Below are 138,633 nucleotides of genomic sequence, written 5' to 3'. Positions count from 1 at the left end.
ATACTGAGTTTTGGGGTTTTGTATCTAAGAAGTTTCTTGCATTAGGCAAGGCATGTTGACAAAGTTCCAGCATGGACCCCCTTCCTCCCTCCCTCCCTGGTCTGGGGATCTTCTTCCCCCAAAGAGTCTGCATGTTGGAACTCTCACTTTTTCACAGTAACTTTCTTCTTTCTAATTTGAGCTAATGGAGATATGGCAGCAAAGTTTATCCAAAGCCTAGCACGTTCCATGACTATTATTACCACTTATGCCTTTTCTGAATAAGACAGCTGCACAGCTCCCTGTGTAGGAACAGTTCAAACTGAAACGGGGGCGCTTTGCAGGGGGCTGGGGGGCGGTAGGCTACTATCTGAATTGCCTTTGTAACATGCCAACACAGGCCTTGGTTAAGCAGGTAAGTTATGTTACCCACAAGAAAAACAAAAGGACTACTAGTTCTCTGTAAGAATGGAGGGAAGGGAGTTTTGCCAATGAAGTGTTAAAAATAGAATCTGCCGAGTCTGCATAGCAGCTCTCACATTACTGCTGACCAGATCCAGTGTTGTATGTAGACATTTGTGTTTTGTAAAGCCTAACGTTTATGTCAGAGCCTTGGAATGTAGCAGTTTTGTACATATGTGAATGTCAACTGTGCAATTCTTCTCCACAGAGACAGGTCAGACAGCACAGGATCAGAAGGAAACCAGCCCATTCTGCTTCTGGTCTTCCAGTGCATACTGGCCTGGACAGACTTCTTCCTTCACTCAATCCCATTTTTTTGGCAATTTCCGTCACTGAAATCAAGAACAAGGGCTCCTAACACAGGTGTCAACCTTGCTACAGGAGTTTGTACTGAAGAGCTGCAAATCTAGTAGTAAAACTCAGGCCCTCCCCTCTTCTCAGAGGGATAAGCCAGGTAAGGGTTTTTTTTGGTTTTTTTTAATCCAGAAATTATTTCTATTCCTATGCAATTTACAGACTGCTTTCTACTTGCAAGCCTCTTAACTTCTTCAGGTTCGGAATCCAGCTTCTCGTGTATGGAGCCTCTCCCAGGACAGTATTTTTCCCACTCCTTCTTTTGACTGTGGCAAGCCATAATTTGTTTCCTCCCCAAGCTTTTCCTTGGAATTCAAAGCCCTTTGCCATCCATTTGAGGTAATTCAGTCATGTTTCACTTAAACTGTGTTAGTCACTGGGTGCTCCTTCAACAGAACCAGACATCCTGATCCCTACCCTCGTGGTCTAATGCAGGCCTTGCTTCAACTTGCTTGATGTGTGGGGAAAGTGGGGTGGCAAGCATCCCCCCCTACGGGGTTACTCAGCGGCACAGCACAGAGCTGCAGTCATAGCTTTCTGTGCTCGAATCTGGGCTTAGCTGTAAATGGCAAAGGCGTGGCTGGGAATGCTGATTCACAGGGCTGGGTGCGCCTGGCCAAGAGAAGGTTGAAAGCAGGGTTATAAGTGCTCTTTTTTCCTGTACCATTGGTGCAGGTAAAGCCCAGTGCTCCTGAGGGACACAGGCCAGTGCTGAGCCAAATGTATCCCTGACAGCTGAAAGCAGCACCAAGTGCAGTTCGGAAGTCTCACTACTTAGAGCCAGCAGTTGGTTAGCAGGCGCTTTATCTCAGTGTCCTGCGGTCCTTTGTGGAAATTCTAACTTCATGCGGTGCTCTTTAGCAGTGATCCCTTTGCTGTGATGTAGAGCTCTTAGATATTTGAGTTATTGAAGATTCACGTGGAAGGCTCAGGCTTAGTTATGGTTTCTTTCATTTGGATTCTGCCTAGTCAAAATTCTTAAGTTCCAAAAAGTCGGTCCCCTGTTGGGTGGAACCTGTAAAACCTGCCACTGGTTCGCAGGCGAACAGAAGCTCTGAGGGGTCCTGAAATAGGGGAGCCCCTGGGCTTCCTCCAGCGCCCACTGCGTCCTAGGGTTCTCACTAGACCCCAGGAAGACAGAGGAGTGGGAAGCCTGTTAGGGAGAGGAAACACGGGTTGGAACTGAGAGTCGGGAGGTCTGCCAGGCAGTGGGCCGCAGACTTCTGCCTTGTGAGGAATGAAAGACAGGAAGTGGGTGTCCAGAGGACAAAGGCGGAGGGCAGCAAGGTGGCCGCCTGCCAGCATTCCAGCCTCAGGATTCTGGGGGCCAGTCCTCTGCCTTGCCACAGACTTGCTCCTGCAGGCAGGTTGCACGTCAGCTTTCTAACGAGAGTTCACTCAGCCTGCTGGATCTTCCGGGGTGCGGCAAGCTCGTGCACCTAGTTGAACCTTTTCCATTGGAGACAGTGGATTTCTTCCCACTTTCGGTCAGTGTTGTAGCTTGTTTATTTTAGGTTTTTTCCCCGGGTATACAGTAGCCGTGCCCAGCTATGCAGGCTTACAAGGGGAGGGCAGAATCCTGGCTTCAAAGAGGAGATTGAGGACTTGGTAGTTCAGGGAGGAGCAGCCCAGCCTTGGCCTCTGAGATGACGAAGCGCTCTGCAGATGAGTCATGGTCTTGCCAGCTGGACAGTGGTGGAAACAGTGCTGCGCTCCCCAACGCTGTCAGCAGGTCGGACCCCGGCCCCGGCCAGAGCTCTGTGAATGGAGAAACACCCTAAAGCACCCTGCTACCACCTCCCATTGCCCTGGCCCGTTCAGCAGCCACTGGTGTTTTCGGGGCCTGCGCCATTGGATGTCACCTACTACTGGGTCTCCCTGCCTCCATCTGGCCTTCACCTTGGTCTTCACTGAGCTGTTTTGCCAACAGGCCTTCCCGTGAGAGCTGCCCCGGGCTAGGGTAGGGTGGGAAGAACAGACAGAACTTGGTGCCACATTGGATGCAGAATGTGGCGATTAGAAGATGAGTCTGGCTTCTGACCTGAACAATTAATTGCCAAAACTGAGATAAGGAAAAGAGAGTGAGTCCTGTTCTAGCCAGTAGAGTAACTAAAGCTAAAAAGTTGGGATGAAAGCATAGTAATGGTATTTAAAGCCTTAGGGAATATACAAGCTGTTCTCAACAGTGAGAGGTAGGAGAATGGCTCCCACGAGGTGCTGTGCGTCGAGGCACCCGCCAGCACACATCCCTCACAGCCACATGGGGCCTTGCTTCGGTGACAGAGTCCCTCTGAGCCTTAGTTTCCCGATCTGGAATGGGAATAAAGGTGCGCCTTAAAGAATTAAGTGAATGTTAGGCACTGTTCAGGTTTACTGAGTTTTCGTGTACTCCACAATTTACCAGTCTTCATGGAGTTAAAATACAATTAAAAACATCAGACTTAAACAGATACACACACTTTCTTTATTCAAATGACCACAGCTTCTGTAATACTTTCAGTTCATCACTGAGGAAACCGGTTATCCTTCCACTGTTGAGGGGTGAAGGCTCTTCAGTCCTAGTCTAGGCTTTCAAAATTGAGTGGCTGCTGGATAGATAACAGGGTCTCTACCATCATCCTAGGCCAGTCCAGGATCTTGACATTTTTCTAGACACGCTGAAGGACTTGGCACAAGGGGGGGGGGGGGGATGAGTGAGCCTGAGTAGAGGTGGTCCAGGTCTGCATGTCCTAGGATGTCTGGGCAGTCCCTCTGCTGCCACGGCTCCTCTGGGGAAGGGCCCAGCCTGTCACCCTGGTCAGGTTTCAGGAGTGACCCTTAGGAGCCATTCCTTAGGAGGTCAGCTTAGGCCCTAATCATTTTGCAGCCCAGTCCGAGCAGAAGGCTCGCAACAGAAGCATGAAGTGTCCTGGCTACAGAACACAGAGGGGGCCTGCAAAGGGTCCTGGACTTGTTCTTGCAGTAACTCAGCTGGGACAGAGTCTGCCTAACGGATCCTTAACATTTTGGCTGCTTAAAGCCAAGAGTATCAACCTCTAACCAGATTCTGCAAACAAACCAACGTTGACCTTTCATTGGTCCAATGTTGACAATTTTAGTTTTCTATACTTTTGATTTTCTTTTTCATAATAAACACTTCCTATGCCCTCTTTTACTTTATTGTACTTTACAGCTCTGCTGCTTGTTTTGAGGGAAAAGGTAACTGCTACACTGTAAAGCTACCCGGTCAGTCACTGTGGGCCTGTATTCTCAAATCTCAAGGCTTGTCTTGAACACACTTGGAACAAAAGACTCAATGGGCCAAACTCCCAGCCTGTTTTCACATAAAGAGCAGCATCTTTCTAAGCCTCTTGGCTCTAGTCAGCCCACAAGACAGGAGAGGAACAGGAGCCAGACTAGGTAGAGGGTGAAGGCTACTCTTTGTTTTCCTTTTCTTAATTTTTATTGGCGTATAGTTGCTTTACAGTGTTGTATTAGTTTCTACTGTACAGCAAAGTGAATCAGTTAAATATATATCCACTCTTTTTTAGATTTCCTTCCCATCTTTAGGTCACCATGGAGCACTGAGTAGAGGTCCCTGTGCTGTACAGTAGGTCCTTATTAGTTACCTATTTTATGCGTAGTACTGTGTATATGTCAGTCCCAATCTCCCAGTTCATCCCACCCACCCCCTTCCCCCCTTGGTAAGTTTGTTTTCTACATCTGTGACTCTGTTTCTGCTCTGCAAATAAGTTCATCTGTACCATTTTTCTAGATTCCACATATAAGCGATATTATATGATATTTGTCTTTCTCTTTCTGACTTACTTCACTCTGTATGACAATCTCTAGGTCCATCCGTGTCGCTGCAAATAGCATTATTTCGTTCCTTTTTATGGCTGAGTTATATTCCATTTATATACGCATCACATCTTCATCCATTCCTCCGTCGATGGACATTTAGGTTGCCTCCGTGACTTGGCCATTGTAAATAGTGGTGCAGTGAACAGCAGGGTGCATGCATCTTTTTGAATTATGGTTTTCTCCAGATACATGCCCAGGAGCGGGATTGCTGGGTCATACGGTAGCTCTATTTTTAGTTTTTTAAGGAACCTCCATACTGTTCTCCATAGTGGCTGTATCAATTTACATTCCCACCAACCGTGCAAGAGGGTTCCCTTTTCTGCACACCCTCTCCAGATTATTGTTTGTAGATTTTTTGATGATGGCCATTCTGACTGGTGTGAATACCTCATTATAGTTTTGATTTGCATTTCTCTAATAATTAGTGATGTTGAGCATCTTTTCATGTGTTTTTTTGGCCCATCTGTATGTCGTCTTTGGAGAAATGTATATTTAGGTCTACCACCCATTTTTTATTGTGGTTTTTTTTTTTTTGATAGTGAGCTGCATGAGCTGTTTGTATATTTTGGAGATTAATCCCATGTCAGTTGCTTCGTTTACAAATATTTCTCCAAGTCTGACGGTTGTCTTTTCATTTTGTTTATGGTTTCCTTTGCTGTGCAAAAGATTTTAAGTTTAATTAGGCCCCATTTTGTTTATTTTTGTTTTTATTTTTATTACTCTAGGCAGTGGATCGAAAAAGATCTTGCTGTGATTTATGTCAAAGAGTGTTCTGCCTGTTTTCCTCTTAAGAGTTTTATAGTATCTGGCCTTACATTTAGGTCTTCAATCCATTTTGAGTTTATTTATATTGAGGTATAGTTGTTTTACAATGTTGTGTCATCCTGAGTGTATTTTTGTGTATGGTGCTAGGGAGTGTTCTCATTTCATTCTTTTACTTGTAGCTGTCCAGTTTTCCCAGCACCACTAATTGAACAGACTATCTTTTCTCCTGAAGTCTACTCTTAAAAGACTTCAACAAAGCATTTGGGAGATTTTCTGGGTCAAGGTGGGGAAATTGGGGCATCAAAATACCATTGAGGAAGTAGATTAATAACTAGTTGAATGACCCTATTATCCTGAAGGCCCTTGCCTTTGTCCTCAGCCCTGCCCTGCCCAACATTTCTCTTGATAATTTGTCTGAGGACACAACTTCCAGGCTTAGCAAATTTGAGGAGGATGTGAAGCAAGGAGAGGGAACCTAACCATGATCCAAAGAGAGCCCTGAGGCCTAGGACAGGGGGTCAAACCAAACACGGGGAAGTCTGATGGAGACAGCTACTGCAAATGATAGCCACGCACCGGACATCAGTGACAGCCCACAAGAATCCCCTGAGGTAGGTGCTACTATCACCAGTTTTACAGAGGAACGCACCCAGCCCCCGAGATCACCACCTGGTAAGTGGCAGAATAAGCCCTAAACACTGGCCTGTGACCTTAACCAGTGTATTTCTCCCCATCACAGAATTGCTGATAGCCCCTACCCTCAGAATATACAGCTGGGTCATTAAATACTGCTGGCTCAGTGGCCTATGCCTCACTCAGAAACGCCTTCAATCTAGCCACTACCCAGAGGAGACGAGGACTGTTACAGCCACTTCTGCCCTGTTCTTCCCAAGGCCAGTGTATGTTCCACATTGTGGGCCAGAATGGTGGGCAGTCATCTCAGACTTGTAAAATCTCATGATACAATATAGGCAGGGCAGATTTTATTACCAGTGTTACAGACCAGGAGTTTCAAGCTCAGCTAATTTTGCCCCAGGTCTTCCTGCCTCCAGAGCCTGAGTTCATTCTCAAAAAGTAATTTCAGAAGGTTTTTTTTTTTTTTGGCTTAAACAAAAGCAGGGAAGCTTCCTTAAACAGAGGAGGACTGTGCAAACAGCTTCCTATTGGAAGTGGGGGACCACTGACCCTATTAGGAAGCAGGGAAGAGCTGGAGTTTGGTTGCCTGAGCCCTACGTGACCCAGCTGCTGCCCAGAGGGGTGTGCAGACCTCCCTCCCAGTAATGCTGTAGCAACATGGACTACTACTCACTAAAATAGGGTTACTGCCTCACACAGGGACGAGGACGCATGCCTCCTAGCAAGCCACAACCAAACAGACTTCAGTGTTAAAAGGATGAGTCTCCCATCGCTGTCATTAAAACAAAACAACAAACCATGAAAACAACTGTCAACTGCTGTTCTGATCTCCAATAATGGTGGACTGTAATTCAAACCAATCCTCCTACTAAAAATAACTTTAAAATATAGATGAAATACAGACAATATCTTTTGAAAAGCAATGGAGAAGGTTCTGCTTCTGCTAATGATGGAAGAACTCCTATTCCACCCAACCCTCCCACAAATGACAGCTATAAATTCTCAACAAAATGTAGAAAGCAACCTTAAGGCAGTGTAGAGCAACCACACTGAGGAGAAACCAGAGGGGAGCTGACAGTTGGAAATGAACGGCACTGGGTAAGTTCCCACTTTTATGGCTTTTTGCCTGATAACAGGCCCCAAGTGGCACTCTGTGGGGTAGTTAAAACTTATATAGAAACCTGGCTTCAATAACCAGCCAAAGGAAAGGGTTCGAAATGATCCCAGCACTGTGAGGGAGTAAATCCCAGAAACAAGAGAGGGAGTCCCACATGCCCAACTCTATGATCCCTAACTGTATAGACTCCAGGCAGCCACAGCTAAAAGAACTAAGGAGACACACCAGCTGCTGCTCACCAAAGAGGGACCCGAGTGTGGGTTCAGCCAAGTTAACTGCCTACTTGAAAGACAGTCATCAGCGGAATTTCTACAGTGTATTATTAGCAATATCCAGGATGTAGTTCAAAATTACTGTACATACGAAAAAGCAAGAGAATGATTGATACACGAGAGAAAAAGCAGTTAATGAAAACTGACTTTGAGATGATCCAGATGTTAACATTAACAAATTTTTTTTTAGTTGGCCGCGTTGGGTCTTTGTCGCTGTGTGCGGGCTTTCTCTAGTTGCGGTGAGCAGGGGGCTACTCTTCGTTGTGGTGCGCGGGCTTCTCATTGCAGTGGCTTCTCTTGTTGCGGAGCACGGGCTCTAGGTGTGTGGGCTTCAGTAGTTGTGGCTCGCAGGCTCTAGAGTGCAGGCTCGGTAGTTGTGGCACACGGGCTTAGTTGCTCTGTGGCATGTGGGATCTTCCTGGACCAGGGCTTGAAGCCGTGTCCCCTGTGTTGGCAGGCAGATTCTTAACCACTGCACAACCAGGAAAGCCCAACACTCAAGATTTTTAAATCAACTGTTATCCATTTGCAGCAACATGGATGGACCTAGAGATTGTCATACTGAGTGAAGTAAGACAGAGACATGTGATACCAGTTATATGTGGAACCTGAAAAATGGTACAAATGAACCTATTTACACAACAGAAATAGAGTCATAGATGTAGAGAACAAACTTATGGTTACCAAGTGGGGGAGGGATAAACTGGGAGATTGGGATTGACATACACACACGACAATATATAAAATAGATAACTAATAAGAACCTACTATATAGTACAGGGAACTCAATACTCTAATGGGAAAAGAACCTAAAAAAGAGTGGATATATGTATAACTGATTCACTTTGCTGTACAGCAGAAACCAACACAACATTGTAAATCAACTATTATAAACATGCCTGAGAATTATAAATGCACAAATAGGAATTGTGAACAGGGAAACAGTAACAAAACCAAATAAAAATTGTAGAACTGAAAAATACAATACCTGAAGTAAATTTAATACGTGGGATTAACAGCACATTGAAGATGACAGGTTAAAGAATCATTAAGCTTGAAAAAGAGAAAGGGGGCTTCCCTGGTGGCACAGTGGTTGGGAGTCTGCCTGCCAATGCAGGGGACGTGGGTTCGTGCCCTGGTCTGGGAAGATCCCACACGCTGCAGAGCAACTGGGCCCGTGAGCCACAATTACTGAGCCTGCGCGTCTGGAGCCTGTGCTCTGCAACAAGAAAGGCCGCGATAGTGAGAGGCCTGCGCACCGCGATTAAGAGTGGCCCCCGCTTGCCACAACTAGAGAAAGCCCTCGCACAGAAACAAAGACCCAACACAGCCATAAATAAATTAATTAAAAAGAAAAGGATTAGTAAACCTTTTCTGTGAAGGATCAATAGTAAATACTTCGGGCTTTAAAGGTCAAAGATCCATTACAAATACCCATCTCTGCCATTCTAGTGTGAAAGCAGTTATAGTAAATGAATGAGGATAAACAGATTCAACCTGGGGTGGTCCATAGTTACAGATAGAGCAAACAGGCATCCAAAATGAGGAAGACAGAATAAAGAAATGGGACCTAATGAAACTTAAAAGTTTTTGTACAGCAAAGGAAGTGATAAACAAAAGGAAAAGACAACCCACAGAATGGGAGAAAATATTTGCAAACAGAGCAACGACAAGGGATTAATCTCCAAAATATACAAACAGCTCATGCAGCTCAGTATCCAAAAAAAAAAAAAAAAACCCAATCAAAAAATGGGTGGAAGATCTAAATATACATTTCTCCAAAGACGACATACAGATGGCCAAGAGGCACATGAAAAGATGCTCAACATCACTAATTATTAGAGAAATGCAAATCAAAACTACAGCAAGGTATCACCTCACACCAGTCAGAATGGCCATCATTAAAGAATCTACAAACAATAAATGCTGGAGAGGGTGTGGAAAAGGGAACCCTCCCACACTGTTGGTGGGAATATAAATTGGTGCGGCCGCTATGGAGGTTCCTTAAAAAAAACTAAAAATAGAGCTACCATATGAGCCAGCAATCCCACTCCTGGGCATATATCTGGAGAAAACCATAATTCAAAAAGATACATGTACCTCAGTGTTCATTGCAACACTATTTACAATAGCCAGGACATGGAAGCAACCTAAATGTCTATCGATGGAGGAATGGATAAAGAAGATGTGATACATATATACAATGGAATATTACTCAGCCATAAAAAAGAATGAAATAAGCTATTTGCAGTGACCTGGATAGACCTAGAGGTTGTCATACTGAGTGAAGACAGGAAGACAAATGTGATACCACTTACGTGTAGAATCTAAAAAAATGGTACAAATGAACCGATTTATTTCTGTTTTGTAGAGAACAAACTTACGGTTACCAAGGGGGAAAGTGGGGAGAGGGATAAATTGGGAGACTGGGATTGACATATACACACTACTATATATAAAACAGGTAACTAGTAAGAACCGACTGTACAGCACAGGGAACTCTACTCAGTACTCTGTGATGGCCTATGTGGGAAAGAATAAAAAAGAGTGGATACATGTATATGTATAACTGATTCACTTTGCTGTACAGCAAAAACTAACACAACATTGTAAATCAACTATATTCCAATAAAAATTAATTTTAAAAAAGTTTGAATGTGGCAAAAAAGATAAAAGATAGAAATATAATCAGTCTTGTTGATCTGTGGGACAGCATCAGTCTAACATACACATAACTGCAGTCCCAGAATGAGAGGAGAGGGAGAATTAGGGCAGAAAAAATTTTTTTGAAAAGACAAATGGCTGAATATTTCCAAATTAGGGGAAAGTTCAAGAATCACAGCAAACCACAAGTAGAATAAATGTAAAGAAACCCCTACCCAGGGACTTCATAATCAAACTGCTAGGAACTAAAAAGTGAAAATACTGAAAGCAACAAGATAGAAATGGAGCATTATATAGGGAAACATTTCAATCATATGAAATATCCCACAACTTTGTGAGTATACCTAAAAAAACTACTAAACTGTATACTTTTAAAAGGGTGAATTTTATGGTATGAGAATTACATCTGAACTTACCCAAAAAAAGGCCACTTCCATCTTACTCTCCTGGATCACTCACAATGGGGGAAGTCAGGTGCCATGTCATGAGGACACTCAAGCAGCTGCATGACGAGGTCCACATGTAAGAAACTGAGGTAGGTCTCTTGCCAACAGCCAATATCAATGTGCTGTGATGTGAAATTCTGGAAGCAGATCCTCCAACCTGAGTCAAGCCTTCAAATGACTGCAGCCCTGGCCAATATTCTGACTGTAATCTCACAAGAAACCACAAGCCAGGATCACCCAACTAAGCCGATTCTGAATCCCTGACTCACAGAAACTGTGGAAGATAAATGTTTACTGTGTTCAGTCACTAAGGTACGGGGTGATTTGTTATACAGCAATAGATAACTAATAAAACTGACAATGGTAAATACGTGGATTAAATATAAAAGGCTTTTAATTTCTTTAATACATATAGCTGAGCAAAAATTTTAACATTGTATGGTGTACGTTGTATGTATTATATAGTGTATGAAGATGAAATACCTGTAACAACTATTGCATAAAATGCGTACCCTTCCCCCATACCTCGCCCTATGCGTCTCTTCCATCTGGCTGTTCCTGAGTTAATCTGCCTGTAACAACCTGTGTCCATCGATGGGTGAATGAATTAAAAAATGCGACACACACACACACACACACACACAATGGAATACTACTCAGCCATAAGAAAAGAATGGCATTCTGCCATCTGTGACAAGATGGATGGACCTTGAAGGGAATACACAATACAATCACCTATGAACACTAAACCAAATCTCCCTGGACTGCTGAGATTCATTAGAAGGACAGCTCCCTGTGGTGCTAGCTAATCTTGAACCTCAGGCAAATGGGTAACGTGCATTTGAACATTCACAGGAGCTTGTGTCCGATTATAATGTAAGTCTTTGGGGATGAGCATTTCTTCCCAATGCCAGTAGGTCACACTGACCTTATAAAGTATAATATTAAACGAGAGTGCTAGAGAAATTAGCCTTTAAAGATCTTGAAATGCTCCCCTTATCATCTTCCACAATTAACTTGTTTTATTTCCCTTTGTCCTAACTACTGAAGTAGAAATACAGTTATTTTTATGGAATATAGATAGATAATTGACGCTTCAAGCAAAAGTAGTAAGATGTGAGGTTCATAATATATAGAAGTAAAGTGTATGACAGTATCACACAAAGGTTGGAAGAGAGGAAACGCAAATATACTGTTTTAACATTCTTGTATTACGTATGAAGTGGTACAATATTATTCGAAAATAAACTGGTAAGTTAAAGAGGTATACTGTAAATCCTAGAGTAACCAATAAAATAAGAAAATAAGCCAATGAAGAGATAAAATGGAATCATAAAAATAATCCAAAAGAAGGAAGGAAAAAAAAAGGAAACAAGAGATGAGGCGAATAGAAAACAAACTGCAAGATGCTAGGTATAAAACCAAACATATAAATATTCGCATTATATGTAAATGGTCTAAACACCCCAATTAAAAGGCAGAAATTCTCATGGGATTTTGAAAGCACGGTCCAATTATATACTACCTTTGAGAAACCAACTTTAAGCATAAAGACACATAGATTAAAAGGATGGAAAGGGGCTTCCCTGGTGGTGCAGTGGTTGAGAGTCCGCCTGCTGATGCAGGGGAGACGGGTTCGTGCCCTGGTCTGGGAAGATCCCACATGCCGCGGAGCGGCTGGGCCCGTGAGCCATGGCCGCTGAGCCTGCGCGTCCGGAGCCTGTGCTCCGCAACAGGAGAGGCCACAACAGTGAGAGGCCCGCGTACCGCGGAAAAAAAAAAAAAAAAAAAAAGCATGGAAAATATATATAATGCTAACACCAACCATTAGAAAGATGGAGTGGCTACATTAATATAAAAACATTTCAGAACAAGGAACATTATTAAAGCAGATCATTCCATAATAATAAAGTGGTTAATTTATCTGAAGTACATAATAATCCTAAATGTTTATGCAGCTAATCGTAGAACTTCAAAACACATGAAGCAAAAACTGACAGAAATAAGAGGAAAAATAGTCTAATCCACAAGTATAGTTGAGGCTTCTATATCCCTCCCTAATTTATAGACCAAGTAAATAGAAAATGAGAAAGGACATAGAAAATTTAACACAATCAAACTCCTTAACCTAATTAACATTTATAGAAGACTCCACCCAACGATAACAGAATACATATTCCTTCCAAGTGCACAAAGAACATTTACCAAGAGAGACCATATTCTGAGCTGTAAGATAATAAAGAGAAAGGACTGAAACAATACAAAATATGTCCTCCACCACAACAAAAGTAATTAATAAAAATCTAGAAAATCCTCAAATATTTGAAAGCTGAATAATGCACTTCTAAATAACCCATGGATCAAAGGAGGGGTGCAGATCACAGGAAAAGTTAGAAAAAACACTTTGGAAAGAAATGGAAACATGACATGTCAAACTTGTGGGGTACTGCAAAAGCAATGCTTAGAATTTGTGTGTGTGTGTGTGTGTGTGTGTGTGGAGATGTATATATATCTATATATATAGATTTTTTTTTTTCGCCATGCCACGCAGCTTGGGCGAGTCTTACTTCCCTGACCAGGAGTTGAACCCGGGCCCCAGCAGTGAATGTTCCAAGTCCTAACCATTGGACTGCCAGGGAATTCCCAAGAATTTATACTTTAAATGCTCATATTTAAATGAAGAAAAATCTCAAATTACCTAAGCTTCCATCTTAAGAAAACAGAATATGAAGACCAAAGTAAGCACAGAGGAAATAATAAAGGCACAAAAATCAAATCATATACAGAAAAATAACAGAGAAATCAGTTAAACCAAAAGCTGATTCTTCGAGAAGCTCAATAAAATTCATAAAAAATTTAACCAAATGGATGGGGCAGTGGGGAGACACAAATTACCAACATCAAGAATGAGAATGGGAACATCCCTCCCCAGAGATTCTGTAGACATTAAAAGGATATTAATAGAATGTTATGGATAACCTTATGGCAATAAATTCAAGCATTTAATTGAAATGGACAAATTTCTTTTTTTTTTTTTCCTCCTCATCCTCCTCCTCTGGCCCCATCCTGAAATGGCTGAATTTCTTGAAAGATAAAAACTACCAAAGCTCGGGCTTCCCCGGTGGCACAGTGGTTGAGAGTACGCCTGCCGATGCAGGGGACACGGGTTCGTGCCCCAGTCCAGGAAGATCCCACATGCCGCGGAGCCTGCGCGTCCGGAGCCTGTGCTCTGCAACGGGAGAGGCCACAGCAGTGAGAGGCCCACGCACCGCAAAACAAACAAACAAAAAAAAAACTACCAAAGCTCAATGAAGAGGTAATAGATAACCTTAATAGCCCTAATCTATTAAATTGAATTTATAGTTAAAAACCTTCCCACAAAGGAAACTCCAGGCCCAGATCTCTTCAATGGTGAATTCTAACAAATATTTAAGAAAGAAATATTACCAATTCTACACAAATTCTTCCAGAAAATTGAAGAGAAGGAAATGCTTCCTCTATTGGGGAAGCATTTCCCTGATACCAAAACCAGAAAAACACTGCAAGATAAGAAAACTACAGACTAGGGACTTGCCTGGTGGTCCAGTGGGTAAGACTCCACGCTCCTAAATGCAAAGGGCCCGGGTTCAATCCCTGGTCAGGGAACTAGAGCCCACAGGCGGCAACTAAGACCCGGCGCAGCCTAAATAAATAAATATATATATATATATATTTTAAAAAGGGCTTCCCTGGTGGCGCAGTGGTTGAGAGTCCGCCTGCCCATGCAGGGGACACGGGTTCGTGCCCCGATCCGGGAAGATCCCACATGCCGCGGAGCCTGCGCGTCCAGAGCCTGTGCTCCGCAACGGGAGAGGCCACAACGGTGAGAGGCCCGCGTACCGCAAAAACAAAACAAAACAAAAAGCTACAGACCATTATCCCCCATGAACACAGACATAAAAATTCCTAACAAAATTTTAGTAAATTGAATCCAAAAACATACAAAAAGGATAATATATCATGATCAAGTGGAGTTTATTCCACGAATGCAAGTTTAGTTTAACATTCAAAGATCGATCATTCATATCAACAGACTAAAAAAGAAAAAAAGCAGATGCACAAAAGGCATTTAACAAAATACAATATCCATTCATTATAAAAAACTTTCAGCATACTAGCAATAGAAAGGAATGTCGTTGTTTGATAAAGGGCACCTACAAAAAATAAAACAAGCATCATACTTAATATTGAAAGAAATCAGCAGAAAATAGGAATCTGAGGGGGGAAAAAGGTTATTCAGAAATTCGTGTTTGGGGATGTGCAAGGATAAATTTTGCTCATGATTTCCCTAATCATTGCTTTAATCAACTATATAATTGACATTGTCAGATTTTTTAATCTTGTATATGCTTGTGCTTGTAATTATCCTTAAAATCTTTTAGATATAAAAATAAACTTACAAGGGGACTTCCCTGGCAGTCCAGTGGTTAAGACTCCATGCTTCCACTGCAGGGGACGTGGATTCAATCCCTGGTCCGGGAACTAAGATCCCACATGCCGCGTGTTACGGCCAAGAATAAACAAGCAAACAAACTTACAAATTCTAAAACAACCACAAAAGAAGATTTTAATAGATGGACGGGATAAATGGGAGACTGAATTACTTAAAGCTGAAGATGGCTGAGGGAATTACCCAGAATGTAGCACAGAGACAGAGACAGAAATGCGAAAAAGAGGTGAAGAAACATAGAAGATAGATGCCACTCAGACCTTCTCACTCTATTAGGAATTCCAGATGGAAATAACACTGCCTGCCACCCGGGTTTGTTCTGAGAGTTAGAAGGGAAAGATGATCATAAAAGCTAGCACGTATAATGTTTACATGTGCCAGGGATGTTCTGTGCAGTCATCACTGAAATAAAGAAGAGCTAACGAAAATGTCGTCTCATCAGTGAATTTACATCATGGTACCTCCATAGAAGTGGATGCCATGGAGCTGTTAAAGAAGCACAGGCAGATCTACAAGTACTAATATCAAGGTGATCTTCAAGATACATTGTTAACTGGAAAAAGCAAGGTGCAGAACAATACATAGTGTGGCCAGTTCACAATCGTCCAGGCATAGACAGCTCTAGGAAGTTACAAGGAAGTAACTTAGAAGGTAACAGTCACTGCGCTGCAGGGAGGGGGGACAGGAAGAAGGCTGGCTTCACTCTGGGCATTTTTGTACCGTTTTGAGTTTTTTAATTCGTGCCTGTATTAAGTAATAATAAAAATTCTATTAGAAGAAAATTGGGGGAAGTTCCCTGGTTGCCTAGGGGTTAGGATTCCAGGCTTTCACTGCTGTGACCCGGGTTCAGTCCCTGGTCGGAAAACTGAGATCTGCAAGCCACGCAGTGCGGCCAGAGGAAAAAAAGAAAAGAAAATTTTGCCAGGTGGTGGGGACAGCCAGTGCAAGGGCTGGCGGCAGGGAGGAGCCAGTGGTCACCGAGTGTATGCTGACTGTGGTCTGTGTCCCCAGGAAAGCCCTGCTGTTGACCACAGACTCCAGGCCACAGGCCAGGCTGTTGGCCTGTGTTTCCCGGGACTGGATGAGGCTGCCCAAGCTGTCCTTGTCCCAGACCCCCTCCCCATGGGGCGAAGGTGCCTCAGGCCAGTCCCACTCCTAGAGGTGCAGAGAAGCAAGACATCCACCTCCTCCTCCTTCTCACGGAAGGGAATTAGTCATAAAATGATATCACTTGTCATCATTCTTGAAGTAGAAGATACATGATGCAGTAATAAAAAGTGCAGTTTAAAAAATGATAAAAAATGGAGGGAGGCACCAACAAAAGTGCGAGGTGAAAGGCAGAGAAGGAAGCAGAAATGCATGGTGATTTCTTGTGTCTGGGAGAAATGAATATCCTGTTCCAGTTCTGAAGATGAGAAACTGGAAATATAGACCCAAGTATATTAAAGATAATGGGGGGGTATAAATTGTAAGTTTGGGATTAACATATACACACTACTATATATAAAATAAACAAGGACCTATGTGTAGCACAGAAAACTATGTTCAATATTTTGTAATAACCTATAATGAAAAAGAATCGGAAGAATATGTACATATACATATGTATGTATAAGTGAATCACTTTGCTGTACATCTGAAACACTGTAAATCAACTATACTTCAATTAAAAATAATTAATTAAAAAAATAAAGACAGCAACGAGAAAAACTAAAAATGCCTTAATTTTCCAAATTACCCAGGGGAAAACATTATGGCAAAAGATGAAGAGCAAAGAAAGCAATATGGAAGCCTTAATAAAGGGGATATATGAAAAAGGGGAAAGTTAAGATCAAGAATCTGGTACTAATGTAGGTGGGATAAAGTCATTTATTAGAAGCAAAAGTTCATATTTGACCAAAAAGATAAATCCAACCACTTGTGACTCAGTTCCAAAGTAAAAGTTTGAGCAAAATACACCAAGCAAATAAATACACAAGAAAAGAAAACAAGGACGTGATAGTCATATCCAGCAATGCTGAATTTTGTTAAAAAGTATGAAGCACAACAAAAGTTTCCTTAAGGTAAGGACCATAATCCACACAATATTTCATTATTCAACTCAAGCTGTGAACCAGCATTACTTTCAGAGGGGAATGGGGCTGGGGGTCATAAAGATGGACCGTCCACAATTTCAAATCTTTAATGATAACATTTTCAGTTATTACTACAATAATTAAAAATAGAAATCTTAAAATCTGACATTGTTATGAAACTTTACTGTCAAACATATCAAACTGTAAGAGAAATGCAAGACAAGAAATTGATAGACATTAAAATGTGGTTGAACATCACCTTGATACCAAAACCAGACAAGGATGTCACAAAGAAAGAAAACTACAGGCCAATATCACTGATGAACATAGATGCAAAAATCCTCAACAAAATACTAGCAAACAGAATCCAACAGCACATTAAAAGGATCATACACCACGATCAAGTGGGGTTTATTCCAGGAATGCAAGGATTCTTCAATATACGCAAATCTATCAATGTGATAAACCATATTAACAAATTGAAGGAGAAAAACCATATGATCATCTCAATAGATGCAGAGAAAGCTTTCGACAAAATTCAACACCCATTTATGATAAAAACCCTGCAGAAAGTAGGCATAGAGGGAACTTTCCTCAACATAATAAAGGCCATATATGACAAGCCCACAGCAAACATCATCCTCAATGGTGAAAAACTGAAAGCATTTCCACTAAGATCAGGAACAAGACAAGGTTGCCCACTCTCACCACTCTTATTCAACATAGTTTTGGAAGTTTTAGCCACAGCAATCAGAGAAGAAAAGGAAATAAAAGGAATCCAAATCGGAAAAGAAGAAGTAAAGCTGTCACTGTTTGCAGATGACATGATACTATACATAGAGAATCCTGAAGATGCTACCAGAAAACTACTAGAGCTAATCAATGAATTTGGTAAAGTAGCAGGATACAAAGTTAATGCACAGAAATCTCTGGCATTCCTATATACTAATGATGAAAAATCTGAAAGTGAAATCAAGAAAACACTCCCATTTACCATTGCAACAAAAAGAATAAAATATCTAGGAATAAACCTACCTAAGGAGACGAAAGGCCTGTATGCAGAAAATTATAAGACACTGATGAAAGAAATTAAAGATGATACAAATAGATGGAGAGATATACCATGTTCTTGGATGGGAAGAATCAACATTGTGAAAATGACTCTACTACCCAAAGCAATCTACAGATTCAATGCAATCCCTATCAAACTACCACTGGCGTTTTTCACAGAACTAGAACAAAAAATTTCGCAATTTGTATGGAAACACAAAAGACCCCAAATAGCCAAAGCAATCTTGAGAACGAAAAAAGGAGCTGGAGGAATCGGGCTCCCTGACTTCAGACTATACTACAAAGCTACAGTAATCAAGACAGTATGGTACTGGCACAAAAACAGAAAGATAGATCAATGGAACAGGATAGAAAGCCCAGAGATAAACCCACGCACATATGGACACCTTATCTATGATAAAGGTGGCAGGAATGTACAGTGGAGAAAGGACAGCCTCTTCAATAAATGGTGCTGGGAAAACTGGACAGGTACATGTAAAAGTATGAGGTTAGATCACTCCCTAACACCATACACAAAAATAAGCTCAAAATGGATTAAAGACCTAAATGTAAGGCCAGAAACTATCAAACTTTTAGAGGAAAACATAGGCAGAACACTCTATGACATAAATCACAGCAAGATCCTTTCTGACCCACCTCCTAGAGTAATGGAAATAAAAACAAAAATAAACAAATGGGACCTAATGAAACTTCAAAGCTTTTGCACAGCAAAGGAAACCATAATCAAGACCAAAAGACAACCCTCAGAATGGGAGAAAATATTTGCAAATGAAGCAAATGACAAAGGGTTAATCTCCAAAATTTACAAGCAGCTCATGCAGCTCAATAACAAAAACACAAACAACCCAATCCAAAAATGGGCAGAAGACCTAAATAGACATTTCTCCAAAGAAGATATACAGAATGCCAACAAACACATGAAAGAATGCTCAACATCATTAATCATTAGAGAAATGCAAATCAAAACTACAATGAGATATCATCTCACACCAGTCAGAATGGCCATCATCAAAAAATCTAGAAACAATAAATGCTGGAGAGGGTGTGGAGAAAAGGGAACACTCTTGCACTGCTGGTGGGAATGTGAGTTGGTTCAGCCACTATGGAGAACAGTATGGAGGTTCCTTAAAAAACTACAAATAGAATTACCATATGACCCAGCAATCCCACTACTGGGCATATACCCTGAGAAGACCATAATTCAAAAAGAGTTATGTACCAAAATGTTCATTGCAGCTCTATTTACAATAGCCCGGAGATGGAAACAACCTAAGCGCCCATCATAGGATGAATGGATAAAGAAGATGTGGCACATATATACAATGGAATATTACTCAGCCTTAAAAAGAAATGAAATTGAGCTATTTGTAATGAGATGGATAGACCTAGAGTCTGTCATACAGAGTGAAGTAAGTCAGAAAGAAAAAGACAAATACCGTATGCTAACACATATATATGGAATTTAAGGGGAAAAAAAATGTCATGAAGAACCTAGGGGTAAGACAGGAATAAAGACGCAGACCTACTGGAGAACGGACTTGAGGATATGGGGAGGGGGAAGGGTGAGCTTTGACAGGGCGAGAGAGAGTCATGGACATATACACACTAACAAACGTAGTAAGGTAGATAGCTAGGGGGAAGCAGCCGCAAGGCACAGGGATATTAGCTCGGTGCTTTGTGACAGCCTGGAGGGGTGGGATAGGGAGAGTGGGAGGGAGGGAGACGCAAGAGGGAAGACATATGGGAACATATGTATATGTATAACTAATTCACTTTGTTATAAAGCAGAAACTAACACACCATTGTAAAGAAATTATACCCCAATAAAGATGTTTAAAAAAAAAATAAAAAAAGAAAAATAAATAAAATGTGGTTGAAGGGACTTCCCTGGTGGCACAGTGGTTCCGCCTGCCAATGCAGGGGACACGGGTTTGAGCCCTGGTCTGGGAAGATCCCACATGCCGCGGAGCAACTGAGCCCGTGCGCCACAACTACTGAGCCCACGAGCCACAACCACTGAAGCCCACGCGCCTAGAGCCCGGGCTCCACAAGAGAAGCCACCGCAATGAGAAGCCCACTCAATGTAACAAAGAGTAGCCCCCGCTCGCCGCAACTAGAGAAAGCCCGCGCGCAGCAACGAAGACCCAACGCAGCCAAAAATAAATAAATTTAAATAAATAATTTTCTTTAAATGTGGTTGAAGAATTGCAATAATGTCTTTCAGTCCTGGACAACACACGTCGGCGGGGGCAGGGGGGAGGAGAATGGGTGTAGAAAGAAAAAAGGTCATGATGCCTAAGCCAGGTCTTGTGCTCTCCCCAGCACCACCTCCGACAATGGTGTCCCTCTTCTGCACAAATGACACCACCATCCATGCAGCTGGACAAGACCCTGTATCCTCATGACCAGTCAATCGATCGCTGACTCCTGTCCATTTAACCTCCTGAATGCCCTTGGAATCTGTCCATTTCTCTCCATCACCTCTGTCTCCACCCTGATCCAAGATACTAGCATCCTGCCCCTAGATTATGACAGGAGCCTCCTAACTCACCCTGACAAACCTTCCCTTCCACTCCCATCACCTGCTCTGCACATCACAGCCAGAGTGATCTTTTCAAAATGGAAACATTCTCGTACCACTCCTCTGGGTCCATGAGCCAAGGGCTTCCTGTTGCTCTCAGGATATGGCAGAAATCCGTTACGTGACCCTCAGGGCCATGCCCACCATGGCACTCCCTGCCTCTCCAGCTCCTCTCACACCAAGCTCCGTCACTCTGTCCTCCAGACGTCCTTCCATTCATTAAAGACCATGTTTCTCTCCCACCACAGGGCATTTATCTGCCCAAGCCATCTCCTAGACCTGGACTGCTCCCCTCTGGGCTCTTTGTCTCACTAAGGCCAACTCATCCTTCAGATCTCAGCTCAACTGTCACCTTGTCAGGGTAGCCTTCCGGTTCAGATGCCGCTATTTCTTATGCTCTCAGAGAACTCTGTTCCTTCCCTGCATAGTACTTATCCCATTTAGGCTATTACTTGATTAATGTCTGCCCCACCACCACCACCACCACTAGCCTATAAAGGACTCTGAGAAAAGGAATCCTGTTTTTGCTCACCCACTATCTCCCCCAATGGCTTGCACGGTATCTCAAATATAGTAGGTGCTGCAATAAACATGAGAACCATGAATGAATCTGAATCAAAGTATCAATATTAGTAGATCAGTCTTATTAATCTCTATTTACTGTCATAGAAAACACAACCTTTTTAGTTTCTCATGGAATATCGGTGGAAACTGACCATAAATTTCACCCTCACAAAGTCTCATATTCTGAAAAGTGGAAACAACTGATTGCTTTCTCTGACCAAAGCACAATATGACTAGAAATACACATGAAAACTAGAAACTAAAAACAGCAAGGGCAGTATCTTATTCACTGCTGTATCTCCAGCACTTTAAATAGGTGTTTGATACATATTTGTCAAATGAACAAATAATAGGAAGATGAAATTGACGACCCCCAAAGAGTAGGACAGAGAGACAAAATAGGAGAGAAAAAAATCAAGAAGGAATAAGGAATTTTAGAAAGAAAACAAAAGAGACTAAAATGATCAAAGAAATAATATAATTTTCCAAGAAATTGAGAACATGGATCCCCAGATTGAGAGAGCCCACCAAATACCCAGCTAAATGGATGAAAAAAAAGATGGTGTGTGTGTACACACACACACACACACACACACACACAGGAATACTACTCAGCCATAAAGAATGAAATAATGCTATTTGCAGCAACATCAATGGACCTACAGATTATCATATTGTACTAAGTCAGAGAAAAATATCGTATGATATCACTTATACGTGGAATCTAAAATATGACAAATGAACTTATTTACAAAACAGAAACAGACTCACAGACACAGAAAACAAACTTACGGTTACCAAAGAAGAGGGGCAGATAAATTAGGAGTTTGGAATTAACAGATACACACTATATAAAACAAATAAACAACAAGGACCTATTGTACAGCACAGAGAACTATATTCAATATTTCGTAATTACCTAGAATGGAAAAGAATCTGAAAAAGAATATAAACACACATACATATACGTATAACTGAATCAATGTGTTGTACACCAGAAACTAACACAATCAAATATACATCAACTTAAAAAAAAAAAAGAAAAATCACCCACACCCAAAATGACCACACATCACCTTAACGTTTCAGAACACCGGAAACAAAGAAAAGATGCTACAAGCTTTCATAGAGAAAATACAGGTTGCCTATAAAGATTCAAGAATCAGGATGGCTCTGGACTTCTAAATGGTAGCACTGGAAGCTAAAAAACAATTGATGCCTTCAAAATTCTGAAGAAATATAATTCCAAACTAGAGTTCTACACCCAGCCAAACTATTAAGGGTTTAATAAAGGATAGAATAAAAATATTTAAGATACACAAGGTTTTTGGTTTTTTTTTTTGGCCAGGCCACATGGCTTGTGGTATCTTAGTTCCCCGACCAGGGATTGAACCCAGGCCCCTGGCAGTGAGAGGGCTGAATCCTAACCACTGGACCACCAAGGACTTTCTGCAAGGTCTTTTTAAAAATGCCTGTCGTTCCCCTTTTCTCAGGAAATTATGGGAGGAAATACTCTGCCAAAACTAGGTAATAAAACAAAAAAAGCTAGAATCTAAGAAACAAGGAATCTAACCCAGGAAAGATGTTAAGTTCCAGAACGACACTGTGGGAAGTAAGTACAGATAGACATGAAGATGGTGTGGAGCCGTGAAAATGCACCTCTCAGACCGCCACACCCAGGAACACGACTGACCAAGGCCTCAACAGCTCTCCCTGAAAATCCATGGTAGGGTTTGCACCAAGACCTCACCTCCCACACATTATTCCTAGTCAATGACCAAGTGCGACAGGGACACTAAAGCAGGCCTATTCCTGGGAAACATGGGACTCTCCTGATGGCTGGAGACCCTGGAAGCTTTGCTGAAGTTTCCTTAGACTGCACAGAGGTCTAGGATGCTTCCACCCAACCTCCTCTCCTTCACTTGTGGTCCAATGACTCTCACGGCCTTTGCCGGCTCCCTCCCTATTTCCCATCACTGACGTGTTGCTCTTAACGAATTCTCGCATGTTTAATCCCATCTTGTTTTCTGCTTCTCAGAGGACCCAGAGGAACAAGAGTGGAACCAGGAGCGATCTGTGAAAACAGGGCATTGGAACTGTCTTGCCCACCACCAGCATGGGAAAAGGATACAGTCCTGGCTGGCAGGTGGCATGGATAGATCCTGGCACACTCAGGGCTCCATTACTAAAGATCTCACCAGTTGTGACCTGGGGAATATCACGGTGGAGGGAAATGCTGTGGTGGGTGTAACGGTGCAGGCATTTGAAAAAATCAGGGGTGGAACCTGAGGGGACAATGCCTACAAAAAATAGGGCTGACTATTAATATTATTAAGAATTGTATAATTGTACCGATGCCCTGCAGAAAACTGAGCTGTTAACATGCAGTCAATGGCTAAGTGGGGGCACCTGAGGGCCTTGGTGTAGAGTAGAAATAAAAGGATCTTTTTTTAAAAATTGAGATATAACTGACATACAACACTGTGTAAGTTTAAGGTGGACAATGTGTTGATTTGATCTATTTACGTATTGCAATTTGAGTCACTGACAAAGAGGCCCTTAACACCTGCAGCAAAAGGGCAGACACAGTTGAATGACAAGCTAAAGCCCTAATTGAAGGAATCAGAGGTCCAGAGACTGAATGCTCAGCCAAGGCACATCTGTTATGCAAACGAGGGGCATGGGGAGGAGAAGGTCCTCAAAACTGAGACATCTGGATGGATGCCCTCAGGAATGTGGATTCCACACCCTCCACCCCCAGACTCTGGGCATGCAGAGGGGGCTCAGCCCCGCAGGGGAGCTGGCACTGCTGCTGTGTTGGAAGATGCTTCGGAAGCCTCTTCCCCACAAGGCAACAGGTTCCCCCTCAGAAGCTGCCCTCGCCTCTCCAGGCTGCCCGGCCACTAATTACGACTAAATCCCAGCATAATGGGGCCTGCTAAGGGAAGAGACTATATCCTGTATTAGTCTTCTACTGCCATGTAACAAATTACCACGGACTCAATGGCTTCAGAAAAGAACCCACTGATCATGTCATGTTCCCACAGTTCAGGAGTCTGGGTACAGCTTAGCTGGACCCTCCGCTCAGGGTCTCACAAAGCTGCAGAGAAGATGTAGCTGTGGCCACGGTCTCATCGGAGACTCCGAGCTCTCTCCCGAGCTCCTGGGGTTGTGGCAGAATTCAGTTTCTTGCGCTTATACGATTGAGGTCCCTGCTTCCTTGCTGGCTGACAGCTGGGGTCCCTCTCAGATCCTAGGGGCCCCTGCAGTTCCCCGACATATCACCCTTTCACAAGCTCTCCTCCCTCAGCATGGCAGCAGAGGCGCACCCGTGAACTCTAGAACAGCTTTTATAGGGCTCGCCTGATTAGATGAGGCCCACCCAGGAGGAACTCCCTTTTGATCAATCCAAAATAAACTGATTTGGGACCGTAATTACATCTGCAGAAACCCTTCACCTTCGTCCACTGACTGGAGTGCCATCCCACAGTTATTCACAGGTCCTGCTCACACTCAAGGGGGCTATTCAGAGCCCATGCACTGGGGGCAGGAACCTTGGGGACCATTTCAGAATTATGCCCACCCCCATAGCCAGAGAACTAGTGGGCATGCACCAGCGGGAGCTGGGAGAGGGGTCCTAGGGTAGACTTGGAAGGCACTTGATCAAGGAGGCTGGACGGTGAGGTTGGATGTAGGGGCCCTTTCCTGGGACACGGGGTTTAACATCCAAGGAGGAGATGGAAAATGGAGCGAACTGGTTGCTTGGTAGCTCTTAACATCCTGGGAAAGATTAGAGGTGACTAAGTAGAAGACTACAAAGGCTAAGTGAAGCAGGTGTGCTGGAAGGGATATTTCATATTGGCCAGAAGACCCACCGGAGGATCACGTTCTTCCGGGGACCCAGAGGACACGCCACTCTCCAAGGCCATCGGGAATCACTGGAGAGAGAGGCAAGGACTGCTGAGCGGCTCACTGGTGGCTCTCTTCTGTGGGCTGGTGTTGACAGGGGCAGAAGTGGCCACAGAGCTGGACTTGTCACCTGTCCTGTAGTCCAGGGCTGGCCCCTGACTGCACAAAGTTGGGAAAACACAATTGCTGTAAGACCAGTAAGGTCGGAGAGCTGGTCAGGGGAGCTCGGAGGTGTGAGATGGTTAAGGGAATGTGATGCCTCTATATTTTTTATTTATTGGCTGCGTTGGGTCTTTGTTGCTGCGCGCGGGCTTTCTCTAGTTGCAGCGAGCGGGGGCTACTCTTCACTGCGGTGCACAGGCTCTAGGCGCACAGGCTTCAGAAATTGTGGCACACAGGCTCAGTAGTTGTGGCTCACGGGCTCTAGAACGCAGGCTCAGTAGTTGTGGCGCACGGGCTTAGTTGCTCCATGGCATGTGGGATCTTCCCGGACCAGGGCTCGAAACTGTGTCCCCATATTGGCAGGCGGATTCTTAACCACTGCGCCAGCAGGGAAGTCCCCATGCCTCTATTATTTTTCTATTTCTGCTCCAACAATCTTAGTGGCTTAAGACACTACAAATATATTGGGTTGACCAAAAAGTTCACTCAGGTTTTTCCATAACAGCTTATGAAAAAACCTGAACAAACTCTGTGGCCAACCCAATATCATCCTACAGTTCTGGAGGTCAGAGTGCGACACTAGTCTCACTGGGCTAAAATCATGGCATCAGTAGAGCTGTGTTCCTTTCTGGAGGCTCTAGGGGACAATCCATTTCCTTGCCTTTTCTAACTTCTAGAGGCTGCCCACGTTCCTTGGCTACTGGCCCCCTTCCCCCGTCTTCAAAGCCGGTGATGCTGCAACTCTCTGACTGTTCTTCCATAGTCACACCTCCCTCCTCTGCCTGCAGCCTGGAAAGGTGCTCTGCCTTTAAGGATTTATGTGGTTAGATTTGGCCCACCTGGACAAGGGGAGGTATGGACTCTCCCCTTCTCAAGGTCCATACCCTTAATCACACCTGCAAAATCCCTTTTTTCAGGTAAGGTATCATATTCCAGGAATTAGGGTGTGGGCATCTTTGGGAGGCCATTATTCTGCCTGCCACAGTCATCCCTCCGGCCCCAAAAGATTCACTTCCATCCACATGCAAAATCCATCCATCCCATCCAAAAGTCCCCAAAAGTTTCAACCCATTACAGCACGAAAAGAACAGGCTCAAGCAGTTAATGATTAGGACAATAGAGTCACAGAATCGTTAGTTCCTCCCTGAAGTACATAGATAACATGAACGTTCCTGAGTGGTCTTGCAGATACTAAAACCGCCACGAGAGGGAAAAAGCTAACTGCATGATGACCAGACTGTAGCCAAGACATAAGTTGCTCCATCTTGCACAATTCCAGGAGCTGGTCTCAAGGAAATGGGAACAAACAAACCCTGGAGTTGAAGATGAAGTGATCTTAAAACAATCAAGATGGGGCTTCCCTGGTGGCACAGTGGTTAAGAATCCACCTGCCAATGCAGGGGACACGGGTTCAAGGCCTGGTCTGGGAATATCCCACATGCCACGGAGCAACAACGCCCGTGCGCCACAACTGCTGAGCCTGCGCTCTAGAGCCCGCGAGACACAACTACTGAAGCCCATGCACCTAGAGCCTGTGCTCCGCAACAAGAGAAGCCACCGCAATGAGAAGCCTGTGCACCGCAACGAAGAGTAGCCCCCGCTCGCTGCAACTAGAGAAAGCCCGCGCACAGCAACAAAGACCCAATGCAGCCAAAAATAAATTTTAAAATAAATAAATAATTCTATTAAAACAAAGAAACAATCAAGATGGCCCTGACCAGACCTCCGCATGACCAATTTCAAGATGATCGTCAGAGCTGACAGTGCTGTTCTGAACGCAGTCCCCACCCGCACACCCTGGAAGCTTTCCTTTAAAAGCTCTCGCTCCGGGCTTCCCTGGTGGCCTAGTGGTTGAGAGTCCGCCTGCCGATGCAGGGGACACGGGTTTGTGCCCCAGTCCGGGAAGATCCCACATGCTGCGGAGCGGCTGGGCCCGTGAGCCATGGCTGCTGAGCCTGCGCGTCCGGAGCCTGTGCTCCGCAACGGGAGAGGCCACAGCAGTGAGAGTCCCGCGTACCGAGAGAAAAAAAAAAAAAAAAAGCTCTTGCTCCCGATTTGCAATGGGGAGATGGTTCTGGGGGACACTAGTTCCCCATCTCCCCAGGTTGCCGGCTTCCTGAATAAAGCATCTTTTCCCACCAACCCTGTCTCTCGAACATTGACTTTTGAGCAACAGGCAGCCGAACCTGAGTTGGGTTCTGGCTCTGGCCAGTTACAGGCCTGGAGTCCCACACAGCACAGCACAGCACGTGGCCATGAAGGAGGTGCACTGTGTGAGGGCATCCACCATCATGGGAAACGCTGGCTGTGTCACATCCTGCGCCAGGAAGGACACGTGACTCTTGATTGAAACAGAGAGTGGCAACAGGGTGGCCCCACTTGCCATTTTGGGGGAACTAGCCATTCGATGGGGAAAAGGCAGTCTTTTCAACAGTGGTGCTGGGAAAACTAAATAACCACAGGTGAAAGAATGAAGTTGGACCCTTAACCTTATACCAGATACAAAAATTAACCCCAAATGGATCAAAGTCCTAAGTGTAATAAGAGTCAACACCATAAAACTCTTAGAAGAAAACATAGGGGAAAAATCTTCATGACATTGGATTTGGCAACAACTTCATGGATATGACACCAAAAGCACAGGCAACAAAAGAATACACAAATTGGACTTCATCAAAATTAAAAACTTTTGTACATCAAAAGACACCATCAACAGAGTAAGAAGGCAACCCACAGAAAGGGAGAAAACATTTGCAAATCACATATCTAATAAGAGATTAATATAAAGAACTCCTACAATTCAACTACAGAAAACCCAACTGGAAAATAGGCAAAGGAACTGAAATAGACATTTCTCCAAAGAAGATATACAAAAAAGCAATAAGCACATGAAAAGATGATCAACATCCTTAGTCATTAAGGAAATGCAAATCAAAACCACAGTGACAGACCACTCCACACCCATCTTGATGGCTATTATCAAACAAACGAACAAGAAACAGAAAATACCAAGCGTGGACAAGGATGTAGAGAAATTGGAGCTCTTGTGCATCGTTGGTAGGAATGTAAAATGGTGTAGTCACTATGGAAAACAGTATTCCTCAAAAAAGTAAAAACAAACAACAAAAAAAGTAAAAACAGAATTACTATATGATCCAGCAGTTCCACTTCTGGGTATACAACCAAAAGAACTGAAAGCAGGGAGTCAAACAGATATTTATACAATCCATGTTCATAGCAGTATTATTCACAACAGCTAGAAGGTAGAAACAATCCAAAAGTCCATCAATGAATGAATGAACAAAATGTGGTCTACCCATACGATGAAATATTATTTAGTCCCAAAAAGGAAGGCAATTCTGACACACACTACAACATGAGTGAACACTGAAGACATTACGCTAAGTGAAATAAAGCAGTCACAAAAGGACAAATATTGTATGATCTGATTACATGAGGTCCCCAAAGTAGTCAAGTTAATAGAGACAGAGAGTAGAACAGTGATTGCCAGGGGCTGGAAGAGGGAGAAACGGGGACTTATTGTTAAACAGGTACAAAGTTTCCGTTTGGGAAGAAGAGAGCTCTGCAGGTGGATAGTGGTGATGGTTGCCCAACAAGGTGAATATGAAACCACACAACCCAGATCTCATACCCAGCCAAAACCCAGATTGGGATTTGAACCCACTGCCCTTTTAAAATTTTAATTAATTTATTTATGGCTGCGTTGGGTCTTCGTTGCCGCGCATGGGCTTTCTCTAGTTGCAGTGAGCGGGGGCTACTCTTCTTTGCTGTGGCGGGCTTCTCATTGCGGTGGCTTCTCTTGTTGCAGAGTACAGGCTCTAGGCGTGCAGGCTCCAGTAGCTGTGGCACACAGGCTTAGTTGCCCCGCGGCATGTGAACCCACTGTCTTTTAATTAAGATCGCACACCTGGAGCTTCCCTGGTGGCGCAGTGGTTGAGATCCGCCTGCCGATGCAGGGCACACGGGTTCGTGCCCCGGTCCAGGAAGATCCCACATGCAGCGGAGCGGCTGGGCCCGTGAGCCATGGCTGCTGAGCCTGCGCGTCCGGAGCTTGGGCTCCGCAGCGGGAGAGGCCACAACAGTGAGAGGCCCACGTACAGCAAAAAAAAAAAAAAAAAAAAAAATCACACACCTGGTCTCAGGACTTAATGAAGCTCAGGTTCTTCATGTCTCAGCATAGAAGGAATTCAGCAAGAGGCAAAGTGATAGGTAAGAAGTGGATTTATTTAGAGAGATAAACATTTCATAGACAGAATGCGGGCTGTCTCAAAAGGCAAGATCTGCCCTGGGAGAAACACACTCCACAGAGTGTGGGCCCAAAATATGGGGTGGTTAGTTTTTATGGTCTGGGTAATTTCATAGGCGAATGAGTGGGAGGATTATTCCAACTATTTTGGAGAAGGGGTGGAGATTTCCAGAAACTGGACCACCACTGCCCACTTTTTGGCCTTTTATGGTGGGCCTCGGGACTGTCATGGCACATGTGGGTGTGTAGTTTAGCACAGGCTAATGTATTACAATGAGCGTAATGAGGCTCAAGGTCCACCGGAAGTCAAATCTTCCACCATCTTGGACCTAATTGGTTCTGACAAGTTTATGTCATATCTTCAAGGGCTTGGTCATTCTTTTGAAGGTGGTGCCCTGCCCCCTTCGCTCCTGTTTCAAATATACTTAATGTCACTGAACTGTATGCTTAAAAATGGTTAAAATGGTAAATTTCGTCTCATGCATATTTTACAACTTTTAAAAACGGGAATATAGACAAGCTGGCTGGCCCACGAGCAACCTCTCCTCTCTCTGGTGCTGGGCAACTCTAGGGGGTGGGTGTGTGTGTGTATGTATGTATGTGTAGGGGGAGAAATCTTTCTGTTAAGGAGAGGTATAGAGAGGTCACTTGATGTAAAGGCCGCATAATACATAGAGCATTCATCCCATTTGTGGGGGAAAAATACATAACTGAGCTCTTCGCAGATGCACAGGAAAAGGTCTGGAAAGATATACCCAAGCTACCCCCCCAGGAGGGGACTGTCACTTTTTATCATGAAAAGTGTATTTGAAACGTTTAGAGTATAGATAAAACTTCTGAAAGTTTTTTTTTTTAATTTTCAAAGTGGACATTAAAATGTAAAACCACTTTAAAAAGTGAAAGTCAGGCTTCCCTGGTGGCGCAGTGGTTGAGAGTCCGTCCACCTGCCGATGCAGGGGACGCGGGTTCGTGCCCCGGTCCGGGAAGATCCCACATGCCGCGGAGCGGCTGGGCCCGTGAGCCATGGCCGCTGAGCCTACGCGTCCAGAGCCTGTGCTCCGCAACGGGAGAGGCCACGACAGTGAGAGGCCCACGTGCCGCAAAAAAAAAAAAAAAAAAAAAAAAAAGGGCAAGTCACACACTATGAGTCTTTTTGCAACTCTACAGCTGGCAAGTGATTAGCAGCCAAACTATGCCCGTGGGAGGATTACAAATCAATAAGGAAAAGAATAACCCATAGAAGAAACAAAGGACATAAATGGCAATTCACAGCAGAAACCAGAATGGCCAATCAACAGTGAAAAGATGGGCAACTCCTCTAGCAACCAGGGGTGTAAGTTAAAATCACAATCAGGTTGAAGAAAAATGGTCAAATCTGATGGTACCAAGGGATGGACACTCCTCCCCTGCTAGGAGGCTATGTGCTGATGGAACCACGGTGGAGATCTGGCAAATATCTGTAAAGCCGAAGCGACAAACAGCCTGAGGCCAACAAGCCCACTTCTATTTAAATGCTCAGAAGATCTCACACTTGAACAAGGAGACACAGTCTAGAATGTTCACTGCACCATGGTTTATAACAGAGAAAAACTATAAACTACCTAAATATAGTATATTTACACAATGGAATACCATACAGCAATCAAAATAAATGAACTAGAGCTATGTGTATCAATGGGGAAAAAAAGAATCTCTTAAAAAATACTCGGTTTTTATAGAAAATGACATGGGGCCATGATGCAAGTCTCAACAAATTTCAAAGAATTTAAATAATGCAGACAATGTTCTGAGACTGCAACGCAATTAAGGCAAAAATCAATAGCGGTGGGGGACTTCCCTGGCGGTCCAGTGGTTAAGGATCCGCTACCACTGCAGGGGGCATGGGTTCGATCCCTGGTCAGGGAACTAAGATCCCACATGCCACACCATAGCATGGCCAAAAGAAAAAAAAAAAAAAAAGAAAAAGAAGAAAAAAGAAATCAATAGCGATGGGTATAGAGTTGCCTTCTGGGGTGATGAAAATGTTCAGGAACTAGATAGCAGTGATAGTTATACAACTCTGTACATGTACTAAATGCCACTGAATTGTACTTTTTTTTTTTTAGGAAAAGTGGTTAAACTGGTCTTTTTTTGGCAGAAGAGCAAGTCATTTATGAAAATTGGAATTGAGTGCGCATGGGGGTGTACCGATCAGATCTGCAGTTTAGAAAGCTCACTTTGCCATCATGCACGGGATAGTTTACCTTTTTTTAATGACTTTTTTTATTGAAGTAGACTTACAATGCTGTGCCAATCTAAAATGGTAAATTTTATGTTATGTGTATCTTACCACTATTTTTTAAAAAATCAATAACAAAAAATACTGCAGAAACCCCGTCTTAATACAGTAATACTCTTTTGGGACTTCCCTGGTGGCGCAGTGGTTAAGAATCCACCTGCCAATGCAGGGGACACGGGTTCGAGCCCTGGTCCGGGAAGATCCCACATGCCGCGGAGCAACTAAGCCCGCGCACCACAACTACTGAGCCTGCGCTCTAGAGCCCACGAGCCACAACTACTGAGCCCACATTCCACAACTACTGAGCCCGCACGCCTAGAACCCATGCTCTGCAACAAGAGAAGCCACCACAGTGAGAAGCCTGAGCTCCACAACGAACAGTAGACCCTGCTCACTGCAACTAGAGAAAGCCCGTGCACAGCAACAAAGACCCAACGCAGCCAAAAATAAATAAAATAATACTCTTTGAAACAACTGATAAGTCAAAGGAGAAAGCATAATGGAACTCAGAAAACTGAGTAATAATGAAAATACAATCTATTGAAATTTATGAAATGAAGCTAAAACCATGCTTAGAGAGAAATGCATAACTTTAAATTCATTCCTTAGAAAAAAAGACTGAAAAAAACCAATGAACATTCATCCCAGGAAGCTGGGGGGAAAAAAACAGCAAATTAAATCCAAAAAAATTAGAAGGAAACTATCAAATTAATTTAAAAACCACAATACTGAATGTCAGTAGTCAAAAATTGGTATTTTAGGGCTTCCCTGGTGGCGCAGTGGTTAAGAATCCGCCTGCCAATGCACAGGACACGGGTTCGAGTCCTGATCCGGGAAGGTCCCACATGCCGCGGAGCAACTAAGCCTGTGCGCCACAACTACTGAGCCTGTGCTCTAGAGCCCTCGAGCCACAACTACTGAAGCCCTTGGGCCTAGAGCCCATGCTCTGCAACAAGAGAAGCCACCGCAATGAGAAGCCTGCGCACCGCAACGAAGAGTAGCCCCCACTCACTGCAACTAGAGAAAGCCCGTGCGCAGCAACGAAGACCCAACACAGCCAAAAATAAATAAATAAAATATTTTTAAAAATTGGTATTTTAGAAAGATGATAAACCTCATCTTAATTAAGAAAAAGATAAAACACTAATAGTCGAAGTCAGGTATAAAATAGGGACTTCACTACACTATCATCGCCCCAAAATACACACCACGCATTTTATCACAGAGAAACCATCAGACAAAGCTGGACAGAGGGACAGTCTACAAAATTAACCAGCCTGGACACTTTAAAACTGCCAACGTCACCATAAATTCAGTATGAGAAACCATCCTAGAATGAAAGAAACAAGAGACCCCTCAGCTAAATGCAACGTGTGATCCTGGACCTTAAACCACGGTGAAGGGCATTGAGAGGACTGGCAAATCGTGAGTGACGTCTGCAGACCATGGTTAAGCTTCCCAACTTTGGTAACTGTCCCCCTGATGTGTAAGTGAATGTGACTGTCCTTATTCGTAGGAAACACACACTGGGCACAAAGCGACATGATGTCTGTGACCTACTTGCATAGTTCCAGTTCAAGGAGACCCAGGGCAGAATTCAGCATTCAGTTCTGAGCTGGAGAAGCTTCAACTAAAGAAGGCCTGCTCCGTCAAAGCCAAAGGGTTGGTGGTTGACTCTCCCCACCTCCTGTCCCCCCCAGGAGAGGGAGACCCCCAACCCATGAGAGCATCCAGAAGACCTGGAGCGCACAGACTGGACCTTGAGCGGAAATGGAGGACAGTATGGCCCTCTATGACCCCGAGGCTGAGGTTCTTCCCAGCTCCATCTAAGCGGACGCCCAGCTGGGGCGGCCGCTGGGAAAACAGGCCTGTTCCCCGGCCGGGCGGGCTCTGATGGCCCAGCCCTTTGCCCTGGAGAATCACTGTGGCCCTAGCTGGCGCCTGGCCCTTCAAGGCCCAGAGGCTTTTCAACAGGTAGGGCAGACTGGCCCGACCAAGACAGGAGGGGCCAGAGTCCGGAGCAGGAGAGCTGGGTTCCCAGCCTGGCGTCCCAACCTGGGACTGGGGCTCAGGTCGGGCTCCTCTGAGCCTCAAAGCTCCCTCCCCCACCCCGTCCCCCACTGCCTAGAGGAAAGGCCCAGAGACAGCTTCAACCACGTGCCTGTCCCCTCACCCTCACCTGGGCCAGCAGCCAGGGCTACCTCGCTGGAGGCGTCGTGGAGCCATCTGAACGCCACTGCCCCTGTTCGTGGGGTCAGCGACTCAGGGAGAGGCCGCCCTTCGCCTGCCTCCCAGGTGGGATGGGTCAACCGTGGCTGCTCCGGGGGAGAAGCCTGGAATCCCAGCCTGCTCCCCGCACCCTCAGCTTGCACCCGAGCCCAGGGCCCCGCAGAGGTGTGAGCTAGCTGCTTACCTGGAGCAGAAGGCGGCGCCGTCCACCAGACCCCAGGGCGGCAGGGAAGCGGTCTCTGCGTCTCGTTAGCGGGATCCCTCTCCTGTTGCCCCTCGCGCCCCGCCCTCCTGCGCAGTGGGGGAAAGCGGGCCGCAGCTGCGCCTGTCGTCCCTGCGGTGCCCGGCTCCTTCACCCCGCACACCTGGGCCAGATGCCCAGACCCGAGAGGCCCGCCCCGCCAACAGCGGCCCGTGGAGGCGTGTGAGCCGGCAGAGCCGCTGGCGAGGGAGTCGTTGCTCGGGCGCCGGGGCGCTGCCCGCGGGCCCAGGGCGAGGCCGGCGCTGGCGGGGGGAGGCTGGAGGCTGCCTCCCTCGGCCGCGCGGCGCCCCTCACCCGCACCCCTGCACGTGAACCCGCGCGCCGCGAGAGCCCGCGCGGTTGGGCGCCCACTTGATGGTGGCTCCAACTGGTCAGGTTCCCCGTCCCCTCTTCCCTCCAGAGACCTCACAGCAGTAGCAGGTCAGCTTCCCGGCCCTTCCCGTTCTGCGGAGGGCTGTCCGCACCTCTTCTGAAACTGTCTGCGGGCTCTTGCCGCCGCCCTCACCCCCTGTTCCGTTTCTCCCCCAGCAGCTCCGCTCTCCACACCGCGCCACAACGGTTAACAGCATGGGCTCCCCGCACAGAGGCACGTCGGCCCAAAGCCGGCCCCGCACCACCAGGACCCAAACCGAGTCCTCCTTAAACCAACTCCCTTGCTGAGCTGGTGATTAATCTCTATCCAAAACTTTATCCCCTTTCTTATACCCTCTGGCCTCAATCCTGTGCCAACTACACACTAATCAACCAGCGTCCGATGACTACAACAGCTGTTGTCAATAACACTGTTAATGTGCTAAAACTGCTATCATAGATACCATTACCACACAAACTCAGGGTGTTTCTCCAGGGCAAGATGAGTTCACAGACCCCTGAGCCATGGGCCACCCGGCCAGAGAACCCTAAACCAGAGACATCCTGACTCCCGAAACTACCATTCATCACAGAAATGATTAATCTCAGCCTCTCTGTTCTTCCCCTTAAGAAACCACCTGGAGTGGATCTGAGGCTTGTCTCCACTCTGTTGCTTGGGGCCTGCAATAAACACTGTACGTTCCTTCACCACAACCTGGTGTCAGCAGATTGGCTTTGCTGCACGTTGGACGAGTGGACCTGAGTTCGGTTCGATACAGGACCCTCTCACTACAGGCTCAGTGCTGGCCCTCAGTGAACAGATAGTAAGCAAATCAGACGCTTTCGAAGTCTGTTTCCTCGGCTTTGCTCCTTCCCCTCTCCTCTCCCCCTAGCCCCTCTGCATCCTCCTTCCTCCTGCCCTGAGGCTGGCACTCACTCACCTGACTGCCCGCCCGTGGCCCTAACCTGGCTGGCCCTCCCTGCTCAGCAGTGGGTCTCCTAGACACCCAAGCCCTTATTCTCCTGAACTGCATCAACCCTGCCTCGTGCTGGAGCTCTCCCAGTGTGGAAATGGACCCTCCCGCTGCAGCTGGCTTCACATAATCACACACACACACACACACACACACACACACACACACACACACTCTCTCTCTCTCTCTCTCACTCACTCACACAGAGTGGGGGGTTTGCAGGAGAGCAGATTAAAGGACCATCTTTCCCTCCCCAGCAGCACCCAAGCAAGGACATGAGGGTCAGGGGACAGGTATGCTTTATTACTTACTTCCCACAGGTGATCATCCCACAGCACGAATCAGACCACCCACCTGCACTCATTTATACTTTACAAAGAACAGGTTAATGGGATGCAGGGCAGCTTCCACAATGACCCAGCCCCGAGGCTACAGGGCCTGAGAGAACACTTCTGCTTCGAGGCCTGGTCATTCCGGGCCCCCACCGCACCCCACTCCTCCAGACTCCTGACCTCAGAGGAAAGAGGACGCTGGGTCTCACACTAAGCGCCAGGGCCCACAGAAAAGAACTGGGGAGTCCCCAAGTGGTAATTTCTCCCTTCCCACGGCCCAGCCTCCAGATGAAGAGAATAAGGCACAGTCGGTGGTGGAGAGGGAACAAAGCCAAGAACCTGAGCTGAGGACGGGCATCCTCAGACCACAGCCCGGCTCTTCCTTTCTCCCAGGCAGCTCAGTCTGGGGCGGATAGAGCTGAGGGCGGCAGGTCCACCCAGAAGACTGGGTCTGGGGACCCTGGCGAGAGGGGGCGTGGCCCCCACCCTTCTGCCCCACAGGCCTTGACAGGGAGTCAGGGGGAAGGCCACGTGGCTCCTGCCCACTTTCCCCTGGTCCTCAGGCCAGCCCGGATGCCGGCAGGCACTGTCGGCCCTACCGAGGGTTCAGCTCCGGTAGCTCCTGAGCAGGTGCCCGGCGATCACCAGCCTCTGAATCTCACTGGTGCCTTCATAAATCTCAGTGATGCGAGCGTCACGGTAGTGCCGCTCGGCTGGCATCTCTGTCACGTAGCCCATGCCACCCAGGATCTGTATGGCCTAAGGCGGAAAGGAGGGGCTCAGGAGGAGAAGACCCCCACTCGAGGGGAAAAACAGGACAGGATCAGCCGGGGGAGGGGCAGCCGGCACACTCGCTGCTACTCAACCCTTGGGACCTCCCTCGCCCAGGCACCGGGGGCACTCACCTGGTGGGTGATGGCAGTTGCGGCCTCCGATGCAGCCAGCTTGGCCATTGCGGCCTCCTAACCACAGGGGATGGTGGCGTCAGAAACTCGACCTTGGACGGAGCGCCCAGCACATGGCCCTCAGCAAGGTGGGCCTGGGGGAGCCACCCCTTGTAGCAATAAACCCACGGGCCCAAGGAACCGGGACCCCGCCAGATGTTTCCCTCAGTCCCTCCACCACCAAAGCTCTGGGCCGTGCCCAGGGAGACCCCAGCCCCACGGGCACCTTGATGAAAGGCCTCTTGTTATCCTTCAGCACCGCAGCGCGCCAGGTCAGCAGCCGGGCACTCTCCAGGGCCAGGGCCATGTCCGCCAACTTGAACTGCAACAACCCAGTCCCACCCCGGCAGTCGGTGTTTGCCCTCCCTCCCCTCTCCCTGCAAGACAGGAGGGAGGAGGGCAGAGAACACAGAAGCAGGTGAAAGCCATCTGGGAGGCAGAGCAGAAAGGCCAAAACTCTCTCCCTCCACCGCACCGTGCCTCGTTACCTGGATGACCTGCAGCTTGGTGAGGGGCGCCCCGAAGGCCGTGCGATTCTCGGCGTAGTTCACAGCACAGTCGAGGGCAGCCTGGGCGATGCCCAGGGCCTGGGAGGCGATGCCGATGCGGCCCATGTCCAGGGTTTGCTGTGAGGACCGCCCTGTCAGTGGCCGGCCAGCCGGGCCCCAGGGCCCCCGCCCCCGCAGCTGGGCTCACCATGGCAATCTTGAAGCCCATCCCCGGTTCCCCCAGCAGGTTGTCCTTGGGGATGCGACAGTCCTCGAAGATGAGGTTGGCAGTGGATGAGGCCCGGATGCCCAGCTTGTCTTCCTTCTTCCCTAGCGTGAGCCCAGGCGTTGGCATGGGAACCAGGAAGGCACTGATGCCCTGGAGGCCAGATGCGCCCAGTGACTTTTTCACCTGCTTGAGGCCACGCCCCTCACACAAACCACCACAGCCACCAGCTCCTGTCCCTTCCCTCCACCTCCCTCAGAACCTCGCGGTGACGCCCTCTGCCGGCTCCTCTGGGGAAGGCGCCGCCCGGGGAGGGAGAGGGACAGGGACAGCGGCACGTGCCCCAGAGCAAGAACAGCTCCATCGGACCGAGGAGGTTTGGATCTAGAAACTCTGAACGTCTCACTGACCCTCCCTCCGGGGTCCCCACCTTGTTCTGCAAGGATCTGTCCGTGCTGGCGAATACCACGGCGGCCGAGGCCTCCCAGGAGTTGGTGATCCAGGCTTTGGTGCCACTCAGGACCCACGAGTCACCGTCTGCCCAGGCAGTGGTGGCAGCGGCCCCCGCGTCGCTGCCGTTCCCTGCCCCACACGCAGACTCAGAGTACACCGGCGCCTCTGCCCTCCGAGGGCACCGCCACCAACTCACCCGGAACCCAGCCTCACCCCTGGCTGGTGAGCCAGACCCGGGTCCAAGGGATCAGGGTCTGGCTCCTGAGAGAAGGCTCGAGGGCCGCACCGGCTCCCACAGCTCTCGGGGTGGGGGGATGGGGGGATGTGACAGCTGGGTGTCTTCAAGCCAAAGGGACCCCAGGGCCCAAGTCCCTCCCTCCCAGCTCAGCCGAGGCGAGCCCGGGCTCTGTGGCGATCCCAGCAGCCAGAGCTCCACCCCAGGCCCTCACTCCTGCCCTCCTGCCCCGGGAGGCAACGAGCAGCTGACCCAGCTCAGCACCGGCCCCAGCCTGAGTCTGTCACCCCGATTCTGAGGGGAGGGGACAGGGGCAGACCACTGTCCCACGGTGATACCTGGTTCACTGAGGGCAAAGCAGCCAATTTTGTCGCCACTGGTGAAAGGAGTGACCCACTGCTTCTTCTGCTCCTTGGAGCCAAACTTCAGGATAGGCCCCAAGTAGAGGGACTGGGGGGACAGTGCAGAGCGGTCGGAGGCCTTCCAGCCCAGAACACCTGCCCGCCCGCGTATCCACCCCCAGGCCTCCTCTCTCCAGAGGCCCACGCAAGGGACCAGGTCCAGAGGTGGTCGGGGGCAGGGAGCCAAGGCCGGGCTGTGCCCCGGATGTGGGGCTGTGTGGCAGAGGGCCTGCCCCCCACCCACAGGAGCTTCCCCTCCACCGGTGTATCCAGGGCCCAGGCGCGAGACTCACGTTGTTGACGCTCATGATGACTCCAGTGGAGGCGCAGCCCCGGCTGATCTCCTCCATGGCAATGGCGTAGGCCAGGTAATCGAGGCCGGCACCGCCAAACTCCTCGGGCACATCCATGGCCATGAGCCCCAGCTCACCCATCTTCTTCACCTGGCCCCAGGGAAGGATGTCATGGCAAGGGCAGCTGCCAGGGGACGGTGCCCACCCTCTCCACCCCCAACCCTCCTGCCCCTGAGCCAGTGCCTGCAGAAACTCAGGTCACGTGGCCACATCCACCTACCCCAGGACCCCCGAGGCTGAGTCTGCAAGACAGCACCATTCATTGAAGCCGTCCTGTCCCCACATTCTGCCCCAACTCTACCCTGTGTCTACAGACACAACCAGTGAGCAGGCAGAAGGCACAAGAAGGCTTTAGGGGCCTCTGAGGTAGGGAGCAGAGCAGGGCAGCACACTGCCACACAGACCTTCTTTCAGTCCCTCACGCGTACCACACTTCCCCTCCCCACCACAGGGCCTTTGCACATGCTGTTTCCTGTCAGTGATACCCTTTATCAACTAGTTATTATCTCCTCCCGTCCTTGGGGCTCAGCTCAAGCATCACTGCTGCATGGCCACCTCTGACCTCACCGAGTCAGATCCTTCAATCACACGCTCCGGCAGCATCTGTGCCTCTCCTTAGTGGTGCCTGTGCAGCTGTAATTTCACACCTATTCACGTGCTTGTTCTGATTAAGGTCTCTCTCTGTGACCACGAGGGCAGAGATAGTGCAGTTTTGTCCACTGCTATATTCCAATGGCAGTGAAAGAATGAATAAAGGGGAAGAAGCTTGGAATTTCTGACTTGGAATACCAGTGGTGATCGTTAATTATCAATGCCCAATGCTGAAAAATGCTTTATGTGTACTCTTAAATTTCAGTCTCGCCGAAGCTCTGTGAGGACAATGCTGAGTCAACCTCATGTCACAGGTGAGGAAACCGGAGCTCAGGGAGGTGAAGCAACCAGTTCAGGGCGGAGCTTGTAAGTGGTGGGGCTGGGACTGAAATCCAGCACTGACTCCAGGACCTCAACCAGCTCAGACCCTTCAGCAGGTTCCTAGGACAGATTCCTTACCCTCTGTCAGCCTGCTCCCCACCTGGGAAACAGGGACCACAACAGAACCTGCGTAGCTTTGAGAAGAAACAACTAAAACGAATGGCCTCTACGGAGCAGGCTGGGGTAGAAGAGGGACCGTTGCTTTTCATTAGAAAATCATTTTAGGACTTCCCTGGTGGCACAGTGGTTAAGAATCCGCCTGCCAATGCAGGGGACATGGGTTCGAGCCCTGGTCCGGGAAGATCCCACATGCTGCGGAGCAACTAAGCCCAGTGTGCCACAACTCCTGAGCCTGCGCTCTAGAGCCCACGAGCCACAACTACTGAGCCCACGTGCTGCAACTACTGAAGTCTGCGTGCCTAGAGCCTGTGCTCCACAACAAGAGAAGCCACCGCAATGAGAAGCCCGAGAACCACAACGAAGAGTAGCCCCCGCTCGCCGCAATCAGAGAAAGCCCGCGCGCAGCAACGAAGACCCAACATAGCCAAAAATAAATAAATAAATAAAATTATAAAAAAGAAAAAAAAAGAATCCACCTGCCAATGCAGGGGACACGGGTTCAATCCCTAGTCCAGGAAGATCCCACATGCCACGGAGCAACTAAGCCCGTGCACCACAACTACTGAGCCTGTGCTCTGGAGCCCACGAGCCACAACTACTGAGCCCACGTGCTGTAACTACTGAAGCCCACACGCCTAGAGCCCGTGCTCCACAACAAGAGAAGCCACCACAATGAGAAGCCTGCGTACCGCAACGAAAAGTAGCCCCCGCTCACCGCAACTAGAGAAAGCCTGCATGCAGCAATGAGGACACAACGCGGCCAAAAATAAAATATAAATAAATTCATAAAAAGAAAATCATTTTGTCATTTGTATCCTGTAACCGTGTTCTTAGACTATGCTGACTTCAATGAAGCAAATCAGTAAGAATGTCTGCCATATTTTCTCATTTGTCTATAATTAATATTACTTCTGTGATCATAAGTTTGATTCCCCCCTTCCCCAAACAGTACTTACTTCATAGAACTGTTTTTAGGACTAACTGAGACAATATATATATAAAATGCTGAGCCCAGTACCTGGCACGAGGTGAGTGATCAGTGAATGGCACTGTTTAAAAAATTTTATTGAAGTATAGCTGATTTACAATGTTGTGTTAATTTCTGCTATACAGCAAAGTGACTCCGTTATACATCTATATAGTCTTTTTCATGTTCTTTTCCATTATGGTTTATCACAGGATGTTGAATATAGTTCCCTGTGCTATGCAGTAGGACCTTATTGTTGTTCCATCCTATATATAATAGTTTGGATATACTAATTCCAAACTCCCAATCCTTCCCTCCCCTTGGCAACCACAAGTCTGTTCTCTATGTCTGTTAGTCTATTTCTGTTTTGTAGATGGCTTCATGTGTGTTGTTTTTTGTTTTTTGTGGGTTTTTTTGCGGTACGCGGGCCTCTCACTGCTGCGGCCTCTCCCGTCGTGGAGCACAGGGTCCGGACGCGCAGGCTCAGCGGCCATGGCTCACAGGCCCAGCCGCTCCACGGCATGTGGGATCTTCCCGGACCGGGCAAGAACCCGTGTCCCCTGCATCGGCAGGCGGACTCTCAACCACTGCGCCACCAGGGAAGCCCCATGTGTGTTGTATTTTAGATTCCACATATAAGTGATATCACATGGAATTTGTCTTCCTCTGACTTACTTCACTTAGTATGATAATCTCTAGGTCCATCCATGTTGCTGCAAACGGCATTATTTCATTCTTTTTAATGGCTGAGTAGTATTCCATTGTATAATGTGTACCACATCTTCTTTATCTATTCATCGGTCGATGGACATTTAGGTTGTTTCCATGTCTTGGCTATTGTAAATAGTGCTGCTATGAACACAGAGCTACATGTATCTTTTCAAATTATAGTTTTGTCCGGGTATATGCCCAGGAGTGGGATTGTTGGATCACATGGTAGCTCTATTTTTAGTTTTTTAAGGAACCTCCATACTGTTCTCCACAGTGACTTCACCAATTTACATTCCCACCAACAGTGTAGGAGGGTTCCCTTTTCTCCATACGCTCTCCAGCACTTATTATTCATAGACTTCTTAATGATGGCCATTCGGACCGGTGTGAGGTGGTACCTCATTGTAGTTTTGATGGGCAGTTCTCTAAGAATTAGCAATGAGCAAGTGAATGGCACTTATTATCATTAAGTGACTGATAAGTTCTTGTCTTGACAGTGATGTCTGGGAGGAGGGGCACTGGTGAATCTGCTGAACTTCCATAATGATTTGTGTCCCTCTACGAAACTGCTTGTTTGATTCTGCCTTGAGTTGTTCCCATGGGAAACTCTTGTAAGACTCTAAGCTTGGGGTGGGCCTGACCGTGCTCAGGCTCTCCCGTGTAACACAGGGGAGGAGACGGCCACTGCGTGGGAGGCAGAATGACAGCCCCCCAAAGACGAGCACGTCCTAACCCCCGGGACCTGTGAATGTTTCCTCACGTGGCAAAAGGGACTCTGCAGGTGAGATTAAGAGAAGGATCGTGAGGTGGGGGGCTGCCCTGGATGATCCAGGGGGGCTAATGTCATCGCAGGGTCCTTGTAAGGGAAAGACGGAGACAGGAGGGGCAGAGAAGGAGATGGGACAATGAAAGCAGAGGCTGGAGGGACTGGGATGCTGGCTGGAGGGGTGGGGGTCATAAGCCAAGGAATGCAGGCGGCCACTAGACACTGGGAAAGGCAAGGAAGTGATTCTCCCCTGAAGCCACTGGAAGGGATGCAGGCCTGCCCACACCTTGATTTTAAGCCCAGAGAGACCCACTTTGGATTTCTGCCCTCCAGGAACTGTCAGATACTAAATGTGTACTATTCTAAGCCACTGAGCCTGTGGTAATTTGTTACAACAGCAACGGGAAGCTAGTACACAGTGATAAACGGGACTCAGAGCTCCCAGGGATGTGTCATTTCGAGAATCGCTTAAAAAAAATTCTGTGGTCACCGTGCACCTGGGGCCAGCGGGGGTGATGCTGCTCAGAAAAGCTGCATCATTGCAGCTGGTGGGAATCAAGGAGGGGGTGGGAGTGGAAAGTAGACAGTGGTTTAGGCAGGGTTGTCTCTGAACACGACCCGGCGACTCACTAAGCCCTGTGCCAGCGCAAGCGTGGCCTCAGAACAGAGCCCCCCTTTTTTTTTTTTTTCATTTTCTTTTGTTTTTGGCTGCACTGCACAGAATGTGGGATCTTCGTCCCCTGACCAGGGATCGAACCCATGCCCCTGCACTGGAAGAGCAGAGTCTTAACCACTGGACCGCCAGGGAAGTCCCAGAGCCCCTTCTGAACCCACACTTAGGGCCTGCAACAAACCTATTCCAGGGTAGAATAGTGTTTTATGCGGAATGCCTGTGCTGGGTCAGGAGCCAGGGTCGTATTCTACCAGGTGCCAGAAATACGCAGGGTCCCCAAGATTCATGCTCAGGCCTGGACAGGAACCCCGCTGAAGTGCGTTCTCTGGCCAAACAGCAAAAGAGACTGAGCTAAAAAAAAAAAGCCCCAATTGTCTCACGCTACACGCGCCACCCAGCTTCCCTGGACACTAAGACCCACCCCCTCTTCAGCCTCTATCTCCAGTACACAACCCTGGGATAAACGACAGATCAGCCGATCACACCATGATGCCATTTCACCCCAAGAAACAGAACGGGAACCAAAATTCCCAGACGGAGTGTAGGCAGGACAAGGATTACCCCATTTTCCTGTTACGGAAGGGGGCTCACGTGCAGATGGTGCCAGTCCCGGGACACCTGGATGGGGAAGCCAGAACTCCTGGCACTCGTCTCTACACCACACCACTGTCCTCTGACTCTCCTGACAGTTCTCTCTGTCTGAATAAAAAGCTGTAGGAGTTCACAATGACTGCACCCAAACGACTTCACTAGCATGCTATTTCCCCCAACCTTTCTCATTCTGAAGTGGATCTCGAGATTTCTGGCAATATGCCATGGCCAGCTGCAGGAACATTCTAGAAAAAAATTGGAGACATGGACTTCCCTGGCAGTCCAGTGGTTAAGACTCCATGCTTCCACTGCAGGGGCCACAGGTTGGATTCCTGGTTGGGGAACTAAAATCCCACATGCCGCATGGTGTGGCCACAAAAAAAAAAAAAAAAAAAAAAAAATTGGAGACAATGGCAGTGGAGAGGAGAGACAGTACAATCAAAAAGAAGAAGAAATCAGGGACTTCCCTGGCGGCGCAGTGGTTAAGAATCCGCCTGCCAGCGCAGGGGACACGGGTTCGGGCCTTAGTCCAGCAAGAAGATCCCACATGCTGCAGAGCAACTAAGCCCGTGAGCCACAACTACTGAGCCCACATACCTAGAGCCCGTGCTCCGCAACAAGATAAGCCACCGCAATGAGAAGCCCGCGCACCGCAACGAAGAGTAGCCCCCACTCGCTGCAACTAGAGAAAGCCCGCGTGCAGCAACGAAGACCCAATGCAGCCAAAAATGAATAAATAAATAAACTTATATTAAAAAAAAAGAAATCAGAAACAAAACAAAAAGCAGCAGCACACACACACAAAAAGACCGTATGTTCAGTTGTATAAATCATTCCTGATCTAAGCATGTTGATGGTAACTGGCTAACAGCTGCCAGGCTCCCTAATATTTTCCCCTAGCAGCCTGACCTTCAGAGCGACCTCAAGGGGAACCCCTCAGAGCTGCTACCCACGGTGGTTACTCTCGGCCCCTTGTGTCTGTGAACCAGGAGTCCAGACCTGCATCCCTGACTGGGCCAAGCCTGGTGGTCTCCAAACTCCCAAGAGAAAATGTGAGAAAGAGAAGGACCCCTTTCCTAGCAGAGTGAGCCTTCAGCACCTGCTGCCTTCATATTTGGGACACATTTAGAGGACACTTCATATAAAAATAGTGCTTTTAAGTCGCTTCTAAAGCTCACATATTTAAAAAATCAAATTTGTCCTGGGACAAAGTCCCAGGGAGTCTGGGACTTCCCACCAGGGAAGTCCCAGACTCCTTTTAGAGAATCAAATTCCCTAACTTGTTGAAAATTTGTTGCTTTATTCAAGGGGAAGGGGCTGCGGGAGCCACCTCCCCAGTTCCCACGCTGGGTCAGTGTGTGATAAGTGCTGGGACAATAAGGACACTCAGGATGACTTAACCATAAAATTCAAGTCCATAAAGTTCAGCAAACATCTGCTGAATGCCAAGCACTTACGGAGGGCGAGGAGGTAGGGGCGTGAACAAGACCAATCCCGGCCTTCAGGGAGGTAACTGTGGGAAATAACTGCGACACAGGATACACACCATCACGTGACAAGCACACGCAGAGAATTAGGGATTATGAACGAACACTCCTGAAACACAGAGAGATGAATTCTTGCCGGGAGAGGTGAGAGGCGGTGCCATTCAGGGGACACTTCCAGGGTGGAATTCACAGAAGTCTGTGCACATGAGGAAGAAGAAAAATGGACTATGATTTGAGAGGTTTCTATGCGGTTAACTATCATCTGAGATAGGGCAAGAGGATGAAAAGCAGGTTTTGCACCTGATATATTAAAGTTACTCAATAAGTGACTTCCCTGGCGGCACAGTGGTTAAGAATCCGCCTACTGATGCAGGGGACTCAGGTTCGAGCCCTGGTCCGGGAAGATCCCACACGCCACGGAGCAACTAAGCCCGTGCACCATAACTACTAAGCCTGCGCTCTAGAGCCTGTGAGCCACAACTACTGAGCCCACGTGTCACAACTACTGAAGCCCATGTGCCACAACTACTGAAGCCTGTGTGCCACAACTACTGAAACCCATGTGCCACAACTACTGAGCCTGTGCTCTAGAGCCCGCAAGCCACAACTACTGAGCCCGTGTGCCACAACTACTGAAGCCCAAGTGCCACAACTACTGAAGCCCACATGCCTAGAGCCCGTGCTCCACAAGAAGCCACTGCAATGAGAAGCCTGAGCACAGCAAATGAAGAGTGGCCCCTGCTCACCGCAAGCAGAGAAAGGCCCGCACGCAGCAATGAAAACCCAATGCAGCCAAGAATAAATAAAATAAAATAAATTAATTTTTTAAAAAGTTACTCAATAAACATTCACTGAGTGAAGGAAAAGAAACTGGGTTCAGTTTCATACATATAAATATGCACATATAGGGACTTCCCTGGCAGCCCAGTGGTTAGGACTCCACGCTTCCACTGCGGGGGCCTGGGTTCCACCCCTGATCAGGGAACTAAGTTCCCACAAGATGCTCAGTGCGGCCACAAAAAAAAAAAAAAATGCACATATACATTTCCAGGTTCCGGAGTCCAAAGCTGGTTTGGAAACACCATTCTATTTCCTATTTCCCTTTATAACATAAAAGCATTATAAACTCATAACTACTTCTTTTTTTTTTTTCTCGGGGGCAGGGGTTAGATTTGGACACAGAAAGAGTAAAGTTCCGCTTAGATTACAAAACAAGCCACATGAGCAGAAACTGGCACTAGCTTTCCACCTCCTTCGTGGCCTGCCCACCTCTCAATTCTTCTCCCCTTGACTCTTCCCCAGTAAACCCACTTTTCTTGGGGGAAAAAAATTCTTCAGGAAAAAAATATTCGAAATCACTAACTAGGGACTTCCCTGGTGGTCCACTGGGTAAGACTCCGCACTCCCAATGCAGGGGGCCCAGGTCGATCCCTGGTCGGGGAACTAGATCCGCATGCATGCCGCAACTAAAAGATCCCGAATGCCGCAACTAAGACCCAGTGCAGCCAAAGTAAATAAATACATTTTTAAAAAGAAGAAAAAAAAAAAGAAAGAAAGATATCATTAACTAAGCATCTCCTGTAGGCCGGTGGGGTCGGGGGGGAAGCTCAGAGTCTACATCTGGCTCCTCCAATCCCAGCTGTGTGACTGCTGACCAAGAAATGTAACCCCTGGCTTCAGTTTCCTCATCTGAAGACTGGAGATCAATGAAGTAACTGCCTCAGGGTGTTTTGTTAAAGATTTAATGGATAAGTACCTGGAATACAGTAACCCCCAAATGATAGTTACTCCTGTTATTATTACTATCGTCGTTTTAAAACACTAGTGGACACACAGCACAGGGAGATCAGCTCGGTGCTTTGTGTCCACCTAGAGGGGTGGGAAAGGGAGGGTAGGAGGGAGGGAGACGCAAGAGGGAGGAGATATGGGGATATATGTATATGTATAGCTGATTCACTTTGTTATAAAGCAGAAACTAACACACCATTGTAAAGCAATTATACTCTAATAAAGATGTTAAAAAAATTTAAAAAAAAAATAGAACACTAGTGGTATTATTTTTAATTTTGCAACCTGCCCTATTATCCCTGTGTCTACTGCTTTGACCCTTCTGCCTGTTTAAGCCCTGGATTCCCTTCTGTAATGGGGGGAGCTGAGCACTACCCACAGTAACAGAGAGTGTTAAAAGCAAAAAGCCAACCGGCCTCAATCCTTAGCGAAGGGAAACATTGAGCAACCTCTGCATCCCATCAGCCACCAAAACGACAGAGTCCAGTTTGTGTGGGGCAGGGGCAAGATCAGAAGATCTATTTCTCCCGGAGCTCTACGACCTCACGCAATTCCTACAACTGCTCCTACATCCTCTAGACAAAGGAAATAATAGCAGGACTCCTGATAACCTAACCAGATTACAGATATGAAAACACCTGTCCAAGATCAAACCAAATAAATGCTATCACTACTCTGAGCTAGGTCATGCATCAGCAAGTCTGGACTGAGCAGCCTCCGGGTGCCAGAATGTGTCAGAAGGCAGGAGGCTGATGCTTTTGATCTCTTCCTTCCACATCCATTTCTGCCACTATTTAGTGGCAGGATCAATTTGCAAACTTCCCCGCCCTATAAAGCAAGTAAGAGATTACAAAGCCAGAGGACTGGTGAAGAGTTGGTTGGTAGAAAGCCTGTTTCTACTGCCAGTTTTCTTGCACAAAGCAAGTCTATGTCTGTAATATAATAAGTATTATAATTTGAGGGAATATAGGAAAAATAAATCAAGTGGTCTGTCATTTGGCCAGAAAAGCCCCAATATACAGCCATGTCTTGGACAACTGCTCTGAGGGCAGCACCAGAGTGTGGCGGTATGGAGGATACAGGGGTAGTTTAGGCCCTTGACGATAATATTCCCGATTAGAACAGGGCTTCCCAGCTGGGCTTCTGGGACAAGCACGTGGCTAGGGGATGCAGCAGGGTTTTGGAGCCAATCACACCAGGTCTACTGGTCCACAGACAGTATGCCTTGGAAAATCACTTCACCTCTCTGTGCCTCAATTTTCTCAACTGTAATAAAAATAATAATAGTATTAATAGCTTCTGGTTTTCAAGTACCAGGCACCATGAACTTGACATACGTGATCTCCCACAATCCTTGCAAGCATTCCAGGAAGCCAAATGGAGATCAGACGTGCAGCTGGGGATGCCCTCAGGACATGATGACATGATTTCAATGCTTAACACCTAAACATTGCCCAACTAATTTTGGTGCTCAGAATGCCACTTGCCTACCCCACTTTGAGCTCCTTGGGTATTCCCACAGTCTGGGCACAGTGCCCGATACACTGTGAACACACAACATTCACTAAGCTGGAAAAGTGGCCCCAGAGCCTATGAGGCATGTGAATGATGATCACAACTCCTGAATTCCTCAGACTGGAAAACAGGCGTGGAGAAGAGGCCAGACAGATTGGCTCTTTCACAAGTTATGTACTCAACAAATATCTATTGAGTATACTGTGTGCCAAACATTTTGCCAGGCCAGGGGATGGAGACAGCAGGAACATCTCCAACTTGTCATTATAGATGGAGTGATACAACGGCATGGGGAGGAGGGGACTGACTGGGATCTCAGCAGCCGGCAGAAGACAGACTTGGGTTCAAACTTTAGCTCTGTAACTCATTAGCTCCATGACCTTGGGCACATTTAATCCTCTCATCAATCTGAGTTTCATCAACTATACAAAAGGGTATGTAATAATGGCACCTTCATCTCATAGGACAGTTTTAAGAAACAGATAAGCTAGGGACTTCGCTGGAGGTCCAGCGGTTAAGAATCCGAGCTTCCACTGCAGGGGGGTGCAGGTTCTCTCCCTGGTCGGGGAGCTAAGATCCCGCATGCCGCGTGGTGCGGCCAAACGAAAAGAAACAGGTGAGCTAACCCATCGGAACTTAGGACAATGCCGAGCACGTGGTCAGCATTTTATAAGCATTAACTATTACTATCAACACAACGTCCAGTACGTAGTAAGCATATCAACCATCCACCATTATTACTGTTATTCCAGAAGTTACATCCTGGCTATAGGCCTCATTCTGGACAAGGGAAACCTCCAGGGCATTTTCTGGGTCCCAGGACCCCCACCCCCACCCCCCACTTAGGGTTCCTTGATTGCAGTCTCCGTGCCTCTGGATGTCACTGTCACCAATCATCCTGGAGCTGATGGTACCTGTACTCTTAAACTCTCACCTGAGCCGCCGGGAAGCGATGTTCCTTGTCCACCTGGGCCGCGATGGGAAAGAGCTCCTTCTCAGCAAAGTCCCGGCACGTCTGACGAAGCATCTGGTGTGTCTCGGGCAGTTCCACAGACTGGTAGATGGTATGTAAGCAACACCAGTCCCGAGGCCGGAGAGCTGCCAATGAGAATAGTCAGTGGAAGAGGAATGTAAGAGGTCTTGCGTAGTAATAATAATAATAATAGTGATCCACTAACTAGGTGGTTCTCCACCACGGATGATTTTGTCCCCCAAGGGACATCTGGCAATGTCTGGAGACATTTTTGGTTGTCTCAACCGAAGGGTGGTATGGAGTGGGTAGAGGCCAGGAATACTGCTAAACATTGTATAGGACAGATACCATGACAAAAAATTATAGGCCCAAAATGTTGATAGCGCTGCTGCTGGGAATAGCACTGAATGTTTACTATGCTTGCTAAACACTTTGTACAATGATCCCACTCAATCACCAGTATAACACCAATAATAGTAAGAGCACAGCTCTGTGACCTTAGGCGAGGATCCTAACTTCACAGGTTTCTCTAAATGTGGAGGACAGCAGTACTTAGCTCCTGGGCTGGGAGGATGAGATACTGACTGTAGCACTTAGCACGGGGCCTGGCAGAGACAGCTCTCAAAGAGGGTCCCCTTTATTATTATTCAGGGTGAGTGGGTCTTGACCAGGCAAAGGAAGCCCTGGCTACAGGTGTCACTGCTGCTACAGCTGGAGAGAAATGAGATGGGAAAGGTACTGTATGCAATCAGCCACAAGCGCTAATACTGAGCACCTGTATAATGCCAGGCACCTGTGATTTAATCCTTATAACAACTCTATGAGAACAACAGTATTACTGTGGTCATTTTACACAAGAGCCAGCTGAGGCTGACAGGGGCCCAAGGTCACATAAGCACAGTCTGGGTTCAATCCCAGGGCTGGCTCCCGAGGAATGGCGCACCCTGAACCTCCGCTGAAGGTGCAATGAAGGGAGGGAATGTGAGTGCAGCGGTGAAAACTGGTCTGGGAGTGGGGGTCAGAGCAGGTGCCGGGGCCACGCAGGCGCAAGGAGCAGCCCAACTGGGGCAAAGGCCGCGCGTTGCCGGAGGGGCACCGCCAGCCCGCCTGCGTCAGGCGAGAATCGGCCTCCGGGTCCCACGCCCGCCCAGCCCGCCCCGGGCCGGAACGCACTCACTTCCGCGGATGGGGCCGCAGGCCCGGACGAGCAGCGTGGCGGCCATGGAGGACGGAGACCGGCAACGGCACTGGGCTTCTTCCAGGCGACCTCAGACCGCGAGCGCAGGTTCCGGCGCGGGGCCGGGGGCGGGGCCTGCGGGGCGGGGCCGGCGCGCGCTCGCGCTCCGGGGGCGGGGCCTGCCTCGGGTCCTCCTGAGCCCCGCCTCCCTCCCAGGAGATAAATCAAACTGTCCGGTGTTTGGGGAAGTCTCCGAAATCGGTTTCAGGCCGATCCTAAAGCTCTTCGAGGGGTAGGGGTGGGGGGCCCTATCTCTCCTAAAATCCAATTCCGTGGCCTAAAAAGCCCTATCTGGCCTTCCCCCGCCTCCCTCCCCGGCCCCACGCCCACCATGCTCTTGCTGTAGCCTCACAGGGCAGCTTTTCTCTAATACTTGTAGCTGGTTCCTGCCTCCAAACCTTTGCAGCCACCGTTCCCTCAGCTGGAACTCTCCTTCCCTTCATCACTCGCTGAGGCCTGCCCTGACCGCAGGAGACCAGTGTTTCCCCACACACACTCTCCATCCCGTTGTTTTATTTATTCCTGGCACGTAGCATCTGAAATCTTATCAAGCCCCCTGTAAGTCTGAGCGCCAAGAGGGACAAGGGTCTTGTCTTGCGCTGGTGCTCACTATGTAGACATGGGGAGTTGGGTTGCTGGGAGGCTGTGCAGGTGGGGTGGCACTGCTGCTTCCCTGTTCCATTGTGGTCCCACCGTCTCACTCCCAACTGGGGGGCAGAGCCCCCCACCCCACCCCTCCACCGGGAGCAGGGGGCACTGGTCCTTAGCGTCCGTCAGGACGCCTTCACCCTGCCCAAAAATCTACGGCGATTTCACTTGCCTGCCAAGGGTCTTGCATGGGCACAGGTGTGAGTCAGACTTCCACAGGCTCCAGACACCTCCCACACGCCCCCAGGAACCCAGTCTCTCCAGCTGCCTTTCTTCCCCCATAACTCAGCCAGGCGTCTGTCCCCAGCACTGACCCACACGCCAAAAGTTCTGTCTTCCTTCAAGACCTTGCTCTGCTTCCTGCAGATCTATTAAAAGATGCAGCAAAGTCTTTCAAATGTTACCTTGCACTTAAAAGAAATGCATTCAGGGGCTTCCCTGGTGGCGCAGTGGTTGAGAGTCCGCCTGCCGATACAGGGGACAGGGGTTTGTGCCCCGGTCCGGGAGGATCCCACATGCCGCGGAGTGGCTGGGCCCGTGAGCCATGGCCGCTGAGCCTGCAGGTCCGGAGCCTGTGCTCCGCAATGGGAGAGGCCAAAACAGTGAGAGGCCCGCATACCGCAAATAATAATAATAATAATAAATTAATTAATTAAAATATAAGTAAATTAATGGAGCCAAGATCTCAGCTTCATTAATAAATCTAAAAAAAAAAAAAAAAAGAAATGCATTCAAAAGAAATCCTCTAAATCCACAGTACTTTTACTGTCGTTGGCAAATGCTCCGAAGCTTCCTCACCTTTCATAACTCTACCTGGGCACCAGGAAGAAAAGAGCAAGAAGCAGGAGAAAGGGGGAAATGAGTGATGTTTGTGGGCAGAGGCCAATAGGCCTTCAGGTGCCACAGACCATCTAAACCAGACTTATTTTTAACCTGTATTGTTTGTGAGCTTAAACATGGATGTAAATTTTATATGAAAAGTATACAAGTTTTCCAAAAGAGACACAAATCAGAAGATGGTTGCAAGGGGTTGGATAGAGGGAGGGAACGGGCTGCAAACACCAGGCACTTGAGGGAACTTTCTGAGGTGATGGAAATGCCCTGTATCATGATTGTGATCATGTATCCATTTGTCAAAACTCATCAAACTGTACTCTTTTTTTCTGGTGTTTTTGTTTTTTGGTTTGTTTTTTTTTTTGCAGTACACGGGCCTCTCACTGTTGTGGCCTCTCCCATTGCGGAGCACAGGCTCCGGATGCGCAGGCTCAGCGGCCATGGCTCACGGGCCTAGCCGCTCCGCAGCATGTGGGACCTTCCCGGACCGGGGCGTGAACCCGTGTCCCCTGCATCAGCAGGCGGACTCAACCACTGCGCCACCAGGGAAGCCCCAAACTGTACTCTTAAATGAGGTGAATTTACTCTTAAATGAGGTATAGTTAAAACACACCTTAATGAACATGTTTTAAAAACATGTATATACATTTTTAATTCTCAAAGCACTCCATCAAAATGTAAAGCAAAAAATACTAAGCCTAAAGCTCAATACTGTGCCCTAATCACCCTAGAAACCAGCTCTACTCATTAAACCAATATTTACAGAAAAGCCACGTAAAGAAACTCAGAGCCCACCGCTACTCCATACCTGCCCGCCCCGTGACTCAAGGGGCCCAGTCAGGAGACCAGAGAGGGTACGCGCATACTGTGAAAATCTTTCTTTTATTACTGTCTCTTGTGGCAAAATAACATTTTATACAAATAAGTCACCTAGTTTACTTTGGACACAAAGACAATACAAACTGGAATAAGGACCTCAAATGAAGGGGAAAGGGGAAGAAGGACAGACCAGGCCATTAACGCTTCTTACATTCTGTGAAAAATAGATATACAGGGAAAAAAATAGACTTTCACAAGTTCAGTGACTTTACATGATCGTTTGTGCAACAAGGGGTAAATCCACCTCCACCAGACCCTTCTTGTACCTAAGATGTCCTGTGACGCGGAATGTGAGAAGCATGGTGATCTGACAATTGGGTCCCTAGGCCAGGCACGGCAGCACCCTCTGCATCAGGGGTCCACACACACAGACGAGTCTGTGCTATGATTCTGAGAACTGTCCCCATTCCCCAACCTCACTGACGTCAGAGTGACAACGGCCACCAGAAGGAAGGGACGTTACAGAAAAAAAAAGAGAGTACCCTGGGAGCCTATCGAGGGTGGCAAGACACACTAAAGCAAGACTCACCCAATCTGTACATTAGACACAGCCTATTAAGTCCATTCCGGAAATGAGTCCCACTTCAACTGAAGAAACAAGCTGAAGATTCCCCCAGCTACTGCCACGTCAAGAATCTCCAGTCTCTGCATAGCCCCAACGCCCCCAAATCACCGCCCCTATTTGAGAACTGGATGGCCCAAAGACTGTGAGGTCTTCAGGAAGGCCGACATGGCCCTGAAAAGTACTTTCCTTGCAAGACAGCTCTGAGCTAACACACGAGGAGAGGATGACCTACTTTATCCCAGGACTACTTTTACTTATTTCCTCTGTTTACTCTTTAAAACATAGAATAAAATAAGCCAGGATCTTCTTTGCAGCAGCTGAAAGGGCATCTTAGCCCAAAAGCTCCACAGGAAAAGAGAGTCGCTCTCCCAGGAGACTCCAGGCCAGAGGGACAGGAAGGAGCAAGACACAAGAGGGAGGGGTGCAGGCAGCAGGCCCCCCGGCACCAGCTGGGCCTGTCAGTCTGCTGGAATGTGTTCCCTTTAGGTGCTTCCTCTCAGGTACCAGCTCTGAACAGAGGGCACGGTCTCCCCAGGCAAGTAGGTTTTCTCCTCCCATCTTATTGCCCACAGGTAACTGCTATCAATAGCCCAGACTCCTTAACAACATGGCCTCCTGATTCAGCTTCTGATGAGTTCAGCTACTTTCAGAGAAGGTATGACTTCCAATTCTCTCCCCAGTTCGGGTACAAAAGCTTGAATTTCAGACTTACCCTAGCTAACACCCCAGAGAGGTAATGCTTCTCAAGGTTTCCTGAGTAGCTAGCCACAAGAATCCAGAGTCCCAGGTACAGAACACCAGACCTTCAGGAGCAGAAGACAGCAAATCCCTGTGCTGTTGGGCACAGACCGAGCACTTGGCCTCAAAACGGTCTCCAGTGAGACTAAAGCAAGCTCTTGGGAAGAGGATACAGCACTATTCAAGCCAGAATGCCTGCCTCCTCAGCCCTCTTCCCAGCAAAAGCTAACACTGCAGGTAAGAGACAGCCCACTAGCCTACAAGACGTGGTCTGCCTGGGACACATTTCCAAGACACACTCTACTGAGCAGAGTTCTGGGCAGCTCCAGAAACCACAACCTAGATAATAATTAAACATCAAATAGTAGAAAAACTCTCCCGACTGGGTTCTGTCACAGAGAGAAGGGGTTATTCTGAAGCTCAATGAACACAAATCTGTTGAGGGAGCCCCAGTGAGAAACAGAAGGTGAAGAGGCAGTGCTGATGTCTGTCCGGCAGTGTATGGGATGGAGCCACACATAAGGCACCTGGATTTGCAGCCGACTCCAGTTCTGGGATTCACCGGTCTGGGGATGAGTAGCCCACCCTGCAGGGAACCCGGTCTCTTCCTCCCTCGGGGGTTGGGTGCAGTGCCAGCACACAGGGCTAACCAGGGTTTTCTCAGTGAGGAAGTTGCCAGCATCTGGCACAGCCCAGACTCTCGCCTGGCACAAAGCACTGGACCACGGTTCAAGGCCACTCACGCTCTAGAATGCAAACAGGGAGCAACACCGGTCAGTGAAAGCACAGGAGCATCTGTGGCAAAGCGCTGGCCCTTCTCTCCCTGGCTCCACCTGGCCTTTCTCCCAAGCACCTAGGGAGACAGCTCTCTGGTCACAGATACCACGTACCTGGGCCCTTCCTACTGTGACCTTTCTAGCAATGCTAAACACTGGCCGCAGCAACAGTCTTATCAGAGGGTCAGGAGTTGGGCCTGAGCACTTAAATCGCCCGCACAGTCGGACAACAGTAGGGAGCTGAAGCGCGGACAGCCCATCCAGTGAGGCCTGAGGGATGTGTGAGGAAGATTATTGAGAACACGTCTCTCTGATAGACCACCTCAGCTGATTTCCCCCTTTCCCAATGCCCAAAGCCATTCCAAGTGGCAGATATTCCAAAACCATTCCAAAGGACCAGAAACCACATTACTTAGGTCTGACCAGCCAGGATGATTCCAGGAACTACTTCAGTACAAAAGCAGGTACGACATGACCCAGATTAGCCCTGGGAGCCTGACTGATACTATCAGAAGTCTGGCCACACATCCTATATGCTGGGAATGCCACTGACATTTTATAAAGCCTCCCCACAAGAAGCTTAGAAATAAAAAAACAAAATACAATAAGGCCTGCTCTGGCCTCCAGAGATACTACAGTTCCAAGAGCAAAACTGACACATTGTATTTCAGGAGAAACTCAAAAGTTAGGAGCCAGGAGAAGCAGAGCAAGCTCATCTTTCCTCTGGAAGGAGAACAGGAAGGCACTGCCAGGTTGAAACCTCAGTGGAGCCCCAGGAGGACCGGCTGAGGATCCGGAAGTCAGACAGATAAACGGCCCCTACGTAAGACAGATCCTTCAGTTTGGCAGCCTTGCCCACCCCAGTGCCTCAACTCCTGGCACCACTCCTTCCCTCTGCCCCCCAAGTTGGTTTAGGACGATGCACAGGCTGAGGTCAGAGTGTGCTGATGGCGACCCCGCAGGCGAGAGGAGTCTCAGCTTCCCACAGCGCCGCTGAACCTACAGAAAAGCCTTCTCTCCCCGGCACAGCTCTGCCTGGAGAGACCCAGGCTCAACAGGACAACCCAGAGGAGCCATGACTACATGAAAATAAACTTTCTATTTTTATCTGGATTCCAGGAGCCTTATGCTAAGTTTTACTATAGTACCTCCGTGACCTAAGGGGCAGGGAAAAAAGGAAGAAAAAATACTGGGGAAGGAAACACAGCACTGCTTGGCACCTCTCTTGGAGCATAGGAAACTGCCACCCCAGCCTCGGCTTCCTGGGGCCAGGTTCCAGATGTGTGTTGACAGACCGCAGCTTCAGCCACCTCCGTGCACCAGGACCTTGGGCCACAGCAAAGCACCTCCCCGTCCGCTCCTGCCACAGCTACTGGCCCCCGTTATAGGCATAGTCAGCCTTGTTGTGCATTATCAGCTTGTTGTCGACAAAGTAGAAGCTGTCAGAACGGGTCTCATAGGGATTTTCAATCATCAGACGAACTGCAAGTCAGGGAAAGGAAAAAAGCAAAGACTTATGTGTGAGTCTGCCCCATGGGCCAGGTGGGATAAAACTTAGCATTCCCTCTAAAATTCGTAAACCAGCCCTTCCTGAAAATGTGAGCACACGCTGTCAGAATAATAGGGTCAGAACAGAGGGAGCCAGGCCTTGAGAGCTGGGGAGACCTGGGGACCACAGAGGCCCCCAAACTGAGCATGCTGTCCACTTCAACAGAAGGATGCAACCAGCTCTGGACCTGGCCCTCCGAGGCCATCGCCAGCCTGGTGCTCCGTCAGAACCCCAGGGAGAGGTGCCCACCCGTTTGCCAACAGGCACCACAGCAGCCTGTTGACTTGGTGCTTCTGGTCCCCACCTCTAGACACTCTGGTCCAAATTCAGAAAGCTGGGCCTCACTGTGCTCACGTCCCGCAGGCAACCCTGACAACAAAGGAATCCCAGGTGCGCATGGATGTAGGGGCACAAAGGGCAAGGAGCCTTCTCCAGAGGTGGCTCGGGGTATTAACTTGCCAACAATCCAGCAAAGGGTGAGCTTGTCTTGGGATCCAGATTTAAATCTTCTGTTTGTTCTGGCAGTTGCCCCAACCTCTTTAACCGTAACTGGAGGGTCAAGAGAACTGCGAGTCGCTACCTCTGGTTGGTTCTGCGTCAATGGTCACATGCTATTCTGAATCCTCTGGAGGAAATGCTGTTGCTGACCACAGTTCTCAAAAGGAGAGCTGACTGTTTCAAGTTCTTTGAACTCAGCCAGGCCAGAGTTATTTAGTTCATATCCAGAATATTGACCCCCACGCTCTTTTAGCTTACTTGGCTTCAAGAAGAAAAAGTTACATGGCCTTAGATAAAAACTTGAAATACTGTACGTAATCTTTTCTCGCAAGCATCTACACATCCCAGCCCAGCCTGGGGAGCGGGCTTCAAACGAGGATCCTAACAGTTGATGCGGTCATCAACGCCCTGCCTACTCCTCAGCAATCCTCACTTTACCTGGGAACAGTACTGCTGCACCAGTCAAGAATACCTGTCAGAAAATGACAATTTTAAGGACCTGGGATTCTGAGAAAATTGGTCGGTGTATGTAGACCTTCGCCAACAATCCAACTAAACTCCACCACTACTCACAGGATCCCACTCACATCCTGAATGCTCTAGAACAACCTTCCCTAATTCCTCACAGGGGATGCTAATGTGAGAGGGCCAGACCGAAGCCATGGGAATACACAGCCTGTTCTTCCTCTGTCATTCAGTCCATCTCCTCCCCGGGCCAGCCTTCTCCCTCCGGCGCCTTCCCCAGTTCTTCCTCCCCAGAACTACAGGGTGACTCTTCCTCAGACACGGCTTCCCTCACATTACTCCTTCTGCTCCAAACCTCTAACAGCTTCCTAGCGCCTGCTGGATCTATTCTAACAGTTTCATCTAATTAACCTTCTACCTGCAGAGAATGAGAAAGAGGTAGTCCTCAGGACTAGAATTCTACTTAGCCCACAGTTTCCCATGTAGTTCTGATTAGGGAAAAAGCAAAGGGCTAAAGGAGTGCCGAGCAGGAGCCGGTGACTAGAACACAGTGAAACCATGACTGGCCGTGTATCGAACTGGACTCCCAGGGATTGTCAGGGGCCTCCTCTTATCTCCCTCAGCCACTCTCTTCCCCGCAGCAGGCATCTAAAAGGGATGGCCTGTATTAAAACCTTCAATGCTCCCATGCAGGCAGAGTCAGAGTTTGAAACATGAGACAGGAGCAATAGGAAACGAGAAGCCTGAGGTCGAAAGACTAGAGACGCATCATGTCCCTATTTCTCTGCAAATGAGGTCGTTGGACTAGATGGATTTCATTTCAAGGTCTGTTCCTCTAGCCTGAAGAATCCAGGATGTTCTGAAAGTCAGGGGATACGTACTGACATCCTCAGAAAGCTGGGGAAACTCATAGATATGTTCACAAGTGTTCCTGCTGCTGGGGATGCAGAAGCCGAAATCAAAGTCAAAGTTTTTCAGCAGGCGTTCCCGGAAATAGTGCCGTTCGATCATCCGGAAGTTTGACACAGGTTTGTCTCCCACCGTGAACTCCACCCTGCAGAATAAATCTCTGTGAGCCTGACTTTGCCTCCTCCCTCCTCTAAAGCCAACCCCAAACCTAACAGAGAACATTCTTCTCTGAACCAGAAGAACGTCCCCCCTTCAGGAAATGCTGGTACTCACGTGGCGCCCACGGTGCGGAGGCGGAGAAATGCTGGCGTGAACTGATAGCGGACGAAGCGGCCAGCACTGACATCCACATCTCCGCCTGCCGCCGCCACCACCTCCTCCTCCTCCTCCTCCTGGTCTGCAAGAGCACACGGAAGCTGAATCACCATCTCGGCAAAGAGCACGACCGATCAGCAGTACTGACACCGACACCGATATGGCAGGGCAGCCAGTACTCACTGAGCACATGCTGTAATTCCGGGCCCCGTGCTGCACGCCTCACAGGATCCTGTGATCCTGTAGATTTTGTCTTCATTTTATCTCCACTTTAAAGACCAGGAAGCTCAGACTCAGAGAGATTAGCTAACGTGTCCAAAGTCGCCCAGATATAGGCAGACCTCAGAGAGATTGCAGGTTCAGTTCCAGACCACCATGATAAAGAGAGTCACATGAAATTTTTGGTTTCCCAGTGTATACAAAAGTTATGTTTACACTTTACTATAATCCATTAAGTATGCAATAGCATTATGTCCAAAAATAACAATGCACACGGCTTAACTTAAAAATAATGCTGCTGGGGCTTCCGTGGTGGTGCACTGGTTGAGAGTCCGCCTGCAGAGGCAGGGGACGCAGGTTTGTGCCCCGGTCTGGGAGGATCCCACATGCCATGGAGCGGCTGGGCCCGTGAGCCATGCCCGCTGAGCCTGCACGTCCAGAGCCTGTGCTCCACAACGGGAGAGGCCACAACAGTGAGAGGCCTGCGTAGCGCAAAAAAAAAAAAAAAAAGTGCTGCTATATTCAATATCCTATAATAAACCATAATGGAAAAGAATATGAAAAAATATACACATGTATAACTGAATCACTTGGCTGTACACCAGAAAATAACACAACACTGTAAAAAAAAACAACAACAACACTGTAAATCAACTATACTTCAATAAAAAAAATTTTTTTTAAATGCTGTTGAAAAAAATGGAGTCAATAGACTTATTCAATGAAAGGTTGCCACGAACCCTCAGTTTGTAAAGAACACAATATCTGTGAAGCACAGTAAAATGAGGTACGCCTGTAGTAAATGGAGGGAGCAGGGATGTGAATCCGGGTCCATCAGACTCAAGGCCTGTTCTTAAACACTAAGCTGTTTGCCTTTTATATAATCTGGGGCCTTGGGCCATATCCTAACGGTGAAGCCTGAAACACCAGCTGGGTGGCTGTGACATGGTCTCTGCTATACAGACTAGGTCTGCTGTTGACCCAGTTAAAGTGCTTGCTGCTACCAAAAGAATGAGGCTATAAAAGTTGAAACTATTCAAAAGGCACCTTCAAAGAATGCAAAAATTTCTGACATAGCAAAGACAAATCCCTAGAAATAATTGTGCTATTTAAATGGAAGACACTGACCTATAGCCTTGGGGTACTGCACTTCCTTGGACTAATGCCTATTCCAGGCCATACCAGGCCCAACACTCCGAGCACCTGGGAAAAGGTGAAGCAGATGTGCCATGAACCAACATGTGAGACCTGAGAGAGGGTCCACAAGAGTAACAACGGGCTCTGGTCTAGTCCACTCCTGAACCCAGGAATAAAAGATTTGTAAAATGAATCAGAGAACATTCTAATGTAAACAAGGAGTTAGTTCCCTCTCTAGTAGCTACAGCCACCCAGTATCCAGCAAGGGTATTTTTTCCAGTTCCAGGCTGAACATAGGTGCAGTAAAAGAGGAGTCTTTTTCAGCATCAAACATCTCTGCCTGTGACAAGCCCAAGAGGAGCTGGGCAACCAGACTGAGTAGGGGTTCAAAGTCAGAGACTCCACAGCCCTGGCTCCAACAATGGGATTCAAAAAGGATCACACCAAACCTTCTCAGCGATTCGAACTCATCCAAACAAGTGCTGTAGGAGGGCACTGAATCAGTGTGTGCGTATTCTTAGTGAATCAAGATCCTTAAAGGTAAAGACTGGATGGGTCGTAAATCAAGGTATTTTTACAAAATCTGCAGCTGACCTTCTTCTTGAGATTTAGTTTTATACTGAAATGACTATTCTGAGCCCAGTCTCATGCAAATCCATACACCTGAAGTAGCCCTGGGGTCCTGGGAACATCTTAAGTACTAGGACCTGTGGCTTAGAGATACGAACAGCACAGACCCAGGAAGCTGGCTGGCCCTGACCCTCCCAATACAAGATTTAAGTACCCACAAGCTTGAGCCTTTAGATGCCCTGGTCAGTACTAGATTATGACAGCATAAAGAATACTGGGTGGTGAGACTTCCCTGCTGGTGCAGTGGTTAAGAACCTGCCTGCCAATGCAGGGGACACGGGTTCGATCTCTGGTCCGGGAAGATCTCACATGCCGCAGAGCAGCTAAGCCCGTGCGCCACAACTACCGAGCCTGCGCTCTAGAGCCCGCGAGCCACATCTACTGAGCCCATGTGCCACAACTACTGAAGCCCGCACGCCTAGAGCCCATGCTCCACAACAAGAGAAGCCACCACAATGAGAAGCCCACACAACGCAACGAAGAGTAGCCCCTGCTCGCCGCAACTAAAAGCCCACGTGCAGCAACAAAGACCCAAAGCAGCCCAAAAATTGATTAATTGATTTCAAAAAAAGAATACTGGATGGGGTGAGGAGACCAGTGCTCTAGCCTTGGCTGTATAATTAATCTGAGCTGAGACTTTTTCATGAAAGCCTTTTGACTTATCTGGGTTACCAACAGCTGTCTTACCAAATTTACAGGCTCTTTCTGAATAGCAAATCAGATGAGAAAAGCTTGGCAAAAAGAGTCATCAACACAGACCATGACTGATACTCTGAAGGACTATCTAGGGTGGTGTTCTAGTAACTAACTCCAGGGGGTGCTCCATTTCCAGTGATGTGCTCCAAAGACCTACGTGTGGTCCCCTGGTCAGAAATGAATCACCTGGAACTGCAACACAAGCACAGGAAGTGTCCATTCAAAGCTACCTTAAGGGGTCCCAAGTAGATGAGTTCACAGGTCTGGGCCTTCTGTTCATCCAGAAAATGGCAGATATTAAAGTCCAAACTAGGACTTACTGGGAAATCTGAGACACTATTTAAAGGAAAGGGCGTGAGAAGACACTGCCTCATGATCTGGACTGGAATCCTCCGTATCACCCTTCCAGAGTGTCCCCAGGACTCAAGGTTCAGGTAGGCTTCCTCATTGGAGTTTAATTTCAAGGATTCCTTTCCTAAGTGGAGGAAACATGGTAAGATCAAAGGGCAGAGGACCTTAGGAAAGTCACCTGGAAATTCTGGGCCTCAGTTCCCTTATCTGTAAAATAAGGATAATAACCCCCCACGGAGGTGTGAGGATTACATGAACTGATGTAAACAGAAAGATGTGGAACACAGTGACCAGCGCAGAGTAGATACTCAACAAACATCAGCCTCTCAGCACAGCTTCAAGCCAACAGGCCCACAGGCAGGCTTCAGGAGGCGGCTGGAAGCAGGCCGCTGGAGTCTGTGACACAGGATGCAATGGCACACAAAAACTCAAGCATGAAAGACCTTTTGCTCCAACTGTCAAGTGACTACTGCAATACTAAGGCCTACCTGACACACAAGGTTTGGCAATCTCAAAAAGCACTGTCCCGGTCTCCAAATCTCGAATTTTGAAGCGTGTGAAATCAATACTGTAGACATTGTCTTCGGGTTTACATAAATAATCTGAAAATGAGAGAGAGAGACCAATGCCGTTAAATAATCCTCCAAATCCACCATTTCTTTCTCAAGTTTTGAAGCAAACTCAGGTTTTTTTCTTACACAATTCACTTAAAATACACCCCAAAACTTCCTTTTATGTTATAAGCAAAAGTTGTGTGGAGAGAATTAGGGGATCCAGGAAAGAAAAAAAGTGCATGGGCTTGTGTGGATGAAAGATTACTGTAACACTTTAGAAATAGGGATGGTAAAAGGGGATTTCTTTGGAAACACTTCAAAAATGGCCTATAAAGCTTTCATTGCATATCACAACAGGATAGAATTTTTTTTAGAAATCCATTTTAAAACATTTATGCTGATCTAATGGCTAATATGGTGACCGTATCACAAAGCACAGATCAGCAAACTTTTTCTGTAAAGGGTCAGATCATGAATAATTTGGGCTTTTGGCCACACAGTCACTATCACAACTACTCAGCTGTGTCGCTGTAGCACAAAGGCAGCCACAAACATGGAAATGAATGGTGTGGCTGTATTCTAATAAAACTATTTATAGACACGAAATACAAATTTTATATAACCATGTGTCCCAAGATTTTTTTTTTTTCCAACCATTTGAAAAGGTTAAAACCACTCTTAGCTTGTGGGCTGCACAAAACCAGGTGGTGGGCCATACCTACCCAGGCAGCAGGACGGATCTGCTGTGGAGGGCGTGAGGCCAAAGTGAAGTAGAGTCCCCAGAAACCTGATCAACTAATCAAAACAGTGCTGATCAAAGACAATTTCATTGATTTCTTTCTCTCATGACTCCTGAGAGCATCTTCTCCACAACTCACTTTGACACTTTATCTTATACTGCCTGTTTGTGTTAGCTGTTTCATGTTTTACAAGCTGACTCTCCAATAAGGTGGCAAACTTGAGAGCTACTGATTATTCTGTAACTCCCAAAAGTGCTGAGATTGATTCTGCACCTTTAGAGGGGACTCAATAAATAACCTGCTGAACGGAACAGACTTTAAGAAGAGTAAAGAATCCAGAGGTCACCAAGCTGACTTGTGACTTTCTCCAATAAGCTGCTGAGGTGTGTGTGAGCAATGGCACCATGCTCAAGCTCCTACACAGGACCTGAGTGCTCTCCTAGAATGCCGCTTAGGGCCAGGCATTAGAGTGGCCTAATTCACCTTTGGTATCAGGAGAAAGCATGGGGTGAGAAAGGTGAGGTGGTGAGCATTTCCGTACCTTCAGAGCCCCAAATGAAATCTGGGTCAGAACAGAAGCAGCTTTTTCACAATGTTTCTATGAAACAGAATAGCAAGACCTTCTAAAGATATACTCAGGCATGCAAAGGACAGTCCCAACCCAAACAGTGATGGAAAATGGGGATATGAAAATGCCCAGACTCAAATTAAAGCTATTTTAGGAGATGGGAATTCCCTTTCATACAGGCTGGACCAAGGCCTATCCCCCCAAACTGTCATCCTCAAATCACTGGGGGCGGCCTCCATCTCCCTGAGGGACACCTGAGCACCCCTGGGCTGCCGACTAAAGCAATTCAGCAGATAATAGGACGGCAGCCTTTAATCCATCAAGGGAGTGCTGGTGCTTCAACGTTAGAAGTCTGGAGGACAGGGCCGGCTGGGCAAGCAGGGTCTAACCAACTGACTGCAAACTCTTAGCGGGGAACAGCAGCAAGAAAAAAGGCATCAAGTCAGGGGTTGGCCTGGAAGAGAACAGAAAAGAGGAAAACCAGGACAGGGGGTGAGCTATATATTTCTCCCCACCCCTCGTACTATCAATGAAAAGGTGTAGGACGGTTGCATTTTATGCAAGAAATGCATCTCTAACACCCTGACATATTCTTAATTCACTGGAACAAGTGTCAAAAGCAGGATTCACATTTTGGTTTTGTACGTGAACTGAAACTTTATTAATATTTTTTTAATGCGGCACGAAATGCCACGGCAATGTATTTGAGGAAGGAGGAGCCCACCTGCACACAAAGGGGCAACGCTAGGGACCCAAAGAGGTAGGGGGCCAAGGCAGGCTGGAAAGGGGGCGGGGCTGTCAGGGGCCGGAGGGGAGGGAAAGGCAGAGAAAGCAGCTAGGGTAGGGGTCTGGGCTGGCAGAGGGCGGCAGAAGCTGGCTGTAGACAGGTTGAGGGGGCCTAGCTGGTCAGGAACTTCACTGATGGCTGGGGGGCAGCGGCCCACTTCCCAGGGTCAGGAGGATCCGGTTAAGCCAAGGCGGGCCCCCACCCAAACAGATCCAGCTGAGGAGGAGAACGGCCGGGCCTGAGGGCCCAGCGGGGACGGGCCACAGGGAAGCCTAGCGTGGCCGGACTCAGAGGAGAGCAGTCAAGCCCAGGAGAACCCCTCCCGACCAGGTCTAGGTGAGGGTGGGCAGCGCGGCCCGGCCGGCCGGGGGCGCCTGGGTGGACACCCTCGGCCGGCCGAGCGGCAAGCGGCCAGCTCCACTTAGTCTACAAGGGGCGCAGGGACCGGCGCGAGGGGAGGGCGCGGCCGGCCCCGCACTTACTCTCTGTGACCCGGCTGAGGCGCAGGACGTGCTCGGGCCGGATGGTGTCCAGAGCCAGCAGCTCCTGCTCCGTAACCGCTGCCCCGATGCCGTCGTCGGCCGCGTGGTGGGGCGCCTGCCGCCGCGCCTTAAGCCTGTTCAGGACGCCGCCGCCAGCCTTCTTCTTCTCCTCCTTGCCAGTCACCAGCCCCCCGGGCCCAGCCGCCGACCCCACGGCCGCAGCCTTAGAATTCGACCCGCTCATCGCTCCGCCGCCAAGATGGCCGCCGCCTCCGCAGCCGTAACTATGGAGAGCGGGGGCGGGGCGGGGGCCTGTGGGGGCGGGGCCTGTGGGGGCGGGACGTGGGGGCGGGACCTGCGGGCCGCGTCGCTAGCGCCCTCCCGCTAGCGTTGGTCCAGCCAGGTGGCTGGCACCTTAGCACTCCAGATTCTCCATCAGGCCCCCGAGGTCACCCCAAATGTCTAAAAAAATATCCCGTACAGTCAAATGACTTTCCATCACATAAAATGTAGACGAGGCATCTTGAGAAAATGTTTTTTCATCTGTAGTCTAGGAGGTAAGACAGTTCTTGCTATGCAAAGGCAGCTTTCCAATTAGATTGCCATTTCTAAACCGTACTGTGTCAGGCTTTGGGCTAGACATTGGGCTGGGCTACAGGGAATATAAGAATACGAAAGAGGGAGGGATTGAGTCTGCTGTATTCACCACTGTATTCAGGCAGTCTAGCTAATGCCTGACACATGGTAGGTGCTCAATGATGATCGAATGAATGAATGAGTGAAGGAAAGCCTGAACAGCACCGGGCTACGGAGGAGCTTCCACTTTGTTGGGGAAGACTGTGAGGTACATAATTCATCATGTGGCCCTTCCTCTAGATCAGCCCAATAAGTATGAATGAACCAGAAGACAAAACAGACTGCTAATTGCTGAAGCAGAGGTGCTACCAGAGCACACAGGAGGGGTCTAGGGGCTAGGGGAGAGGCTTCAGGGGTGACATCTGCACTGAGCCATGGAAATTAACCATGATTTCAAGGACTGGAGGAGGTGAGTGGGAGGGGGGAGGACACTGCCCTCTTATACCCCAAGTGGCTCCTTCTCTAGAGATTCTGGATCCTCACCCTTCTCTGTTGGAGGCTTGGGCCTGACTGATGCAGTGTGTGTGCTAAGTTGATGTCACCTCTTAGATAGAAACTCTACCCCTCTCCCTACTGGTCAGCCTCAAAGCCTTGATTTATGCAGGACTTACTGGATCCCTCTCATCCGAGGGGTTTGGGAGTGGCTGACAGGCCTCGCCTGGTTCCTGGACCAAATCCAAACCTGACTCCACCTCAGCTGCCCAGCCTGGTGGAACAGTATGTGGCCAGTTCCTATCTAAATGCTGTCCTGTCTTTGAGAGATTACCACCCGGGGGGAGACTTCCCAAACTGTTCAGGGAAATTTTAAGATGTGTACAAGAATTACACATTTGCACATTGCAATTTCCCTTTGCAAACAATTCTTTTTAAACTACTCAGCAGTAAGTGGTTACTGAAGAATTTCCAGAACTCTTAATATGCTACTTGATTGTGAATCACGAAGAAGGGAGTTTAGCATGGAGCCATTTCACACAATCACTTGCTGACTAAACATCTGTCCTCAGCACCAGGACTAGAGTTACCTGGATCCCAGCTTTTCTCTTTTTAGGGATGATAACAAACGTATTGACGCGTTTACCTGCAATTCCACATCCGGGAATTTAGCCTACATGTATGCATGAAGATGTTTACTGCAGGACCATTTGTAAAACTGAAAAATTACAACAAGTTATAGTTGCACCCATTCATGTTATGCAGCTGTTAAAAAGAATGAGGTCCATCTCTACTTACTAGTATGGAGAGATCTCAGATAGTTTGGGGGGGGGAGCAAGGCACATAATCCCATTTGTTTAAAATTTGAAAGTAGGGCTTCCCTGGTGGCGCAGTGGTTGAGAGTCCACCTGCCAATGCAGGGGACACGGGTTCGTGCCCCGGTCCAGGAAGATCCCACATGCCGCGGAGCGGCTAGGCCCGTGAGCCATGGCCGCTGAGCCTGCGCATCTGGAGCCCGTGCTCCGCAATGGGAGAGACCACAACAGTGAGAGGCCCGTGTACTGGAAAAAAAAAAAAAAATTGAAAGTATATGAATATTTCTATCTGTAACCACACAGGAAGGGGTTTGAATATACACTAGAGTTAAGTGAGGTTCCCTTGGGGGAGGAGAGAATTGGAAGGGATTAAAGGGGGATATATTCACTTTTGACACTCTTTAGAGCTACTTCTATACTATTTTATCACAACAAGCATATGATCATGGGCTGCTTGTATACCTTTAAATAAATAAATAAATAAAAATAACTAACTTAGGATCTGCATCTGGAAGGCAGACTCTTAAGTCAAAGTAGACTTATTACAATCTCTTAAAATTTAAAAGCCACCTCAAAATTGATCACTTTTTTCTGCTCAAAAAATTTTAAATAAATACTGCCATATAAGGGAGTTGAGGCCTGTACTCTCTCTGATCACTACCTATAAACTGTGATTAAAAAGCAAAAGATTATGTCTTTAGGAGAACAGAAAACACACAGAAAGAAAGGAAAAATATCCTTAAATATTCCTTTTTAAGAGGCAGTAGGAAAAATTAGGGCCATAACCTCCAATCTGCCTCTGCCTCTCCTCACCAAATCTTTCTAAGGTATGTCAAAAGGCTCTTTAAAAAAAAAAGTTTTCTGAAAAGTACATATACTAATTCCCTGTTGGGTGGAAAAAGAAAAATAGAGATTGACTGCATTAAGTAGCAACCCCAATGTCTCCTTGGGCCAGACATGGGAAGACTGGAGTGGAAAGGCTGGCCTCCCTTTCACCGCAGCTTGGTGCTCTTCAAGTCCCTCTCCTTAAGCTGGTTATTTTCCTCACTATAAGAGGTGTGACAGTGGCTGTTTTCCAGGGCAGTCCCAGAGTTGCCAGGCAGTCTGCCTCAAATCAGGCCAGGCAGGTGGGGCCCAGAGCTGATGCGGCCAAGGTAAGCAGGACATCAGAGGGCTTTTTTCTGCCAAGCCAGGGAAGTTCAGTCCTCCTTCCTGCTGCTTCCTTAAAGATGGCATCCACCGAATCAGCAAGTCGTGGCTGGGACTGCAGGCAGGCCTTGTGGTCTGGGAAACAGAGCTAGTGATTTCCATAGTACCCAAGTCACTTCTCTCCCTGGCTGAGGGCTGTTCTTTAAAAGCATTAATTTATTATTTATATCCCACCTGTTTCCGAAAAGGATTCATGGCATATTCCAAAGTCGTACAGCACAAGACTGGTGGGTGGAAATTCACATAGCCTAGCTGAGGGCAGAACTTTCAAAATTTTAAGTGCATATACTGTTTTTTGTTTTGTTTTGTTTTGTTTTGTTTTGGGCCGCACTGCGCAGCATGTGGGATCTTAGTTCCCTGACCAGGGATTGAACCCGAATCCGCTGCAGTGGAAGCGCAGAGTCTTAACCACTAGACTGCCAGGAAAGTCCCGTGCATATACTGTTTGATTCAGTAATTCCTTAATGGAATTCTAAAGGCACACTTGCACATGTGCAAATATATTATGTAAATATGTGTGTACGTACATATAAATATATATAAATACATATAAAATGAAAGATATACACCAAAGATAATACACCTGTATATCCTCTAGGGATTAAAGAGGTAGGACTAAGAAAGATGAGTTTTCACATTCTGCACCCCGTATAAATTTTTTTTAATATTTTATTTATTTATTTATTTGTTTGTTTTTGGCTGTGTTGAGTCTTCGTTGCTGCGTGCGGGCTTTCTCTAGTTGCAGTGAGCAGGGGCTACTCTTCATTGTGGTGCGCAGGCTTCTCATTGCGGTGGCTTCTCTTGTTGCGGAGCATAGGCTCTAGGTGCGTGGACTGCAGTAGTTGTAGCACACAGGCTCACTAGTTGTGGCTCATGGGCTCTAGAGCGCAGCTTAGAAGTTGTGGCACACGGGCTTAGTTGCTCCGTGGCATGTGGGATCTTGCTGGACCAGGGCTTGAACCCGTGTCCCCTGCATTGGCAGGCGGATTCTTAACCACTGTGCCACCAGGGAAGTCCCCCGATTTTTAAAATGTACTTACTCACTTTTTGTATCACTAAGTCTTAAAAGGTTACTTTCTTTTTAGAGAAAGAATAATATAATAAACCTCCACGTAACCAACACCCAGCTTCTTCAGTTATCTACATTCAAAAGGTTCCTTCTCAAAAGTAGTACATCATGACGTTAAGAGCACAGGCTTTGCGGTTAGACAGAGCTAAGTTCCAGTCCTCACTCTGCCACCTACCAGCTGTGTGACTTTGGGCAGGTCATTTATGCCCTGTGAGCCTAAGTTTTCTTATTTATAAGTCAGGCTAGTCACTGGTCTTTCCTAGGGTTGTAAAGAGGAGATGAGGGCTTCCCTGGTGGCGAGTCCTGGTCCAGGAAGATCCCACATGCCGTGGAGCAACTAAGCCTGTACGCCACAACTACTGAGCCTGTGCTCTAGAGCCCACGAGCCACAACTACTGAGACCGCGTGTCACAACTACTGAAGCCCACGCAGCTAGAGCCCGTGCTCTGCAACAAGAGAAGCCAATGCAATGAGAAGCCCGCACACCGCAACGAAGAGTAGCCCCTGCTCGCCACAACTATGGAAAGCCTGTGCGCAGCAACGAAGACCCAACACAGCCAAAAATAAATAAATAAAATAAATTTTTAAAAAAGGAGATGAAAACAGCAACGAAAAGCACTCTGCTGGAGCCAGGGAGAGTGTTTCATGAATGGTCGCTATGACAATACATTTAAGTGGCCTCTTTCTCCAGGACCCCTCTGCTGAGGGCAGGCACCCTGGGCAGGGAGAAGCCATGGAGCTGGATTGAAAAGTGCGGTGACCAAAAAGAACAGTCAAGTCAGAGCAGAGAGGAAATGAGCTGGGGACCAAGGCTTGAGGAAGCAACAGACGGAGTCAAGTGGAAGCCGTAAGAAAACCCAGGAGAGGGAGTCTTAGGACAAGGCCCCAGCCAAAAAGTAAGTGGGGTTATTTTTCACTAATATAAGTGGTTAGCAACAAACAAAACTAAGACTCTTGGGCCAGAGTACCGCGGTGAGGTGCCTACCATCTCAGGTTGCTAGAGAGCAGAGGCCTGCCCACTCCACACCTCTGTGCTTCACCTCTGTTCTGCCTTGACCCCCTCACCATTGCTATGGCAAGAGGCTTTCCAGTAAATGTTGGAAAAACTCATCTCTCTTCCTCTATGGGGGGTGGAGGGGCATGGGGTACTAAGTATGGAGAAAGGTCCGACACACCGGCTCCAGCCAACCGGGAGCCTGATTTCCTTAGTGAGATTAAGATCTGGACCCAAAAAAAAAAAAAAAAAAGATCTGGACCCAAGAGTGGTTTAACCCAACCCCCCCCCACTTGGCCCAAGATCTTCTGTCAGACAATTTCCCTCCCTGTGAGTCCCTAGAGCAGGGCTTCTTCAGGTCTCTTCCCCATTTGGCAGCTCATGCGAAGCTACTTGAAATAGTAACAGCCAAGTCTAAATTAGTAAAGAACTCCAGTTATGGGTGGGTTCAAGCTAAGAATGAGGCTCTGTGGGCCTCCTGGCTTATTTGGGCCCTGAGAACAGACTCCATCCACACAGGCTTCATTCTTAGAGCTGAGCACTGAATTCTGCCCTTCAAGGGATAACTGAGGGAGGTAGGCCAAGCTCTCCCTCCCATTCCCCAAACCAGCAGCCTCCATTCCTGCTTGGAGAAACACAGCACATGGCATCAGGCGGGGAGTGGAAGGCTGGAGAGATAATGATTAAGAGCAAGAGTCCTGGTGTAAAACCTCAGTTCTGCCTTTTGCTGGCTGTGTGGTCTTCGGCAAGTCACCTCACCTCTTAAAAGTACCAGCTGGTTGGTTGAAGATTAAACAGAGATAACATCTGTAAAACTGCTTGGCCTTGTGCCTGGCCCATTTCAAAGGCTCAATAAAAGATATCTGTAATTATTATTCTTATAGCCTTAGAAAGATCATGGGCTTTGCAGACAAATAGACTGGGTTTGAATCCTGGCTTGATCATTTACTGACTAGCCTGGGGTAAATTACTAAAGTTTTTTGAGCTTCATGTTCCTCAGCTATAAAACATGATGGATAAATTATAGGAAAAAAAAAATCCTTCCTGCTCTTTCTGCCCCTTCCCTTGTCAACACTGACAACACATCAGAAAAGGAAAAAGCAGAGAAAACCATCCCATGGCTTAGTCTGTCCACAGGCTATCGTGGAAGCTGAGGGGAAAACAGGAGGGGAGGCAGCAGGCTCAGTGTGCCTTGGAAGTGAAAGTGTCATGGCCTGGTGTTCCAGTGAAAGTGGAAACATAACAACTGTTTATTTTTCCTTGAATGAGCTGCTGGTTGAAATGGCCAGGCAGCATTTAACAAAACTCCGTTCCCTTAACCAAACATCCTGGTGAAAAGAAAAGAAAGCTCCCAGACTCATCACGCAAGAACCCTTAGCAGCCAAGAGAACCCCTGGGTTTCCCTCTTCCCACCCCATCACGTCACTTCTTTGCAATCAAGTTCAAACTCAATCCCAACACAGAGTGTCACTGCAAATTGTTTATTAAAACACAAAGCAATGGACAGTGAAAAACATCCTGATTTTTTTACTTTTTGGTGGGAGTAGGGTGGGGCATGGAAGGGGTAGGGACAGATGGAGACAGCCGAGAAGGAAAGAGCTCTATCCACCCCTACAGCTTTCCCGGGCCAGCCAGGTTCAAAGCCCCTCAATCACATCTCACTGTGTCGCTGGAAAAGCGTGTTGTGGCTACAGACAGAGAGTAGGTTTGGCCTCTGCAGGAAGCGGATGGGAATCTAGGGTAGGAGCTACAGGGGCTACTAAGAACTTGACACTATCGTCCAGTACTTGGGTACAGAATAGAGCAGCCAGGCCCGATCTAGAGGGGTGGGGTTGGTTTCCTGACGAGCCAGGTTAGGCCAGTAGTGGTTGAAGAGGCTGCCCTGAGCTCTGAATGGGCAGCTGGTCCAAGCGTGGGAGAATTTGGTGGAAGGAAAATCCAAGGAAGGAACTAATCCAGGGTCAAATTTCTCTTCATTCCCTGGATCATGACACACCAGGGAAGACAGGAGTCAAGGATGTCTCATTCCTGGTTCTGCCATAATGCCTCTCCCTGCCAACTCTCCCCTCCCACCTGGCAACTCAGCCCTCCTTTCCCGACAGTTGTCCTTTGAAAGGACGGAAAGCGCACTTCAGATTGTTGTTGTTTTTCCTCGTACTGAAATAAAGCCCCGAAGCTCAGAATAGAGGTGAGAATGGAGTTCTGCTTTTCCTGGTGCTACGTGCTCCCCTCTCACAAGACTGCCTGGATGCGAGAGGTGCCAGGGCCCTCTGTGCCAACTCCAGCAGGCACTACTGTTTCCCAGGCTGCCAGCACAATCCTGGCTCCTTGTTTTTATACTCCTGGGGTGTGGGGAGGGGAGAACCCGTCCCAAGAGATCCATCCTGCTCTTTTCCTGCCAACCCAGCCAGGCCCCAAATCATCTGCCCTTATCCAAATGATTTGGCAGCCTACAGCCAGCTTGCCAAAGGCAGCTGGGCAAGGACAAGCCAGCGGCAGCAAGCCACCCATGTACAGGGAAGAAACCGCCCTCGCTGGGAAGCGGACCCACTGGTGCCAACCTAGTCTTGTAACAAAATGAGGAAATCTAGCCCTCTTGCCCCAGGAGAGGTATAAATACAGAAAGAGTCCTAGCTCAGACTGAAAGGGAAAAATTACTCTGATCTCTCCTAAGCTTGAACATGAAGGCTTCTTTGCAATTTTCTTAGAGCTCTTTGATCCCTAATTACATCTTCCCATAGAAGAAAAGCAGATTCCTTCTCTGGTTTCTGAACTGATCCTGGGTGTTTCTGGTTCTGCTTCTGCACCATCACTTAGCCTCGCCCCAGGCTCCTTCCCCAGGGGCCACAGTGGAAGGAGGTCCAAAGCTTACCCTCCCTCCCCAACTTGTCTTTTGAAAACAGGAGCATCTATTCGTCTCTCACTCTGGAAAGCTCACCTGCTCTTCTAGGTCCTTTTGGATAGGCATGGAGGACAGTATTAATGTTGCCACTTGATGCCATTAAGGCTCCTCGAGGCAAGAAGACACCTGAATTAGGTCAGAGCCAGACAGCAAAGGGGAGGGGGAGGAAGGGACTGTGAGACCCCCTGCCCAGACCTGAATCTAGAGGGAACGCCCACCCTGGCTCAGAGCAGGAGAGGACAAGGCACTGTGCTGACCGGGTGGGTCCTTCCCCAATCCCCAGGGAGGGTCAAGAACCTGCTGATTCTCCCCCTGTGCTTCCCAAGGTGAGCCAATTTCTAGGGAAAGGAATATAAGTGCTAGGAAAGGGAAAATACTGCTGCTGTTTTCTGAAGTTCAACTGAGATTCTAGAAGCCATGGCCAGGCCTTCCCAAGAGAGGGCAGAGGCAGGATATGGAGGAAGAGAAATTCCTTAAAACAGAAGCTTCTCCAAAAAGAAAAGAAGTCAAATCACAATTCTAAAACTGGATTAAACAGTTCCCAGGCAAAGAAAGGGGGCGGTAAACTTAACTCAAACTTCACCCCATCTCTTCCAAGCCTAAGTGACCTCTACTGTGATCCTCCAATTTCAGGCCAGTATCTCTTAGGCAAACAGTGGGAACAAGAAAACAAGATCACACTCTCAAACCAACAGGTGGGCCTGCAGGCCCTGTGGTCCTCCTGCAAGTCTGACACCACTGACACAAAGAGATCCACCTTTCAAGTCACCAGAATGCAAGGTAAACACTGAGCAGCTTCTCCTCAATAGTGGAGGCTTTTTTACAAAAACATATCTGGTTTAGGGGACATGGGTCCCAAAGATTGTTTCCTGGCATGATGTTCCCGTCAGCAATGAATGAAGCCCCCAAAAAGTCTGATTAGAGGCCAGTCGGTCCCTGACCCAAATCAGGGCTACACTGCAGACTCTCAGCCCACCTCCCTCAGACATCTTTGCCCAGTCCACCCGGAAACCAAACCCAAGCCACACTTCTGGCAACAAGAGTTTCACCTTGGCTATCTGCTCTTGGCTTTGGCCAGCTGGGCTCAGGAAGATCTAAAACCCTAGGACAAGCGTGGATCCAGTAGAAGAGCCCAGGCCTCTCCTTCCCCACGCCTAATGGGCGTGACTTCTCACCTCCCCAACCCCAGCCAGACTCCCCTACAGCACAGCCTCTCAGCCCCTAGCACCAGCTCAGGATACAGACGTGGGGACGAACAGTGCAAAAAGCAAAAGATGAACAACAGAGTGATTCTTGACATACACAATACAAAAATAAAAATAAAGAGTACCCCATCCCCACCCCTTTAACCCAAACTTCATGTACCTATATCATCTTGAAAGAGCCAAAAAAAAAAAAAAAAAACTTTCAAGTTCAGCATCACAAGCCAACCGTAACCAGCCCTGGGCAGCTCTGTGATCTGGGTGTGCTTGGCTCCAGGGGACTCTACCCCAGCGCCCCCCCCATACTTCTTCCTGTTTCCTCACTTCCCCTTTAGTTTCTGTGAGCCACAGAAAGATGTTCCTTCCTTTCAGACACAACCAAAGAGGAAAGTGCCCGTCCCTATCCCTGAGCTCAGGGGGAAAGGGTGGGCTTGGAAACAGAGGCAGAAGCAAAGCTGCTTGGCTTACAGTACCGTTAGGAAATGGCCCCAGGAACCAGGGTTTCCTTCTGAGACTCTGAGTCACCGAAGGGAAGGGTTGAGGTGAGGAGGCGGGGAGCCCTCCTTCCTCAGAGAGACCCAGGCAAACTAATGAACAAGGAAAAATGGAGGCAGCAAGTCCTCCCGCATCCTGTTTACTCTACTGGCAGTAGCCTACGGCTTTGGAGAGCTGTGACGGAATGGGACTTGAAGCCCCTGTCAGAAGCCCAATTAATAGTCAGGATGTCCACTGCCCCAGGCAGGTGGTCCCCAGGACCAAGGCTTCAGGACATCATCCTGTAACGCAGGAGCTTCATGAAGCACTCCAGAAGCGTTCCTCTGATTATAGCTTCAGGCCGCAGCTGTCCAGCTGCCTGACTCAGTACCCAAGTATCGAGGCCTAAGTCACAGCTGAAATAAAGGGCTATGACTCTCAAAGGACTAAATGCTGACTGGAGTAACTCATTAAGAACCAAAATCCAGAACATGAGCCCAAGGGCTACTTATTTGGTCACATAATGAGCAGTTCAAATATATGGAGCTCTTGGAAAACATATCCAAAGAGACAAACTCAAAATTAAACGCACTGTAAAAGGATGAGCCTGGCCTGAGATTCTATGCTGCTCCAGCCCAAGCATAAGCTAATCCTGTGGCTTTCCATCCACAAAATTCCTTGTAGCTTGGCTGGGTCCTCCCTCATTGCTCCCCTAACTGGGAAAAGGATGACAGGGACCAGAAAGGAGAGGAACAAGGAAGCCTCACTTCCTGCAGAAATTTTCCCGTGGAATTCAAGACAAACACTTAGAGGCTAAGGGTGGCTTCAGAGCTGCCAGGACTATGGCTGACTGGCAATCTTTCAGCCCCGTCACATCAAGAACCTGGCTGAGACTTGGACAAGGAAATGAAAGGACAAAAAGGGCACGCTATTAAGGTCAGTGAGAGGCGTCACTGGGCCAGATACAGACAATCAGTCTGGCTCCTTGGGGCAGCTCTAGGCTTAAACTAAAACTGGTTGAACTGTGACATGGAAGGATGTGGGAATAAATGAACGTCAGGTACTAGATACTCTCAACAGTGGTCAGTCACTTAGTAGGGCTCAAGTCTCCGAGGTTGCTCTTAAGTTACGCTAACATAAGCCTTTTCTGATCCAAAGACCAGAAGAGACTTTTAAGGTCAAGTGTTCTGTTGCTGCAGGCTGGAAAGCATCCCTGTCCCCTGGCAGCAAGACCCTACAAAGGGGCCAATAAAAGAACTGCTGGGTCAGGTCCTCCTGGCTGCTGGCTCAGAGATCCAGGGAGGGAGGTACCAGTAAGGTGAGGTGGTAGAGGATAAGACAGTCAAGCAGAGGGAACCCCAAATCCCTATGTCTCCTCCCCTTCTTGGCAATAACTTAGCAGGATGGTTGAGAGAGAGATTTCAAATGAGCCAGGTTCAGAAAAAAAGAGAGAGAGAGAGGAAATCAAGTCCCCAACAGGCACTGAAATCAAAATGATTTGTTTGTGGTAAGAAGTCAGAGGCAACTTGAGGACCTGATATAAACTAATCGTCTCGGATACCAGACAGTTCTCTAACTGGCACATGTCAGGGAGACAAGCAATGACAAAGCTCAAACACTTAAGGTGGAACCATCATTGGGCTAAAACCAGAAAGGCTTCCAAGTAAGGAAGTATCTACTTTTCTTTCTTCTTTTTAATCCCCCTTCCGTTTTCATCTTTATCATACAAATTGTACACCTTCACACACACACACACACACACACACACACACACACACACACACACTTTGAATCCCAGGACATCTGAAAACTTATCTGGACGTAACTTCAGAACATACCCAACTCCCAGCGCTAGTCTTCTCAGGTAAGAAGGTGACATTTCCCTGCTGTTAATTTCTAACCTAAAAAAAGGAACCGTGTCTGCTCTGAGTTCAGAGTCCTTTCCACTGTGTTTACGGACGAACACCCTGGACCAGGTAGGATCCAGTTTACCCTCTGTACCCTGGAGAGGAAAGAGACGGCTGGGGGCCACCACAAAGAGAGAACCAGGACTGGAGCAGGTCTAGGACCAGGTGGTGGATGAGGGCTGCTCTCTACTCACTCCGCCTCTTTTCATCTCCTTTAATTTTGTGTGTGTGTGTGTGTGTGTTTCATTTGTTTGTTTTTGTTAATCACTGTAAAAAATACAGAAACCCAAACCAACATGTTTGGTTTCTTTCCCACACCCCTCCACCTGTTCAGGATGGTGATTTGTTCTCACAATCGGCAGAGGCAGAAGAGGGTTGGAATGAAGACTCCGAAGGCCACCAGGATGGGAAACATGAGGCTGCTGTTGTCCGAGGCATAGGGGTTGGGCGTGCGGGGGCCCGACTGCACCCGGTTCTTATTGGTCTGTCTTTTGAGATTAGACCCTTCATCGTATTCTTCCTCCTCCTCCTCCTCTTCTTTCTTCTCCAGTCCTGGATGAGGCTGCAGCTTTGGTACATCTGACACAAGAAGAAGAACACTTTTTAAGTAGGACCCATGGCATTTAAGTGAGGCCCTTAAGGGCAGTAAATGAGTCACAGTAAAGAGACCCTGTGACCTAAGCAGGATCCACAGGAAGGAGCAGAAACAGTTCCCAGCCTAGAGAAGAGCAGATTGCTGCACAAACATTTGTCTTCTTTAGATTTAACTAAAACGTAGTAAAAGCCCTGAGCACAGAGAGGTTCACTATCTCCCCTTCCTGTCCTACTTCTTCAGAGCCCAGGAAGAACCAGACTGGACAAGGACAATGACCCGACACCCAAAGATTAACCTTTTCAGACCTCTCCTCCTCCCTCCTACAATCCCACATTCCCTTTTGATTCACACAGCAATCAAGGAAAAGCTGATCCACAGAGTTGTGGGTTCTCAGCACACACTACCCCTCTGTTCTCTGTCCCCTCCTGAGGGACTCTGGCTACAAATCAGTTTGGTGGCAAGACATCCTCTGGGATGTCAAAACAATAGGATGCGAAAAAAAAAAAAAAAAAAGGATGCGAGCCTCGGTGCATCCAGGATGAGGTGGGGAAAGGTACAGAGGTGGGATGGGGGAGAAAAGTCACTAAGACAGAAACTTTCTCTGCAAAAATCAGCCTGGGAAAGCTGGCAGCCAGGACCCTCAACCCTGAGAAAGAGATGTACTCTCAAGCTGGATCCCAAGGACAGGGAGACATTAATAGATGAAGTTTTGCTCAGTGCAGCCCAGCAATGCTGCACTCTCTTGGAGCACACCAAAACACTCAAGGACCCTTCCTTCTGCCTGTTTCTTCTTTCTGCCCCCAGGACACAGATGTCAAAGAAACAGAATAAGGATGAGTTTTAGGCAATTCCAAATGACTACAAGGCTCAGGGCACACCATGGGTAACATTATTAATCCCAATTTACAGTAGGGTTAAAGGATTTTGTCCAAAACCAATCCGCTGATTAATTGGCGGCAGCAAGATATGAACACAGATCTTACTCAGAAGCTTACAGCTAGCACCATGCTACACTTCACCCCCGGCCACCGGACTCTGGGTTCCCCACAATCTGGCTTTAAGTATTAGTGTTTTCAAAACAGCGATCAGCTAAACCATCCCCCCAAGGGCTTCCTCAATCATATCCTTCAGACCACATCAAAAAGCAGATCAGAAACACAACTTACCATCCACTGTCCCAGCCATGATGTAGAGTGCACAGACTTTGGGATTGTCATAGTATCCCTAGGAAATGGGAAACAGCGGTCAACCCCACACAGCAGCAAACATCCCCCCTGCACCCATTCTTTCGAGCTCGTCCTCAGCTGTGAGGGCAGAGTAGGAGCGTTACCTTGACAAACTCGATGTAGAGTTTCCCTGTGAAGGTGGACACCTCCCCCTGGACACTCAGCTTCCCCTTTCTGATGCTCATCGGGATGATTTCATCATGAGCTGTACTGTGTCCAACGCGATCAAAGATATCCAAGTCCTTCACCACAACATGGCCATTCAATCGCACATCAAATACCTGCCAAGATGAGAAAAGGAGACAATGTCAAAACCACCTGCTTCACACCCCTTCCCCAGTTGGACATCAGGTACCTGCCTGGGCTTCAAGTTCAAAAGTAATTCAAGGAATGACAGGACTGGATATACTCCAGGGTGGCTAGAGTCCTTTACCTGAGCTAAATCAAAGCCATGTTCCTTCACTGTCAAGGTCGCACACTGGCCGTAGGGAACAAAGAATACAAACAAAAAGCTCAACATGGAAAGAAGGAAATTCAGAGGGAGGGACAGGAAAAGAACAGGGCTAAAAACAAGAAGGTGCTGACAACCAAGAAGGGAAAGGCTATAACCAGGAGGGCCTTAAGAGGATTAGTGGCCAAGAACTAGGATTCTGGCGTAGCCTTCTGTCACCAATCCCAAGGCAAGTTCAGTCGTGTAGTAATGGGACACAGCTGGGCAAAAGGAATCCAGCTTTGGGAGTTCCCTGGCGGCCTAGTGGTTAGGATCTTGGGCTTTCACTGCCATGGCCCGGGTTTGATCCCTGGTCACAGAACTGAGACCCTGCAGGCCGCATGGTACAGCCTTTAAAAAAAAAAAAAAAAAAAATCCAGCTTTTCCTCAAAGCTCATCTGTTCCTCCCTTCTGGGAACGCGTCTCACACTCTCTGGCCCTTAGCAGAGGGCTATCCGAAAGTGGTAACATCCCACTGGTCAAGCAGGGGCCTGACCAGGCCTCACCTTCTGCTGAGACTGTGCAAAGTAGACCTCGGCAAATTTCAACACCAGTACATAGTCCCCCTCCTCCTTGATGGGCACTTCGTAGCCAAAGGTCTCCTCATTGTACCGCTCTGTTTGATACAGGATCTGGTCTTCGGGGTTGGAACGCAGAATTGGCAGTTTCATGCCATAGTCAGAGGCTGGGCACAAAAGACAAAGAGAAACCATGTCAGAGGCAGAACACAAAAGAAGAGTGGAGACCCCAGAACCACCAGAGGCATTTCCAGAGCAATGCTAATAACCCTCCCAGTGGAAGGGGCCACCCCCATTGCACCTGGCTCTCAAGAGACCAGCCACAAAGGCAAGAATCAGATAACCCGTTACCAAGGAAGAGTAAAATGAAAGAAACCAAGCACTAATCACCCCGAGAAGCTCCCATAACCCTCATAGCGGAACTTTTTGAAAGCATGTGAAAATGACTTTTCCCCAACTATATCCAGAGTGATGGGAAGGGAACAAGTCTAACTCATTACTAGAACAAAGCACTATGCTACAGCTGCTGGGCTCCCTGGTGAGGGAGAGCTTCAGTGAAACCTCATAAAACCAGGGGGATGGCCAGGAACACCGCAAGACAATTAAGTTCAAAGAATGTTGTTTTTTTCTCATTCAGAAAAGCTCAGTCTAAATAAAAAACAGGATATCTGTTAGGAAAGTCATTCTTCATTGTCTTTACTACAAATTAAGATACCAGCTCTGGCTGCTTTTTATAATTATTTCATTCAAAAAGTTGCAAGGCTGGTCAAAAGAAATATGTTCATTAAAAAAAGGATGTGATGGGCTTCCCTGGTGGCGCAGTGCTTGAGGGTCCGCCTGCCGATGCAGGGGACACGGGTTCGTGCCCTGGTCCGGGAAGATCCCACATGCCGCGGGGCAGCTGGGCCTGTGAACCATGGCCACTGAGCCTGCGCATCCGGAGCCTGTGCTCCGCAACAGGAGAGGCCACAACAGTGAGAGGCCCGCGTACTGGAGAAAAAAAAAAAAGGATGTGATGTTCTCTAATTTCCTTTGGGTCCAAACACCTTACTTCCCACAGACTCATAGAACTCAACCTCACGCAGGCTCTTGAACTTTTCCCCAGACAAACCGAAAGGAAAACAAGCTCCTACTATATCCCCAGCACCTGACACAGGCCCTGGCACATACGTAGGCACTCAATATGATTCGCTGAACGAACAAATGGTAACAAAGGAGGTGCCTGCAGAGCAGTCAAGCCATGCACTCCTCTCCACAGGGCCAGAGCCACCCTAGCAGGGAAAGAAAATGTGCCATGGTCCTATTGGCACCTCTGGCCTAAGATGCCCAGGTCCAGAGGGAGCCACCTGTCCCATTTCAGACAGACAAGGAATAAGGTGGAGTAATAGTAAAAAGTTCTTACTTGGGTGGGTATTAGAAGAGCCAAAAACCTCTGTTGCCCTCAGCCTGCCCCCAATCTTAGTAGGAGACGGGTCTGTACATGTTTTTCTTTCCCCCACGTTACAAACCATACCCAGGTCTTTCCTCAAATATAAGATTCCACACTCCGGCCCCAGAGATGACTAGCTATGCTTTCCAGGGCTCCATCAATCTATTGATACTTTCCAAACCACAGACTTAGCAGTGATTTCAGTACATGGGCCTAGTCTCTCCTCCTCCTTGGAGGAGAAGTCTTGGAATTAAGATTTTAAGACCATCTTCCAATCTCACATGGTGACTCTGAAGACATCTGGCACCTAGATCCTTTGGGTGACGTTTGAGAGCGGTCATCCCGGGAGCTTTATCTTCTGAAACTCCAAGGGAGAGGACCTTTTATCTCTAAGGGAGGTAAAAGAGTAACTAAAAGATCCAATGGCTAAGGTCAAGCCCTCGGAAAAATAAACAGAAGTGTTAACAGTTCCTGTAAGTGAATGGCAGCCAGGAGATCAGATGGACCGATGAGACAATGAACAGGAAACTCAATGCACTTTTGTCTCCAGACATTTTTTTCTTCCTATTTCTCCTCAAGAAATCAAGGAAGGTGGGGGCTGAGTAGCACTGCAAAGGATGTACTGCCAACTGCCCCAGCTCTGTCCCAGGCTCAGACCACAAACCTGTAAAGATTAAAAGATTGCCAGTCCTCTTCCAACTGAGTTCTAAGAATCTCCCTCTTCCTCAAAGACCGTGATCCTTACAAATTTGCAACAGTCACTAGATTTGCTTTTCAGAGACACAGAAAAGGTTGTGCATGTGTAGAGAATCATTTTCCCCCCCTTCCAGCATGGAAAAAGTGAGAAACTGACGGTAATGTAATCTGTGGCACTCTCAGTCCCACGGCTATGAAAACTCAGCCATGTGAGCAAAAAACTACTTAACAATCTTGGAATTACCTTTAAATATTTTCCCAAGTGGCTTTCCAACGAGATTTGCCACAGGCAAAGTTTTGCCCAAGTCCCAAAAGAGACAATAGGAAGAAGGACTTTTTCTCCGCCCCCACCCCAGCCTTTATGCATTCACAGCTAAGTTTCTCTGAAATACAGTGTACACATGCAGCACACCACTGCAGCTGGTACGACATGGTTCAGATAGTTAACCAAAGGAGGGGGACCAAAGGGCCCACACTATGTCCGCAGCTTTTTAGCTCTAGACAATGGAGTCAGCAGGCCACTTGAAAAATTCAGCCCAGGTTTGAAGGTAAGAGGGGCCTGGATTTGAATCCTGGCTCTGCCACCTACTATGTGATGTGGAACAAGTTGTCTTCTCTAGGTGTTTTCTCACCTGGAAAATGGGGTATCACCTACCTAAATTCTCTACCAGTGAACTGCTTCTAGGAGGGCCTGCAAACAAAGTCTGCCCGTTATGTGGCAGTATAGGAAGAGAATTCTAAGCAAATCCCTTGGTCTTAAGCAAATCAGAGGTAGCAGTGTCTCTCTCACACTATCTTTTCAAGCTCTTATCTCTCCAAAGCCAAATCCTTCCCCAGCCAAAAGGAAAGGGTCTTCGTTAGGTCTACAGAATTAGTCATCCGATGGGCTCAGGCCCCTGGCCAGCTTTTTTCCCCTCCAGAGCCACATTCTGCTCCACTTTTAATTCCATGTAAAAGGTCATTGAGCAAAGAAAAAGATAGAGACACTTTAACCTACTCTGGACAGGAGAACTTTCAGACTCGTGTCACTGATTTCAAAAGCATGACAAGTTTTATGAAGGAAAACCGAAGGCTCAAGAGAGGGAAAGCGAATACTTCAAGGTCATACAGATGACTAGCGGGCATCCTTCTATGAAGAGGAAATATCTCCTAAAACCAAGCCAAGTTCAATGCCCTCAAGCCAAATAACCAGGTCTTTTCCACCATAGAGTCAAGAGGAACCCAGAAAGAGCAAGTTAAAAAGAACCTGGAATGCAGAGCATGCCAAAATCCCACACGGAGCGCTTCTGAATCACTCTCGGTAGTGGTACCTCCATCTGCTGAAGCACACAGGTTGAAAAAAGCCTTTCCCAGGCTGTCAGCATCTTCTATGAGCACTAGCTATCCTCAAGGCAGAAATGAAATTCAATAAACATTATGAAGTGCCTTTGAAAGCAAAAGCCACTGGGTGCCCTAGCCCACTCACGGTTACGAGAATGCTGAACTACAAAGATGCTATAGAGAAACAGCAAGTTCAAAAGCAGGCCAAACTCTTATCTGGATTAACTTGGCAACAAATACCTGAATTCATTCAACATAAAAACGGACTTTCCTCGCGTGCTGGAAACAGTATCACAGGCATGTGGGAAAGAAAGACATACAGCTCCTACCGCAATTAGTATAAGTAGCTGCAGGAGGCAAGGGTCTCCAAATACCTGGCAACCCTTACCCAAACAGTGCCAGAGAAGGGCAGGCAGAGGGGACCGCTGCACCACCCTTGGTGGTGCTGACTCCTTCGCACAGAAAGAAACTAGAGCGCTGCCTTCTGAAAGAGGAAGATAAATCACTTCTCAGCCCCAGGCCTAAAGCCAACAAAATGCTACTCTCAGGAGCCCTCTAAGTGCAATGTTGCAACTGGCTGGTCCAAGCTACAACAGCCTACAAGCCGACAACCGCCCTCTATTCTCCATCCACGCCTTAATACTGCTACAATTCATACCCAAATGGACCGCCAGAGTGGAGCAGGGAACCTCTTTATGGAGTGGCAGGGTCTGTCTGAGACAGGACTCCAGTACACATGAGCTTTGGTAATTTGGTAAGTCGCATACTTTTACCTGCTACAATAAACTCTTCCAAAGGAACTGCGACCATGAGCCAATAACCCAAGGACAGAGAGCCTGGCTGAGTGCTGACCAGACCAAAAAGAAAAAAACCAAACCCACTGGCACCAGCAAATTAAAACAAGGATTTCTGAATAAGGGGAGTAGCTGGGGACTAAACCTGTGTGGTCTTAGCTCCCTCCTCTGCACAACGGACCAAAGAGGATAATGTAACCTATGTAAAGCCTGGTATCTGTTAAGTGAAAGGAACCATCTGCACACTGTCTCACCATGGCTATCTCTAGAGGCAAAGTCCATAAACGGTCTCCTTCCTCCCTGCCCACACCCATGAAGAAAGAGGAAGGGTCCAGGATGGAGATAGCAATGACCTCCTGCTATTAAGTCTGGCTTTGGCTGCTGTTACAGCTGCTAGAGACCAGGGCCCTGACTCAGCTGAACTCACCAGGCTACTGAGACCTACATGCCAGGGCTAAATAAATTCCAGAGCTAAACTGAAGACAAACATAGTGCTTCAGAAAACAGCTCTGTGTCCCAACACCCTGACATGTATGGAAGCAATAAACTCCCCAATATAACAAACTCCAGGACACTGCAATTAACTTGGTTGGAAGAACTAAGTTAAACCCTTTAGGAAAGGCAAGAGCCAAATCTGGCACTGTGGAAAAAAGAGTGAGAAAGTCTGTCTCCTACTTTTCTGAAGATGGCATATTGCCAATCTGGCAGCCTCTGAACCCAGCATACGGCATAAATCTCCTTCCAACACATGAAGCGACGAACTTCCTTCTTAATCCTGTTTTCCAATCCTACTAACAGAAGAAACAGAGTCTAGAGCAGATTTTCCCAAAGAGTGGTCTGCAGATGTCCTACATCAGAAGCCCTGGGTGCAGAAACCTGGGTTTAATCTACAGGTCTGGAATTTGTATTTTTAACCAGCTCCCATGGCAGTTCTTACACTAACTTTGAGAGTTGTGCAGCTCTGTCAAAACTACTGTTGCTCAATCAATTAAGTCAAAATCATTTTTCCCATAAGCTGGAATCACACCTCTCAGGACCACTTAGGGTAGGTTCTCCGCACTCGCAGACGGAATATTCAGACCTTACGCTGGCTGACCCAGCTGACACACCACCAGCCCCCTGTGCAGTATGGTTTCGACATAACCGCCCTCTGGAAAGGGCCTGCAGCTTCTACTTTTATGCACACACATGCCCCGCTCCAAAGGGGGTTGGGGGAGGAGGCTACAATCAAACTTTCCTGGCCCATCCTCTTCGAAGACTCCTTTCCATTCTGGCTAAGAATCAAGCCCCGCTCCTGCAGAGAGGGTAAAGAAAGCGGCCCATTTCTGGGTCGGCAGGAATATACCAGAAACTGACTTGAAAGGCGAGCAGAACCTCCGGGTCAGGGACAGCGATAACCGAAAAACCCGTGAGGCCTCAAGGTGGCAATAGGCCGCCCTCGTCTTTACTTTCCTAGCTTGGGTGGAGGTGAGGGGTTAAGAAAATGCAGGATGCGAGGTCCAAATATCACTTCTCGGCAACTCTCTGCCTCGACGGCTCTAGGTAGCTTCGAGCCAGTGCCAGGCTCTGGGCTCTGATCGGGTTCCCGAGGAAACCGTAGAGAGAAACTTCGCTCCAGAGACGTGGCCCCAGGGTTGAGGAAGGGGCTCGGGGCCCGCAGCCCTCGGCGCGCTGCGCCGGGCACGGCAGGCCCGGGATCCGGCGGCTCAGCCGAGGGGCTCTCACCTCGGCCCACCCGGCCTTCCAGAGGGTCCTTGCGAAAGTGGATGCCGTGCACGTCCACATGCGCGTCTCCGCCGGCGTTGACGGCCCAAATCACGCTCTCGGGCAGCCCGGCCCCAGCCGAGCCCACCACGCCGAGCCCCGGTCCCCGGAGCGCCGGCAGCAGCAGCAGCAGCAGCAGCAGCAGTCGCAGGAGCGCCACGGCGGCTCCCTCAACCGCCCGGGCCCCCAGCATGGCGGCCTCCACAGCGGGGGGCAGCCTCCGCCGAGCCTTGTCCTCAGCCCCGCCAGGCCGCCCCGGACTCAGAAAAACAGCGCTACGGGCCGCTGTGCCTCAGCCGCCGGAGACATGTCGCTCTCAGGCCTACTTCTCAGCCACGGGTGCCACCTCCCACCTCAGGAACAACCTACCCCACCTCCCAGCCCCGGCCACGACCCTGCAGCCAATCAGCACCCGGCCCTCATTAACTACCCACCACCCCGCCGGGAGGCGCCCGCCCATTGCCTGCCAGGCGCGGGAAAAGGCGTGGCTACTCCCAGGAGCTGGCCCAACCATCAAGACACGAGAGGGAGCGCGCGCAGAGTTGGGTTGAAGCGGCGGTTCAATGCGGAAGTGGCGGGGTGGAAGCGCCCAGGCGGCCCCGGAATCCCACAGCTTAATAGGAAAGGGGGCCTAGCGGGGAAGGTTTAGAATAGGGCGCACTGACACGTCGCCAGCACTTCCGGTGTTCCAGGTTTTGGGGACCGAATAGGCTCCCGAGGGGGCGCTGCCGACTTTCCCGCCCCCTTTCTTTCTCAGGGAGAAGCATGAGCATACGCTCTAGTAGGAGAAGCAATGATCACTCTTCCGACCTGAGACTCGGCCTTTCTCCCCGCGTGAGAAGAGAACCCATCCTCCTCTAGAAAGGCCACAGGCACAGGTTTTCAGGGCAAGGTTCTCACGAAGACAAGATCCCGCCCCCACCCCTTAGCGGGCTCGGGGCTGGTGGTAGCGTCCAGACGGCCGCCCAATCAGAAGGCTCCAACGCAGCGGAAACGCGTGGCTTGGGGGGAGGGGCTCCAGGCTACCCGTATCTCCATGGCGACAGCCTCGGGCAGGCCCCAGCTTTGGAGGGGAGGGGCTGGGGCTTCGCCGGCTCCGGCAAGGACTTGGAGGTACCCAGTATGGAGGTCCAGGCTGTCCGGTACAGGCATGACCCTAGCTTCCTCCCTGCTCTTTGGCAGTTCACCCAGCGCTCTCCTGCCTTGGCGATCCCTGCGCTGTGGTCGCTGCCCGAACTCCCACTTCTCAGAGAAACTGAGGCCGCAAGTTTAGGGCGGAGCCAAGGCAAAACTCCATTTATCCATTTGTTCCACATTATTTATCAAGACCCTACTACTAGGGTTGTCAGATTTAGCAGATAAAATACAGGAAGCCCAGTTAAATTTGAATTTCAAATAAGTGGGACATATACTAAAAATAATTTATTGCTTGTCTAAAATTCAAATTTAACTGGGCTTTTTTGCATTTTATCTGACAACCCTGCCTACTACCTGGCAGGCAATTAGTTTTGGGCAGCAATGAACAAAACTACACCCAGGATCTCGCATGAGAATCACAGTCCTGACTCAATTATTTAGTTAGAACAGTGAGGAATGCTATAAAGGAACAAAGTGAGGTACGGAAAAGGAGTATAGGTGGAGAATTTAAATGCACCTGAATTCCTTCCCCAGACCCCAAGAGCAGATTCCCACAGAGACAATTTTTGTAGTATCCTCTACTGGTTCCACTTTTTTCCCCGTTTTGCAAGAATCTGGACTTGCTTCCTCCCACAGACTTGTTTCCCCTCCCAAGGCCTCTTTGGGGCCCTGCCCTAGAGTGTCGAATCCTACTTTCCTCTGAAACCTGTCATCTTTGGAGGAACCTGACAAGTCAGAGCTTGAAGAGCCCTCAGTGCAGGGGCGTGGTGCAAATGGGGGAACACAGGCACAAAGAGGTGATGGAGACTTCCTCCCTCCTGTAAAGCCTATGTTCTGGCCATTTACTACACTGCTTCCAGGAGCTCATGTTTATCCTCAAGGCAGTCTAGTCTAGGAGAAACTATCACAGAAACGATTAAACTTTTGAAAAGGACCCAGAAACCCTAACCTTAAGCCTTCTCCCAGTCTCCTAGATCCTTGGTCACCCCAGGAGGTAAACAAGATAACTGGCTAGCCCCCCTCCCCCAAACTAGGCCCTTCAGAGTCCATGCCTTGCTGGGCTATCCTGGTACCGAGGGGCCTGGCCCCACTTTTGAGGTTCAGATGCTTGTCGATTAGGCTACCTCTTAGGTAAAACAAAAGTTCTGATACCCTGGAGGCGGGATGAGCATGGGATCTGAGTTAGACTTCCTGGGTTCCAAACCCTGCTTCACCATTCGCTCACCATGTGGTCTTGGGCAACCTCTCTGAGTTTCAAGTTTCCTCAACTGTGACATAATAATAGTTTCTACTTCAAAGGGTAGATGTGAGAATTAGAGAAGGTAATGCAACCATTTGACTCAGCAATTTCACTCCATTTCACCCAAGAGAAATGAAAACATATGTTCACACAGACACTTGTACATGAATGTTCATAGCAGCATTATTCATAATGGCCAAAAAGTAGAAGTAACCCAGATGCCCATCAACTAATGAATGGGTTTTTAAAATGTGGTATATCTATACAATAGACTATTCAGCCAGAAAAAGTAACAAAGTACTGCTACAGACTACAACATGGATGAACCTTGAAAACATTGTACTGAGTGAAAGAAGCCAGAAAAAAAAAAGGCCACAAAGTCTATTATTGCATTTATATAAAATGTCCAGAATAGGCAAATCTATAGAGACAGAAAGTAGCTTAGGGTTTGTCTGGGGCTGGGGAAGCAGGGAGATTGGGGCGTGATAACTAAAGGGTATAGGGTGTCCTTTTGGGGTAATGAAAATATCTAAAATCAATTATGGTATGATTGCACAATTCTGTGAATATACTAAAAACCACTGATTTGTACATGTTAAATGGATGAATTGCATGGTATGTGAATTATATCTAAATAAAACTGTTACCAAAAAGAAGAGGGAAGAAGAGGAAGAGAAGGGGGTGGGTGGAGGAGGGAGGGGAGAAGGCGATGTACATTAGAATAGAATAGACATTAGAATAGTGGCTGGCACAAGCCAAGCACTCAACCAATCGTTATCCTGGAATGAAAGGGTCCCTGAGTTTTTGCTTTCTGCAATGTAACCCCACCTGCACTGTGACAGACTGCCAGAGTTAGGCTTTTTTAGGAATGCCCAGAGCTCATGATAAGTATAATCACTGAGGTTGCAGCCTCCTCAAACTCCTTTCTGCTGAAAGACTCTGTGCCCCTTGAGGGTGACAATGTTTTCTGTAGGCAGCACCCCCTCACCCTGGGGCAGGTGAAATTGGTGGTACCATTTAACAGGGTATTTCCTAATAGAAGAATTGGGCCCTTCAATTCAAGCTCTTTCTCTTATCTCATGAGATTCTTACAGTGTTTGAAAGCCCCATAGCCTACTAACCCCATGTATATAACAGAGGAAACAAGCCCACAGGGATAGGGGCCAGCAGTTTTCAAATGATGGGCGTTGCTCCTGCAAGCAGAAGTTGGTTGCTACAGAATGAGGTCTCATCTGAGAGATTCTGGCTCAGGGGCAGTCTCCTGGGGGCAAGGCGACTTGACTGGGGCGGAGGGAGTCAAGTTTCTAGCAGCTGAAGGGTTATCAGGAGTGGGACTCAGGGCTGGGATGGCAGTGGGGGCAGGAGACAAAAGGATTAGGGTTGCAGCTGCCAAGCCAGACTGGAGGTCCTGACCCCAAGGCAGGATTACATCCAAAGTCCCTGACCTAGGGAATTCCCTGGCAGTCCAGTGGTTAGGACTCCGTGCTTCCACTGCAAGGGGCATGGGTTTGATCTCTGGTCAGGGAACTAAGATCACGTGGTGTGGCCAAAAAAAACAAAGTCACTGACCTAGAGGAGTCCCCAAATAGCCCCAGGCCTGCTCTCAAGGCTGGCTGTCCACACAGCAGGGAGTGTGAGCTCTAGGAAAGCAAGGGTGTCAGTTCCCTGGTGGTACTGGGCCCAGGCCATTTCTCTCCAGCCTCCAGTGTCTCCTGCCTGCTGTGGAAGGTCAGCCCCATTTGAGAGCCCAAGGACCGTCAGAGTGGCTGCATCCCCACCTCCTTCAGCTGGGGCTGGTTTTCTCCAAAAATTACTTCAGGTCTTCAGAGGAGCAGAAACTCTCATTCATTGCTGGTGGGAATGGTCAGCCACTTTGGAAAACAGTCTGGCAGCTTCTTACTAAGCTCAACATACTCTTACCATGAGATCCAGCAATCAAACTCCTGTGTATTTATCCAAAGGAAGTGAATACCCACGTCCACACAAAAACCTGCACACGGATGTTGACAGCAGCTTTGTTCATAACTGCCAAAACTAGGAGGCAACCAAGATGCGCTTCAGTAGGTGAATGGATAAATACACGATGGTACATCCAGACAATGGGATAGTCTAATATTATTCAGTGCTAAAAAAGAAATAAGCTATCAAACCATGAAAAGACAAGGAAGAATCTTAAAAGCATAATACTAAGTGAAAGAAGCCCATCTGAAAAGGCTACATACTGTATGACGCCAACTATATGCAGCAAAACTATGGAGACACTAAGATCAGCGGTTGCCAGGGGTCATTTCAGGGGGTGAGGGGATGAATAGGTAGAGCACAGAGAATTTCTAGGGCAGCGAAACTACTCTGTGTGATATTATAATGGTGGATACATGTCATTATACTTTTGTCCAAAGCCGTAGAATGTACAACACTAAGAGTGAACCTTAGTATAAACTGGACTTTGGGTGATAATGGCATGTCAATGTAGGTTCATCAATTGTAGCAAATGTACCACTCTGGCGGGGATGTTGATGGCGGGACAGTGGTGTATGGGTCGGGGGAGTGGGGACGTGGTAATATGGGAACTCTATGTATTCATGCTTTCTACTCAGCTTTGCTGTGAACCTAAAACTGCTCTAAAATATAAAGTCCATCTAAAAAAACTCTACTTCAAACCCTCCAGAACCTTCTCAGGGTGGAGGATCTGCCTCCATGGAGTGACAGGAATGGAGATTTGAGGGTCAGACAGAACTGGGTTCAGGTTCTTTCTTAGTGGCTCCCCAGCTCTGTCACTCCTTTTCTCTCTAATCACTTCTCTCCTAAAGTGCAAATAAGATCATCCATCTCATAGTTGTTGCAAGGATTAAATGAGATGGTTTAAAAATGTACCTAAATTATTTTTCTCTGTTTGTGGAAGAAAGATAAATGTTTTGTGGAAAACTCAGAAGAGAATTTTACAAAGATAAAATTCACCATAATTCCATCCAAAACTGGCATAAGGCATAAACTCAGGCCCTGAGAGAGCAGGTTCTCAAGAACCATTGTTTCCCAGCCATTTGATTCTCACCTCAAGAAGCTGGGAAAATAGAATGTCCCCATTTTGCAGATAAGAAAACGAAGTTCAGAAGGGTTAGGTGAATTGCCCACACAATGAAGAGGCAAAAGCTGTGGCTTTTTTGGCTTCTAATCTACTCCTTTTCCTCTGAGCCAGGCTACCTATCAGACACAGATTGGTGCAAATCACAGCTCCACCATTAATTGCTGTGTGACTTTGGGTAAATGAATTCACCTCTCTGAGCCTCAGTTTCCTCATCTGTGGAATGGAGAGAATAATTATACATGCCACGTAGGACTGTAAGAAGTAAAAGGACATGTTTTAAACAAGGAAAATAAGGACATGTTTTAGAAGCTAGCATCATGGGACCCTTGAGCCCAGAGCTAAGTACTCAATAAATATTAGTCATGGGTGTATGGAGGCATGGACCCCTTGATTCAAAGCCTAGCTCAACTTCTTAGAGCTATGCAGCCTTGGGAAAGTCATTTCTCCTCTTTGGGCCTGTTTCCTCATCTGTAAAATGGAAATAAGATCCACCATGTAAGGGTGTTAGGAGCCCTTAATGGAGTAGGTCTTCAATGCATAGTAGCTGTGAATCATTTAAGAAGAAATAATTATAACATGTGACACTGGTAGTTTGGTAAATAGAAAAGGCCTTGGTGAAATCCTCAGGCTAAGGAGTTGGGAAAAACCTTTCCACACCAGGGAGGGAAAAGCCAAAGGGTCCCACAGTTCAAAAGTAGAAAATGGAGGAGCTGTTTGGAAGCCCCCAGGGGCAATTTCACCTTGACCCACAAAACTGAAAAGGGGTGTTTCTTCCTATATAGATAAGGATCAGAAGAACAAATCATGCTATTAATTAAGTCTTGCCTATTTTAAGTTTATGGAATATTTTTCCCCTTTAAAGATAAGCTCACTATAAAAGTTCAAAAGGTAAACACAGAGAAGGGGTGGGGGCCAGCCCTGCCTTCTGCTCAGCTCGCCCTGCCAGCCCTTGGTCTTGGAGGTGGGTGGGTCTGGTCCCAAAGCCAAGTTTCCATGCCTAGGGCCTCTAGTAGTTAGATAGCAGGGGGACCAGAACCACCCAAAGAGTCAGGGAACCAGCCCACGGTGTCTCCTGGTCCTGCCCCAAGTAGGCAACTTGAACCAAGAGAAACCTGGCTGGGTCTCCAATGTCATGGGAGGGAGAATGGACTTGGCTATTCTTCGCTTCCCCCAGGAGGATATGAGTCACAGGAAAGTTGCCTGGGACAAGGACAGAAAAAAAACAAATGCCTTCCCATCTGGGTGGCCTTGGGCAAGTCACTTCCTTTCTGCATTTCGGTTTCCTCACCTGTAAATGAGGTGGTGAGAACCCTCAGCTGCCCAGGGTTGGGATGAGGATTATATAAAAGCAAATTTCCAAGAGTAACTTACACAGCCATCGTCAGCACTCCCTATATATTAGCTGTTCTTATTATCTCCCAGACTCTTACGATAAGGACACAATTTTTTGGAGTCAGGAACACCAGGGACGGTCTTGGCAAGTCACAACCCCTCTCTGAACCCCAGTTTCCTCATCTGTAAAATAGGGTGGTTGTATAGATGGAGTGAGATGATAAATGAAAGGGACTTAACACATACCCAACAACACCACATAAATAAATAAAGCAGCTGCTGTATCCTTTCCATTCTCTCCCCTTGACCTGGGCAAATTAGGGAAGCAAGAAGAAATACAATAGCCAGTGCTTGCACGCCAGGTTACTTGTCAGCTGTCCCTTTAGACTTGAACTTTCCACCATGATGGAAATGTGCCATATCTGCACATCTAGTACAGCAGCCACCTGCCACACGTGGCTATTGAACTTGTGAGATGTGGCTGGTACGACCAGGGAACTAAATTTTTACTGAATTTGAATTCACTTAAATTTAAATAGCCACATGTGGTGAGTGGCTACCATACTGGATGGTATTACAGTTGAGAAAACTAAAGCTTCAGCAACTGACTTAAGGTCCCAGAGATTGTTAATGATTGATCATCAAAGCCTAGCATCTAGGTCTGCCCAACTCCCAATCCTTTGTCTGTTTTCTGGTTCCATGGCACTGCCTGTGACTTTGAGACCCCTGTAACACAAAGACATGGTCCCCAAAGATCCAACATTGGAACAGAGTGAGACCTGAGGTCAGGAAGCCACCAGGAATGGGGCCTGGAGCCCTTCCTGCACCCGACGGCAGTGGTCACAGATGGCTGCCACCCTCTGCACCCCCAGGCTTTTTGTGGATTTTGTTCATTTGTTCAGTAAATAATTGCTGAGTACCTACTAGACACTGGAGATACTGCAGTGAACAAGGTAGATGTGGTCTCTGCCAACATGGAACTTACATTCCAGTGAAGGGCAGGGGGCATCAAACGATTAAAAAAAAGTAATATAATAAATGTATTAGGCCAGAAATTACATATATGCTCTAAAGAATATAAATGAGATGTGGCAGTGGCTTCCTTCCTTCCTTCAATAGGGAAGCCAAGGAAACATTCAAGCCCAGCCCCAAGAAATGAGAAAGATCCAACAGCTACTCAATGAATGCAGGGAAAAGCATTCCAGGCAGAGGGAACAGCATGTGTGAAGGCCCTGAGCCAGGCCTTCTATTAAGCATTATGCATGGATTATTTCTCCACAGCCCCCCAGGTATGTGCAATTATTATCATTAATAATGGATAACCAGGCTCAAAGAAGAAGAGGGACTCCCTTAATACCTATATCCCTTAACTTCTCTAAGTGGCAGAGATGGGTTAGAAATCAAGTTCATGTTACCACCAAAGCCCATCCCTTGATCATGAAACTCAGCCCCTTTGTCCTCTTTCGAGGAAAGACAGACATCAGTAAGATCATTGGAGCAGGTGGCAGGCACCTCCAGAGGGGTGAAGGGACATTCTGGCCCTGCAGCCTAAGCCACAGGCACAGCCAACAGCATCAGGGCCTCTTTGCAGGACCATACTGTGCAGATCGTCACTCCCTGGTCATAGAGCCAGGTCCCAGACTTAAGCTGTGATTATCTTGTCACTGTCAATGAGAGGTTCAGCCACAGTTATTAAAGAATGCCAAGGCTGGCTCTCCCTTCCCCTTTCCTTGAGAGGGGATCACGGAGGCATGAAGACACATGGGAGAAGGGATAGGGAAATAGGGAATAACAATGCAATAATCATAAAAATAGCAAAAACCTGTATCAGGATTACTACGTGCCAGGCACCATTCCAAGGGCTTCAAGTATACTAGCTTGTTTCGTTTTCAAAAGAACCCTGTAACCTCATCCCCATTTTGCAGATGAGGAAACTGAGGCCCAGAGGGTCTTATAACTCACCCAAGACGACATAGCTTATAAGTGGCAGAGCTGAGATTTGAAACCAGGTGGCTGACTCCTGAGTTCACACTTTAAAAAAAAAAAAATAAAAAAACCCTTTTTATTGCAAAATAAGACAAACAGAAAAACATACAGAATAAATGTACAACTTAGCGAGAGGCAAACACCCTTGTAACTACCACATGGATCAATAAATAGAACTTTGGGAGTTCCCTGGCAGTCCAGTGGTTAGGACTCGGTGTTTTCATTGCCATGGCCCTCGGTGCAATCCCTAGTTGGGGAACTAAGATCCCACAAGCCTTCCACAAGCCGCATGGTGTGGCCAAAAAAAAAATAGAACTTTGCCAGACTCCCCAGAAACTCCCCTCTCTGTGCCCCATCCCAATCCCAGCCCTCTCCCTCTCTCTCCCTAAAAGGAACCACTGTTCAGACTTTTTGTTTTTTGTTTTTTTTTTGGCTGCACAGGCATGTGGGACCTTAGTTCCCTGACCAGGGGATCGAACCCACGCCCCTGCTATTGGAAGCTCAGAGACTTAACCACTGAGCTGCCAGGGAGGTCCCTATTCAGATTTTTATAGGAATAATTCCCTTGTGTTTCTTTATGTTTTTTTGTTCCACTGGAGTGCACATCTCTAGACACTGTCATTTATTCAGACCCATTTTTGTTTGTTTGTGGCCATGCCACGTGGCATGTGGGATCCAGGATCTTAGTTCCCCAACCAGGGATCAAACCCATGCCCCCTGCAGTGGAAGCATGGAGTCCTAACCACTGAACTGCCAGGGAAGTCCCTATTCAGGCCCGTTTTTTAAAAAACCTTGATACCTGGGACTTCCCTGTTGGCGCAGTGGTTAAGAATCTGCCTGCCAATGCAGGGGACACGGATTCGAGCCCTGGTCTGGGAAGATCCCACATGCTGCGGAGCAACTAAGCCCGTGCGTCAACACTGCTGAGCCTGAGCTCTGGAGCCCGCAAGCCACAACTACTGAGTCTGCGTGCCACAACTACTGAAGCCTGCACGCCTAGAGCCCGTGCTCCGCAACAGGAAAAGCCACCGCAATGAGAAGCCCGCGCACTGCAACGGAGAGTAGTCCCCGCTCGCCGCAACTAGAGAAAGCCCGTGTGCAGCAACAAAGACCCAATGCAGCCACAAATAAATAAATAAAGGTTAAAAAAAAAAAAAAACCTGCTGTATAAAAAATAAATAAAATAAAATACACGGCTTCCCTGGTGGTGCAGTGGTTGAGAGTCCACCTGCCGATGCAGGGGACATGGGTTCGTACCCCAGTCCAGGAAGATCCCACATGCCGCGGAGCAGCTGGGCCCGTGAGCCATGGCCGCTGGGCCTGCATGTCCGGAGCCTGTGCCCCGCAACGGGAGAGGCCACAACAGTGAGAGGCCCGCATACCACAAAAAAAAATAATAATAATAAAATAAAACACACACACAAAAAAGAAGTCCCACCTGAGCCGCTCTACCCTCCAAGGTCTGCGGTGGGGTCAGGCCTTGCCTCTCTGACCAGCCTCATCTCTGCTCCTCCCTCCAGCCCAGTACACCAGACAAGTGGAATTCTGCTTCGTTTCCCAAAGGAGCCACACTCTCCCTTACCTCCAGGTCTTTGCTTCTGCTGTTCCTTCAACCGGAAACACTCTTCCCCTCACTTCCTCTGACTGAGCACGGCTGAGCCTTCAGGTCCTAGCAAACCTGTCCCTTCCACCCCACTAGATTGGGTGGGTATGTTTTAGTACCCTCACTTCTCCTAGGCTAACCTCATAAGTAACCTAGTAACTATAGCACTTATACCACTACATTAGCCTTGTCTATTTTCTTATCCATTTCCCCTTCCAGTCTGAGCTCCTAGAAGACAGGGGCCCTGGCACAGGACCTGGCACATAGTAGGTGCTCAATAAACAGTGGTTGAATGCATGAATGAATGAGTGAATGAGTTGCACTTTACAAGTCACAAGGAGGCAAATCCAGGCCCAGTTTAAGACCTTACAGACAAGGAGAACTCTTCTAAGATGACACCCACCCACCCAGGGGTGAAGATGCAGAAAGAATTCCTACCTGGGATAGGGTCCATCTCGGAAAATGGGTCTCAGTTCTTGGAAAGTAAGAGAAACTTTTCTTCAAATAATCTTATTAGGAACCCCTAGATATAAGACAAATTCAAGGGGAGAAGCACTAGTTTCAGCATTGGCGAAGGCAGCAGCCCCACCTCTGGGCCTCCCCTTGACTTGAGCGCTCCTCTGAACAGTGGCCTGTCATCTTCTCAAGTCGCTTTATCACAGCTGCCTTGTCTATGATTTTAGGAGGCCACAATACTGAGGACAGAAGTGTCCTAGCTGACACCCTAACTCTACCCTCTCCCTGTGGTGCCCCCAAGGGCTCATCCTGTCAGCTGACACAGATGCCCCCAGAAGCCCCCTTTCTACAAATGGCTCCTCTGGCCCTCCAAGGTCACTGGATTTCTGAAACAGTGTAGATCTGGGGGTCTTTGGGCAGAGCTAGGTACAGGAGCAGGCAGGGCTGCAGGCCTGCCTACTGGGGCACAGAGCCAAGGGCTTAGTCTCAGAATTGGATTATTCAAATGAATTTGGAGCTCCCAGACACCCTAGCCTCTGGGACACGGGGATTACCCAGGCCTTTGGCGGGGAGGGGGGGGTGCCCGGGGGTGCCCACAGTCCTTCCCTGCAAGATCTGAGAGCACGAATCCTCCACCTACATTCTGCTTCCAGCCTTTAGCCCACAGCACACCTGCCTCCCTTGAGTCTGGGATTTACAGCAGTGTTATTCAAATTGAGGTCCTGAGAACATCAAGCATGCCCTGGAACTTGTTAGAGATGCAAATTTACTGAATCTGAATCACTGGGTGGGGCCCAGGTCTGGGGGCGGGGCTAACAAACCCTCCAAGCGATTCTGATGAAAATACTCAAGTTTGAGAACCACTGGCTTGGAGAACATGGGTCCACCCCACACACCTGTCCGATTATGCCGCAAGCCTGTCAAAGATTCTGGGCGACTTCTACCCACAAACTTCTCCTTTGGATTCCTTCAGCCCTTGGCTTATAGAAATTAATTACAATGATTACAATGGATCCTGTTTAATAATGCCACTTTGCACAATTTCACAGCCCCTGGAGGTGGGCAATGCAATACCCTGAGATCATTTACTGTAGACTTTATTATCCTTTATTATCCCCTTATTGCACATGAGGAAACTGAGGTTCAGAGAGGAGACGTGACTGGTCCAAAGTCACACAGCAAGTAAATCCAGGATCTAACGACTATACCATCCTGCTTCTCACTCAGCAGAGAGTCTGGCAGCTGATTCCATTCTAATACATTCGTGTCCTCACACACACTGGGATTTCCTCCAGTGCAAAAACCTTGTTATCACTTCCTCAGGAAAGCCTCTCCTGATCTCCCCAGAGAGTAGTCCAGGCCTCCTTATCCTACCCCACCAAAGGTCCCTGCATTTTTCCTTAAAAGCAGGATCACAATTCGTAATCACATATGGATGTGATTATCTCGACCAGTGTGAAATCTCCAGGGAGGCAGGAAGTGAGGCAGACCCTGCTAGATGCTTACCCAACCAATATCCAGTCTCCTTTCCTTATAGAACTTGACCTTGTTTGGGGTAGCAGCAAATCCAGCTACATCACTATATGCCCCAGTCTCCCTTTCAGTCAAAGGTGGAAGAGGCTGGGTGCCTAATGGGAACTCAGTACAAGTCGAGGGCAGGGAGGTTCACCCAGTTCTGGGCGCGCAGCTGGTACTCAGGAAACGCGTGTGTCATCTAACCAGGCTGGAGAAGCAAAGACCCCCCCCCACGGCCGCCTTTCTCTTGGAAATATTTTTATTGGTTCTGAGATAACAGGGCTGAGGCGAGGGGGGACGGGCACAGAGCTAAGGAGGGCGGCGAGAGGCTCTGCCCCGGGGGGCAGACATGCTGTGTGGGGCGCCCCCAGCCAGCAGCGACTGGGTCTATGGCACTTGGCGCCCGGCCTGACTTCCGCCGGCCTGGCGCGGTGGCCTCCTCGTCGGCGGGCGCCCCCCTTTCCAGTTGCAGGAGTCGTGAGTCTTTCACAGTGCGGAGGGGCGGGGGTCCGGGGTGGGCACCTCCCCGGGGTGCAGGCAGGCCCCATCCGCCAGTACGTCCCGGGCTCTGGGCGGCGGCGGCGGCGGCGGCGGGATGAGGCGAGCTCCGGCTCCTCTTCTCCCCGCCCGTGGAGCTTGGCAGTCCTGGAGGGGCCCTGGCGGCCTCAGCGGGACATCATCCGGACAAACTCTGCGGTGGGGTGCACAGGAGGGGGTGGGGAGAAAGCAGCAGTCAGGGCCCAGGACGCTGCCTCCAAACCTCCCTCGGATCGGTGGCCCCGTGTCTATTGCCGCGGCCCCTGACCGATGCTGGTCCCCAACGTCCACCCAGCATCTTCTTTTTTTTTTTTTGCCAGCGCCACACGGCATGCGGGATCTTAGTTCCCCCACCAGGGATCCAACCGCGCCCCCTGCAGTGGGAGCGCGGAATCCTAACCACTGGACGGCCGGAGAATTTCCCCCATCCAGCATCTTCCAATCCACCGTCTACACAGCAGCTAGCAGGAGCTTTCTATCTGCGTATCTGACCCCTCTTAAACCTCTCATGGTCCCCACTGGGTAACGTGCTGGATCCTGACACGACCCCAGGGCCTCCCTGTTCTGGCCCTAGCTGACATCTCCAGCCTCACCTGTCACCACTCACCTCCAACCACTAAGCTCTGACTCCACAGAGCTCCCTGTCAGCGCCTCAGGGGCAACCAACACACGCCCCTCCTGTTCACCTCTCAGCTTTCCTGCAGCCTATCCCTGCTCCTTCTCTTTTAACTAGACTTCATTTTTTAGACCAGGTTTAGGTTCACAGCAAAATTAAGCAGAAAGTACAGATTTCCCATACGCTCCCTGCCTGCCATACACACGCACGGTCTCCTCCATCGTCAACATCCTGCAGCAGAGTAGGACATTGGTTACAGTCAATAAAGCCACGCTGACACGTCATTATCACCCCAAGTCCACGGTTACATTAGGATTCATCCTTGGTGTTGGACGTTCTGTGGGTTTGGACAAATGTATAATGACATGTATCCCTATTGTACTATCATACAGAATAGTTTTGTTGCTCTAAAAATTCTCTGTGTTCCCCATCTTCATCCCTCCCTCTCCTCACAACCCCTGGCAACCACTGATCTTTTCACCGTCTCCGCAGTTTTGTCTTTTCCGAATGTCATATCGTTGAAATCACAAAGTATGTAGCCTTTTCAGACTGGCTGCTTTCACTTACTACACATTTAAGGTTCTTCCATGTCTTTTTATCACTTGATAGCTCATTTCTTTTTAACGCTGAATAATATTCCATTGTCTGGATATACCATAGTTAATTTATCCATTCACCTACTGAAGGACGTCTTGGTTGCTTCCAATTTTTGGCAATTATGAGTAAAGCTACTATAAACAACAAATCTGTTTGCAGTTTTTTGCGTAGATATAAGTTTTCAATTCCTTTGGGTAAATATCTCTTCCTTCTTTTTCACCTGCTGGCTCCTACTTATCTCTTAAGGTTCTACTTACTTATAGCCTCCTCCAGGAAGTCTTCCCTAATCCCCCCTCCCAGCGTGGCAAAGGTGCCCCCACTGTGCCCCACAGCCTGCTGTACTTCCCCCAAACATCATGGACTATACTGCTGGCTTCGGCTCTCCTTGCTGGTCTTGGGCTCCTCAAGGCAGGGATCAGGTCTCAGCACACACTAGGTGTACAACACACGCTGGTAGAATGAATGGGGGATGCTGGGCTTTCAGGGAAGAGCTGGCATCTGTGGGAGTCACTACCTGGACATGGGGTGACCTGAAATGTTCAGCTCTCGTGGTAGCAAAGCCTTCTCTCCATTGCCACACTCTCTTTGACCTTGAAGACCAGCTACTCCCCAGAAAAGGCCTCCCAGCCTTTGTGTTCTGGACATTTTCACAGTCTTGCTCATGGTTATCTTGCCTTTCTGCTCAGAATGCACGTTCCTGGAGTGCAGAATCAATGTTTTGCTGTTGTTTTTTTTTTCCCGTATCCCATGGTGCCTCGGATGGTATCATGTACAGTGTAATGTATGTAGTGGTTGAGATTCCAGGCCTGAGTTTATGACCCAGCTCTGCCTCTTACCAGTTAACAAGTTATATTACTTCTTCTCTGAGCCTCAGTTTCCTCATCTATAACATGAGGTAATAATGTGCAGTCCCTAGAGTCATCATGAAAATTAAATGAGATAATATGTGTAAAGCTACTTAGTACAATGACTGGTATACAATAAGTGTACAGTTATAGATGATCACTATTATGATTATTATTGGTTATTTTAAAAACACTTTTACTGAGCGTTCATTATGTGTCCGGTACTGAGTTCTGTGGGAATGACAGAGATAAAGAAAGTGGGGTTCCTCTTCTCCAAAAGTTCAGAGTCAAGCAGAGATATAACTAGCATTTAGGGGCCAGTGTGAAGAATGAGGGTGAGCCTGAGGTGTTGTGAAAGCCCAGAAAAAAGGAAGTTCAATCTGGGGAATGAGGAAAGCAGTGTTTGAGGGAGTGGCCCCACTGCTGGGTCTTGAAGGACGAATAGAATTTAGGACCAGCGAAGAATAGGACAAAAGGCATCCTGACAAAAAGAACAACGTATTCAAATGACAGCTTAGGAGGTTCATGGACCACCTATGGCTTTAAGGTGGAGTGTGAGTGAAGGAATGGTAGGAGCTATGGCCAGAGAGGTGAGCCGTGGAGAGATTTTAGGGGGCCTGAGTGTCAGGTTGAGGAATGTGGTATTCAGAAAATACCTACATGGATGGATGCAGGAGTAGGTGGACAGATAGATGGAGAGAGATGGATGGGGGCAGATGGACACAGGGATGGATGGATGGATGAGTACATGGATAGAGATGGGAAAATGACTGTACAGACTGATGGACAGATCAGTGGAAGTATGGGTAGAAATATAGGCAGATGAGTAGAGATATATAAATGTATGAATGAATGTTGAGAGGTAGAGATGCATGGATAGATGGAGAGAGGTACATGGGTAGATGGATGCATGGATGGATGCATGGGTGAATGTAGAGAATGAATAGGTGCATGGATGGATAGATAAGGCCATAGATAAATGGTTCTATGGATAATTGTTTACACATGGGTGAGTGGGTAAATAGGCACCTGGACAGATAAAGAGATAGATGGATGAAAAGATGGAAAGATAGATATGGAAAGATGGACAGATTGTTGGATGGATGGATGGGTGTAGGGATGGAAGGCAGATTAAAGGGGTGGCAGGATGGAAGGGTAGGGGGATGGAAAGTTGGAGTGCACTGATGATTGCATCATGGATACACACGTGGAGGGCTCTATGGATGCCCACTACTGCCCTGGTTTCTCTTCCACTCTCAAAACCACTTCCACCTACCTTCAAAGTCCACTCGTCCATCCCCATTGAGGTCCACATCTCGGATAATTTCCTCTATGTCTCGGTGTCCCACCTGATGACCCAGGAGTTTCCTCATGGCCTCTCGTAACTCACTGGTACTTATCTCCCCATCACCATTGGTGTCAAACTAGAGAGGGCAGGAAGGAGGGAGGAGTAGCTACAACATGGAGACTGTTGGAAGCAGATCCCAAGGTTGAGCCCCTTCTCCAGCACCACTGTCCCGCCTTCCCCGGATCCCTTCTCTGTCCAAGCTCCTTCCCCTGGTTTGGGATCCAGAGCTCACATTTCCGTCCCAGGTTGGAATTCTAACAAGCTCCCCGCCCCTGCCTGTCCACTGCCCATCACTCACCTCTCGGAAGGCATCTCGCAGTTCCTTTACTCCAATCATATCTGCCGTCTCCGCCAGGAGTTTAGGTCCCATTAGCTCCACAAAGTCATCAAAATCCACATGGCCACCCACTGGGGACAGAGGAACAGGCTGGATCATCCATCTAACCACTGCCCATCTGGGACTTCCCTGGCAGTCCAGTGGTTAAGACTCTGCACGTCCACTGCAGGGGGCACGGGTTCGATCCCTGGTCGGGGAACTAAGATCCCGCGTGCCACGTGGCGCAGCCAATAAATAAATAAATATATATTTAAAAAAATAAAAATTTAACCACTGCCCATCTCCAACTAGGCAACTGAGGGAACTGCCAACCCTCCTTGACCTGCCCAGCTCCAGGCCCAGGGTATAAGCAAAGGCCAAATGAGGACAGAGAGGTGACCATGGACCGGGGATTGTCACAGAATGGCTCAGGGGAGTGGCTGGAGTTTGACTAAAGGAACAAGTCAGGAAGTTGACAGGGGTGGATACGGAGGGGAGAAAGAATTATTAGGTCACAGAGACAGGCAAAGAATTTCAGAGAAGGAGAGACAGAGACACACATGCAGAAAAGCAGAGAGAGAAGCAGAAGCTGTGGGCACCTGGCCCACCTGCCCCCGCCTTTCCCTCGTTGTGCAAATAGAACTCATCTTCCAAGCGGCCCTCAGTGGGGAGAAATACAGGGGACCTGCCCCCCGGGGTCTGCTCACAGCACTTTCAGCCAGTGACTGAGTTTGGGGGATAAATACCCAGCCTGAGAGGTAAGGGCTGGGGACAACTCCGAGGTGGGCCTGCTATGCCAGCTTCCCGAGCTCCCGGCAGAACTAGACTCCATCACCCACAGTGGCAGCTGCTCCAGCGCCTCCTGCCTTGGCTCCTCGTCTCCGCCCTCTCATCTCCCTACCCCCTACCGATGCCGTCCTGCCCCTATGGAGTAAACTACCGCACTCAAACCCCTGTCTCCCGGTCTGCTCCTGGGAGAATGAAAATGAAGACAGAGAAAAACATAATAATGGCATCCTCTGTTCACCTCTTACTGTGTGTCAGGTATTTGGCTGTTTTAAGTACGTCCAAAAAAGAAAAACAGACTCACAGATACAGAAACAAACTAGTGGTCACCAGTGGGGAGAGAGAAGTGGGAGGAGGGGTGAGATAGGGGCAGGGGATTAAGGGATGTCAACTACTATGTATAAAATAAATAAGCCACAAGGATATAGTATACAGCACAGGGAATAGAGCCAATATCTTATAATAACTTTAAATAGAGTATAATATATAAAAATTTTTGAATCACTATGTTGTACACCTGAAACTAATATAATATTATAAATCAAGCATACTTCAATAAAAATAAAAAAGAAACTTCCAGAAAAGGCAAATCTGCTTAGACAGAAAGTAGATTAGTAATTGCCTAGGGCTGGGGAGGGACTTGGGGGTAATGGCAAAGTGATACAGGGTTTCTTTTGGGGGCCATGAAAATATTCTGAAATTGGTTGTGGTGATGGTTGCACAACTTTAAATATACTAGAAGCCACTGAAGTGCATATTTAAGTGAGTCAATCATATGGTCTATGAATTATATCTCAATAAAGCTGTTACCAGAAATAAAAATAAATGAATAAATAAACCATGAAAAAATAATAAAGAAATAAACATACCCCCAATTGACTTCCTGTGCTCTACTCCCTCTATTCCACCCCTCATTTTACAGGTGAGGAAATCGAGGCACAGAGAGAGTAGTTTGCCCCAGGCCACAGAGCTGGGAAGAGGTGGGCCAAGAACTTGAACCCAGGCAGAGGACGGCAAGGGCGAGGCTGGGGAGGGAAGGAGGTACCCGGTGGAGGGACTCACGGTTCATGTTGATCTGCTGAGACAGCTCGATAAGCTCCATCTCGGTAGGCATGTAGCCCATGGTGCGCATGCAGTTGCCCAGGTCCCGGCAGTTGATGTAGCCGTCCTTGTCTTTGTCAAACTCTCTGAAGGCCTCCCGGAGCTCTGGGGAAGCGGGGGGAGGGTTGGTTGTGGACGGTGGGGTGGGGGGTGGGGGGATGACCTGCAGAGTCTCTGGGGCAGAGGCAGCCCGAGGGCCTGCTGACTCTTGCATTCCTCCAACGCCTGGCTCCACAGAGGATGCCTGGCTCTGCACCAGGCCCCGTTTGCAGGAGGCCGAGATATCTCTGCCTCTCTTCCCACCCACCTTCCTCTCATCTTTCTGGATGGCTGAGCAACCCTCTCCCCTAAGGGGCCAGTCCTTACCTTCAATCTCCTCTGGCCGCAGTGATCTGTCCTGAAACAAAAGAACATGTCCTATTAGCAGCTGCAAGGGGCCCAGAAGTCGTACATGGCCCAGCTGACAGCCATCCCAGTGGCAGCAGGCACTGGGCGGGAGGTGATGGGGCAGCAGCGGAGGCGTGCCTGGACCATGTCCTGGAGGGGAAAGGATGCAGCCCCACCTGTCCCACAGACATGGGAGATGCCCAGGGAAGTAGGAGCCCTCTCCAGCCTGGGTACAGAACCTCTGGACCCCCAGCCCCTTATTCCAGACACAAGAATGTGTCAGCGAACAGAGCTGGTCTGGAGGCCAAAATCTGTAAATAAAACGGGGTTAGCGGGAGGTCACAACAGAAAGAAGAGGGCTCTACCCAAAGAAACCAGGAAGAGCAGGGGAGAAGAGGCCTGTAAAGCAATGGGAGAAGCGAGGGGCCAGAGGGGGGGAAGTGGGGGCCCAGACAGGCACCCAAGAGGGAGGAACAGGAGGCGGAGGAAGAGCCGAGTGAGTGGAGGCAGGATGAGGCTGTGCCCTGCTTCCTGGGCACAGCCCCACCTTCTCCAGTTGGACCCCCATCCTATACCTCGCCCTGTCACAGGACACAGCATAGGACCCTGGGGGCTGCCAGTGCCTCTGGCGGCTGCCAGGGTCCAAAGCTCACGTCTGCAGCCTCAAACAGTGCCCAGCTCTCCTTGGGGAGTCAAGGAAGCCCTGGGACGAGGCATCTGAACAGATGGCAGAGAAGTCTCCAAAGAGCAGGCCCAGAGGAAGCAGGGGGCAGGCTCCGGCTGGTGAGGTGTCAGTCGCCCCAGGCCTGCCCAGGAGGGAGACAGACTGGCATGAAATGGATGCGGTGCCCAGATGGACATGCTTAGCAGGCTCCAAAACTGGTCCACGGGGCTCATCCTCTCCATATGTCACAGCTGTCTGCCTTTGGGCAGGGAGAACACGGGCAGGGTGTGCCCGCCCTGAGGAAGTGCACACCAGGTGTGGGCACACCGATCGCGAACACAGACACATGCGTGTGCCACAGCGAGCGGGCCACAGTGAGCGTGAGGCATCTCAGCAGTGCACACAGGCTGTTCTAGCCAATAGGGCCAGGGCGGGTGAGAGGCTGCTGCCCACCTGCTCCAAACTGGCCCCAGGGCAAGGGACCCCAGTGCTGGAAAATCTGAGAATCTTCTAGAAAGGGGCTGCTGAGCAACATTTTGTGGGACCATCAGCTGCGCAGGAAGGACCCGGCTCTCAGAAGTGGCCGTACATGGTAGGACAGTGCTGAGAGTGTACGTGAGCCTGGAACGAGTAGGCTGCAGGCTACCAGGTCCTGCTAGCGGCATTTTTAGCTGAAGGTAGGACTCACCTGAAGGTGTCTGTTTCTGTGAAATAATCGTAAGGACTTCCACTTTAAAAACCTGTCACTGTGCACAGGGAGGGGTTGTCACGCCCTCTAATACCTACCTAATCCTACCTCTATCACCCACTAGCGGCTCCAAGTCAGACTGGGATCTTGGGTGACCAAAAAGAATGTCTTTTACAATGCCCGGGACCCCCAGTAAGTGAAAGTGTCAGCGACTATATGCATGCAGTCACACGTGCAGAGTATGCTCACTGGGACAAGTGACACAACCTTTCCCACCCTGCAGGCCTCAAGTAGCCTCTCACATCTCCAGGACCCAGCTCTGCAGCCCCCACCCTACTTCTTATAAACCCAGAGCCAGGGAGCAAAAAAGCTGGGTACCCCTTGGCAGTGTGCCCATGGCCGGAGCTGGTCCAACTGAGTCCTGCTGGCTGGTCCCTGAATCATACACTCCCCAGGGCAGAGCGGCGGGAGGATGTGTAGTAGAGCCGGGGATGCCCACCGATGGGGCAGAGAAACCATGAGCACCAATTTGGGGGGTCAGGTGGGAATGGAGCCCACCACACCCCTCACTCCTCAACTTAAGCAGTCGAGGGACGAGCTTGGCCTCTAGAGTCAGACAGACTCAAGGGCAAAGCCCAGATCTGCTGCTTCCTAGATGTAGGATCTTGGGCAGGTCCCTTCAACTGTGTGCGCCACAGTCTCCTTATCTGTAAAATGGGTTAATACCAGTACTCACCTTACACGGCCTTTGTGAGCATCTGTGAGGCAAGATGCGTAAAGTGTTTAACAAGGCATTTAAACCTACTGATGTTTGAATCTGTAACATCACTATTAATACCCTCCTCTCTGTGACTGTTCAGATACCCATGGGAGGCCGTCCAAAGCAGTGGCCACATGTGACTATTTAAATTGGAATTGGAATCAAAGAAAATTAATAATTCACTTCCTCAGTTGCACTAGCCACATTTCAAGGGCTCGGTGGCCACATGTGGCTAGTGGCTACTGTAGAGGGAAGGCAGCGCAAATTGGACAGTGTTTCCACAGAAAGTTCTACTGGATGGTGCCGCGTATTCAGTACTGTTGTTCAGAGCACAGGAGGTCTTTGAGCCAGTATCCCTGAATCTGAATCCCACCTCTATCACCCACCAGATGTTACCTTGAGCATGTTACCTCTCCAACTCAGTTTCCTCATCTGTAAAATGGGGAGGATAATAGTACCTACCTCTTGGAGTTGCTCTGAGGCTTAAGGGAGGTGATGAGCCAATGCACTTAGCACAGTGCCTGGCACATAGTAAGTGCTCAAACAAAACAAAACAAAACAAAACACCCAAGCAATATTAGCTGCTATTATTCCTTGCTGGTGGATGTGGACTCACCAGGGCTTTGCAGCCATCAGTGGGAAACTTTGGGGGTCAGATTCACAAGTTGCGGGTTTGAGGTATATCCATTGGGGGACGCGCACTGCTGAGTACAGAGCCCCCTCTTCTTCCCAGCACCTCCTTCCTCACGCCCTGTGAAGCCAAGTCGAGCGCGGCTCCACCGGGGCCAACTTACGTACAGGCTGCCTGTTCTCCGCGAAGCCCTTACGCAGGAAAATGCAGGCCGGGCCCAGCAGGTTGTGCATGACGGCGCAGTTCTGGGCCAGCATCAGGAGCGGTCCGGGGAGCTCGCCGCTGGCCGCCAGCCCCTCCTCACTCGTCTGCACCACCGTATAGCTGGTCTCCTCCTGACGCATCTTCAGCCAGCACCAAGCAAATACAAAAGAGAGGCGGGGCATCACCTCCCTGCCCAGCTGGGTCCTCCTGGCCCCAGCCTGGCTCCTGGTCCTAGAAGGGGCCCTTCTCAAGAGCAGACCTTGCGAGGCAAACAGCAGGGTGCAGAAAGCCCTCAGGATGCTCTGGGGCAGGCATCAAACTGGTCCAACAGGTGGATTCCCCGATCCTTGGCCAAAACGGATGCTCCAGGGAGAGCTGGGTCTGATACCCTCTGTGTGGCCCATGTGCAGACACAAACACACATACACACACACGTGCACAGAACCACACACTCGTGTGCATGCAGAAGCTCAGAGAGAGAAGCAGGCAGAGGGAGGCTTCTGTTCATTCAGGGAATAATGTCCTTTCCCAAGATGCTCCCAATGTCCCAGCGCAATTCCCGGGGCTAAGCTCCCCGACTGACCTCTGACCCTACCCCCACTGGAACCCACTGGAAGGCAGTGAGAACCATCAGAACTGGTGACACAAAGAGCAGAGGCTCAGCTAGCCTGCGAGACCGGAGGCTGCAGACACAGGTGCCGCAGTGAACAGAGATGAAGCAGGCAGGTGTGAGAGGCGGGGCCTGGGGCAAAACGGATGCTGTGTGTCCCCTTTGAAGGGACAGCGTTATGTAACTCCAGCCCTGTGTTGCCAGATCTTCTGATTTAAAGCACCAGGTGGGCTAAACAAAGCACATCTGTGGGTCAGATTCCACCTAGTGTGTGGCCTCGAGACTAGACGCTCTCTACCACCAGCAATTCTCCTCGTCCCTCCCGCCTTCACTGGCACCCTGCCCAGCCCAGCCTGCAGGACCTCTAGAGGCTGAGGCAGGGGCCCTCTCTGCTGGTGGAATATAGCTGGGCTCCCAGGCCACGGCCAGCCCACCCTCTTCCCTGATGTTTCCCATGCAGCTATAAAAAGTCAACACTGCCCACAGACCGTCCCCTTAGGGCAACAGCAGCAGCCAGACACAATATTCTCTTCCACCCCAGCCTCCCGGCCAGGATGCCCAGCATCGCCCCCAGAATCCAGGTTAGGGCAGTCTGCCTTCAGCCCTGAGCTTGATGCCTCCCCACCCCCCGGCGTGGGGATTTGGAGCCAAACTTTCCAAGGAAAGAGAGAGTGGTGGAAACTTAGAGGGCTGTCTTTGTCCAAGAACGCCAGAGCTGCATGCCCTGCCCGTCCATCCTGCTGTACCCGCTTTCTAACAGTTTCCTCCAGCTCAAGGAAGGCCACGCCCAGGAGAAGATCCCACGACCTAACAGGTAGCCTGTCCTCCTAGGGGGACAAGCAGAGCAACCTCCCCCATCTCACCCTGTCCTCGTGGTCCTCCTCCCCGGAGCCCCACACTGTGGAGCTATAGTCTAGACTCTCTTCCAACTTCCTAAGCCTCTTCCAGGCCTAGAGATGAAGGAGCAATATTCTGGCTCCTCAAAGGGAAAGCAGCAACTCAGACCCGAGGTGCAGGACCTCAGTCCAAGGCCTGAGTCCAGTGACTGCAAAAAAGGGTCACCCTAGGTAATCTTAGAACTTGAGGGGTGTCAGACATGACCAGGGTCCATTCTGGTTTGATGACCAGGAGAGGTTCAGAGCCTCGGCCACACTCGCATAGGCTTCGGGGACATGTCTCGAGCCAGGGCAGGACCAGAGAGCCCTTCCTGACAGAGGGAGCCCAGGAGTCGACCGTGGCTTAACCCCAGGAAACAATCTCAGGAGATGTTGGCAGAGAATCAGCCTTTTCACTTCTGGCTGATTCTCACTCACTTGGCTTGGATGAGCACACCCAGAAGGAGGCAGCAGGCAGCACAGAATTCCGAGAGGAGCTTGAGTATAACTGGCTTTGGACTCAAACAGTCTTGGGGACAAATTCTGGCTTGCCGCTTGCTTGCTATGTGACCTTCGGCAGGTCACTTGACCTCTCTGGGCTCTGGTTTCCTTCTCTGTCCAATGGGTACCATCAGGGCAACTCACAGAATTCTGTGAGAGGTAAATGGGCTATTGCACAGTGCCTAGAGCAGCGTAAGGGCTGACTATGTGGGGTTGCCATGGTGATGACAATGATGATGACAACGATGATGACAATGATGATGATGATGCAACTTAAGAGATGCTGGATGCCAGAAGGCATTTACATCTGGCTGCAGAAGAAGTGGGAGAATATTTGCCAATCAAGAAAGAAGTGAGAAGGACAGAGAAACATTTGCTCCCACGAAGGAGGAACAAGTGATGGCTGGGAAATTTCCACTGCATCTCTTGATCTTAACCCTGCCTGGCACCAAGTTGCCCCAGGACGCTTCTGTTCTTCCCTGGCCAGTGATGGTACCTGACAGCCCAGTCCTGCCCTGCTCAGAGCCTGGAGGAGGCCTCCTCTTTCCATTACCAATTCCCAGCTACTACTTAGGAAGCCAAGTGGGCAGCGGCCCACAGGCTGACAATGTTTCCTGGCACTGAGGGGACGTCTCCTGAGTGTGGCAGGGCAACAGGAGGGGCTGGCACGACTCATGACCTAACAGCTCTCTAACAACACAAGCTCGACAAGCACAAGCTCCTTCTCACTGAAGGTATTCAAGGAGAAGTTGAGTGAGCAAGCACTTGGTGAGGTGGGCGAGAGCATTGCCCAGTGAGTGGGAATTTGGGCTAAGATGACCTGTAAGGTCAGGTTCGTGACTCTATGAATAACATCTCTGACAGCAGGAAAAAGAGAGAGGCAGCCTCTCACAGAGGCAAAAATAAAAACAAAATACCAGATTGGGCTTGACATATGTATACTAATATGTATAAAATAGATAACTAATAAGAACCTTCTGTATAAATAAATAAATAAATAAAATTCAAAAAAACCCCAAAAAATACCAGCTCTGGATTTACACAGACCAGGGTTTACATCTGAGCTCTGCTTCTGGTTGGCTGTGGGATCTTAGTAACGCTCTTATCTCTGAGTCCAGCTCCTTTCTCTAGAAAATAGCCAAGAGAACTACTGGGTGGAAAAGAGCAAATGAGATAACAGGTGTTGGAGATCTTGTAGATATTCAGGAAGAAGCAATGATTACTATTATACAAATACATGAAATTGAATGCAATACGTTTTATGATCTTTTGCCCTACTCCATGGATGCAAAACCTCTCCTATTTCCCTTTTTACTTCCATCCCCCTTCTCAGAAAACCCAGAGTGGAAAAGCTAATAACACTAGCTAACATTTACTGAGTACTATATTCCAGGCAGCATTCCCAGCTCTTTCCTTAGCCCCCAAAATCACCTTTGGAGGTAGATGTTAGTATTTCCACTTGATGGACAAAGGAACTGAGACCCAGAGGGGTCAAGTAACTTATCCAAGGTCATATGGCTAGAAAGAGGAGACCTGAGAAGTCTGACTCTTAAGCACTCTGCTGTATAAGGGAAGATGGGTTGGGTAGGACAGAAGGACAATACTTGTTCTTTAGTTCACCTCTTTAAACTCTGGACAGAACCCCAGGGAAAGGGACTTTCCCCTGTGGTCCTCTAAACTAATTCAGATCTGTTTCTGCTTCTCTGCAACAGTGTGGAGGCCACCTCTGATGCAAAAGACTCTCCTTTAAGATGACAGATGACTGGGGGGTGTGTGCACAGAAGAAACAGTCAACCCTCAGAAGGATCCAAGGAACAGTGAAGATTAAAAGGAATTTGATGTGAGCAGCTTAGCTAAATGAGGAAGATGATGAGCAGAAAAGCCTGAAATGTCCTAAATGGAGAGGCTGTCAAACTAACAGAGGAGATAGAATGGGGCTGGGGGTAGAGAAGCCATTAGCTAACCTGAGACCTTGGGTTAGTTACTTAACCTGAGTGGCAATCAAGTTCCTCGTCTGGTAAATAAAATAATTTGGAGGAAAACATCCCTCACATTACTTCTTCCTTTAAGTAATATCTATGAGTTTCTTCTATGGCCTGACTACAGAGGGCTAGAGATACAGGCAGCGCCCACTTAAAGCAAGACCTTACAGATATAAGCCCAGGTTTGCAGGAAAGATGCTTTGGAGGTGATTATTTGCTTTCCTAAAAGGATTCTTGCAAAAGGATATTATTGTGGTGTGTAAGCAATACATCCACTACAGAAAGCAACTTACAGACGCCTTTGCTGTACACTCTGTTTCTCGATGGAAACAACCCTGGGGCCCCAAACCAGTCTGGTTCTAGCTGTGAGTCTCTGACCTGACTCAAGAATTATCAAGGGTAGAAGGGGACACCTGGCTTGGTTCCTCTCAGGAGCAAGACGATCTACTTCAAAACCCACAGCTCTGAAGGCTTAGAGACCACCAGAGAGGCTCAGAGACGCTCAAAGGAAATGAATGAGCCCCCATCCTAATGCCGGGAAGGAACCAGCAGCAGCAGGGTCAAAGCCCAGCTCAACCCTCTTCTGATCCTGTTGGCTCCAAGGGGGGTCTGTCCACTCACATCCTAAAGATCCACGCTTTTCATGGAGCTACGTGGTTTCTTTCCTAAATCTTGCACAAATTCCCAAACACAGCGCCCCATGCAGCTTAAAGTCCCAACTTCAGCTCAGAGCCTGGGACATAGAAAACTGTGATAGAAGGGAATCTGGAGGTAGAAACAGGGAAGCAGCTCTAGACAGAACCCACGGGAAGGGTAGCAAGCTTCAGATGCCCACCCTCTCTGCCCCCAACTTCTGGGGCAGAGGGCAAGATGCTCCAATCCCCCGCCCCAGGCTTTGGGCCCTGATCACTCCAGAAACATACCTTCCTTGAGAGATTTCTCAGTGGAGACTTGACACAGTTGCCCATCCTAAGCTGAGGCAGCCCCTCTCAGGATCCCCGGGTCCATGAAGGAGGCTCCTGGGGGCTAAGAGACCTTAGTCTGGGTCCCCACCAACCCTAGCCTCCCTCTGCCTGCGCCGTCTTCCTCCAAGACCGATCTGAGTCCTCTCTCTTGCGCGCGTGCTCTCTCACTTGTCTGCCTGCTCCTGTTCCCAGATTTTTTTTTTTTTTTTTTTTGTAGATTGTGTGTGTTCATGTGTGTGGGTTTAACTTTCTGGACACTTTCTTAAGGAGATGAAGGTAGGAGGGGAGAGTGCAGGCACAGAGGAAATCGCCCAGAGAGCTGACGGCAAAGGGCAGCTGAGCTGGAGAAGGCTGCCGGATCATCTACATCAGATTACAGCTGAGGCCTCTCCCCAGTCCATTCCCCTTCCCTCGGCCCCTCCTCTCTGGCTGTCAAATCTGCAGGGAGATTGCCTCGGGGAGGGGAGCCCAGAATGGCAGCTGCAGCTAGGAATTAGGCCAGCAAACCCAGAAGGGGAAGCAGGCTAGTTTGGGCCCCCAAAGCCAGGGTGCCTCCCAGCTTCCAACCTCATGTGTGCATTCACACACACACACACACACACACACACACACACAGGCGCTCAGGGACAAACACGCATCTTAATCACGCCCGCCATCGCAGCTGGATTGAGAGCAGGCAGCTCCAGTGAGGCCCTGGGAGATCTTGTGACGAGTCTCCATCACGCTCCATTTTTCACACTTGCCTCCTCACCGAAACGGGATGAGGCTCCAGGGCTGGAAGCACAGCTGAGCCGACGCAGCTCCTTCGGCTCCCTTCACTGTGCGCGCTCTCTCCGACCCAAGGGAAATCAAGAGCCGGCCCTGAGGGGGTCCTGATGGAGGCAGTGCTGGCACGGCGGGCGGCCGTGAGCAAGCGAGGGCGACAAACCTCCTAATCCTCTGCCTGATCCCCATAGAGGATCTTTCACCGGTTTCCTTGGGGGTGCAGAGAGGCCGCCCTTTGCAAAGCGGTCTTCAAGGTCCCATGAATGAAACTTTTTAGGTAACTGGCACGTCCTCGTCCCTCCAGCTTCCAGCTTTGATGTGAATTCATCTCAAGCCTCAGATGTCACCTCTGCGACCTACAGCCCCAGCCAGACGACCCAGGAGAGGAAGTGTCCCCGTTTCCCTGCACCCGGCTTTTCCCAGCAGGGGGCACCAGAGCTAGGCTGGGAAGCCGAGCTCTTCCCAGGCCCTGAAGCAAAACCCTTTACACACAAGGCTGAGAGTTTCAGTCCAGAGGGGCTCCTCTCGCAGGAATTTTTGTCCAGTTTTGGGTGGCTGGTCAGAGCTCCCGTTAGGGGAAGATGGGTGGGGACGCTGCCCAGAAGGTGCCACAGGCCAGCTCCCAGGGAGCTGGGGAGGGAGGTCCCTGGATAGCTTTTGAGGACCGTGGCGCTGACGACGATGGAATGGTTTATTTTAGTCGGGGAGTCTCTCAGCAGCCTGGTTCCGGCCTCTGGAGGCCAGAAGGAGGAGCCTGGGGGGGGCTGGGGGGGGCGCTGTTGACACTTAAAAGGGCAGGAAAGGGGGTGAAGATGCTGCCGGGGAGCTGGTACGGGAAGAGCCAACAAAAATGCCTTCTTCAAAGACCTGTTCCTCGGAAACAGAGCCTGAAGGCAGGGTCGTGGGAAGAGCAACGGACTCAGATGGATGGGAAGGATCTGGAGGTCTGGGACTGAGTCCTGGCTCCGCGGCTCCGGAGTGCTCACATGGCAGCCCTCAGTTCCCTCGCCTGGTGATACGGTGAGTGCGGAGAAAGTGCGTGGCACAGGACAGGTACTGGATAAGGAATTATTAAAACGGAAGAAGGAAGTATCATTTGTCCCATGTGCTTGGCTCTGGGAAAGTTGTGGGAACGAGATACACACGGTCCCTGCTTTCAGGGAGCTCACATTCTGGCAGGCGGGCAGGAGATATTAAAGGGCTATCAACATACTTAATCTCAGTTCAGGTAAATGCTATGAAGGAGAAACACAAACACTCTTGAGAATGTGAGACAGGGATCTGACTTAGTGTGGAGGGATCAGGAAAGACTTGTAGACGAAATGTAGAACACTGACCATCTGCAGACTTTTTTGAAAAGCTAGGTCTCACCGCGGACCCCAGAGGGGAGATGAGCTAGGCTCCGGGTACAAATCCAATTCGTATGAACTAAATGGGTGGATACATGCAAAGGCGGCACAGTGCGAAGCAGGGGCTCTGAATGCTGGCTGCAGACTAGGATCACTAGGGACCTTCCCCAGAGATGCTGATGGAGTAGGTGCAGGTGAGCCCCGGACGCTGGTGTTGTTTAATACTCCAGGTAATTCTAACCTGCAGCCAGTGTTGAGAACCACTGATCTAGAGGTAAAGAGCTCAGCATACAGAGTCGGACAGACCTGCATTCAAATCTTGCCCACCTGCCTACCAACCATGTGACCTTGAGGACTTCTTAATCTTTCTGAGCCTCAGTTTCTGTATTTATAAAGTGGGTACTCTAATAACGCTTCCTTCATAGGACTCTTGTGAGGAGTTAATAATACATGCAAAGGGCTTGGCACAGTTCCAGGCACATAGAAGGCACCCCTTCCCCTGCCCGGTGGCGATGTTGGTCCTAAAGGGCCCAGCAGGGCCTCCATTCACTCAGCAGGGCACCCACAGGCTCAGACCTGGTGGCTCCTGCCCCCCGCAGGCCAGTGCAGAGCACAGCACACATTTGTCGACCTTGGGATACGCCTCTGTCCTTAGAGACAAGGAGACCAGGAGACAGCAAAACCAGGCCCTTGTGGAAAAGTCCACGCACTTGGAAGAAATCCCATCCTTTAGCGAAGAGGGTGCTGACACCAGCTTGAGGCTTAAGGGCAGCCAGGGATTCAGGATTCCAACCCAGAGCTTGCTTAATCTATTTTAGGTTGAGCAGATGGGGTGTGTGGTGGTTCTGTGTGACAGGAGTAACTACTGATCTTGAGGAGGCAGATGGCTTGACCTTTGGCAGAAAATTTCACAGAGGGCTGAATGGTGGGGGCTTCCCTAAGGAGTAAAGCACATCCCACGGCCCCGCCTCCCCATCAGTATGCACTGTGGCAGCAGCCCCTGGGCCTCCAGAAGCCACGCTTAGAGTTCTGGAATGGAATAATAGGATCAGAGGGATGAGAAGGATAAACCCATTGCTGATTATTCCTGATTAGGAGGGAGGCTGGCTTTGGGCCCTGATCAGTCCTATCACCAGCATTTGAACTTGGATGGCAGCCCAGTGTTAAGACACTTGGGGAAAGCTGGGTCGTAACCTGAGAAGTGCTTTGTGGATGCTTCTGACAGATAGGAAACGCGCTTCTGTGACTTTCCACCGGCCAGTATGGTGTGGCACTGGCAGGTTGTTTGGAGACAGACACACCACATCACAGTCCTGCCATTTACTTACACTGTGACCTTTGGGCAAGCTACTTCCCCTTTCTTGAACCTGTTTCCTTGTCTCTAAAATGGGGCAAGATAATGCTAAGTTTCGCAGGTTGCTATGAAGATAAGATAATGAGAAGATACTTTGTCCATTGTTTACTGGGCTCTAGACAGAGGTTGAAAGTGCCAATGTTGCTTCTGCAAAACCTACGAACTGACACCAAGTGATTCCTATCATCTACGATTGATCTCAACCACAAACTGACCTTCTCTTCCCCTTCCCCAGGACCCAGAGAAAGGCCACAGGGACTCCCAAGCCCTCTCAGAGAGCAGTAGGGAGTGACTTGGCTGGGCAGGAGTAAGTAATATACACAAGCCATCATTCTAGGCACACAGGCCTAGTGCACTTGAATCCGTTAGGATCCGAACCATATGGTCCCTCTCCTTCATCTAAGCTATAGGAACCAAGAAACTGAAGTGCAGAGGCTGGAGAGTCATTCACTCACGCATTAAATACCTTGACCCTCTTACGTACAAAGCAGTTGGGAATTGGGCTAGCCTACTCAAATCAGAAGAGATGTCTCTATAGTTGAAGAAAGGGGATGGGACAGAGCTATGGGTTTTTTCCCTCTTTGCCTCATCTACAAGAGGTGTTTCTTCCCAAATTTAGGGTAAGGAACAGAAAGACTATTCTTAAAATAGTTTTCCAAGACCCAGTGCCAAGAGTTGCCCCCAAGTCATGCCTGTCCTGAGTTAAGTTTTGATACCACATCTTCTCTCTAAGCAGCTGGGTGGCTTGTCTTAGCTGGCCACAAAGAGGGTACTAGAGGAGGTCCTTTGTCATTCAGCTCCTTTTTTTTTTTTTTAAATTTATTAAATTTATTTATTTTGGCTGCATTGGGTCTTCATTGCTGCGTGCGGGCTTTCCCTAGTTGCAGCGAGCGGGGGCTACTCTTCGTTGCAGTGCACAGGCTTCTCATTGTGGTGGCCTCTCTTTGTTGCGGAGCATGGGCTCTAGGCACGTGGGCTTCAGTAGTTGTGGCATGTGGGCTCAGTAGTTGTGGCACATGGGCTTAGTTGCTCCGCGGCATGTGGGATCCTCCCAGACCAGGGCTCGAACTCGTGTCCCCTGCATTGGCAGGCGGATTCTTAACCACTGCGCCACCAGGGAACTCCCTCAGTTCCTTCTTTTAATGGCCTTCCTCACTTGGCTCAGAGACAGCTTTCAAACTACCTGACGCAGGCCCTCGTTCTGACAATTACTCTATTAATAATTGTATTAATGAAGCCTGTGCCCTTTTCCAGCACTCACTCTGAGCCAGCCCATTTGACATCCTTAATCTTGTATAACCCTCATAAGAGCTCTGCAAGGTAGTTTTTTGTCAATCTCATTTCTGGATGAAGAAACCCAGACCAGAGAGAGAAAATAACAGGCCCAAGGTCACAGCAATAGGAAGTAACATTGCTGGGATTGGAACCTGCAGCTCTATCTCCTAAGCCACCTTTCCATGCCTTAGCCTCAAAATCACACCGTCTCCCTGCAGGCAGTAAGGATGCTCTGTTAGGTCACTGGAAGAACCCTAATTCCTGTTCCCCCTAATGAAAGAGTCCATCTTGGTACCTTCAGTGTCACTTTGGCCCCGGCCCTCCCTGACTCTATTACAAATGGAAAGAGTTTCTGACACAGTCCTTGGTAGTTAATCAACAACAACAACAATAATAATAACTAACATCCATAGACCCTTGCTCTGGGCCAAGCTCTGTGCATATCTCCATATCCCCTTTTATTCCCCCCGAAAACCCATTGAGATACTATGATTATCCCTATTTTGCAGATAAAGAAACATAGGCTTACTGAGGTCAAACGATTCACTGAAGGTTAAAAAAAAAAAAAAAAAGGAACTTGGGAGACATGAAAAATATACTTCCCCAGGGCTATATTTTGCCCAAAGCAGATCCTATCGGAAAGTTTCTATATTCAGAATCTCATTTCCCTTCTCTTGGTCCTGACCCTGTCTCTAAGGACAGAAATCTCAATGCAAAGAGAAGGGACGAAAGCCTAATTCTTGCAGGAGACTGGAGACTGACGCAAAGTCCCAGGCCGGGTTTTGTTGCTGTTGCTGTTGCTGGAGCAGATGCCTTAGAGCCGTCAGCAGGAAGGCCAGACGGGGTGTGCCCAGCTTTAAAGAGAAAGCCTGCAGCTCCAGGGGCAAGAGCTTCCAGAGGGAGGTAGTAAATATTTGATGGGGCCTTCCAGTTCTTCCTGACTCAGGTGACCCTGGTGACATTTCAGAACATGGAACTGGAAAACAGCCTTCATTTTATGACTGAGGAAGTAGAAGCAGAAAAGCACATGAGCTGAAATGCTCTGAGCTCACAAAGGGCCCAGGCAGGCAACTCCTGCAAGACTGCAAAGAAAGGGCCCTTTTTCCAGAAACAAAGTCAGATCACCAGCAAACTAAATAACCAGAGAGTGTGTGATCCTGGGCCAATGACCTACCCTTCCAAACTGCTAGATTGTAAGCTCCAAAGTAGCCAGAACCCTGGCTATCCTGTCCACTTTCGTCTCCATAGTGCCCAGCAAACGCCTGGGCAAAGTAGGCGATCAAAATATATTTGATAAATGGATAAATAGTTGTCACCAATTCAACGACACAGTGTCCCTTTTGCAATCCAGACCACTCCTGCCCTAACACCTGACACCCCCTCACTAATACAGAAGCCACTGCAGTCAACTCTTCAACATATCACTGCACTAACTTTCACAGCTCTGCATTCAAATCTCTACTCTGGAGAACCGTTTCCAGATAACTTGGCTAATGAGGGCTCCTGGCAGGAACAAAGCCACACTGCTGCCCTATCACGCCACCACAGCAGCCCCGTGCAACCCGAGTCTACGTGCAGCTGCCTTCATGTCAGCTGCCTTCATGCCTCCACCGGCATCAGCCACTGCAGAGTAGTATTTTGAAAAGGAATGTGCAGATCTGAAACAAAACACGCACGGCCTCCTTAGAGCATGGGCTCTAGGCAGCATGGCAAGCCAGGAGCTTGAAACGGCTTCTTTACGCTATATCCTAGCACAGAAACGCACAGGCCCCACCTTCGCCCACACAGCACGCGACACTCTGATCAGACCTGTGTTACACCCCTCCTCGGCTGCTGCAGAACTGTGTCCATGCTGTGCCAACGAGTTTGACTTAATTATGGACTCAGAACTAGAGGAAATCCTGGCTTTGCTCAGGAGTTCACAGGTTCCTTTCTGCTGAGCCTCTCTCCCCAGCAGCACAGCCCCTAACTGTAGACCTGGATTATGACCACGGGGCCATTTTTAAAGGGCAGATGCCCAGCTGCTTGGGGTTCTTGAGAGAAAAGAAACAAAACGAGCCACTCATGACCCCTTAGTGACCTTTCTGACCCTAGAATACACACTAACTCAGACTAGGGGTCTCTAGGTGTTATTCCATGTCCCACAACTCGACAACTGCCCACTACCGTCTTAATGGCATCCCTAGATGACAACCTCCTTAAAATATCCCCGAAGTTCCAGTCTGAGCCATAGCTCTGTACATCCCTCCATGACTACCCAGACACTCCTCTTTTCTCATATTTTTACCTTTCCTAACTTTTCCCAGGTCTTTGGGGCCACCACAGGCAATGGCTAGGGTCCCTCATCCCCAAACAAGGCTGTGTACCCCGAGGTCCCCACTCTTGATCCCCAGACGCCATGCCCATTGGTCTCTTGGGTCGCTCATTGGTCGTCTTGGCCAGAGGCCGGAGGAGTGGGTTTGGTGCCACCTGCTCAGAGCACCCCTCCTTGACCCCTGCAAATTTCCAGGCGGTTTGTGGAGGTCGCTCCCCGTCCAGGACTGGCCCATTCCGGCAAGTGGAGGGAGGCTAGGCGGTGGGGCCTCGCCCTGAAGACGCCCGGAGCGTGGACAGCGCACAGGGTGCTGAATCAGGCACGGGGAAAGAGGCGCGCGGGCTAGGGCGCCGGGCGGCGGGAGGACCAGAGGAGCGTGACCAGGGGACCCGCGGGCAGCGGGAGGAGGGCTGTGGGCGCGCAGCCGCGGCAGGGTCCCGAGCGCCTCTCCAGGGAGCGGGCGGGAGGCGCGGCCCTTACCTGGCCGAAGGCGGAGCTGAGCATGGGGCGCAGCTGGTGGAGGAACGGGTCTGCCTCGGACGCGGCGGCTGGAGCTGAGTCCCCGCGACCCGGGGCTCGCAGAGAGCCCCGGAGGCCGAGCGCCGGGGACAGCCCCCGTTCCTCCCCATCCCGCCCGCGGGCCGGCGGCAGCGGCGACGGCGGCGAAGGTCGGGACGCCGCGGCCGGCGGCGCCTCCCGGGGCCTGCAGTGCGCCTGGGGGAGCCCGCGCCGGCTCCCCCGCGCGCCCTCCTCTCGCGGCGCCGGCCGGCACAGGGGCCTCCGCGAACTGGGGTCCCCGGACGGCGGCGGCGTGCCCGGGCAGGGGCCGGGCAGCCGGCGGCTGGACAGCACTGGCTCCCGGGCAGGGCCGTGGCGGGGAGCCCGGCTGGCCCCGCTCGCCGCCGCCGCCTTCAGCAGCGACGTCTTGGACTCGCTTTTAGCGATGTGCGAGCTCATCGCGGCGGGGCCCGCGCTCGCATGGCCCGGCGGGGGCGGCGCGGTGCGGCGCGGCGCTGGGCCCCCGGCGGGCAGAGAGCGGGGCGCCCGGCGGGAGCCGAGCCCGAGGACGCGCTGGAGGCGGGCGCCGTCCCCCGGCCGCTTAAATGCGGCCCCGTCGCCGCCGCCCATGTGACAGCGCAGCCTCTACGCCTGGAGCCCCGAGCTCCCCGGCGGCTGGCGGTGCGAATCTGGGGGGGCCGCCGGCTGTCCCAGAAGAGCCCACCCCCGGCTCCCCGGCGGCCCAGGTACCGCCGCGCCCCGCCCCTTGCCCCGCCCCGCGCTCGAGGAGCCCCGCTTCCCGGCGGCCCCTGGCGGCTGAGGGGGCGCTGCGGCGCGTAGCCGGGAGCGCCGGGAGAGCGAGGGAAGGGGCTTGGCGAAGGGCCCCAAAGATGCCCAGACCTTGGTGGCGCCGGCAGTCCCCCTTAACGTGCCCGGACGTTTCCAAATGACCCAGAACCGCCGGAACGTCCAGAAATGCTGGCGGGGTGCAGTGTCCACGGGGTACAACTTTGGAAACGATGACGAGAGAGGTGAAGGAAGTAAACTCAAGACCCAAGGAAGATGAAAGCACGCTATGCGTGACACCACCACTACAAAGCCCAGAGCCAGAACGGCGTGGAAGGACACTGCTGGAAGGAAAGCCTCCATTCTATGGGGGCTTCACCCACTCCCAGTACCCTAGAGTGGAACCGGGATCACCCTGGTGAAGCAGCCACAGGATGTTCAGTTCTCAGAACAGAAGCCAGGTGGTATCCGCTTAACCTGGGCTTTGCAGGGTCTGGTGATTCTCAAGTCTCAGGTAGGACCCATTTGCTGCCCCTCCAGCTCTTGTCCCCCCTCTCACCCTCTTGCCCTTCTAGATGTTAAAGAAATTCCTGCTCTTGGTAGGCAGCCAGGAAGTCACACAGGCCTGGTTTGAATCTCAAACCCCTGCTCTGCCACTCACCATCTGGGTAACTTGGGCAAGTGTCATCAACCTCTCTGAACCTTGTTTTCCTCTTCTGTAAAATGCAGGTAATAATCATAACTAACTTCTCGGGGACATCCGATGACACCATCACATAAAAGTCCTAGTCTAGTGTTCGTAACAGGGCCGCACGTGCAGCTAAGCTAGTTGCCTTCCCTCTGCGCCTATGAGGCCCCATCCCCTACTCTTGTTTAGTAATCGGATACTGGAGATTTGAAGGAGTGGGGTGTGAACCTCTCAGGCTCTCCCTGTTCTGGTCTCTGGCCCTGATGCCATCCATGCAGGAGAATAGGGCAAGTCTGGCGCCACCAGGGAAGCCCTAAGGAAAACAGGGTGGGTGGGAAAAACAACTGCCCAGAGGCCAAAGCGAACAAGGGAAGTTCCTCTTGTTCTCCAGCAGCTGTTCCCCCCTCACCTACTCTCAGGGGCTGAATTGCCACATCAAAGCCTGGGAGTTTAGGAACTCCCAGGTTCCTAAAGCACAAATACTGAGGCCGGCTGGGGTGCAGTAACCCTGACGCCTCATTGCCATGTCCATTCTCTCGGAGTCTGAGGTCAATCATTGTTTTACCTGTTCCAGCCCTGAGAATAATCAATCAGCGTTGGGCAGGATTAACAACAAATGTACATTCTGGATAAATCACAGGAGATAAAGTACCTTAAACGAATCCCCCAGGAGCTTTTTTTTTTTTTCCCCAGGAGCTTTTGAAAGCAGTGGGCTGAAGGGTATTCTAAATCCCCGCTGTGCCCCTCTTGGAGAGCTTTCTGAAATATTTCCTAAATATTCTTGGGCAAGACCTCAGTCTGAGACGAGTTTCTGAAAAAGTGAAGAACTTGGTTACATCACCTATGATCTTAGAGTAAATAAAACAAATCAAGATTATGTTCGTGGAGCAAATGGATGAAACACTTGCCTCCAGATCCTGGATTATCGTGGATATAGGCCAAGATGCCATTTCATTTGTAAAATTCGTTACTTTGGTCATTTACTTAACAAATCCGTCTAGAACCAGGCACTGTGTTAGGCACCTGGGAGACACAGATTCATCCATTCATTCCACAAACACCTGAGTGCCTGTTGTTTGCCAGGCACTGCGTTAGGTACCAGGGACATGGTGGTGAACAAAGTCTGTATCCCTAGCAACAAATGAACAACTAGAGATGCACAGATAATTAATAGTGACCAGCTGGTGGTTTAGTGCCATGAAGAGATTAAAAGCAGGTAGGAGAGGAGGGCTTAATGGAGGGTGCTATCTTAGCTGGTGATTAGGGAGGGCCTTTCTAAGGAGGGGATGTTTGAGCAGAGGTCATAATGAAGGAAGAGAGCAAGGCAGGCATACATTCAGGGGAAGCACTTTTCTGGCAGAGGGGAGACAGTTCAAAAGTCCCGAGGAGGGGATGAGCACAGTCACAGAGAAGCAGAGACGAGTGGGGCTGGCATGAGCAAGGGGGAGAGTGATAGAGATGAAACTGGAGAGGAAGGCAGAGGCCAGAGAGTCCAGGGCTTTGGGGTTTTGTTGTTGTTGTTTGATTGTTTTTTGGTCATGCGGCATGCGGAACTTCCCCGGCCAGGCATCGAACCCGTTCCCCCTGCATTGGAAGCACGGAGTCTTAACCACTGGACCACCAGGGAAGTCCTCTGGAAGTCCAATTTGTTTTGTTTTTAAGTGTCAAGGGAAGCCACTAGCAGGTCTGTAGTAGAGGCGAGGCATCTGGTTGTGTACATTGTTTGAGGAGCATTGGCAGCTTTGCAGCAAATCCATTGCTGGATGGCAGTGTGGCAAGGGGGAGACGGTCGGGTTCTGTCATGTGGCACAGGCGAGAGAGGGTGGTGGTTTGGACTAGCTTGATAGTGGGGGAGGCGGGAAGGAGTGGTCAGATTCAGGAGATGTGTACAGAATCACAGTACGATTCAGCTCCTGCTCTCCGGGCATTTGCAAAAACAAAAAAGAGAGGATAAACCCCGCTATAATATAATGGGTAGCATGCAATAAGGGAAGGACAAGCAGGCTTATATGGGAGCACCAAAGTGGAATCCTTAGGGGAGTTGGAGAAGCATCGGAGAGGGTGACATTTGAGCTGCGTTTTGAAGAAGTGAAATTCCACCAGGTGAATAAGGAAGGTAAAAGGAAGGTCATTCCAGGCAGGGGGGACAGCTTCGGTGAAGGCTTGGGAGTGTGAACCTGCAGAGGGTGTTTGGAAACTATCTAGTGGTTTGGCGGGGCAGGGGGATAAGGGCTGGAAGACAGGCCTGGAAAGGTGGTTGTAACCAGACCATGAAGTCTCTGGAATGTGATATTCAGGAGTCTGTCCTTTATTCTACAGACAACAGAGTCCTCTAAGGTTTTATGAGTGTATATAGGACATAAGCAGAACTGTGTTTTTGAAGGTCATGCTGATGTGTCATGGAGTAAACTAAAAGGACACTGAAGGCAGGACCAACCAGGAAATTAGGCTCATTTATGTAACAAAATGCTTGAGTGCCCACCATGTGCTAGGCATTGGGAACAGAGCAGTAAATAAGGGAACATCATGCCTTTCTTTATAGATTGTAAGCCTGATGGGGAGGTAATAAGGCCTAAATGTAGAGGCTGGGTATTCAGGAACTATTTCAGAAATGTCACCGTTAAGACATGGGAAGTTCTGCATGTGGAAAATGAGAATGGCTTGCCTCTCTGATTATTGCTATAATAGCAGTATAGTTACTGCAAAGTAACCCGCCACATAGAAGTAATTTTTTAAATAATCCTTTTGGATTATACATATTTTTATAGCTTTAAAAGCACTTTCACATAAAGCCTCTCACTTTCCTTTAAATGTTATACAAATTATAATTATTAAATAATTACATGTTGTTATATTATTTGACTGCAAAACCCTTGGTGAAAGTTGTGCAAAAGAAGAGCTGTTTTGGAGTGCTGGAAAGACACAAGGGCAGTGAAATAGAGAAGATGGGTCTGGGACCACGACATTAGTCTAGAGAGAACAGCGTGTTTAGCTATCTTTGCGTCTCATTTCTTTCTTTTTTTTTTTTAATAAATTTATTTATTTATTATTCATTTTTGACTGCGTTGGGTCTTCGTTGCTGCACGCGGGCCTTCTCTAGTTGCGGCGAGCGGGGGCTACTCTTCATTGCAGTGCACGGGCTTCTCATTGTGGTGGCTTCTCTTGTTGCGGAGCACGGGCTCTAGGCGCACGGGCTTCAGTAGTTGGTGGCACACAGGCTTAGTTGCTCCACGGCATGTGGGATCTTCCCGGACCAGGGCTCGAACCCGTGTCCCCTGCATTGGCAGGCGGATTCTTAACAACTGCGCCACGAAGGAAGCCCCTGTGTCTCATTTGTAAGAGCATCCATTCAGATGAGTAAGGCAGGGTTAAGGGCAAAATTCTTAAAATGTACACGGATCTCTCATTTAAAATACCTCCGTCTGATGTTGTCATGTCCCTGTAGCAGACTCCTTTAAAAAGTGTTCTGTCCTGAACAGAACCGTATGTCATGTTCAGAGTCGTGAAAAAGGTGGGGAGGATTTGGACAGCGGTGCTTGGATTACTTCTCCAGGACGTTTCTTGTCTAGCTGGTTCCTTTCTGCCATTGTCAGAATCAAATTCCGTACTTAATCTCTTCCTTGTTTTCAGATGACGAAAATCTCTCTGTTAGGTTTCAGAAAGCTGGGATTACAAAATGTTCTTATGGCTTTAAGGCCTCTGTGGTGATTGGGGAACTCGGGAAAGGATTGGATGAGAATTTTTTTCCAGGGGGTGGGGGGAGGGGACAGTCAGTGGACTGAATAGGGGATTCCTTTTCAGAAATCTGCCTTTGGACCCACATGTTCATCACTTAAGAGGATTCCAGGATTTTTAAAATAAAATGAAAAGGGATGTGAGTTATAAGAATATATATGCATATGTCAAAACTGAACGGTACATTTGAGACACCTAATCCTGCTGTGTATAAATTATAACTCAATACAAAGAAAAATCAAACAAGCGGGACAGACAGAGCAAAAATAATTAATACTGACAAGCAGAACCAACTACCAAACTGTTTTAGGGACATGAATTATGATTTTCAAAATAGTGGTGACTGAATTCCATTGGGAAGAGGCTCTGACAGTGAGGCCAAGGTTGTCACGAGCTGATTCCTACGTAGGCCATTAACCATCCATGGTTTTGGGGGTGCAGTTTGTACCCCTCCTCCTAGCTAGCAAGTTCTGTATTTATTTGTTCCCTGGTTTCAAGGGCAAAGGAGAGAAAAAGCATAGGTGAGAGAAATTCTGTCCCCTACCGATGACTGATGGGTCAGAAGTTACCATCTTCTTTTCAGAACAGCATACCTGATCTCCAAATATTAAATACATCATCATCATTCTCATTAAGAATATTCCTTATTTTCTTTCCCTCGTCCAAGGCAGTTCTCAGCCTCTCTGAGATCTTGACTGGTTACAGGAAGTGAACTCACCCCCGACCCCCGCCCCACCATTATTCCTTTAATACTAATGCCACACCCCCCTGTACTCTAGCAGTGTAGGCACATGCACTCCATATACAGTTCACCAGAAGTCACCATTACATCCATACAGTTTCCATCAGCTGAAATGCAACCCATGTCCAGATGACCTAAGGACACTCCAACCATGGTGGCCTCCTTTATTATCTGTCTCCCCCACTAGGCTGTATGTTCCACGAAAGCAGAGACAGGGTCTGTTTCATTCACTAGTAGATAACCCACACCTAGCAAGGTGACCGACACATAATAGCATAGTAGGTACTCACCTGACATTGAGTGAATGAGTCACAAATCGAAAGAAGCAAAGCATTCACTGTTTTTATAGAAATTAGTCCCCTATGCTTGGACTCAGTGGGGGGGAGGGGATGGAACTGAAAGAAGATTCTACATGATTAGGTTTGTTTTCCTCCTTCAGACAGATCGTTTCTGTCATCTGTATATACAACCTGGATTGTGAGTGACCAGCCAGCATAAAGGTACATGTGACTTTCAAGGACCAGCCATGTTTGTGCCACAGGCAGGAGGGCTCTATGCTTTAATTGCCTGGAAGTTCCATCCAAAATCCGAGTCAGCCAACAGTCCAGTCTGTGAGCAGGGCTGTTACATCTGCAGCACTTGGAGTTGAGCCTGGCCCAACACCAAGCAGACATCCTGGTACCGCGTGGTTGGAAACAAAGTAGCAAAGGAGGCTCACAGTGCTGCATGGAAAGGTAGTGCTGCTCATGAAATCACCTAGGGACTTCCCTGGCGGTCCAGTGGTTAAGACTTTGAATGCAGGGGGTACGGGTTTGATCCCTGGTCAGGGAGCTAAGACCCCACATGCCTCACCCCAAAAATCCCAAACATAAAAGCATAAAACAGAAGCAATATTGTAAAAAATTCAATAAAGACTTTAAAAATTATTCACATCAAAAAAAAAAAAGAGATCACCTAAAATAAGAGCCTCTCAATAGACTTACATATTAGCAGAAGGATGGGAGGCACTTGGGAGCATAAAGATATAACTATTTAACAACTGATATGGACGTATTTCAATATTTTCACAACCAGAGCATGTCAGCTGATTTCTGGTCCAAAGTATCAGTAGAACTATACCCACCACAGGATGCTCAAGAAGCCTTTGCTTCCTTGGAAGCTGCCGTTTCCACGTTTTTAGATTAGCTACATAGGCAATATCTTTGCCTGGACATCTAAACATTGTGGTTCTCGCTGACAGGGCCTTGCTGGGAGGCTCCTTCCCTTACAGAGTACCGAGATAATTTTCCCGAAGCAAGGATGACATCACTGGCCTGAAGGCGGATCCAGGCAACTGCCCTATCTGGGGAACAATCATTCCTGCAGGTATGTGACTCACAGAGAGCGAGAGCGAGAGCGAGCGAGAGCGAGAGAGAGAGAGAGAGAGAGAGAGAGAGAGAGAGAGAGAGAGAGAGAGAATTCAGAGACCTTATCAAGCAGATCTCTGGTCTCCCAGCTCTGTCACAGCCAACCCCGTCCCTGGGCTATGTGTAACCCAGCAACAAGGATGGACCCGGGGACCAGCTGGATGAGGAAGGTCTGGAGCTAAACTCTCCAAAGATGCTCAGCCTTTAATGGAGGAGGCCTTTTAGAAGAGATCTGGCAAATTCTCTGCCCTGGCAACTTCACTTTCTGTTCTCTTTTTATCTGCTTTCTGTATTTCCAATTAATCTTGGAATGAGAGCCCAAGGCAAGAAGCCAGCGGTGCCTGAGGAATGCTAAAGAGCAGACTGAGCCAGGGAAACAAATGCCAGTGAGGGACCCCACAGCAAAGAGACGGGCACCGTGAGCAGCTCTCCTGTTACCATGAGGCTCGCGAGGCGTGTGTGCGGGTCTCCGCGTTGGCGCCATCTGCCAGTTCCTCAGGAGGACAGAACAAACCAGTGAGGCGTGGAGATTAGATTATGTAACGCTCGAGGATTGCTGTTTTCAAAGAGGAAACAAATGGAACGAATTGATTTGCTTGTCAGAGTCATGTCACTAAAGGAGACGCCTTCCCTCCTCTTCCAAGAGGACCTCATTAAAGAGGGGGATGATTTTACAGATTGAGAAAGTATGAGACCACAGTCGAGTCCATTCACAAGAGCAAATCCTATTTCCAGAATTGCACTGATAAATCCTCTTCTGGTCCCCTAGCCTGAAAAAATGACTATTCAGCTACTACCTAAAAGGTACCAACATGGCAAGAAACATAACTGCCTGTTGCCAGCCACCAGATTCAGAACCTGTGCGCCTTGCCTGAACTGAACTCTCTTGCTTCTGGGGAAGGAAGCAGCATCTAATTTTGAGTCCAGTGGGGTCACAGGTATATTCAGACCTCTAAACAAGTGCTTCTTTGATAGAGTGGGAATGTGTTCTTAAAGTACATGCATCAGGAAGGAGAATTCACTGCATTTCTGGGATAATTTTGTCATTGCCGGGCTTCTCTCAAAATGCCCAGCATAATACTTTTTATAGAATGTTCAGTAGATCCGAAGAATGAACAAATGATAACCTTGAACCTACTGCCAAAGGGCCATTCCTAAAGACACATTGTCTAAGACACCAAGATTTAAATGTCGGGTATTTATTCCACTTGGAAATGAAGCCCGCTGTACCAGATATTTTCTATTTGCCCTTTTTGATCCACCATCTAGCCTGGGATACTCCCCTGTACAGACTCCATCAACTTGAGCCTCTAGCTTCCATTTGGGTACAGCCAGTGGGAGGCGACAGCAGCAGCAGACTGGAGGGCAGAAGGGCAGTGAGGGTGAAGTATTTATTTCCCTGGCTCTCTCCCTGCCAGATCGCCTCAGGTTGGTTATGTCTTTTGATAAAAGGTCACTGCTCCCTCTCAAGGCAGCCCTTTCCACACAGCTCTCTTTCTGGGTTCTGGAATTTCTCCCTCCCTTCAACTTTTAGATCTAGGAATGGTAAAGACCCCAGCTATCCCTAGCCCCCTGGGTACTGCACTACCCCTGTGGCTTCCCTACACTCTACCCAAACCTTTGTAAATAGTCCCTTTATTAAAACCTCCTCAAATTATCTAATTTGAATGTACCATCTGCTTCTTATACAGAACCTGACTGATACACCTACCACACATGTCAGTCTGTTCCAGGCCCTGCACCACAGTTTAAAAAAGAAAAGAGTAACAAAATTAATAATACGATATGCTACTACTTTATAGTTGTTCTCAATGTTCACCTTTTCACAAGGCTATAATAACAACTTAAAGATAACACCTAATTCTTCCTTACAACATAATTGTGCAGTAGTGTTTGTATGAGCTAAATATAATTCGAGAACAAGCTTTTTCATGCCATCAAAATTCATGTGAACAACTATGAAGAGAGAATTGCAGAACTGATGCCCCCGACTTGAGATTTAGCAGAAGATTTATTTCAATATTTAAATCAACCACGCAAATATTCAAATGCCTACTACGTGGCCAGAAAGATGGAAATCTTACAGTGAGGGATAACATCGCCACGGGCTCTGACATGGTGAAATGCGGTCTTGTTTTATGCTGTAAATGTGTTCCTAAAAAGTTGAATAGAGATTGTATTTCCATAAATCAGAGAATATGTTGTATGATCAGGGGGACCTCACTATTTGAATAATAATTTGGTAAAATAATCACCCTTTGATCTTTTGAACCAATTCTGTTTTTTCATCCATCTAAAGTACTTCAAATGAAATTTATCTTTAGTCTGTAGGGAGGATTGGTCTCCTTCCGTGCTCTTGGAATAGCAGAAATTGTGAAATGGAATTCAGAGGAAAGATAAGGGAACTACCATTTATAGACCACACACAGAATGCTAGGCAATTTGCATCTGTTAGCACATTTAATCCTGGAGGTAAATGCATATTCTACCATTCCCTTATTTTCTCCTTCTGAAAAATAAAAAAACCCAAAAACTTACTTTGACAGGTGTGGAATTCAAACTCCTTTTTTTTTTTTTTAATGAGAAAGCAAGGCAAAAATATTATTCAGTGAAGGATCATAAACACCACATTATTCCCCAACCTCAATGGCTTTCCACTGCTCTTAGGATGAAGTCCAAAATTGTTCACAGGGCCACCGTTCTGCCTCAGTTCTCTCAACCATCCAGGCTTCTTCCCACTTGAAGGCCTTTGCACTCTGTCCCCAGATCTGTCTGCAACCTCTTCCTCTCCCTTCTCCAGACTAACTCAGACTCACCCCTCCAGTTTCCACTCAGTTCACACTTTCCAGGGAATGTCTGTCTCCCCAGCTGGGCCTGTGTCACTGTGTCCCTATATCCGAACACCAGTGAAGAGCTGAAGGCTCAATTGTTGCCTGACTGAACCCAGGAGGACTGCCCTGCTTGATGGTGGCCATTTCTACCAATTCTTTGGTCCCAGAGGCCCAGCAAGATATCTCTCAAAAATGAAAAGGTCAAAAGAACCTCTTTGAGGTTCTGGAAGGTCTTTGCTTTCTCTCTCCCCCTCAAGTGTATACCTAGGCGCTCCAAGACCTGGAGCTCCAGCTGAGATGAGAACATGAAGTACCGAGTCCCAGTGGGAACATAACGTTCCTTCAGCCTTGCACCTTGGGCTTGTCTGGCATCCAGCCATGTGACTTTTGGAGGGTGCGCATGCGCGGGAGGATTAATTCTCTCGTTATCTCTCCACCCTCGCCCAGATGTTGCAGCTGCACATTTCAACCTGGTCCGCTTAAAAGCGGGAGGCAGTGTAGGAATGGGAAAGACATTCAGGAGGTCAGTGGGGGCAGTCAGGGTGGGATTGGGATGTATTGAGCATCGTCCAGTGGCAGGCATTGGACTAAATTACCCCAAGGGCTTTATGTAGTAGGGATTGCTGTGTCTATTTACAGATAGAGAAACTGAGGCTCCTGTGGTTTGGGGGACTTGTCCACAGGCATAGGTAATGACAGTCCTGGGATTTGAACCAAGTTTCTCTGGCTCCCAAACGCCCAAGCTCTCTTAGGCCCGCCCTCATCTTTCAAAAGTAAAGTTTGTTTTCCCGAAGTGTGGTCACCACTGGGAAGTGGTTCCCTCTCTCCATCCCTAGTAACTCTGAGCCAGCTGCCTGCCCGGGTTCATGTCCTGGCTGCATGATTTCAGACAAGTCGTGTCACCGCTGAGCCTCATCATCACCTGTAGAATGACAGTATTGCCTGCCTTCCGCCACTCGGGAAAATTAACTCTTCTAACAAAAACGTAGTGTCGCCTACCAGATGCCAGGTACTGTACTATGTAAGTTCGGGGTGTGCAAAAACAGAAGAGATCGTGTAATTAAATGAGATAGAGTATGAACATGCTGATAATCTCCAAAGCCCTTTAATAATATGTGTAGTGTGTTAGATGGTAGCAAGTGCTATGGATAAAAATGAAGCAAAAATGAAGCAAGGAAAGGGAATAAGGAGCGTATTGCATGGGTGCAATTTTAAGTAAAAGTGTCAGGGCAAGGCCTCCCTGAGATGTTGGCATTTGAGGAAAGACCCGAGGAGATGAGGGAAGAAAATGTGCCAGGGATTGTTCTAGAAACCTGGGCAAGTTTGGACCCATTTCCCCTTAAGAACAGATAAGATCTAAAATGGGCCTGGCACCCCCAATGAAGGCTGCAGTGCTCCTGTGGGCCTCCCTCATCCAACAGTGGGCAGTGCTGCTGTGGGTTTCTCACAGCTGGCTCCAGAGGAAGTGAAAACAGCCTGTTACAGGTATGAGGATTCACAGCCAACAAGCTCTTCCCTTGCATCTCCAGAGGAGCTGGTGTTTCCATCAGTTAATTGGAGAAGGGTCAGCCATGCCCTTGGAAATGTCTACTTTTTGCTCCATTGAAAACAAAAAGAAGCAGGAAGACAGAATTAGGACCTGTACTGACATTTTGCTGGAATGTCCCATCCCAAACACATGTAGAGGCTCATTCACACAGATGCATCTGCTCAAAGCCCCTAACGTAGATATAAGGGTGCTGGCATATGCCTGATTACAGACCCGAAAGCTCTGCACAGAGAAGCCTAGTCTGGGAGAAAAATATCAAGCCAGGCCTTGGCCAGCTCTCCTTTCAGCAAATGTTAAAAAAAAAAAAAAATGTATATCACAGGAAGCAGGATGAAGGGATAGAGCCCTATGACTATCCAAACTGGGAGGGCACTGAATCCAACAGACTGAGGCCCAGAGAGGGGAGGTTAGCTGTCCAAGGTCACACAGCAAGTTTGTGAAAAATCCCAGTGAATTCATGCCACCAACAAATACTTTTTGAGTGCCATATATGTGCCAGGCACTGTTCTAGGCACTAGGGTTACAGCAGTAATCAAAAGAGACAAAAATTCCTGTCCTCCTGGAGCTGACATTCTAATTGAAGGAGACAGAAAATAAAATGATAAATTAGTAATATATATAGTGCGTTGGATGATGGCAACAGACACAGAGAGAAATGAGGCAGGGAAAGGGGATTGGGAGTATACTGTGTCGGTGCAATTTTAAGTAGAAGGGTCAGGGGAGGCATCACTAAGAAGTTGGCATTTAAGCAGAGACCTGAAAGAGGTGAGGGAGGAAGACAGGCCAGTATCTGGGGGAAGAGTGTCCCAGGAGGAGGAAGCAGAGCCAAGGCCCCCAAGGCAGGAACATTCCAGTAGTGTTCCCAGGAGCAGCAAAGGAGACACATCATGTATGAGCTTTGTAGGCTGCTGTGAGGGCTGTGGTTTTTACTCCAGATGAAATGGAAAACCACTTGAGAGTTTGGGGCAGAGAAATGACATCATCTGACCCAACAAAAAGTCTGAAGCTATGGCTGTTCATTCGTTCATTCATTCAATCATTTATTCAAGCCTCTTAGGGGCCAGGCACTATGCTGATGACAAGCCAGACTCCCCCAGAGCGAGCCACAGGGTACCTGAGTGTGTATTTCGTGCTGATTGGAGAGTCCAGAGCAAGGAGAAGGGAGGCTGGGCCATGGCCTTCCCTGACTACTTGCCTTCCCTCCTTGCCCTGAGGCCCAGGGCGAAGGGCCCCAGGTAGCTTCAGGGCTCCGTGATCCGGAGGCTGCTAGAACCTGCAGGTTATAAATAGCATCTCCTGTGGCTGGGAGTCAAGCTGCTCAGTCTGAATGACTCACAGGCTCAGAGCCACAGCCCCCTGAACTCTAACATCACTTCCCAACCCCACCACCCCATCCTGGGCTCCCTTGCTGACTCCCTAATCAAAGCCGGGCCTCTGCTTCTCACCATGACCCTCTCTGGCCCTGTCATTCTCCTCTGATTCCAGGCTCTACATCCTGGAGCACCAGGAGACCCACTGCTTCATTAGCTCCGGGAGGCAGGATTGTATAACATTTAAAAGCTCAAGATCTGTACTTGGGGATTTCCCTGGTGGCACAGTGGTTAAAAGTCCGCCTGCCAATGCAGAAGACACGGGTTCGAGCCCTGGTCCAGCAAGATCCCACATGCTGTGGAGCAACTAAGCCTGTGTGCCACAGCTACTGAGCCTGCGCTCTAGAGCCCATGAGTCACAACTACTGAGCCTGCGCATCTAAAGCCCATGCTCCACAATAGAAAAGCCACTACAATGAGAAGCCCGCGCACCATAACGAAGAGTAGCCCCTGCTCGCCGCAACAAGAGAAAGCCTGCGTGCAGCAATGAAGACCCAACGCAGCCAAAAATAAATTAAAAAAAAAAAAAAAGATCTGCACTTGGGCCTACCTGGATTTCAGGCCCAGTTCTGCTGTTTCCTGGCTGTGTGACCTTGGGCAAGTCACTTCACTCTGGGTGCCCCACATTCCTCATTCATAATAAGAATAGTATTATAGTGGGACTTCCCTGGTGGCACAATGGTTAAGAATCTGCCTTCCAATGCAGGGGGCATGGGTTTGAGCGCTGGTCTGGGAAGATCCCACACGCCGCAGAGCAACTAAGCCCGCAAGCCACAACTACCGAGCCTGCACCACAACTACTGAGCCTGCGCCACAACTACTGAAGCCCGCGCTCCCTAGAGCCCACGGGTTGCAACTACTGAGCCCATGTGCTGCAACTACTGAGCCCACATGCTGCAACTACTGAAGCCCATGCACCTAGAGCCCGTGCTCTGCAACAAGAGAAGCCACCACAATGAGAAGCCCAGGCACCGCAACGAAGAGTTGCCTCTGCTTGCCGCAGCTAGAGAAAGCCCGTGTGCAGCAACGAAGACCCAACGCAACCAAAAACATAAAAAAATTTTTTTAAAGAATAGGGGCTTCCCTGGTGGTGCAGTGGTTGAGAGTCCGCCTGCTGATGCAGGGGACATGGGTTCGTGCCCCAGTCCGGTAAGATCCCGCATGCCGCAGAGCGGCTGGGCCCGTGAGCCATGGCCGCTGAGCCTGTGTGTCCGGAGTCTGTGCTCCGCAACGTAATAATATCAATATTATTGTGATGTTATGATGATGATAATAATAGTACCTACTTCATGGAACTGAAGTAGGTACTATTCAACAAGATACTCCACATAGAGTGCTTAGCCCAGAGCCTGGCTTATAGTAGCTGCTCAATTAATGGAGTGACCGTCCCTGTGCTCAATTAGATTATAATCTGGAGAAGGGTAATAATAAATAAGAAAATGACAGCTTTCATCTAATCTATGGAACATCTACCATGTGTTTGAGGTATGGGCTCCTGACATCTAATGCCGTATGTCTAATCTTCATAACCAAGCCAATTTCACCATCTCCATCTTACAAAGGAAGAAACAGACTCAGAGAGAGCCATATGTCTTGTCCAAGCCATACGGTACCTGGTGAGGCAGAATCTGACATCAGCAGAAAGGCTTAACCAGCCCCCGTCTGACCGTGGGGACATGGGCAGACACTTGTTCCTAGCCCACCCCACACGTGATGTGCCACTGAGTGGAGGTAGGGGGTCAAGGGAAAGAAGAGGGCAGGTGGGCGGGGGTGCAAGATATCTCTGCTTCCTCTGACCATCCCTCCCACCTCCTGAGATAAGAAGCCCTCTCTCTGCCACCTCCCCAAAGCCTAGACTAGCTCTCCTTTGGGTGATATTGAATAAAATTCTCTCTGCCTAATGGCTCCCAAAAGATGGTCTGTCTGTTTAATAATTTTTAGATGTTACACACATTGTTTAAGGATGAAGATGATGGTGACATTCTGGCTTCATTGATCACCCCCCCACTTTGATCCTCCAGAGTTGTTTCTGGTCATTCTCCAAAACCCCCAGGTTCCAGAGAAATCTCCTTAAGTCCCCGTCCCCTGCCCTCACCATGCTGGAAGCCTTATAAAGTAGTAGAAAAGGCATGCATTTGGGAGTGAGATAAATCTGGGCTCCCTCTTGTCTCTGTCATTTCCTAGCTGTGTGACCTCGGGCACGTCACTTCACCTCTCTGAGCCTCATTCATTTAGCTAATGCATATTTAGCAACGTGGTCAGGAAGAAAGTGACATTTATTCTGAGACATGAATGGTGAGAAGACCTAGAGGCACAGAAGCCTCGAGAAGGGAATAACTTTGGTGTGTGGAGCTGGTGTGGTGGGAACAGAGCGAGCCAGGGGGAGAGAGGGAGATAAGGTCAGAGAGGCAGGCAGGGGCTAGATCACAGAGTGCCCAGTGACGAGAATCCCAACTTCTCACGCTTGTGCGCATTTGGTGGGATGATGCATAGATCTAGCACAGGACCTGGCATACTGTGGGCGCTCAATACGCAGTAACTATCATGATGATGAGTTTTCCTTGTCCTCCTCCTCCTCCCAGGGACCCTCGTGTCCGTCTCTTGCCTCTTAACCCCCTCTGCCCCACGGTCTCTCCCTGATCCCGGGAAAAGGACAAGGAGTCAGCAAGTATCACGGCAGGAAGGAGGAAGCATTCCCCATTCTCTCCCCCGCCCCAAACCCTCCCACCGTAGCCCAGTGATTTTCCTGCCTCTCACAAGGCGATTTTATTAAACATCTCGAAAAAATATTCTCTCACTCCCTCTCTCTTTATTTATAAAAATCAACTTAACACCCTGCTCCTTTGTTCTATTTGGAAACTGGAACAGCCTGGTTTATATTTAGCTGAAATCCTGCTCCTTTCCCCACAGATTCCAGCACAGCCCAATGAGCTAGAGGGGCTAAGGAAGGAGAGGGAGAGAAGGGGGCTGAGGGAGGAAAGGGCCATGGGAAGAACGGGAGGTGCTGTCCCCCAGGGGCCCAGGTCTCCGCTAAATCCGAAGGACCTGGAAGGGTAGGAGCTGAACAGTCCTTCCCAAGACTTGGGATGATCCAAGTCCAGGCTTTGCCCATCATCCTGTCACTCTCTAGTCCCATTCAGGTATCCCTAGAACAAGAGACGGGGGGATAGAATATGGAGAAGAAAGACCCCAACCCTAATCTGGAACCAGGCTTGGAAAGGCAGTGTAAGGCAGTCATTAAGGATGTGGGTCTGGGTTCACATGCAAACTCTCCTCTGCCCCTCACGAGCTGGCTGCTGCCAGAGAAGTTGATGTGCTCGTTACAGTGCCTGGCACATAAACAGTGGCCATCATTATTAATCACTGTGGGCTGAAGGAAAGCTCTCACTCCTCAAACTTCAAGGCTCTCCTCAAAAGCTGCTTCCTCCATGAAGCCTTCCCAGATTAAAACTCATCTCTTCAGTGGCTTCCCTGGTGGCGCAGTAGTTAAGAATCCGCCTGCCAAGGCAGGGGACACGGGTTCGAGCCCTGGTCCGGGAAGATCCCACATGCCGCGGAGCAACTAAGCCCATGCGCCACAACTACTGAGCCTGCGCTCTAGAGCCCACGAGCCACAACTACGGAGCCTGTGTGCCACAACTACTGAATCCCGTGCACCTAGAGCCCATGCTACGCAACAGAGAAATCACCACAATGAGAAGCCCGCGCACCACAACAAAGAGTAGCCCCCACTCGCCACAACTAGAGAAAGCCTGTGCACAGCAACGAAGACCCAACGCAGCCAAAGATAAATAAATAAATAAATAAAAGTTTATTTTAAAAAAATAGATGTGGTACATATATACAATGGAATACTACTCAGCCATAAAAAGAACAAAATAATGCCATTTGCAGCAACATGGATGCAACTAGAGATTATCACGCTAAGTGAAATAAGTCAGAGAGAGAAAGATAAGTATCATATGATATCGCTTATACGTGGAATCTAAAATATGACACAAATGAACTGATCTATGAAACAGAAACAGAATCATGGGCATAGAGAACAGAATGGTGGTTGCCAAGGGGGAGGGGGTTGAGGGAGGGATGAAGTGGGAGGTTGGGGTTAACAGATGTAAGCTTTTATATATAGAATGGATAAACAACAAGGTCTTACTGTATAGCACAGAGAACTATATTCAATATCATAGGACTTCCCTGGTGGTGCTGTGGTTAAGAATCCACCTGCCAATGCAGGGTACACGGGTTTGAGCCCTGGTCTGGGAAGATCCCACATGCTGCAGAGCAACTAAGCCCATGTGCCACAACTACTGAGCCTGCGCTTTAGAGCCCACGAGCCACAACTACTGAAGCCTGCACACCTAGAGCCCATGCTCTGCAATGAGAGAAGCCACCATAATGAGAAGCCCGCACACCACAACAAAGAGTAGCCCCCACTCGCTGCAACTAGAGAAAGCAAAGAAGACCCAACGCAACCAAAAATATAAATAAATAAATAAATAAATTTAAAAATATATATCCTATCATAAACCATAATGGAAAAGAATATTAAAAAAAAGAATGTACATATATGTATAACTGAGTCACTTTGCTGTACAGCAGAAATTAACACAATATTGTATATCAACTACACCTCAATAAAATAAAAAAAACTAGGTAAAGAAATTGTGGTGTGTCCATACAATGGAATATTATTCAACCAAAAAGAGGAATGAAGAACTGACACATGCTATAATGTGGATAGGCCTCAAAAATGTTACGCAATGTCAAAGAAGCCAGATGTGAAAGGTCGAATGTTCCATTTATATGAAGTGTCCAGAGTAGGCAAATCCATAGAGAAGGAATGCAAATTGATAGTTGCCAGGATCTTGGGGAGAGGGAATGGGAAGTAGTAACTGCTTAATGGGTGCAGGGTTTCCTTTTGCAGTGACTAAAGATATTTTGGAACTGGATAGAGATGGTGGTCGTGTAATGCCACTGAATTGTTTGCTTTAAAATGGTTAATTGTATGTTAATTTTATGTTCACCTCAATTTAAATATATATACATATCTGGGTTGACTTCATGGTCATGTTAATTGATATGAAAAAACATTTGATAAAATTAACACCTAATCATGATTTAAAAACAAAAACAAACGAATCAGAATAGAAGAGATTTCCTTAACCCATTAAAAGGCAAGGCCTCAAAATACCTCACACATATAATGCTGAAAATCTACACACTTTCCCCCCTGAAACTGGGAACAAGGCAAGAATATCTGCTCTCACCACTTCATACAACATTGGGAGGTCCTAGCCAGGACAATAAGGTGAGAAAAAAAAAAAATGGAAAAAGGACACAGTTAAATGGTCTTTATTTTCAGATGACATGATTATGCATGTAGAAAAGCCTAAGGAATTTACAAAAT

At 48.5% G+C, this 138,633-nt stretch overlaps 4 protein-coding genes across 6 annotated transcripts; all 4 read right to left on the bottom strand.

The window, feature by feature from the left end:
- Window positions 1-36,032: 36,032 nt before the first annotated feature.
- Window positions 36,033-51,058, bottom strand: ACADS (acyl-CoA dehydrogenase short chain). The gene is made up of 10 exons (XM_022550683.2): window positions 50,923-51,058; window positions 49,707-49,870; window positions 39,123-39,272; window positions 38,767-38,878; window positions 38,171-38,322; window positions 37,723-37,893; window positions 37,515-37,652; window positions 37,253-37,348; window positions 36,988-37,044; window positions 36,033-36,841 (listed from the first exon to the last, which is right to left on the bottom strand). The coding sequence occupies exons 1-10, from the start codon at window positions 50,966-50,968 to the stop codon at window positions 36,689-36,691; spliced, it is 1,239 nt and encodes a 412-aa protein (XP_022406391.1). The 5' UTR covers window positions 50,969-51,058; the 3' UTR covers window positions 36,033-36,688.
- Window positions 51,059-53,327: 2,269 nt separating this feature from the next.
- On the bottom strand, window positions 53,328-65,581 carry UNC119B (unc-119 lipid binding chaperone B). Its single transcript, XM_022550684.2, has 5 exons — window positions 65,323-65,581; window positions 62,680-62,793; window positions 59,117-59,240; window positions 58,816-58,988; window positions 53,328-56,904 (listed from the first exon to the last, which is right to left on the bottom strand). Exons 1-5 carry the CDS (start codon window positions 65,564-65,566, stop codon window positions 56,792-56,794), a joined length of 768 nt encoding a protein of 255 aa, XP_022406392.1. The 5' UTR covers window positions 65,567-65,581; the 3' UTR covers window positions 53,328-56,791.
- Window positions 65,582-71,942: 6,361 nt separating this feature from the next.
- On the bottom strand, window positions 71,943-86,684 carry MLEC (malectin). Of its 2 annotated transcripts, none has more exons than XM_089894578.1 (5): window positions 86,605-86,684; window positions 79,780-79,958; window positions 78,888-79,064; window positions 78,724-78,781; window positions 71,943-77,541 (listed from the first exon to the last, which is right to left on the bottom strand). In XM_089894578.1, the coding sequence occupies exons 2-5, from the start codon at window positions 79,942-79,944 to the stop codon at window positions 77,312-77,314; spliced, it is 630 nt and encodes a 209-aa protein (XP_089750704.1). In that variant the 5' UTR covers window positions 79,945-79,958; window positions 86,605-86,684; the 3' UTR covers window positions 71,943-77,311. The 2 variants fall into 2 exon arrangements, with proteins under 2 accessions (XP_089750704.1, XP_022406513.3); XM_022550805.3 differs by lacking the exon at window positions 86,605-86,684 and adding an exon at window positions 85,756-86,527.
- An 11,938-nt stretch (window positions 86,685-98,622) lies between these two features.
- Window positions 98,623-120,746, bottom strand: CABP1 (calcium binding protein 1). Of its 2 annotated transcripts, XM_022550928.3 has the most exons (7): window positions 120,099-120,746; window positions 107,592-107,768; window positions 104,661-104,691; window positions 104,256-104,399; window positions 102,390-102,499; window positions 102,020-102,167; window positions 98,623-98,839 (listed from the first exon to the last, which is right to left on the bottom strand). In XM_022550928.3, the coding sequence occupies exons 1-7, from the start codon at window positions 120,744-120,746 to the stop codon at window positions 98,814-98,816; spliced, it is 1,284 nt and encodes a 427-aa protein (XP_022406636.1). In that variant the 3' UTR covers window positions 98,623-98,813. The 2 variants fall into 2 exon arrangements, with proteins under 2 accessions (XP_022406636.1, XP_022406637.1); XM_022550929.3 differs by lacking the exon at window positions 107,592-107,768.
- Window positions 120,747-138,633: the final 17,887 nt, after the last annotated feature.

Source organism: Delphinapterus leucas, chromosome 14 (genome assembly GCF_059928025.1).
Source record: "Delphinapterus leucas isolate spDelLeu-1000000601 "Yukka" chromosome 14, BTC_Dleu_Yukka2, whole genome shotgun sequence".
NCBI lineage: Eukaryota > Metazoa > Chordata > Mammalia > Artiodactyla > Monodontidae > Delphinapterus > Delphinapterus leucas.
Note: the sequence above shows the minus strand (reverse complement) of the source record. Positions and strands in the feature narration are given on the sequence as shown.

Bases quoted from the DNA above. Each gene is read 5' to 3' on its own strand.
- CABP1 (XM_022550928.3), bottom strand. From the start codon at position 120,746: ATGGGCGGCGGCGACGGGGCCGCATTTAAGCGGCCGGGGGACGGCGCC. The intron at 107,769-120,098 runs GTAAGGGCCGCG...TGCTGGCTGAAG, and splicing joins TCAGCTCCGCCTTCGGCCAG to ATGCGTCAGGAGGAGACCAG. The intron at 104,692-107,591 runs GTACGTAAGTTG...CTTTTGTTTCAG, and splicing joins TCGCGGAGAACAGGCAGCCT to GACAGATCACTGCGGCCAGA.
- UNC119B (XM_022550684.2), bottom strand. From the start codon at position 65,566: ATGAGCGGGTCGAATTCTAAGGCTGCGGCCGTGGGGTCGGCGGCTGGG. The intron at 62,794-65,322 runs GTAAGTGCGGGG...TCTCATTTTCAG, and splicing joins CCTCAGCCGGGTCACAGAGA to ATTATTTATGTAAACCCGAA. The intron at 56,905-58,815 runs GTACGTATCCCC...CCTGACTTGCAG, and splicing joins CCAGCTTTCTGAGGATGTCA to TTCGTCTGATGATTGAAAAT.
- MLEC (XM_022550805.3), bottom strand. From the start codon at position 85,987: ATGCTGGGGGCCCGGGCGGTTGAGGGAGCCGCCGTGGCGCTCCTGCGA. The intron at 79,959-85,755 runs GTGAGAGCCCCT...TTTTGTGCCCAG, and splicing joins GGAAGGCCGGGTGGGCCGAG to CCTCTGACTATGGCATGAAA. The intron at 78,782-78,887 runs GTAACGCTCCTA...CCCATTTCCTAG, and splicing joins TCTACATCGAGTTTGTCAAG to GGATACTATGACAATCCCAA.
- ACADS (XM_022550683.2), bottom strand. From the start codon at position 50,968: ATGGCCGCCACGCTGCTCGTCCGGGCCTGCGGCCCCATCCGCGGAA. The intron at 39,273-49,706 runs GTGAGAGTTTAA...CCCTGGGGCCAG, and splicing joins ATCGCTTCCCGGCGGCTCAG to GTGAAGAAGATGGGTGAGCT. The intron at 37,894-38,170 runs GTGGGGACCCCG...TCTGGCCTCCAG, and splicing joins ACAGATCCTTGCAGAACAAG to GGCATCAGTGCCTTCCTGGT.